The sequence below is a fragment of the Hemicordylus capensis genome, chromosome 13 (genome assembly GCF_027244095.1).
Source record: "Hemicordylus capensis ecotype Gifberg chromosome 13, rHemCap1.1.pri, whole genome shotgun sequence".
Lineage (NCBI taxonomy): Eukaryota > Metazoa > Chordata > Lepidosauria > Squamata > Cordylidae > Hemicordylus > Hemicordylus capensis.
In genome coordinates this window covers 10,562,292-10,691,623 of record NC_069669.1, presented here as the reverse complement: position 1 = coordinate 10,691,623, position 129,332 = coordinate 10,562,292, and the positions used below count along the sequence as shown (strand labels likewise).

General features: G+C 48.5%; 2 protein-coding genes across 11 annotated transcripts; one reads left to right on the top strand and one right to left on the bottom strand.

Moving 5' to 3' along the window:
- Positions 1-29,841: 29,841 nt before the first annotated feature.
- On the top strand, positions 29,842-95,832 carry PPL (periplakin). 6 transcript variants are annotated; one of them, XM_053276602.1, is made up of 23 exons: positions 29,842-29,894; positions 38,234-38,311; positions 67,423-67,522; positions 68,889-69,043; positions 70,109-70,229; positions 70,836-70,961; positions 72,095-72,136; positions 73,087-73,248; positions 73,898-74,005; positions 75,532-75,627; positions 77,478-77,600; positions 79,619-79,765; positions 80,044-80,195; positions 80,842-80,939; positions 82,945-83,102; positions 83,611-83,789; positions 85,085-85,223; positions 85,987-86,180; positions 87,809-87,959; positions 88,932-89,015; positions 89,879-89,995; positions 90,691-90,783; positions 92,049-95,832. In XM_053276602.1, exons 1-23 carry the CDS (start codon positions 29,857-29,859, stop codon positions 94,710-94,712), a joined length of 5,325 nt encoding a protein of 1,774 aa, XP_053132577.1. In that variant the 5' UTR covers positions 29,842-29,856; the 3' UTR covers positions 94,713-95,832. The 6 variants fall into 6 exon arrangements, with proteins under 6 accessions (XP_053132577.1, XP_053132578.1, XP_053132576.1 ...); XM_053276603.1 differs by lacking the exon at positions 29,842-29,894 and adding an exon at positions 34,387-34,412; XM_053276601.1 differs by lacking the exon at positions 29,842-29,894 and adding an exon at positions 37,157-37,328.
- A 615-nt stretch (positions 95,833-96,447) lies between these two features.
- Positions 96,448-128,209, bottom strand: UBN1 (ubinuclein 1). 5 transcript variants are annotated; one of them, XM_053276558.1, is made up of 19 exons: positions 128,077-128,209; positions 126,786-126,841; positions 122,738-123,546; positions 121,931-122,017; positions 121,296-121,391; positions 120,145-120,279; positions 117,553-117,656; positions 115,697-116,138; positions 114,993-115,063; positions 112,920-113,049; positions 111,685-111,803; positions 111,330-111,458; positions 110,590-110,733; positions 108,887-108,937; positions 106,604-106,646; positions 104,798-106,054; positions 103,767-104,019; positions 101,284-101,373; positions 96,448-99,319 (listed from the first exon to the last, which is right to left on the bottom strand). In XM_053276558.1, the coding sequence occupies exons 3-19, from the start codon at positions 122,984-122,986 to the stop codon at positions 99,267-99,269; spliced, it is 3,453 nt and encodes a 1,150-aa protein (XP_053132533.1). In that variant the 5' UTR covers positions 122,987-123,546; positions 126,786-126,841; positions 128,077-128,209; the 3' UTR covers positions 96,448-99,266. The 5 variants fall into 5 exon arrangements, with proteins under 5 accessions (XP_053132533.1, XP_053132535.1, XP_053132537.1 ...); XM_053276560.1 differs by having other exon boundaries at positions 108,917-108,937; XM_053276562.1 differs by having other exon boundaries at positions 123,098-123,546.
- Positions 128,210-129,332: the final 1,123 nt, after the last annotated feature.

The following is a 129,332-nucleotide window of genomic DNA, read 5'->3' as shown; positions in this document are numbered from 1 at the left end:
CGACATGGGTATTCTTGAGAGACTGCTCTCCAGATGGCAAGATTCTGTGCAAGTGTTCATAGGACACGCATACACCACAAATATAATCACCACGCTGCAATGCTTCATGCATTTGTAATTTAACAGCACATACATCTTTGCAAATTACAAGGCGATTCAGTTGGATCTGCCCCACCCCACAAGATTACCTCTATGCAACCTGGCAACAGGTCAAGAAAGTAAAATTAAAATGTTGATTAAGTGGCCATTCAGTCCCGACCAAAGAAATTATCCCCTTGGCAGCAAATGATCAGAATTTCTAGAACGGAAAAAGAGTATTTATTTTGAAAGGTCAAGCGCAGGCTACAGTTGCTCTGCAATAAGATTGTTTTTATATAGTGTCCATGTATCTAAATGGGATAAACAAGCCTATAAGAACTGTTCACACAAACATCTGTTTGCAACGTAAATCACCAGATGCACTGCGCAGAGATCTTGCTGACCAGAATGTAAACATATCACATTCAAAAGCTATAAGAAGGCTTTTCCCCTAGTGCTCCGCTGAACTATATGACCATCATAACGTCCTCTGTTGGGCCCCGTGGGCCCATCATCGGCCCTGCTTGGGAAACAAGACCCAATAGCCCAGATCTCCAAAATGCACAGAGAAACTGGGGACGCCATTTTCAAGTCTCTGAAGTCTGTGTTCTTGGTTGTCCCTGAGGGTAGGACTAGAACCAAGGGGTTGAAATTACAAGGAAATAGATTTTGGCTAGAAATTAGGGGGATTTCCTAAGTGTCGTAGAGATGTTTGACAGGGGAGCAGCCTGCCTCATGCATTTGTGGGCTCTCCTTTGTGAGAGGTTTTCCAGGAGAAAACTCTGAGAGGAATGTGAGGAGAAGTGGTCCCCACAAAGCCTGCAAGGGTTAACTGGTCCCCCAAAGCTGCTCCAATGGCAGCAGGAGGCATCTTGTTACCCAACTAGTGCCTCAATAATCTGCCGCCTAGGCAACTGCCTCACTTTGCCTCATGAAAGGGCCGCCCTGACCAGTTGACTCCTTGATGAACCCTTGAATAGAATACTGCCTGCACATTTCCCCTTATATCACCATAAAGTGGAGAGTCTTAAAAAAAAAAATGCTGAGAATTTAGGGATGGTGCAGAATAACACTGTGGTGACCAGATCTCTCCCCCACCCCCACCCCATTGGCCTCCCTGTCCCATAGCTATGGCTCTAAGCTATGCATTTGGTGTGATAACTGCACGGAGCCACTGTGTGCTATGCAGGCATACCCTGAATCAATGCTGTTCATTCAGGAAATGCATACGGAAGAGCTCTGTCTCCAACTCAGTAATATCACAGGGGATGAGGAAAGCCTAGCTGAAATCATTCGCGCCATACTCCATCAGCAAGCAAGCCAGAGGTATTAAGGGTTAACAGGATTATCTGTCTCCCTCCCTTTTCCAATCCCTCCATCACTCGCCAGCCCCCATCCAGGCTTTAGGATTTTCCCAGTTATAAACTTATTAACAGAAGCAGGTTACCAGACGAAATGAATGCTAAGAAGCCATCCTTGCCTATCTAGGCTGGCCCACAGTCAGTCTCACTGTGTCATGTGATGGACACAAAACTGAATGCAGGAAATGTAAAGGTTGGGATAGGAAAGGAGAAAATATAAATAGAACTATAAACATAAATATAAATGTGTGTGTGTGTGTGTGTGTGTGTGTGTGTGTGTGTGTGTGTGTGTGAGAGAGAGAGAGAGAGAGAGACTCTGTGTGTGTGTGTGTGTGTGAGACTCTGTGTGTGTGTGTGTGTGACTCTGTGTGTGTGTGTGAGAGAGAGAGAGAGAGAGAGAGAGAGAGAGAGAGAGAGAGAGAGAGAGTTCTGTTTGCAGCTTTAAAATCTCTCTCTCTCTCTCTGGCCAGGGAGATGAACCGAAGCCCACTTATTTTATTATTTAAATTAGAGGCGCACTTTATTCTTATATCTGGAAAGGTTTGAAAGCTGTGTGGGAGGAAGAATTGCGGAAGAGCAATGGCTCAGTAGCAGCTACTGCATGCCAGTGATTGCAGGTTCAGTCCCTGGTATCTGCAGTTTAAGGGATCAGAGAGTAGGTGCGTTCTGTTCTAGGCAGGAGTTTGTTGAGTTTCAGGTCTCCCAAGTCAGCAGTGGAAGGAGATCAGTTCAGGGCAGGAAACTGACAGAGGAACAGGACCAAGGCTAGCTCCCAGGGAGGGTTCAGGACTTGGAGAGCTCCCAGAGCTCTGTGCAGGCAGGGCATCCACCAAAGGACAGGGAGATGTGGCTTCAGCAGCACGAGGGGGTTTCATTCTCCCCGGAGCATGGAATGCATTCAGCATGGTTCTGAATGTGGTCCTTGCTCCCTTTCAAACTTGACAAGATCCTGGCAGGCCTCTTGTCTTCTGTTGAAAGAGGCAATTGGTGTATCTGGCTGGGGAACCTCGCTGAAGCCCCGGGGCCATCTGCTTGTCTGGTTTAGGAGCTGGACTGTGTCAATAAATGAGATCAGTGAGTGCAGTTCTGCCCACCACTACTCTCATAGCCTGCCCACCACCAGCCCTCAAGAGAGAGACGCTTCCAATTTTGACAGGCGCTTAAAATCTCATTTGCTTGATCCTCATCCCCATAGAAGCTGGCAGAATGAGCCGTGCAGTTGCCTGATAACTTTGCAAAGCTGATGTCATGGGAGCCCTGAAGCAAAAGGGAGGCTGGCAGGGATCCCTAAGGGAGGGGGAACAGAGGAAGCTGACATACAGATTCAAGCCATTGGAGGATGCCCACCCCACCACACACCGTTCACCAAGCACTGCTCCCTATTTCCAGTCTGCCTGAATCTTCCCTGGCAGAACTCTGACACTCCAGCGGCCATCCATGCCTGCAAACAGTTCTCTGCCAAATTTTCACAGTGCTTTGCCCCTCGTGGAGAACTGTTAAAAGGACCTACAGTCAGCAGCAGAAGTGGCTGATAAAGTTGCCGTTAAGGCATCTGTCAAGAGCTGCAGAAAGCAACACTTGCCCATGATTTGACTGATTAAGTGCTGTCAAGTTGGTGTTGACTCTTGGTGACCACATAGATAGATTCTCTCCAGGATGAACTGCCTTCAGCTCGGCCTTGAAGGTCTCCCAGTGGTGCATTCATTGCTGTCAAAATCGAGTCCATCCACCTTGCTGCTGGTCATCCTCTTCTTCTCTGGACGGCTTTAGAAGGGGCTTAGTCAAAGTCACGGAGGACAGGTCTATCAATGGCTACCAATCTGGTGGCTATAGGCCACCTCCAGCCTCAGAACCAGGATGCAGGGGAGCAACAGCAGGAGAGAGGGCATGCCCTCCCCTCTTGCCTGTGGGCTTCCCAGAGGCATCTAGTGGGCCATTGTGGGATCTCCAAGATGCTGGACTAGATGGGCCTCCTTGGGTCTGATCCAGCAGGGCTCTTCTTATTCAGCATTTCCCAGATCCTCACAGCCATTTTTCTTTCTTGCTTCAGTTGCTTTACTTCCAGCATTGACCAGATGTAAAATCCACAGGGTCCAGTCACTAGTCACATCTCTCACCTGAACTATTTTAGGGTTCAGTCTGGGAAGAGCCAATCCTAACAGCCCCTCCACTAGCACAAGGTGGGGTGCTATTTCTGCTGATTCTTCATTCATAGACAATCCCACTCCAGGGATCACACCTGGGCAGAGGGTCATCTGACCCTTTGACTGGCCTTTTAGGAGACCCTGGGGGGCTTCATCACAGAGAAGGGGACAGGAAAGCTCATTCTGTGAACGGAGGACCACTTGTAGCTCTTTAAATCCAACTCATGCATTTCCCTACAAATCCACAAGTGTGTAATCTCACAGTGTCATTTTGCGTGTTGTGCATCTTGCTGTGTGTCTGTTTGGCATAGTTAATATGACACACTGGATGCCCTTCTGGGCAATGGGGTCTACTGTTTTGTCAGGATGGACCAAATTGTGACATTCAGCAAATGCTAGCATACACTATGACTTGCACAGCATCATATAGAATACGCTAACTGATGACTCTCCAATGCCTAAATACATAGGTCAGGCAGGCTTCAGTTATGCTTCCCCTAAACTTTAAACAGATTTTATGTTTATTTTAAACAGTGCTTGGATCCTTTTTTCAGACACTGGGCGGGGGGAGGAAGTTATAGGACATGGATGGGTGTCTTTTAGCATATACAGAGAGGCTTTCTCTTACTATGGAGTAACCAAATAAGCCCTTGTACACCTATTATCTTCGGTAGTTTTGGAACTGTCTTCGAGTCAAACGAGGCACTCGGAAATTTCATGACTGAAACTTCAAAAATGTAGATTGGGGCCACAGCCAAGGGGAGGACAGTCTAACCCTCACTCCTCCGTCTTGACCCTAATCCGAACCACCCCCCTCCCAAACTGCTATTAGTCAAGGACGGGAAAAGTTGTGCCCACACATGTTCTCCTCTGCAACTAGCTGCAGCTTTGGGAGGTAATTTAAGTTGGAGGACTGGGGCAGGAATAAAGGGTGAAGCCTTCCCTCCCTCCCTCCCTCCCCACATGTCATGGCTCTGATCCAAATCACCTACTTGTCCCACGGACTGCTTTGTGAAAAAAGAAAAAGACATCAGGAACTCCAGGCACAGAACATGCCCATTGTGTGCTGTTTGTGTCTCACATCTTGTCTTTAAAATTAAGCACTGGTTTTAGAATTTCCTAAATCACTCCCCACCACAGAGAGACAATCCGTAATTATAACAGGGCTGGTGTTGGGCGGGGGGGATACTTCAAGTTCATTCCTGGCCATTTCTACCAGGTGTGGCGACTGGAAAAGTACCAGGCCAAGATCCTGTTTATTCTTTTCTTTTCTTTTCCCCCCTTCCCCATCCCCAAACTCTTTAACAAATTAATCTTTTAATCAGTCACTGAGTTGGGCCATATTTATCAAAGTGATGGGGACGCATTATCTCCCTGGCCATCTGTTTGCTGCCCTCCAAAGCTGCCTTCCTGGACAAAATCCTAATAAAAGTGTAAGGACAGCTGAACGTCAGGCTGCACAGCTGGCCCTTTTCACACGCAGGGGCCGCTCCGGAGAGCCTGCATTGCGCGCCGGCCAGGCAACTTCCCCCGGATGCGTCACCAGAACTAATCATCCGCATACTGGAGCACAAACGGAGCAACCGCTGTGCCGGGCGGGAGGGCCGCCGTGCCAAGTCCTCCCTTCCCTGGCCAGGATCAGTAGTTTTCCATATGCTGGATGGAAAGCTGGCGTTGCCAAGTGGAGTGGCGAAATGTTGAATGAGGAGGGCCAGGTTCAAATCCTGACTTGGCCATGAAGCACAATGGGTGGCTTTGGCTCTCGTCGCTTTCTCTCAGCCTATCCAGCCCCACGGGGTGGTCGTCAGGGTAAAAGCAGGGAGGAGAGAACCGTGTGTGTTGCCCTCAGCTTCTTGGATGAAGGATGGAGGGCCGGGATATAAATATTTTATCTTAATACATGTTCCCGGGTGGTGGGCATTGACGGGCATCTGCCACAAATTACATGAGGCAGCTGGGGTGCTCAGTGCCATCTGGGGGGGACACATGATCACATTGATTCTTGACAAGGTCTACACCCCTAGAGAGGGGAAATAGGTGGCAGCATTGCATGATGTCCAGCTTTGAGTGTGTTTGCATGCTTTGATAGTCCTGACCATCAGGCGTGCAGAGGCCCCATTGGCAAGGGTCTCTGAAAAGCTTTAAAAATGCACACACTACTAGTAGAACATTTGGTCAATGTTGTCCGAGGAATGGAAACGGAAACTGGCAGGGAAAGCGGCCGATCAGTACGACTTGCTTCGTTGTCACCCTAACCCTCTGTGCAAAAATGACGGCAATCTTACCCTATTCATAGGGGGATAGGGACAAAGAAAGGGTGAGAAGGACACACAGAAAGCTGGCTACAAGTGCCACACCTACCCCCTGATTTTCATCTCTAGAGAGGGAGACATCGACAGAAATCACTAGGAGTCTTTGCCCCCACCCCAGACGGGACTGATCGGCAAAATTTAGGGGCTTGGCTTATGGAGCAACATCCCGGCAGGAAGCGCGTCACCCACTGCTGACACTGGCACTGCCGCCTCCCTACTCACCCCTGGAACTGAGTGCACAAGCCCACCGTCCTCTCCTCTGGCATCTCCTTCACCCTTCCCAGCACTAACCAGTGGCAATTGCCTCCACATGGTGCCCCCACCCGCTTTGATTGGCCAGGGCCAGAAGTCACATGCAATGGGACACAGACATCGGAAGGAAGGAGAGGCAGTCGTGGAAGCCGCCCCAGCTCAGAGCAGGGAGGCACTACAGACCGCTTGCCCGGTTCCATGGAAGTATGGAGCCAACGCTGACAGCAAGACCCCCTTAGGCCTTTTCAGGGTCACTCTTCTGGGCGCTTTCCAGACTAGACCCTGCAATGGGGTCACGTCCTATCTCGGAAGTGTGCTTCCACACTTCCTGCATTGTGACACCGCAGTCCCTCCGCGGACAGCAGGGTGGCGTTCACATTTCCAATGCCTTGTTTTGAATTTAATCGCTCTGACATAGAGCTAGGACATTGTATATTATCCGGCGTAAGGAAGTTGCTGTTTTTTCAGGTTGTTAGTTTCCACGAGACTGCTCCCCCTGCTGGTTCATGTTTCGAATGCGACTTGACTGAATAGAGGCATTTTGCTGCTGTTGAGCAGTGAGTCCGGAAAGCACCCCGGTGGTTTTTCCACTGAAAGGCAATGTTTTTGTAGAAAGACCACCAGAGAGGAAGGAGCCCTAAGGAGGAGAGCTGCTCTTGTGGTAGCAAGCATGAATTGTCCCTTTTGCTAAGCATGGTCCACCCTGGTTTGCCTTTGAATGGGAGACTACATGTGTGACGACTCTAGGATTTTCCCCTTAGGGGATGGGAAGAGCATCAAAATGTACCAAGTTCCCTCCCTGGCTGAGAGAGACTCCTGCCTGCAACCTTGGAGAAGCCACTACCAGTCGGTGCAGATAATACTGAGCTAGATGGACTCAGGGTCTGACTCAGTATATGGCAGTTTCCTATGTTCCTAAGATCAGACAAGACATGACAAGACAGTGGGCACTCATGCTGGTCACTGACCGAAATAAAGAGATTGCTTGACAGTGGGCCTGATCTCACTTTGCCCTCTGCATGTTGAGCCTACACACATTCCAAGTGTGTGTCCAGTGAGATCAGGCTCAGTAAATGATGTTTTCAGAACGCTTCATTTTATGCTTGTGCTAGCAAGCATGAATTGTTCCCTTGCTAAGCAGGGTTGGTTGCCCTGGTTGGCATTTGAATGGGAGACTACCTGTGTGAACACTGTCAGATGTTCCCCTTAGAGGATGGGCTGCTCTGGGAAGAGCATCAACATGCTTGCAGGCAGAAGGTTCCAAGTCCCCTCCCTGGCAGCATCTCCAGATAGGGCTGAGAGAGACTCCTGCCTGCAACCTTGGAGAAGCTGCTGCCAATACATGTGTGAGCACTGAGCCATTTTTGGAAGGGTGGTATATAAAATGAATGAATGAATGAAAGAAAGAAATAATATTGGCCTTGGGGATGGGGCCTCTCTGGGAAGAGCATCTGCATGCTTGCATGCATGCTTGGAGGCAGAAGGTTCCAAGTTCCCTCCCTGGCAGCATCTCCAAATAGGGCTGGGAGAGACTCCTGCCTGCAACCTTGGAGAAGCCGCTGCCAGTTTGTGTAGACAATAGTGAACTAGATGGACCAAGGGTCTGACTCACTATATGGCAACTTCCTTAATATAAAACAAATTAATTGCAGATCTTACCCATTTAGTGTGATCCAGTGTAATTCATTGGCTTGTTTCAGTTGTCTCTCTGTCTTGGGTCTAGTGGGGCTTTACAGTTTTAGAATGAAGTAAAATGCCCAGTCGAAGCTTTATTCCTGGACAAGCAGAATTTCTGAGAAACACCCTCTAAGAATGTGCATCCCTGGATATAGACATGGAGAAATCACAGCGTCCCTTGCTGGATACAGGGGGAAAGATGATCTTGCACAGAAGAACTGGCTCCTCTCAGGAGTTGGCGTGAATGCCAGCCACTTGTGGCACCAGGGGCGTAGCAAGGTTGGAGTGGGCCCAGAGACAAGATTTTAAAATGGGGCACCCCTCACTGAAGCTCAGCTCATGAAGTAAAGAAATCTTAAATGAGGCTGAATAGTGGTAACAAAAAGCATAGTAAAAGTGTGTGTGTGTGTGTATACACATTCCCCCCCTCTCTCTCTCTCTTACACACACACACACACACACACACACACACACACACTCCTATGTGCCACAATAGAACATCATCCTAAATTATTTTTTAAAAGGTTTTGTCAATTGTGGATGATGCAAGTCATTTAACGGTACTAGTGAAAGACCTGCTGTTCTGGTAACTCCAGGTCGTAACACTCACATGAGTTTCGGAGGACGAATACAACTGAAGGAAGCACGGGTGGGCGCGCAGCTGGGGGAGTCAGTCATGTGACTTGCCTCTGGGGGCCCCCCAAGGCAGTGGGCCCCCAGACAACTGTCTCCCCTTGCCCTATTATAGTTACGCCCCTGTGTGGCACCCATGCCGTTGGTTGCTCACCCTGGTTCCAAATTGTAAGCTCCTTGCAGAAGAGACTTGGACTCCCAGTCTTTGTAATGTGTAACAACAGTAACACATACCAATTAACTGGAACCACGGGGCCTGAAGCTGGCTGTTTCCCCCACCCCCAATTGTGGTGGAGTCCACTCGCAGAGATGCAGTGGCCATACAAAAGTGTGCACACAGCATGTGCACAGGCATGCAAGCAAAGGGAGCGCATACACAATATGTGCACACCCCAGCAGTGCATACAAAGGCCTCCACACAGGGGGCAGACACGCGCCATGCCTACTTTTTGAGATGCTGCTACCAGTCAGGTGCTTCCCTGAGATGCCGTTCCATTGAGGAAGGGTTTAACCAATTCCTGATTGCATGCCTCCTCTCCTGCTGCAATGTAACATTCGGGGAATCTTGCTCACGAATGGGGCAAACAGCAGCACTGGGGGGCAATTTTAGGAACATAGGAAGCAGCCATATACTGAGTCTGACCATTGGTCTGTCTAGCTGAGTATTGTCTTCACAGACTGGCAGCGGCTTCTCCAAGGTTGCAGGCAGGAGTCTCTCTCAGCCCTATCTTGGAGAAGCCAGGGAGGGAACTTGAAACCTTCTGCTCTTCCCAGAGCGGCTCCATCCCCTGAGGGGAATCTCTTCCAGGGCTCACACATCAAATCTCCCATTCATATGCAACCAGGATGGACCCTGCTTAGCTAAGGGGACAAGTCATGCTTGCTACCACCAGACCAGCTCTCCTTTCATTTTCATTGAGGATCCAGTATGGGGGGGGAGGGTTAAACCCCACCCTCCCAGCACTGCGGTCCCAATCCAGATTGGCCCCCCTGCAGCTTATTTACTTCCTTACTTACAAAAGTGGAAAGAAATGAAGGATCTGAGTGTGCATCTCAGCTGGCTGTGCCCTCAAACTCCCTACAAAGCCCCTGATGTATTGTCCCAGAAGAGTCTTCTCCTGTCTGATCCTTGCCCTTGTCCTTGCCCCAGCTGGCAGAGCTGCGTTTAGTGTGCCCATGATGGGAGGGCATCTCTGTTTTGCCACCCATGCTCCATGGAATTCCCTGCCCCAAGAGATCCAGCTGCCCGCCCACCCCCTGCCCTGCCATGGCATTTAGGTGCCGAGTACGGATTATATTCCAGCATGACTTTGGCATGACTGGCTCTCTGGGTGTTTTATCTCCTGGCTTTTAAAATGTGCATTGTCTGTTGTATTATCTGCTTATTTGCTCTTTTAAAACTGAATTATAGGTTGTTGGGTTTTTTAAAAAAATCCTTGCCGTTTAGTCACAAGTGGTGAAGCAGAGATGGGATGGAAAAGTGAGATGTAAAGATTTCAAACACTGGGATGTTTAGTGGGATGTAAGGATTCTAAATGAAGAAATAAACAAAGATTGATCTGTGCTGTCCAGGCTGTGGAACTCCCTGCCACAGGGATCCAGCTGCCCCCTCCCTGATGGCAAAGAAGGCATTCCAAACTGTTGCTTAGTCCTGTCAAGGTGAGGCTTGAAAGCCTAGGCACACTTTCCTGGGAGAAGTCCCATTGAACACAGTGGATTTACTTCCAATAAAGCAAGCATGAGATTCCTCTGTAAATCATTTGCAACCACATCAAAAATACTTTCGCACAATGTACCCCTTACAGTGTTATGTAGGGCTTTAAATAATCGCTAACTGCCACATTACTGGATTTGAAAAGAAAAGAAAAGAAAAGAAAAGAAAAGAAAAGAAAAGAAAAGAAAATCCAACCAGATCTCCCATTTCAACCTGAACTGAGAGCAGGTCCTCTTACCAATAAATGAGAGAAAGCCCGTCGAAGCGTTCAAGTTCCCTGCCAGTCGGCTTAAGATAGGACATTCTCTCCTGGGCCCGGAAATTCTTGGCTCTCTTATCGTCCCCGGCAATCGAAGACTGCCCACCAAGCCTGGGTGTTCATTTCCAAAGCCATGTGGCACTGGAAAGGGCTGCTGCCAGCAACTGTGCCTCTTCTCCCCAGCAATTCAGACACCTACATAACCATGGGAACTCTTCAGTGGACGCCGCACGCGACACCTCTAATCCCGAGAATCCGAGTCGTAGGACAGGCTCCCTGATAGGCCTGCCTCTTGGTTTAAAAAAGGACCAAAAAGTGTGCTGTAATTCTCAAAAAGACAATGCCTTTCGCTCTCTCTGCAACCACAAACAACCGTCGCCCAGTCCAGCTCCCTTGGCCTGAGTCTTTCACTCTCACAGCCTTGCGAACACGGCGTGCTAGGAACAGATGTTGCAACTCTTCTCTTGGTTAATCCTAAGTGGCAGCTCCGTCAAGGGCAGAGTCCTTCCTAAGGGCTTCCAGGGTTTTAGCTCCAGCTCCAGACATAACAACAAGAGGAGAGATATAAAAGCTACCCGCAGGGGACCTCCAGATTCTCAGGGACATCCACCCCCTTCGTCTTTTCATTCAAGCAGGACTGTCTGGCCAATGCATTGCACGCACACACACACACACACACACACACACACACACACACACACACAAATGTGATTGCAGGGTTTAACAGCACATGCAGCCAAGGCGCAGAAGCAGCCCTCTGAGGCGTGCCCTTGAGGCGCAAACTTGCCATGCAATCAGTGGCGGATTGGCGCAAAGTCTTTTAGTTGCTGGTCCCCACGGTTCCGGGTTACAGATGCTACCAGCAGAGCCTGCCCTTCCTCCCACTCAGTTAATAAAATATCCCTTGCCCAAGAGCAGATCAAGGAAAAGAAGATTTTAGGGGTTTATTTAGCTTGTAAACAGTAGAAAGATCCTGCCTGCCAGTTAAAAAAAAAGGAGAGAGAGAGAGAGAGAGATAGAGATGCTCATTCTCCTCTAGGGCATTTAAAATATATCAAACATATCAATCAAAATAGATATTTAGTTGAGCATATAAAAAAGCACACGCCATCTCGAAGGGAATTCAGGATGAGAAACAGCAAGAGATTTAAAATGCAATAAAATAGCTCACTTGAACACCCTTTAAGCCACACAACAATTAAGAGGAAAGTATTGCACCGTTGAACAAAAACGTTTTGTCCAGATGTGCACTCTTTGGTTGATATGGTTTGGCTGGTTTTATGAGGTTTGGGGTTGGTTTTATTTTTGACTGTATTTTCTTTCTGTCGTATGGTTGTTTAACTGCAATTGTTTTGTTTCAGTTTTAATTGCCCACACAAGGTGCCCATAGTGGTGTACAAACCCTATACTGGAGTGCACACGATTTTGTGTTCCTTGTGTGGAAAAGCAGGATGGAAATGTAAAAAATAAACACAAACATAGGCATGTAATGAACAAATAAGCAATGAACAAATAAAGCCCATCCAGGCAGAGAGAGCAGAGAGGCACTTTATTTTTTGGTTGGCAATTGTGTTTGCTGTGGTCTTTTGTTTTATTTTATTAATTTATTTATCTTATTTCTATACATGACATGACATGTCACAGCCCTAGGCAGTATACTTACGTTAAAATACAATATAAAAACAAGATAAAATGATTAAAACCGTTATGATACAAAATCAATTAAATTTAATTAAAAGCCTGAGAAAACTGGTGAGTCTAAAATCAAATTACTTTTAAGCCACATTAAAGGGGGAGCACAGGAGCTTTCCCAGAGAGTAGGCTTTATTGCAGGTTTACTGTGAGGCTTTACTGCGAATTTGAAGTTGCCCTCCCACACACACACCAAATCGAAGCAAAACGTGGACTTTTTTACTCAGGATATAAATCAGGTTACATATTGACAACGCACAGTAACAAACCCGAATTCTGTGTGAAGTGCTTCCCAATATCTCACGGGGGCTTTGGGGTAAATATTCCTGATATGTGAACACACATCTCCAATCTGCAGGAGATGCGAGCTAAAAGTCAGGTGCGCAAAACTTCCAGGAGAACCTAACCCCGTCTCCACCACGAGAGCATTCATGGAGCAGTATTCCGTCGCGCGAGCCTACGCTCTACAGGAGAACCGCCCAAACACAAATTGGCCACCTCGATGAGAACTAGAACCCTGGCAAGTCCTTTGTTTCAACTTCTTCCCCAGGATCCGAAATTTCTTACAGCAATTGTACGGACACATGGTTGCCTGTGCAGCAGCCTCACCTTGTGAAGGCAATCTCGCTAAGGAAACAATGTCTGGAGTGTGTGTTTCTTTTTTAAAAAAAGTGTGTTCCTTTGCACACTGACTGGCCTAGTGTCCTAGCGCTGAAACAGCTAAGCGCTTGGCATCCATGTCTCGGCTATGTTTAGGGAGCTGTCCAGAAGCTGAAGGTGGGCGGCCATGAAACTGCAAAGGGCCGGGGCGGCTGCCAGTGCGTATCAGTCTATTGGATCATGGGTGTCAGTGCAGTTAAGAGGTTAAGCACCGTGAGGAGGCGTCACCCTCTGGCCAGTGGCTTTGACGAAGTGGATGATGGCAAGCAAAGGTATTAGTCGTACAAAGCCACAGGGAAGCTGCACTCCCGTAATTAGGCGCTGGTGTGATTAAACAGTGTATTGATCCCATGACAAGGCCTGTTTGCGGCACCAGGTCCCACAGAGATATGCTGTGTTTATATGTGTTTAAAAGATTCTCTGGTATTTATCAGAGGGAAAACAACAGGCCCAAGTAACATAGGAAGCTGCCATATACTGAGTCAGACGATGGTCCATCTAGCTCAGTATTGTCAACACAGACTGGCAGCGGCTTCTCCAAGGCTGCAGGCAGGAGTCTCTCTCAGCCCTATCTTGGAGATGCTGCCAGGCAGGCAACTGGGAACCTTCTGCATGCATTGCAAACCTGCAGGTGCTCTTCCCAGAGCAGCCCCATCCCCTAAGGGGAAGATCTTCCAGTGCTCACACATGTAGTCTCCCATTCAAATGCAAATCAGGGAGGACCCTGCTCAGCAAAGGGGACCTACCACAAGACCAGTATTTGGGAAAGAAAATCCGACAGTTAAGAACAAATTGTGCTACACTGGCAACTGATTTAAATGGTTTAAACTGTGGTTTAAATTGTTCTAAGGTTTCAATTCTCGTTTTCATTTTTTTTGTGTTGTTGTGAACCACCCAGAGACAAAAGTTGGGGTGGTGTGCAAATATAGTAATAAGACAAAACAAAACAAAACAAAACTAGCCCAGGGGCTCTTCCAGATGATAATTTATTCCAACTTCAGTACAAATTGATGTTGCATAAATTCTACACGCCACCTGCTGAGCATTTGTGAAAATGCCATGTCTTTTCATTACGTCTTCCTTTCTAATGTGAAGAGACAGCTTTTTCACAGTTTCAAAGCCTAGGTGGACAAATGTGTTTTCAGGGTCTTTTTAAAAGCTGTCACAGATGGGAAGGCACTTACAGGGCTCGTGTGTGTGTGTGTACATAGGAAACTGCCATATACTGAGTCAGACCCTTGGTCTATCTAGCTCAGTATTGTCTTCACAGACTGGCAGCGGCTTCTCCAAGGTTACAGGCAGGAATCTCTCTCAGCCCTATCTTGGAGAAGCCAGGGAGGGTTTCTTGAAACTTGAAACCTTCTGCTCTTCCCAGAGCGGCTTCATCCCCTGAGGGGAATATCTTGCAGTGCCCACACATCAAGTCTCCCATTCAGATGCAACCAGGGCAGACCCTGCTTAGCTATGGGGACAAGTCATGCTTGCTATCACAGGACCAGCTCTCCTCTGTGATCATGTGTGTGATAATCATTCTCCAGTGCTCAGCACCTTCTTAGCACTCCTGAGTTTCCCCACAAGGATAAGAAGAAAAGAACAGCCCTGCTGGATCAGGCCCAAGGACTATCTAGACCAGCATCCTGTTTGCCACAGTGGCCCACCAGACGCCTCTGGGAAGCCCACAGGCAAGAGGTGAGGGCATGCCCTCTCTCCTGCTGTTGCTCCCCTGCAACCGGTATTGAGAGGCATCTTGTCTTTGAGGCTGGAGTTAGCGCATAGCCATCAGACTTGTTGCCATTGGTAGACCTGCCCTCCGTGAATTTGGCTACTCTTTCTCAAAAACAGGCAATATCAACAGCAATGTGGAAGTAGCTAGGCAATTCTGTTTGTGGCTCAGAGCAGAAAAGCCAACAATAGGTGGGCACTCCAGGGAGCACACCTAGAAAGTGCCCCAAGAGGGCTGCGCATGAACTGCAGTCCAAGCACCGGTTTGGCGCCCCAGGGCTGGGAAGCGAGAGCTTTAAGAAAGAGGAGAGCCGGTCCTTACTTGTTCTCCATCGCCCCGTGAAACTGCCTGCTGGGGCAGCACTTGGCCCAAGTACCCATGCATGGTGCCAGCATGCTCATGCACGGGTGCCGTTTGTGTGACCAGAAGCATCTGGTGGGCCACTGTGCAAAACAGGGTGCTGGACTAGATGGGCTTCCTTGGGCCTGATCCAGCACGGCTGTTCTTGTGTTCTTATGGTGGGCCAGGTGCTAACATTTGTGGGGTCAGCTTGGGGTACTTGGGATGAGTGCTGCTCCATCAGGAGGAGAGGAGAGCTGGTCTTGTGGCCGCAAGCATGACTTGTACCCTTAGCTAAGCAGGGTCCACCTTGGCTGCATATGAATGGGAGACTAGAAGTGTGAGCACTGGAAGAGATTCCCCTCAGGAGATGGAGCCGCTCTGGGGAGAGCAGAAGGTTCCAAGTTCCCTCCCTGGCAGCATCTCCACGATAGGGCTGAGAGAGAGACTCCTGCCTGCAACCTTGGAGAAGCCGCTGCCAGTCTGTGCAGACAATACTGAGCTAGATAGACCAATGGTCTGACTCAGTATATGGCAGCTTCCTATGTTCCTAGGAGGCCGCATGGGGCGGCAGAAAGCAGGTAAGGACCTGCTGCTCTCCTCTTTCTTAAAGCTCCCGCTCTCCCCTCCCCTCCCTGCAGAGCTGAACAGGTGCTTGAACTGTGGTTGGGGGAAACCCCAAGTTTTCCCCCTCCCGCACATGAATTTACTGCCTCTAGGGGGAGCTCTCTGATAACCATGAGGCTGGGAGTTGCAGGATTGGTACTGAGTAAGAACTATCTTCAGCACACACAGAAAAGGAGGATACGAATAGGCAATAGCCCGGCTGGCCAGATTAATCTCCCTGCGAGATACTTCAGCGGCCCAGCCTGCTCTATTTTTAAACATTCCTGTACTATTCTCTGCGCCTAACAGTCCTGTCTATTGTTGACTCCAGGGATGGGCCTTCAGTGTCACAATCAAACAATACCACAAAGCCGTAGTAAAAGCATTCTTTCCTTGATCTGCAAAAATGTCACCGTCCAGGCGGGGCTACGGGAAGCTATTGGTGGAACCTGGACTTCACCTTTGGAGACAGGAGGTTAAACATGGGGATGCTTTGCTGAAACGGCCCACTGCACAACCTCAGCCTCTCTCCAAGCTGACTCTGAGGACTTCCCTCCCAGAGAGCCTTTGGAGATTTGGGGTGCTGCTGTTCCTCCCTCCAGGGTCTAAACTTCCATCATTTCCCAAAAGGTTCATAATCTAAAAAGAAACATACGATAGACACCAGGAACAGTCACTGGAGGGATGCTGTGCTGGGGGTGGACAAGACCAGTTGCTCTCCCCCTGCTAAATGAAGAGTCTCGCCACTTTAAAAAGGTGCCTCGTTGCCCAGTTGGCAGGGGTATGTCCTTATGTGCTACTTCTTGTGAAGCAGACAGCTCCCAACCACTCCGCTCGGATTCTCCCAGCTTTGCACACTTTGCTTTCCTCCTGCTTCTAAGCTGCCGTTTTGGGGGTGCCACTCCAGACTCCTGGGGGACGCCACAGAACAACTTTCAGTCCTTCCCACTGGCCCACACCCACCCCTGCCCCAGCTCAGGGATGGGCTGCGGATTCCAGCTGGTTGACGTGGTAAGCGAGACAGGTAAGGGAGGGTGGAACCCTCACCCTTCTCTCACGGTGGGAGGCTCGACAGCACAGCCAGGCAGGCCAAACCTGTTCCTGAAACCCAGGAGCCGGTTCATCAAGGGAGCGGCACGCCCAGGAGCGAGGGATGGGAGCGCTGGCGCTCTCAGCGAGAACTCACGCTCTGTGGTCGGGGGCAGTTTCAGGTGTGCAAACAGACCCAGCCGGTCCACGCTCTTCCCTTTTCGGCAAGGCTGCACCTGCAGTCTCGACAAGGAAAGCCTTGGCCACTCCCTCGGCACTGGCACAATCATGCCATTCGAGATTTCGCCTCTCTCTTCCCAGTGTCCCCCACAGCTCTGAGAGGTGTAGATATTTACACAGGGGCACCTTCTTCCCAGCATGGAGCTAAAGTCACAAGGACTTAAGAACATAAGAACAGCCCTGTTGGATCAGGCCCAAGGAGGCCCATCTAGTCCAGCATCCTGTTTCACACAGTGGCCCACCAGATGCCTCTGGAGAGCCCACAGGCAAGAGGTGAGGGCATCCACTCTCTCTTGCTGATGCTCCCCTGCAACTAGTATAGAGAGGCATCGTGCCTCTAAGGCTGGAGATGGCCCACAGCCACCAGACCAGTAGCCATTGAGAGACCTGTCCCCCATGAATTTGTCCAAGCCCCTTTTCAAGCCATCCAAGCTAGTGGCCATCACCACATCCTGTGGCAGAGAATTCCATACATTAATTACATGCTGTGTGAAATAGTACTTCCTTTTGGTGGTCCTAGATTTCCTGGCAATCAATTTCATGGGATGACCCCTGGTTCTAGTGTTATGTGAGAGGGAGAAGAATTTATCTCTCTCCACTTTCTCCACACCATGCATGATTTTATAGACCTCTACCATGTCTCCCCACAGTCGTCTTTTTGCTAAACTAAAAAGCCCCAGGTTTTGTAGCCTTGCCCCATAAGGAAGGTGCTCCAGGCCCCTGATCATCTGGGTTGCCCTCTTCTGTACCTTCTCCAGTTCTGCAATATCCTTCTTAATATATGGTGACCAAAGCTTGCTTCACCACATCCTACAGGGGATCCCAACACTGGGTGTTGTTGGGCTACAACTCCCACCATAAGAATGTAAGAACTGTCCTGCGAGATCAGGCCCGAGGAGACCCATCTTGTCCAGGATCCCGTTTCCCACAGTGGCCCACTAGATGCCTCTGAGAAGCCCACAAGTAAGAAGAAATGGCATGCCCTCTCTCCTGCTGTTGCTCCCCTGCAAGTGGTATTCAGAAGAGGCCTATATGCTGATATTCAGAGTCTGGAGGGAGCCTATAGGCATCAGGTTTAGGAGCCATTGGTACACTTGTTTTCCATGGACAAGCCATTGATAGATTTGTCCTCCAGTCGTGTGTCCTAGATGTTGTTGGACTACAGCTCCCATCATCCCCAGCCACAATGGCCATTGTGGATGGGGATGATGGGAGTTGTAGTTCAACGGCCTCTGGAGACCCATTGCTGGGACCCCTGCCCTATAACATTTCACAGACAGAAAGAGGGACACACCCTCGGAACACCCGTATTCTCATGTCAAGATAGCTACCTGAACCCCACCCTCTGCATGAGATGATACAGAGTCAGACCCTTAGTCCATCTAGCTCAGTCTTGTCTACCCAGACTGGCAGCAGCTTCTCCAAGGTTTCAGGCAGGGGTCTTTCCCAGCCCTACCTGGAGATGCTGCCAGGGATTGAACCTGGGACCTTCTGCATCCAAAGCAGGTGCTCTGCCCATTGAGCAACGCCCCCTCCCCTATCCTCCATCCTGCTGTTTCCATTCATTCTGCAATAGCCTCTCCTGAACTGTTTTGTAAACCAAGAACATATTTTGGTTTTGGTGTTTTGTTATGAAAAGATATGCTCGAAATACGTCACTATCCTGCAATCTGTTATCTAGATAAGCTTCACCAGCAAGTGGCAGGCAACACTGCCTGGCTTCTTCACATACATGCATGTACATTTATACGTAGCCGCCTAATGGTGCAGCAGAGAAATAACTTGCCTAGCGAGCAAGAGGTTGCTGGTTTGAATCCCCGCTGGTATGTTTCCCAGACTATGGGAAACTCCTATATCAGGCAGCAGTGATATAGGAAGATGCTGAAAAGCATCATCTGATACTGCACAGGAGGAGGCAACGGTAAATCCCTCCTGGATTCTACCAAAGACAACCCCAGGGCGCTGTGGGCACCAGGAGTCGACACTGACTCAACTTTACTTTACTTTACATTTACACATGTGTGCGTTAAGATAAAGAGGCATTTGCCTTTTCCTCCTGCCCAGCTCAAAGATGCAATTTCTTTGACCTGAGTAGGGGGCTGAATCATGAAGAGGGACCATCTCACCAACAAGCTGCACTAAAATCATGTGAACAATGGAAAGGAAAGACTGTGCTGTTGAGTTGGCATTGACTCCTGGTGACCAGAGAGCCATGTAGTTTCCGTGGTAGAATACAGGAGTGGTTTACCATTGCCTTCCTCCCACGCAGTATGAGAAGATGCCTTTGCCATTGTCACTGAAGTGAGCATCCGCCTCCAGCACCTTCCTATATCGCTGCTGCCCGATGTAGGTGACTATAAATATATATTTCCCAGATTTACAATCTGGGAAGCACACCGGTGGGGATTCGAACTAACATCCTCTTGCTCCCTAGGCAAGCTGCTTTCCACCACAGCTGAGTCTTGTGAACAAGACCACCTCAAAAGATTAAAAAGGGAGACAAAATGGAGAAGCTAGGAGGGTACTTGGAGTGTATGCTTCACCTGTTGAAATGCGGAGTGCTCGGCTGCTGTGAGAGCAGGCCTGCACAAGCTGCAACTTGCCAAGTAGTTTGCCTAGGGATTGAACATCCACCCAGTTTTGCTGTTGATACTGTAAGAATGTGTGTGTGTGTGTGTGTGTGTGTGTGTGTGTGTGTGAGAGAGAGACCAGGCAAGCCACAGTACATGGTTGGTTGGATGTGTTTAGCTCTGTACATAACACGTTGTGCAAAACCTAGGATGCTAAAGGAACCAGAGCCGAACCTAGAGAAAAACCAGGCGGCAGCCCACATTAGGAATTATTTTGAGAACATAAGAACAGCAGCCCTGCTGGATCAGGCCCAAGGAAGCCCATCTAGTCCAGCATCCTGTTTCCCACGGTGGCCCACCAGATGCCTCTGAGAAGCTCACAGCCAAGAGGTTAGGGCATGCCCTCTCTCCTGCTGTTGCTCCCCTGCAACTGGGATTGAGAGGCATCTTGCCGCCAAAGCTAGAGGTGGCCTATAGCCACCAGTCTAGGAGCCATTGATAGACCTGTTCACCATGAATCTGTCTAAGCCCCTTTTAAAGCCATCCAAGCTGGTGGCCATCACCACATCCCATGGCAAAGTCAGTCAGTCAGTCAGTCAATCGATCAATCAATCAATCCAATTCAATTCCATTCCATGACCAAGAAATCCATCAGTTAATTATACATTGTGTGGAAAAACCACTTCCTCTTGTTGGTCCTAAATTTCCCGACCTTCAGTTTCAATTTGTCAAGAAGAAGAAGAAGAAGAAGAAGAAGATGATGATGATGATGATGATGGAGGAGGGAGGCAGGGTAGGAGGGAGAAGCTGTTGCCTGAGTAACAAGGCACTGTTTAAAGTGACGTCTCTCTTATATTTAGCAGGTGGAGAGCAACTTTCTTATCCACCCCCAGCACAGCAGCCTCCAGTAGCTATTGCTGGTGCCAACTTTGTATTTCTCTTTAGACTGTGAGCTCTTTTGCGGGCAGGAAACCACCTTGTTTCTTTTCTGTCTAAAGCACTTTGAGAACTTTATGTTGAAAGGCAATATATAAATATTCAATGATGATGAGGAGGAGGAAAGAGAACAACAACAACCACCCCAATTGAATCTGTTTCTGGATATTTTTTCCAACATAAAAACAAACAGTTTTGCACAATATCAAGCCACTAAACTTCTGCAGGCTTGCTTTCAAAGGTCCTGGAGACCCCAGGATAGTCCTGGAGGGTTGGCCACCATCCACTTCAGCTAGGTGGCCAGATTTGGCTTTTTAAAAAGCCAAATTCGGGCTTATGGCCCATTTGACCCACGAGTATACCCCTTAGGTTCTGGCAACTCTGCACTTCAGTTGTGTAAAAAGCAGCAAAATTGCAAGGTTAATCAGAGATTGCCCAGAAACCTGTAGTTTGGTCCTAGGTTTCTGTGTCAAACCACATTAATTCAATGCTTCATTTCATCCCAAAATAGAAGCCACCGTAGTGGTGATCAAATGGCTCGCCTTTCTCGTCCCGCCCAGGCTGTCGGGCCTCCCCACCACTTCTGGCTCGCACAGGGTGTTCCTACCTCAGGTGCTTCAGCTGGAGGCACAGGTATGCACAGCATTCTTGTTTCACCCATCCCTTGACAACCATGTGAGTCACCATTGTGGCACTTGTGGTAGGTGGGCAGAACTGGTGCCGCTGTGTCCAGAAAACAGAGACTCTTCATGAAATTGTGCCAGGCTGGTGCCAATGTTGAACGTTTGAAGGAACGTGTTCTCGTTAAAATGAATGCCCCTGACTGCTGTGGGTTTGTTGCATTTCCCTTTCAACACACCAGCAATGAATATGGACCACACCAGACATGATGCAAATTATATATTCTTAAAAAATAAAAAATAAATATACCACCTGGTGGGGGAGATTAGGGTTGGAACCTCAGAGCTGGAGAAGGGGAGAAAAGTTGGCCTTCACCCCCCCCCCACACACTTCACACTTCACACTTCACACTTCACACTTCACACTTCACACTTCACACTTCACACTTCACACTTCACACTTCACACTTCACACTTCACACTTCACACTTCACACTTCACACTTCACACTTCACACTTCACACTTCACACTTCACACTTCACACTTCACACTTCACACTTCACACTTCACACAGAGTTATTTGTTCCTCAGTGCGAAACAGTGGCTTGCTTTATGGCAGTTGGTTCCAATAAAGATTACGGCAGACGGTTCGAAGAATACGGCAGACGGTTCGAAGAATACGGCAGACGGTTCGAAGAATACGGCAGACGGTTCGAAGATAAAGGATATGGTAGAATATAAAAGATATGGCAGTTGGTTACCTCTTGGTTTCCTCACCTAAGCATGACCTTCCACTTGGAAGGAGGCCAGCTGTCACTTTTGATGCTTGCCAGCCTGCTGAAGTTCATTTTCCTCTTCCTGGTGGAAAAATATCCAGGTGTGAACAGGCTGGAGCCGGTTGTTCAGGAGGCTGCTCCATGCAGACAGAAAGGTGCAGGGAAAACACACCCAATTGTCAACAGTCCTTTGAAGGAGCAGTTTGGCTGGATGGACACAATACCTGTATGTGACATGGGGTATATTTATAGCTTCCTGTCACTGACAGAACTGTCTCAGCAAACAGGCAATATCCATCCATGGATATTGCTTGTGAGCTGAAGACAGATGTTGTGGATGGATATCACTTGTGATGCCATGTGTCTTCACCGGTAGTACTGAACATATCCCGGGCAGACTAGGACAACTATTGGCTTCAGGGTGAACAGGGTTTGGGTACAACAACCAAAGGTCAACTTGGAACATAGAAACATAGGAAGCTGCCTTCTACCGAGTCAGACCCTTGGTCCACCTAGCTCAGTGTTGTCTACCCAGACTGGCAGTGGCTTCTCCAAGGTTGCAGGCAGGGGGTCTCTCTCTCAGCCCTATCTTGGAGATGCTGCCAGGGAGGGAACTTGAAACCTTCTGCATGCAAGCATGAAGGTGCTCCTCCACTGAGCTATGGCTCCACCCCCTAAGGGGAAGATCTTCCAGTGCTCACACAGAGTCACCCATTCGAATGCCAACCAGGGCAGACCCTGCTTAGCAAAGGGGACTATTCATGCTTGCTACCCCAAGACCAGCTCTCCTAGCAAGGGACTCTAGCACAGAGGCAGAACATGAGTTTCGGATGCAGAAGGTCCCAACTTCGGTACCTGCTACTTCCAGCTAAAAAGGGTTATTGGGATGCTGGATCAAGCAACAGACAAATTTGCTAAGCCCATCCTCAAGACCAAAATCACAGTCAGAGTTGTGCCCCGTTCAGGCTCCAAGCCTTAGAAACACTCCTGAGAAACAAGCCTGTGTCTAAGTCAGTTTGATCAGGCTGTAAGTCTATAACCTTTGTGCATGTGATTTCTCTTCCAGCCTCCAGGAAAATGCTTAGTGCAATACCCATCATTAAAATATAGGACTTTATTAGAATAATAGCTACCACTTCTTGCTGGTACACCTAAATTGAAGGGTGCTTGGTTTTTTAAATTGCTGCACCTCCATGTCCTAACCCAATAAATCCAGTTCCTGGGTGTCTGTCTGTTTCAGGAAGGGAGGAGAGGTTGTTTCCGCCACACTGCCTCTGGGCTTATCGTGAAGTTTGATCCCATCTAACATAAATGCATGTATCCAAATAGCCTGGGGAAACATTCGCAGCTTGTTAATGTCAGATGCCTAGAATAAACAGGGGATAACAACTCCTGATGGTAATGAATGTGTGGGTTGTTTTTTGTTGTTTTTTTTAATGTACTATGTAGCAAAAAAGGCACAAATAATTTGGATATGAATTAATTTTGTCTGTAGGAAGAAAAAAAACAACCTAAAGGTATGGAGTTTTAAATAGCCTGACTCTAATGGCATATAATTGCCATTTTACACAAACTCTGTTTTCCAGCTTACTTTCAAAAGGAAAACAGACTTCTGGGGTCACTGTGTCTGTAGTGCGCCTTTGTGTGTGTGTGTCCCTCTCTAATAACTGCTGCGTTTGCAGTCCTATACAAATCACATTCACAGCACATTGGGGTGATGGCCTAGGAGACCGCAATGGGGGTGTTTTTAGGCCAATCCGCCATCTTGTTTCAAGGCGGTGGCCATGGTATAGGCAACACCCCTTTGTAACTCTTATGTTGACAGCCAAATACCAGCCAAATCCACAGAATATGGGAGGGCGCCAAGGGGACCCCAACAAGGGAAACAAGCACCATTTATCTGAGGGCCATCTCTAGTCTTTGGTCCACCTAAACATGACTCTTCAAGTCCCTGGAGAGATCATACTCACACAGGCTCCTGCTACAAAACCAAAACTGTTTCCTGGTTCTTCTTTCACATGGCCTTCTCACCCCGAGGCCTTGTGGGCTTGCCTTTTAAAGAGACCGTACACCACACCTTCTCCAGTTCTCTTCTCCTCTGTATTCTTTCCTTCTTTTTCTTTTGGCAGAGCTGCTGACTCAAAATTGTCTCTTTGATCATTCTCTCTAAGTTTAAACGTTAAACTCCTCAAGGCAGAGTACCTGTCTTTTGCTCATGTAACAAAAATGTAGCCAAGTATGAAGGTGAGATGATAGAAGCATCCTTGAATGTGACATGCACACTCTGTGTGCCATAGCGTCTGTGACCATGTTGTTTCCCTATGGAAAGCACTTGGTCAACAAACAACAACAACAACAACTTCTTCTTCTTCTATTAATTATTATTATTATTAATATGAACCCTCAGTCATGAACCAGGTCGCCCTTAATCGCCGGCTCGCTTGGTGGCAACTCAGGACCGGGCCCTCTCTGTACCTGCCCCAGAACTCTGGAATACACTCCCTGTTAAAATAAGAGCATCTCCTTCTCTTCTTGCTTTTAGGCTCTCAAGACATTCCCGTTTTCCCAGGCTTTTAACTGAAGTTTACATTTTAATGGGGTTTTTTTAAAACCAGGATTGTTTTTATCTGTTTTATGAATTTTAATTGTTTTATATTGTTTTTACATTTGTTAACTTTATTCACCACCTAGAGATGGCTATATCAGGTGGTATATTATTATTATTATTATTATTATTATTATTATCAACCACCCCCGCCATTTGTTTTGCACTGCAAAACCTGTCTGTCTAGAGATGAAAATGTATTTATTTATTTATTTATTTAGCACATTTTTATACCGCCCTAACCCAAGGAAAATGGGTCCAGCATGCATGCCATGGGGAAATGATGTCGTTGATTGTACAGTACTGCCTTCCACATTCTTGCCTAGACCTTCAGTCTCAAGCATAAAACCGTGACCACCTGAGCTGGAGGAGGAGAAACCGAAACTGTTCCTGCTGCGCCAATGGTGTGCCTCTAAAGGATTTGTTTTTCTCACTTCTGAAGGGTGGAGGAGAGAGCAGGGAGCGGGAGAGAAAAGGAAAGAGAGAGCAAGCCTTCGCTGTACCTGACCGCACTGCTTGCAGTGTTTCGGCTGCAAGTGAGCAGCCTCGTGCGAAACTGCCACTGTGCTTTTGCCGGAGGGCGTGTTTCTGTGCTTCAGGATTTGGGCAAAGGAGAAGCAGCCCTGGTATGTGCATGCAGCAGGGAATCCCACAGGCAGCCAACCTTTCTGGAGGGTCCCTCTCTCCAAAATGCATGCCGAACCCATGCACGGAGGAGTGATCTCCTGCCTCACCTCTCGTTCTGGAAAATTGCTGGTTCAGACAATATTTAGAGAGAGTACACAGCATTCAGGGCAGGGCCACGGCAGGAGGGTGTGGGATGCTTTTGGAGAGAGAGGGTGCCAAGGAAACGAAGACACATTGCATACGGTGCCCTCTCTTGGCTCCTCCTAGCCCCTCCCCTGGGGCGGAGCTAGAATTGGGCGGACAGGTTCAGAGAACCCTGGGAATCATTGCCAGCTGGGTGTTTTCTTCATTCTCTCCCCGAGCAAAGAAAACACCCAGCCAACCAGAAATCTAGCTAGGAAATGAGCTCCAGAGGGCCACGCAGTACCTTCTGGGTGCTGGCTACACCTGCTGTGTGTAACATCACATGCAGGCTGGCGTGTGTGAGGGGCCACAGGGTAAAGGGACGCACACTAGCCCTCTCTCCACCAGCCATGTGCCTGTCCCTCCCTACTCCTGGTTTTCCACTGCAGGGTCACCAAAACCACGTCACCTAGATCGGAGCAACACGGTTGTCGTCACTCGTCACCCACAAAGAATCCGCTCATAGAGGTGCCACAAGAAGCTTGCCAGCGGACCTGTCAACCAACGGATACTTTACTGGTCCAACCAGTAAAACTCTCTCCTGTCAAGCCACCAGTGGCGGTACTGAGGTAGGAAAGGCCCGTACACTCACTGATGAGGTATGCAAACGTGACCACAAGAAGTGCTTACCAAATGCTGGTTTGGGCTAGGTTCCTCAAGCCCTTCGCCCCATGATGTTATACTTATGCTGGCCTTGGGCCGAAATAAACAAACACACACACAATATACAATACTCAGAAGAAGGCTTCTGCGTGGATCTTGCCCCCTCCAAGGTTTTTGGCCCCGCCACAAAAAATAAAATAAAAATGGTGCCCCATCAGCTGGGCTTCACCCATAGCTATCAACATTTTACATATGGAAATAGGATCAGGCTTTTGCAAGGCCCTTGTTATCACACCTGTTCTCAGCCCTCACTCTCGGTGCACGGTGAGCTCTACCAGGGCCGGGCAAGAGGTTTTTGGTTCCCCGCCCCCTGCCCACGTTCTGTTAAATTATATGATGCAACATACAGAATGTAATTTTACCTGGGGCACCAAAGACATATTTTGTGGCTGGCACGGCATGAATTGTCCCCTTTGCTAAGCAGGGTCTACCCTGGTTTGCATTTGAATGGGAGACTACATGTGTGAGCACTGCAAGATCTTCTTCTTAGGGGATGAAGCCGCTCGGGGAAGAGCAGAAGGTTCCAAGTTCCCTCCCTGGCATCATCAAGATGGGGCTGAGAGTGACACACTGCAAATTTGGCTGCTGCAGGCCCGATGGTCAGGACAAGAAAAGCATGATAAGACAATGAAAGCTGAAAGTCTTGCAATGGAACATAGGAAGCTGCCATATACCGAGTCTATTGGTATTGTCTACCCAGACTGGCAGCGGCTTCTCCAAGGCTGCAGGCAGGAGTCCCTCCCAGACCTATATGGAGATGCCAGGGAGGGAAGCTTGGACCTTCTGCATGCAAGCAGGCAGGTTCTCTTCCCAGAGTGGCCTCATCCCCTAAGGGCTCACATGTAGGGCTCACATGTAGTCTCCCATCCAAAGCAGGGCAGACCCTGCTTAGCAAAAGGGACAATTCATAGGAGCATGTTTCTATGGCTTCTCCAAGGTTGCAGGCAGGAGTCTCTCTCAGCCCTATCTTGGAGATGCTGCCAGGGAGGGAACTTGGAACCTTCTACTCTTCCCAGAGCAGCTCCATCCCCTGAGGGGAATCTCTTACAGAGCTCACACATCATGCTTGCTCTCCTCCTCCAACGCTATCACCTCTTTCCCATCTCTAGGGATGCAAGTCTTGTCAAAAATTACACTGAGCACCCGTCTCCCCAGAGGGTATCAGCCACCCCTGCAGTGTTCCCTCTAACAGGAATTCCCAGATGATGTTGACTACAACTCCCAGCATCCCCAGCCAAAGGCCATTGCAGCTGGGGATGCTGGGAGTTGGAGTGAACATCTGGGAATCCCTGCTAGAGGGAACAATGCATTCCAGCTGGCTCATGTACCAACAACCTAGGGGTGGGGGAAATCCTTCCCTTTGTTTGTCCTCCATCTCTTAATATTCATTTTGATTGGACGACCTCCAGTTTCTCTCTGTTTGCTCTCCTCACACCATTCATAATCTTTTAAGCCTCAATCACGTACTCCCTGAGTCGTGTTTTCCCCATCATTAACAGGGACATCCCGAGGTACTGCCGTGACTGAGGCAAGGTGCCAAAGACTGCCTTGCTCTTCGGCCCTAGTGGGGGCCAGTCCTCTCAAAACCAGCCCTTGCAAGCTTTGGAAGTGGGCAGGAAGGAGCACGGAAGGTTGCCAGCAGTCTCCTCTTCTCTCCTTGCGCTTCTCGCAAGCTTTGCAAGGATTGTGAGGAGGGCACTCCTTCAAAGCTTGCAAGGATCAACTCAGTCCCAAAGAGCTGCTCCAATGGCAATGGCAGAGGGAATATTGCCACCCCAAGAATCCGCCACCTGAGGCCGCTGCCTCCCTCGCCTCATAGAAGGATCGCCCCTGGATCTCAGGTAGTAAGGCTGGGACAGATCCTGCTATGCTGCTGCTATGAATATTTATATGCCTCTTTTCAACCAATGTTCCCATAGCGGTTTACATAGAGAAATAAAAATAAATAAAGATGGTTCCCTGTCTCCAAAGGGCTCGCAATCTAAAAAAGAAAAGTAAGATAGACACCAGCAACAGCCACTGGAGAGATGCTGTACTGGGGATGGATAGGACCAGTTGCTCTCCCCCTGCTCAATAAAGGGAATCACCACTTTTTAAAAGTGCCTCTTTGCTCAGTTAGTATCCTTTTCCTATCAGAGCAGACAATATCAGGTGAAATGGACCAGTGGCAATTTTATATGTTAAGCTTGGGAGAGGGCCCGTAGCTCTCAGTGGCAAAGCACCTGCCTTGCATGCAGAAGGTTCTATCCCCAGGATTTCCATGGGCAGAAGCATGAAAACATCTTGACCTGGGAGCCATCTCCGGTCCAATGACCTGGCCCTTCATAAGGCAGCTTCATACATCCATAGCTTCTGCATTTTGGAGCATCACAGGCAAAAAAAAAAAAAAAATCAGCAGAGCGCAGGTGTGGAAGCTAGCATGTCAAAACAACTCAGGTGATTAACTGGAAGGCCTAGGGAATCTTCGCTCTTTGTTCTGCCTTCCCGCTTTTCCTATCCTCTCTCTTCCTCTAGGCTTGTTGCATCTTGATCTGGTCTCCTCCCCCACACACTGCCGTTCTGTTTGAAGTTGGTTGTTTTTCTGGGCAAGTGTCACAACTCACCAGAGAAGCCAGGTCTCAAACAAGCCTCTTCCAAGAAATGCGGAGTGTCACACTAGGAAGTGTTCGGACTCTGTCCAGGCAGTGTGCTGGTTAAAAGGCACATGCACATAAGATGCTAGGGTTGCCACCTTTTTTTTCTGGCAGGCTTTGATGCCTTTTACAGCTGCCTACAAACAGATAACAGGGTGTGTGCCTGAACTATACCCAGATTGTGTGCTCAAAAGAGGACCAAAGGTACAATATACAGAATATATAGAGGCTGTTCACACGAGCAGATCAACCTAGGGCCTTCCCCCCTCCCTCCCTCCCTCCCTGCCCGCCAAAAGTGGTCATGTGCACGACCTCATAATGTATTTATTACTTAATATTGATCAACTGATCTAGAAGTCTCAATCTGAAACATATATGCTCAGTAATGATCCAAAATATAAAATCCAATCCTGTTACTCATAACATAGACTCACTGGCTTTGATGAATTCTCTTCCTAATTACAACAAGTGGCCACCCAATCAGGTTAACTGATGGATCCTTGTTTTTGTAGGATATGCCACAGGACTGATTTCCGCCAAACTGGTAGTCCATTCACCTTTCCGCAGTCTGCATAATTAAAGTTTGGAATTTTAATTATGGTGCAGCCAGAGGGAAAGTCTGAGGAGCAACTCCTCAAAATTTTTTTGAAAGGAGAAATTACATGTTTTGTGCGGGCAGTCAGTAAAATAAAGCGGTGGGTGAGGGGGACTTCTCAAATGCTTAGGAAGAATCTCTGCCCCTGATGTAAAAAATTATGCCTAGACCAGAATTTGAATCTTTGACCATGGTAACATTTAGGAATCCACTCCATGTTTTTCTAGTAGCTCTAAGAGTCCAGAGTTTGGACCTGTTCCAGCCTGGAGTTGCTAGTGTGAGCTAGGGACTGTGGCAATCTGGGCCACCACCAGTTTCCATGACAAGATTTTCTAGACTGCAACCCGCTTGGGGCACAGTCGCAGACCTCATTCTGTGTAAAGCACCAGGAACACAAATGGCATAGTTGTAAGTAAGCAAGCAAGCAAGCAAATAAATAATAAACAACCTACCCACACGTGGATGCAAATGCCTGTTAACACCTCACCTCTGTGTTCTGGCATGACCCTTCCTTTCCTCCATAGTGACTTATTTATTTATATCTATCTATCTGGCACATTTCTGTACTGCCCCATATATAACTCTCCAGGCAGTGTATCATTTAAAACACAACAATCATTAAAACATTAAACACAACTGGGAGATAAAAACTCCCAAACTTCAAAACTATAAATTAAAAGCCTGATTGAACACTAGATTGTAAGCCCCACAGGACACTAACCTCATTCTGTGAAAAGCATCAGGAACACAGATGGTGTGGTAGTAAGGAAATCAACAATAATAATAACAAACCTATCCACACCTGGATGTGAATGCCTGTTAACACTTCACCTGTGTTTTCTGGCTCTCTCACATTGATCTTGCTCTTCTCTCTGCCATCTTTTGGGCTCCACTCCTCTTCTTTTGCAAAATGTGTCTTTGACTTTGCATGCCTGAAAGCCAAGCAGCTCTTACCACCAGCACCAGGTATTGAATTTTGCACTGAAGTCATCAGTGCTTTGGGAGCTTTCTGAAAAGCAGGTTAAGAATAAAAAATCATGAAACAAAGGATGTATGCTTAAATGGCTAGAGATGAAACCTCCATGCTCAGAAGAAGTGTATCCTCTCAGCTATCACTTGCTGGGCACAAACCATGCAGGACAGCTAGCTGTGTCTGGGAGCTTCTGTTAGGCTGCTGTTAGAAGGAGAATGCTCAGCTAGATTGACCCCACTTTTTCGCTGATCCAGCAAGGCAAAAGCTACATTTGTAGAGACTTGAGGTTTGCAAGTCTTGATTAGGGACATTTTGAGGACAGAGGAAGGGAGGGGAATCCGTATCTTCTGATGGCAACTAGATTCCACAGTCTGTTTTGCAAGCTCTTGCCACATCATTTATTACTGTTTTTGGAGCGTCGGTGCTGCTGCTGATTACACAAGTGAGTCTGGAACTTCTTGCCTTTTTCTATTTTTGTTTTTAAATTATATTAAAAGACAGGCCACATTTCCCCCTTGCCATTCTGCATTCCCAGCCCTGCAACTGATTTCCGGCATGGCCCGAGGAGAGCCACTTAACGCCCAAGCACTGCCTTTTTTGGTGTCTGCTTCATTCCCCCTGGCATTAGCAGCAACAGCTACAACAACCGGCTGATTGGATCATATTGCCCTGATCTTATCCCCTTCCCTGGCTACCAGTTTGTTCCTGGATTCATTCCAAGTGCTAATTTTGAACGTTAAAGTCTTGACTATTATTTAGATAGATAGATAAAGTTTATTACGGTCATAGACCAGTTAATCTTTACATTTTACAAAATATTCGATTAAGTAATGCCGGCTTTACGAATCTTACATACAGTAGAATAAAATTTGGCCACATTAACAGTCATCCCAGGTTTAAAATTGGACAGCAGATTGGTGTGGCCTGGGCAGTTCTTTAGCAAAGGTAAAATAAACTTAGAATGACTATCCCTATAAAACTCGCAATAAAGAATTACATGAACAGTGGTCTCTATTTCACCTGCACCACAGGGGCAAAGGCGTGCCGCATTAGGGACCCACTTGTATTTTCCCTCCAAGACCACGGTGGGAAGTACATTGAGGCGGGCCAGGGTCAATGATTATCTATTATTTACTTAGTACACTTCTACCCTGCCCCTCCAGTGTGGCTTACAACATTAATAAAATGGAAGCCATTAGAACAGTTGAGGGGGGAAACCACAAATTAATAAGTAAATAAAGGACGAGGCTAAAATCACCAAGTCCTAAATGGCCTAAGACCAGAGTCCCTTAAGTTTCGCATCCAAGCATTGACACCCCGCTCTGAGGTCCTGTTCAGGACCAGTTGTATGGTGGCTGAGCATATGAGCTCAGCTTTCGTGTTGTGATTTCGGAATGCCTGCCCATCGCGGCTGACTTGTTACGGCATGGTGTCCGGATTTTGGAGCATTCCGGATTTCAGATGTCTGGATAAGGGATACTCAACCTTTACCACATCAGCTCTTTGTCAATATTAAGGATATTTTCCATTCATTTAATATTGATACCCAGCTTTCTTTTCCAAGGAGCAAGCAAAGCAGTGAACAAAAGAAGTTTTAAAACACACACGTTATTGTTGTTTTATCAAACGATAGTTGTTGGAAGTGCGGTAATTTTATGTAATTTTTTAAACATTTATATCCCACTCTTCCTCCAAGGAGCCCGGAGTGCTGTACATGGTTATGTTTATCCTCACAACCACCCTGTGAATGGGTTAGGCTGAGAGATACATGACTGGCACCGAGTCACCTTGTGAGTTTCATGGCTGAAGGGGAATTAGAACTCAGGCCTTCTCAGTCTTAGTCCAGCGCTCTAACCACTGCACTACATTGGCTCCCTAGTGATGCAGGACCATGTATTTTGGTAATCCCACCCCTTGTGAATTACTGAGAAGATACATTGTTGGCAAAATTGTTTGGATAAACAAGTGGAGGTCTTTTCAATTAATTTTGTTTGTTTGTTTGCCGCCCAAAACGTGCGTCTCTGGGCGGTTTACAATTAAAATAATTTAAAACATTAAACCGATTAAACAATTAAAATCATTAACATTGAAATCATCTAAAACCCAACATTAAAAATATTAGAAATATAAATCTAACTAAAAGCCTGGGTGAATCAGTGTGTCTTTGGTGCCTTTTTAAAAGTTGCCAGAGATGGGGAGGCTCTTATTTCAACAGGGAGCGCATTCCAAAGTCCAGGGTCAGCAACGGAGAAGGCCCATCCCCGAATAGCCACCAAATGAGTTGGCAGCAACCGCAGATGAACCACTCCTGGTGATCTTTCTTATTAATTTAATTATTATTTACATTATTATTTTTACATTTATATCCCGCTCTTCCTCCAAGGAGCCCAGAGCGCTGTACTACATACTTGAGTTTCTCCTCACAACAACCTTGTGAAGTAGGTTAGGCTGAGAGAGAAGTGACTGGCCCAGAGTCACCCAGCTAGTATCATGGCTGAATGGGGATTTGAACTCAGGTCTCCTCGGTCCTGGTCCATCTATAATAATTTAATATAAAATAAATTAACAGGTGGTGGGGCTCATGGTGAAGAAGGAGTTCTCTTAAATACCCAAGGCCTACACTCAGTATTTTGAAAGATGGATTTGAATTAGTTGTCTTTCACACAGTGGCTAAGTGGCCAGAATTCACCATGCCTGCCCACATTCACCGGGATGGGGATATAAGGACATGTGGGCAGGTATGATTCCCAAGCCATGCTGCCCAGGTAGAGGTGTTTCTGTTGGGAGGGAGGTGAAGAGGGGAAAGGAGATGCATGCCCCAATGTGGCAAAGAGGGGGAAATGAACTGCATGCCCCAGTGGGGTGGTGGCAGTGGGCATCAGGAAGACCCATGGCGTGGCACCCATGGTGGCAGTGGGGCAGAGCTTGTCCTTCTCTGCGCTCCTCCTTGTACCTGGCAAACACCTCAGAGGAACCTAGGAAGCTGCTTTATACAGAGTCAGATCCTTGCTGCATTCAGCTCAGGATTATCAGCTCTGACTGGCAGCGGCTTCTCCAAGGTTGCAGGCAGGAGTCTCGCCCAGCCCTACCTGGAGATGCTGCCAAGTACTGAACCTGGGACCTTCTGCAGGGAAAACAGATGCTCTTTCACTGAGCTAGGGATCCCTTAAGCAGAATATCTTGCAGCACTCACATGTAGCTTCATATCCAAATGTAAACCGAGGTGCAGCCTGCTTAGCAAAGGGGACAACTCATGCCTGCTACCACAAGACCATCCACAATTCAACCTGCCTCCTAGAACGGCTGTCCCGACAATGGAAGGCTTTGCTGCAGGCTTATGGTTTTTCTAGCATCTCACCTCCTAAAGCAACGGAATATACAGTCTGCAACAAACAGAGCAGAGTCTTCAACCATGTGTAATAATGCCAGGGGTGTGGTTCACCAAGTGATCCTCCATTTAAGAACAGGAGAGGTCTGTCCCTATTTTCATCTGTGAAATGTCAGAGAGTGTGAGACGTGCTTGCGCATCAGATCTTGTCGGGATCAAGCCGACTGTCATGCGATTGCATGCTGAATCTCAGCACGAAGCCGGATGAGAGGAAAGCTTTGGGTCGACGGCCAAAACTGGTTTTCAAATGATTAATTGATAGGAGCACTAAGTGAGATGACATAATGAGAGGGCAGGCTCAGCAGACGAGGCTTGTGCAGGCCGAAGAGAATTCACAGGTTGCTGTTAAAAGCTCCAGAGCGAAGTTCGGATTTTGGCGAGGATCCTTTTCTCCAAACAGACAGGCATGTACCCAAACAACATTGTACTCTTGGCACATGGCACACTGGGCGAGATTGCTCCATCAGCAAACGGGCTCAGGAGAGCAATCTGGGGTCAGGAAAGGAGGTGGTGGCGTGTTTCTAAAGCCAAAATCATGTGAGATCTTATAAGGAAAGGGATACTTTTAGCAAAGGGGGAAGTAGACGGATAGCATAGGAACACAATGAGCTGGTCTTGTGGTAGCAAGCATGTCTTGTCCCCTTAGCTAAGCAGGGTCCACCCTGGTTGCATATGAAAGGGAGACTAGAAGTGTGAGCACTGGAAGAGATTCCCCTTAGGGGATGGAGCCGCTCTGGGAAGAGCATTTAGGTTCCAAGTTCTCTCTCTGGCAGCATCTCCAAGATAGGGCTGAGAGAGATTCCTGCTGCCTGCAACCTTGGAGAAGCCGCTGCCAGTCTGTGAAGACAATACTGAGCTAGATAGACCAAGGGTCTGACTCAGTATATGGCAGTTTCCTATGTTCTTAAGTAGACTTAGCCACAGTTCCTCTACTGCCCTTATATGAGCGTGTTAGGTACCTAGTTACCCCTGCAGCATAACTCTATGTTCTTCTATCTGCATCTCCCTCAACATTGCAGAGTGTTTTCTTTGGCAAGATTTATCGCCCTGCCTTCTGCTCTGGTGGAGGGTAGATATACAAAACTTGCATCCCATCTACGACTCTGTCCGTGATGCTAACCAGGTAGAAACGCTAGAGCATGTGATTCTTTGCTGTGAATTATATCACAATGTTTGGTTGCCTTTTTATTATTATTATTATTATTACATGTTATATCCCGCTCTTCCTCCAAGGAGCCCAGAGCAGTGTACTGCATACTTCAGTTTCTCCTCACAACAACCCTGTGAAGTAGGTTAGGCTGAGAGAGAAGTGACTGGCCCGGAGTCACCCAGCGAGTATCATGGCTGGATGGGGAATTTCTTACACCTTTGCTGAGTGGGTTTGGGGATTCTGCTCCCTTCCAAATGGTTGGGTTTTTGTTCCCTGATTCAAGTCCTCATTTTACTCATCAGGTTGCTAAACTTTGTGCAGCTGTCGTAAGAATAAGGCGGGCCAAAGTCAAAACATTGCCTAATTGCTAATCTCAAATAAGTAATATTGCTTGTAAATTTGTTCTTGGGTTTCTTGTTCAAATTCTCTTTCCCAGTATATATTGCACTATAATGTCTAAGTTCCTGCTTTCGGCTGGTTTACGACCACAATAAAATATTATTATTTTTTAACAATAATAATACGAACCACCTTTTTGAGCACAGAACTGAGGGACGGGGCTTCCTTCTACGGCATGGCTTCCCTGTATGACCTCAGAGGCCCGAGTCTTCTGCTCCAGCACCTGAAAAACTGGGATTTATTGGTCATATCCCTTCTCCCTAAGACAACTTCCTCTCAAGGGAGAGCAAAGACTGCAGAGGAAAGGGGTTGCTAATCATGATTCTGTCAAGGTGGTTGGCGTTACACCCAGCGGACTAGCAACACCCTCCCCTAACCTGTTCCTTCAGTCACGGCATTCAAAGTCACAGATGAGTGGAGGCAGGAGGGAGCAAGAACCTGGCCTGGGCCAGGTAGGGGTGTTGCCTAGCAACCAAATAGGCCTCCTCGGGCACCCCCGGAGTAGGGTCGCCAACTGTCCCTCATGATGCAGGATGCCCCCCATTTCAGGGATGACATGTTGGTCCCTATAGGGACAGCATTTGTCATAGGAAGCTGCCATATACTGAGTCAGAGCCTTGGTCCATCTAGCTCAGTATTGTCTACCCAGACTGGCAGCAGCTTCTCCTAAGGTTGCAGGCAGGAATCTCTCTCAGCTCTATCTTGGAGATGCTGCCAGGGAGGGAACTTGGAACCTTCTGCTCTTCCCAGAGTGGCTTCATCCCTTGAGGGGAATATCTTGCAGTATATCTTGTCCCTCATTGATTCAATAGCATATAATTCAATTACATATACGTCAATGTTACTCAGGTTCTTGGTTACCACTGCATATACCTCCCGGGCACCCCAGACGTGTGTCCCTCATTCTGGCAATGAAAAGTTGGCACCCCTACCCTGAGGCCTGCAGTGGCCAGGCCTGGGTCTGGGGGTACTTCCATATCTCCAGCCTGGCTGCGGCTACAAGGAAGAGCCCCCCCCCCAACGCAGCGGCTTTTCTCACCCCTAACATGCTAGTGTGCTCCGGACAGGGGGGGTCCTCATTGCCAAAATGAGGAGGGCTGCTGCAAAAGCATGTCTGGAGAGGGAGGCTCCGGACCCAGCAACTGAACTAACGGTGCCAAGGTGGCTCGTGTGGTGGGTGAGTAGCGTGGACTCTCCCCGGCTAATTTGGCAAAGAGGCACCTTTTTAACGTGGTGGTTCTGTTTATTGAGCAGGGGGAGAGCAACCGGCCCTATCCGTCCCCAGCACAGCATCCCTCCAGTGGCTGTTGCTGGTGGCTGTCTTATGTTTCTTTTTAGATTGTGAGTCCTTGGGGAAAGGGAGCCATCTTATTTATTTATTATTTCTCTGTGCAAACTGCTTTGGAAACCTTTGTTGAAAAATGGTATATAAATATTTATTGTTGTTGTTTCACATGCTCGAAGGCATTCACTGCTTGGCTCTGAAAAGCCCATGGGGGTTAAAACAAACAAACAAAACCTTGCCACTTATATCTGGCGCGGGTTTTTAACTTTTGAAGGTGTCGTTTTCCATTTGGTTTTACCCGAGGCTTGTTTTTAGTTACTCTTGTGTATTCTGTTTTTAGAGGGCATTCCTCTGCTTTACTGATTTTGTGAGCTGCCCTGAGCTGTAGTGTAGTGCAGAGGCAGGGCATAAATATTGTTAATTAGATAGATAGATAGACAGACAGATTATATGGGGGTGTAGTGGAGAGAGTGTTGAACTCAGAGCAAGTAGACTTGGATTCACATCTCCCACCTTGGCACCTATGTGGTTTTAATTTTAATTGCTAACTGGTTTTAATTGTTTTTATCCTGTTGTAAACTGCCCTGATCCATTTTGCAAGGGCAGTATATAAATCGAATAAATAAAATAAAATAAAATAAAATATCACAGGGTGGGATTTAATTTAATTTAATTATTTCTTTGATTTATATACTGCCCTTCCAAAAATGACTCCTATTATATGCTACTTCCTGTCAATCCAGCCTGCCTCTCAGTGTTGTTGTGAAGGTAAACATAATAAAACCTAGGTGTCGCCAACCTGTGGCTCGCAAGCTGGGGTCAGAACTACAACTCCCCATCCCCATGAAGTTGGGGTGATGGGAGTTGTAGTTCTCAGGTTGCCCACCGCTGATATAACCCCATGTGGGCCATCCTTAGCTCTGTGGAAGAAGAGTGGAATAATTTGCCAGTTTGAGTTAGTTCGACGGACACAGAGATTCATGTATTCATTTTTTCCACAGCTGCTGGGCAATGCAGTGAGATCCGTTGAATGCACAGGCACCCAGGGGACATGACCAGTTAGTGCAGGGGAGCAGGGCTATCTGGCATGCCCCCCTTTCCCTTCACATGTTTGCTGAACATGATGCTTGAATGGGGACTCCTGTACTTTTCAGCAGTGCACGGCAGAGGAAAAATTTCCAGCCGGCAAATAATGTCCCACAATGGTAAGAAAAGCTGCAACAGCCAAAATTCTCCCCATTAAACAGATCTGAAATATCCACCAGCCCTGCCCTCCTTTGCACCTGCTCACCTTAGCTCAGGGTACATAGGATTGCCGACTGACCAGGAAAACTGATCTAGCTTGCCTTTGTGCCTTACCTGCAGCTTGGTTTGCAGAAGCCAACAACTAACCCTTTACACCGCATGGAGAGTAACTTTGTCAGCTGATATTTCCTGCAGATCACCCCGTGGCTAAAGGCACAGCTGATTCTCCTAGGATTCTGTCTAGGATTCTGCCCCAAGTTGCCACTTCTCTTGTGGCTTGTTCCACATCGACACCATGCCCTAATAAAAACTTCCCCTGTTTAATTTCTGCCTGTCAGGCTGCTGTTACAGTATCAGGAGCAAGGGCCGGGGGGTGGGCAGGGGGGAGAAGCTGGTAGCAACCTGAAGAATACCTCCAGTGGCAGAATGATGAACTAGTCAGAGACATATGCACCCTCCCTTTGCAACCTCTATGCTCCCAGCAAAGGCAGAGGAGGAGGAAATCACCGCCTCTGGTGAAGCTCCGCCTGGACTCATGACATGGTGCAGTAGGTAAGCACCACCTCCTGGAGGAAGCAGCTTCAAGCCAGCCTGGACTGGGAAGATCACACCTCCACTGGCAGCAGCAGGGACAGAGAAGCAGGACTTGAGGTATCTGCAGAGTGGTTCTCTCCTCTTGATTCCACCAGGCTCCCTTCTAACCTGTAGGATCTAGCAGCACATTTGCCAGCCTTTTATTGTGGCTGGGGAAAAGGGATCTGACAGGGCTCGCTCCTTTTTCCTCCCTCGATTCTTTTTCCCCTTCCTTGATTCTTTTTTCTCCTTCCTCTCCCCTCCCACTGAAACCAGATTTCATCCCCAACAGGATCCAGGGCGACACTATGCACTCGCTGTTCAAGAGAAGAAACAAAGGGAAATACAGCCCCACCGTCCAGAAGAAGAGGTGAGTGCTGATTCTTTGCATATGGGGTTGTGTGTTCATTGTCAGCCCAGTTTGGCTATGGATTGTCAAGCAGCCATAGGCTTGCCAGGATGGTTGGTGAAGTTTTGGGTCTCTAGGCTACCCGGCAGCTGTTGGCTAGAGGTGTCTAGCAGGATCTCTCTGAACTTTCTTCATGTTTGTGTCTACCCTGATCCGTCCCTGAAATGATGTCTTGCTGGCGGCTCCTTTGGTTTTAAAAAAACACCCCACAGTTTCACTACATTTGATTTTTGTAAAATCATCTCTCTCTTGTCAGTATACAGCGAGAGGTTCAGGGGCTCAGGGCTGCTAGGAATTTACACCCTTTGCCCTGGAATACCTTCACCAATCTCCAGTCCTATATCTGGGCAGGTGAATTGCGATGCACCTGCTGTCTCTGGCAGGACTGTTATTAGTTTTCATTTTCCAGGAGTAAACCTTTAATAATAGAACTGGTGCTGCTATCTGGTTATGGTGGTGCCGGTTATGCTTCCTGACTATGCTGTGGTGTCTTAGGAGAAGCCTGAAATGCGGAACGCTAGATTTACCTGGCATGGAGAAAAGGTGTTGTAGCGAGCAACACCTGTTTGATTTCTGGGTGTCAGGCTGCTGTTGAAGGTACAGGAGCAGGGTCAGTTCTTTAAAAAGGCAGTCTTACTGCTCATAGATGTGGTGGGCTTTTTACCGACTGGTGTGTGAAAAGCACTCTGTGCATGCTCTATAGTACTGTCTCATTTTTTGTTTCGTGATCCGGGGCTGACACCCTGACACTGAAACTGGAGTCAAGCCTAAGGCACCGTGAATCCTGGCTCGTGTGAAAGCCCTGGATTCCTCTGTTGTGTAGTTCGTTCCTCGGTCTGTTTACTCAGAAGTCCCACAGTCTTCAGTGGGGCTACTTTCCCAGGGAGGTGCTGCAAGAGACGCCTAGCCTGAACGTTCCTCTTCAGCATCGTTTGTTTGAGATTGTTGGCACATTCCAGAATTTAATCTCTTAGGGTGTGGTTCCATCACCCTCTCTCTTTCTCTCCTCCACCTCTGCCTAATATTGGCAGACACCTGAGACTCCTTTCAAGGGCCCCTTCCAGAGCCAGCTAACATGTCTCAATGTGTCTCGATAAAAACAGCAGCCCAAGTCGGTTCAATAAATGGCAGCTTAACCCATGAAGCTGCCTTCTACAGAGTCAGGCCTTTGGGCTATTTAACCCGTGGCTGCCTACTCCAACTGGCAGCAGATGCTCTCCAAGATACTTAAAGACACGAATGAACCAATTGATTCCATGCACACAGAGTCTGTGCCAAAAAAGCAGCACACCCACAGGAAGGAATAGGAGCAAATGCTGATAGTGCAGTGGCGTTAGGAACATAGGAAGCTACCATACTGTGTCAGACCATTGCTCCGTCTAGCTCAGTATTGTCTACACTGACTGGCAGCGGCTCTCCATGGTTTCAGGCAGGAGTCTCTCCCAGTCCTACCCGGAGATGCCAGGAATCGAACGCGGGACCTTCTGCATGCTCGGCAGATGCTTTGCCTCTGAGCTTTGGCCCCATCCCCAGAGTGAATGGGCACATATTAAGCTGCTTTATACTGAGTCAGACGGTTAATCTGTTTAGCTCACTACGGTCTACTCTGGCTAGCAGCAGCTCTAAGGCCTCGAGGAGAGGTCTTTCGTAGCCCTGTTGTTATCAGAGATGCCACCAATTGTACCTGCCATGCCATGCCACTGAATTATGGGCCGCTCCCCATCTCAAGTATTCATTCATTCATTCATTCATTCATTCAATCAATTTCTATACCGCCCTTCCCAAAATGGCTCAGGGTGGTTTACACAGAGAAATAATAAATAAAATAAGATGGATCCCTGTCCCCAAAAGGCTCACCATCTAAGTAAAGCTACTTCTGATTTTGTGTGCACTCAGTAACCTCAGCTAAGAATAATTTCTAACACGAGATAGAGCTCGGTGCCTTGAAAGACAGGGTTGCAGTTTTTAAATATATAACGAGGTCATTCATAAATCAAAAACTGGGGCCATTCACACAGTCAAAAACCGTGTTCAGCCTGGGTTTGGGAGCTGTGTGTGCTCCTCATTTTTGGTTGGGTGGAAGCAAGGTTAGAGGAAAACCTGGGTAGAAGTGACTGTGTGGAAGCAAGGGAGGCAGGAAACCTGGGTAGCTTTTCCTCCTCCCTTGCTTCCACACAATCGCTTCTACCCAGGGTTCACTCTTAACTTGCTTCTACACAATCAAAAATTGGGAGTGCACACAGCTCCCAAACCCAGGCTGAACACAGTTTTTGACTGTGTGAATGACCTCCATACATTTCTCCTGTCACAAAACTCCCAGGCAGTCTCCCATCCAAGAAATGACCCAACCCAGGCCTGCTTAGCTCCAGCAAGGTGGTGATATCATGTGCCCTCAGACCATGACCTCAAAAAACCCCTTAAAGCTACAGAGGCTGGGTATAGAGGACCACTGAGCTCCCATGCTTTTCAGACTTCAGATGAAGAGGAAGTGTTGGTAGATACATCTTTCCTCACCTGTGTCACTGAAAGGATCTCTAGTACACAGCCCTTAAAGGCAAAGGAGCCCAGAAGCCAAGATGCAAAAGTTTCCTCGCTAAGGTGACTGCTTGGCTTCCAGATGGCAACTTAACGTCCTGCTAGAGCTCTGGAAGGCAGCATTGAGGAAGCAAGTGGTGAAATAGGAACATAGGAAGCTGCCATATACTGATTCAGACCCTTGGTCCATCTAGCTCAGTATTGACTACCCAGACTGGCAGTGGCTTCTCCAAGGTTGCAGGCAGGAATCTCTCAGCCCTAGCTTGGAGATGCCAGGGAAGGAACTTGGAACCTTCTGCTCTTCCCAGAGCAGCTCCATCCCCTGAAGGGAATATCCTACAGTGCTCACACTTCTAGTCTCCCATTCATATGCAACCAGGGCAGACCCTGCTTAGCTAAGGAGACAAGTCATGCTTGCTACAGAATTGCATCTGATGTCCTTCATAAGTGCCCCCTGTCCTCTTTGCCTGGAGAGAGTCTTGGCTTTCACTCCTCAGTATTCCCGGGTTGAAAATTCCCTCACTTGGTGGTCCGCAGGGGTGTCTTTGTCTTACACTTGAGGCCCTTGCAGACAATTGCTTCCCAGTGCAATAAATGTGCAGTTGTTACGTAAGTAGTGGGGTGGGTGTGTGTAAAATGGAATCGCATTTTTGAGCACTCCCAAGTCTGACTTCCCTCCCCACAGTTGCAATAGTGAACATAACATGGAATGCAGTTGCATAAGAGAAAGGAATGTGAGAATGGGTATTTCTTACACAGTGCTGATGGCATCCCTCCAGGCAAAAGACATAGCATCTTTGGCCTGGGAACACTGGAACACAACAGTGTCTCTAAGCATGGGCAGAGTGCCTTTTCTCATCACTGAATGAGTGTTTTCCTGTCTATCCTGCTCTTTCTCCAGCAAGCTCAAAGTGACCGATTTAAGGCTCGTGTGCCTTTCAACAGCACAGGAACATAGGAAGCTGCCCTATACTGAGTCAGAGGCCATGAGTCCATCTAGCTCAGTATTGTCTGTACTGACTGGCAGTGGCTTCCCCAGGCTGCAGGCAGGAGTCTCTCCCAGTCTCTCCCTGGAGAACCCAAGAAGTGCGTAGTGGTTAGTGTGTCGGACTAGGACTGGGAAGACCTGAGTTCGAATCCCCGTTCAACCATGAAACTCACTGGGTGACTCTGGGCCAGTCATTTCTCTCTCAGCCTAACCTACCTCACAAGGTTGTTGCGAGGATAAAGATAACACCGCTCTGGGCTCCTCGGAGGAAGAGCAGGATAGAAATGTAAACAACAACAATAATAATACATTATAATAAATGTAAATATATATTTACATGTACAGGTGAAACTCGGAAAATTAGAATATCGTGCAAAAGTCCATTAATTTCAGTAATGCAAATTAAAAGGTGAAACTGATATATGAGACAGACGCATTACATGCAAAGTGAGATAAGTCAAGCCTTAATTTGTTATAATTGTGATGATCATGGCGTGCAGCTCATGAAAACCCCAAATCCATAATCTCAGAAAATTAGAATATTACATGGAACCAAGAAGACAAGGATTGAAGAATAGAACAATATCAGACCTCTGAAAAGTATACAGTGTACTGTGCTTGATTGTCCAGCAAACTCGCCTGACCTGACCCCATAGAGAATCTATGGGGCATTGCCAAGAGAAGGATGAGAGACATGAGACCAAACAATGCAGAATTGCTGAAGGCCGCTAATGAAGCATCCTGGTCTTCCATAACACCTCATCAGTGCCACAGGCTGATAGCATCCATGCCACGCCGCATTGAGGCAGTAATTGCTGCAAAAGGGGCCCAAACCAAGTACTGAATACATATGCATGCTTATACTTTTCAGAGGTCCGATATTGTTCTGTTCTTCAATCCTTGTCTTCTTGGTTCCATGTAATATTCTAATTTTCTGAGATTGTGGATTTGGGGTTTTCATGAGCTGCACGCCATGATCATCACAATTATAACAAATTAAGGCTTGACTAATCTCACTTTGCATGTAATGCGTCTGTCTCATATATCAGTTTCACCTTTTAATTTGCATTACTGAAATTAATGGACTTTTGCACGATATTCTAATTTTCCGAGTTTCACCTGTATATAATGTATAAATGTAAATAATAACAATAATAATAACTAAAATGATGATGATGAATAATACCACTGAATTACAGTTCCATCCCCTAGGAGGAATATCTTACAGCTCACGTGTAGTGACCCACCCAGATGCAACTCAGGGCGGACCCTGCCTAGCAAAGGGGACAATTCATGCTCCTAGCAACCAGAATGTCCCGGCAGCCAGAAGTCCAACAGGCAAAGTTTCCCCATCATTGCATCTCCCATGCTGGAATAACCTGCACCTGTTGAACTGATTGCCTGATGTTAAACTGTCAAAGGTGGCCACTTTAACCCCAGCTAGCCACAGCAGGAAAATATCTTTCTGGGCAGTGGGTAAAGCATCCCAGAAGCTTTGCGGCCCCACAACTAAGAACTTAAGCCCTGTTTACACACTTCTCCTCCTCTACAATCTTCCACTCTGGAGGCAAGTTCCAAGTTTCCATTTAAGCAGGGAGAATGTTCTCCATCGTTCTTAAAAAGCCCCCAGAGAAGCTGTAAGTCAGTTTGGCCTGATGCCTCCAAACAATCATGTGGAAACTTTGTGTGTCGGCCTTTGGCTAGATGCTCACGTTCGTTCTTGGAACTTTAAGGACCTCCCTGCTGATATAATCTGGGAGAATCCTATTATCACGAGCCAAGGAGTGAATGCCATCCAGGGGGAGCTCTGTGGACTTGTTCCCAAGGAGTTCTTTTGGAGATGCCGCTGCTGGTGCCTCCTGGTATATTTGTTTCATTTAATTCAGGGTTTCTAAACCTTGGGCCCCCAGATGTTGTTGGACTACAACTCCCATCATCCTCAGCCACAAAGGCCATGTCTGGAGATGATGGGAGTTGTAGTCCAATAACATCTGGGGGCCCAAGGTTAAAGAAACCCTGATTTAATTGCATCAGGCCAGGTGCACCACTTTGAACAAAACAATCTGGGATCAGCTGGGAAGTTTAGGAACAGAGGAAGCTGCCATATACTGAGTCATACCCTTGGTTCATCTAGCTCAGTATTGTCTACACAGACTGGCAGCGGCTCTCCAAGGTGAGAAGCAGGAGTCTCTCTCAGCCCTATCTTGGAGATGCCAGGGAGGGATCTTTTGACTGAATCTGGGACATTCTGCATGCAAAATGTAGCTCAGTGTTATCTGCACAGACTGGCAGCAGCTTCTCCAAGGTTGCAGGCAGGAGTCTCTCTCAGCCCTATCTGGAGGTGCCAGGGAGAGAACTTGGAACCTTCTGCATGCAAAGCAGATGCTCTATGACTGAGCTATGGCTGCATCCCCTAAGGAGACAGTGATCACATGTAGTTGCCCATCCAAATGCAAACCGGGGTGGACTCCGCTTAGCAAAGGGGACAATTCATGCTTGCTCCTCCTCTTTACCGGGGTGGGTTAAGGGTTGCATTCCTCTCCAGAATGCCAGGCCCTTTGGAGAGTGACCACCTGATCCCCCATTCTTAAATGCTAAAAGACAGGTGCCTCAAGCAAAAAGAAGGGGACAAGCAGAAGACATATAGGTAGGTGTGTGTTCAAGTCCATTGCCAGAGATTTTGTGGTGAGGGGACCTACGAGGACAGATAATCATTCCAGAACAGCCAGAACATGAATATAGGTAGCCTAATACATTTAAAAGGCTCCAGCAGTCAAGAAATATGCCGCAGACTAGCACTTGGTAGGGTTGCAATGAAGGCCTTGGAAAGGATATTTAGATGCCATGACGTGTCTACACCTACAAAGATTAGAATTGTTCAGACAATGGTTTTCCCCGTGACCCTATATGGATGCCAAAGCTGGACTTTGAAGAAGCAAGATAGAAAAAGCATTGATGCTTTTGAACTTTGGTGCTGGAGACTTTTGAGGAGACCATGGACAGCCAGGACAACAAACAAATGGATCATAGAACAAATCAATCCAGAATTTTCACTCGAGGCAGAAATGACCAGGCTCAAACTATCATACTTTGGACACATGATGCAAAAACCCAGCTCCCTTGAGAAGTCCATAATGCTGGGAGAAGTTGAAGGAAAGGGAAGACGAGGACGACCAGCAGCAAGTTGATGGACTCGTTGACGACAGCAATGAAGGCACCACTGAGAGACCTTCAAGGCCAAGTGGAAGACAGATCATCCTGGAGAGAATCCATCTATGTGGTCACTAAGAGTCAACACCGATTTGACGGCACTTAATCAATCAATCAATCAATACATTTAACATTACTTGATTGCATTACGACATCCTGGCTAGCTGGGTGAAATATTGCCTGCCCATTTGTCTCTCTGCAAGTAAAAAGACTACTATTATGCTTTTTAATGTCTTTAAATGAAGCTGAGCATCCAGGGAGGGGTTCTAGAGCATAGGGAGCTGTTTTATTTGGAGTCAGAAGATTGGTCCACGTAGCTCAGTACTGTCGACACTGATTGGCACTGGCTCTCTAAGATTTCAGACAATATTTATTTATTAAATTGTTCTTATATTCCGCCTCCTCTGGGCGGTGAACAACAACAATACCAATAACAATTAAAATAATAATAATAATTGTTGTTTAAAGGGCAAATGCCTGGCAAAACAGGTGGGTTTTAAGAATTGGCTTAAAAGCAGCCAGGGAAGGGGTGGAATGAATTGGGGGGGGGAAATAGGAGATGCCAGGGTTTTAACCTGGGACCTTGTGCATGGAAGCAGATGCTATGCTGCTGGGTATCGCCTCATATCTTGCAGCAGACAGCACTCACGTGTAGTCACCCATCCAAATGCAAACCAGGGTAGACTCTGCTTAGCAAAGGGGCAGTTCGTGCTTGCTGCCACAAAACCAGCACTCCTCACCTTTCAACCCTAGCATCCCATGGCGAGGATTGCCAACTTTCTTTGCCAAATTTATGATGTTGAACTCAAGAACTCTTTTTGGCTGAAGGCACGTTTCCAGTAATGACACATCGCTGACCTTACTGTACCGCCAAATGTAAGGGGCATTCACACCCACTTAAGGTTGCCATCCCCCACCCCCACCCCTCTGACATTACAGCTGTGTGGCTGGGGGAAATTCAGCAGATGCCGATTCTCTCATTGCTGCATCCACATGCTGGGGAAATCGGCATACGTTGAATGGGTCCCAGCCTCCTTGGAGCAACCAAGGACCCCCAAGGGCACATGATACAGGCATCTCTTGCTGAAGCCATGCAGGTCTTGATGTGGTCCCTGCCTGGATGGGAGGCCCATGTATGTCACCTTGTGAGATGGGGCTGTAGTTCAGTGGTAGGATACGGATATGGCGAATATTTATATACCGCTTTTCAACAAAAGCATCTGCTTCATATGCAGAGAGTCTGGGTTCAACCCTTTGCTTCTTTTGCCTGGAAAAAGGTTCAGTTCCCGGGAAAGACTCCTGCCTGAAACCTTGGGAAGCTGCTGCCAGTCAGTGTAGACAATTCTGAACTAGATGGAAAAATGGACTGACTCAGTATGTGGCAGCTTCCTATATTCCTAATGCCTTTCCTTTCCCTGCAGCTGTTAAAGTGAGAAGCAGACCGGCTTCATCCTGTCTGAGTGCCTTGGAGCATTTTGTTTGATAATGACTGACCAAGCACCTCCTATTGCATTAGGTGCTGTGCAAATTAAAACCAAAAAAGCAATTTCACAAAACAAAACTCAAAGCAGCCAGACAGTGAATAGAAAGGGAAAGGAATGCTTAAAATAAATAAATATAAGGCTGTGATGATGGAAATGCTCTCCATAGGTGGGGAACTGGCAGCTTATGGCTTCAGTAGAAGAATTGCTAAACACACACACACACACACACACACACACACAACCCACAACCCCAAACCCTTAAGGTTTATCTATTATGTTTTGGTCCTGCCCTTTTTCCAGGAAGCCCATGGCAGTGTACATGGCTTTTCCTCATCCCTCTCCCAGTTTTATCCTCACAACAACCCTGCAAGGTGAGGACACATAAACCTGCGTCTTCCAAATCCTACTCCAGTGCTGTAACCACTAGACCACACTGATTGTTATTGTGGCCAACTCCTCACTGCCACCCCACTCCTGTCCTGCTCCTGTGCTGCAGTTTGATTCTCCAAAATGTAGCAGGTGCAACTTTTCCTGGCGGGTTGCTAGAAACTTTACCGGCTTAATTTCTATCTGTAATTTCTATCTGGCAAAAGGGAAACGACGAGTTTGAAAAAAAGACAAGGGAAGGAAGGAAAGAGAGTGAGTGAGAGAAAGAGGAAAAGAGAAAGAAATAACAATCCTATTGTTGACCAGTCCAGGAACGATTTGCTCCACTGTTTTTGCATGAATAAATACGCCAGAATTGGAAAAAGTACATAGCTGGGAGTGGGGTCTGTACAAAACGCCGCCAGGAGTGGAAAAGATGCCTAAACCCTGTGCAGAGCCAGAGATGGGCAGCCAGCCATGCATTTGGCTGAATGACTCATTGTAGCGAGAAAGCTGGCACCGATCCCGCTTCTGACAGGCAATCGGCATTTGCAAATTAGGGCCAGGGCAGGGCTGATCTTCCTAAAAGTCCGAAAGCAGAGGGGTACCCGGAAATGGTGGCAGCTGTTGTGGATTGCTGGGAGCGAGTTGGTGATCTCCTGGATGAATGGAGCAGGGATCAGCCCAGGTGGGCTAGGGTCGAGCTATGGGGAGTGTTTAGTGCAGTGGTGAATCTGTCCCTCACTGCTTCACAAACCAGGATGCAGCCCTTGTGTTCTAGGCAAAAGGTAGGCAGGTGTCAGGCTTTCTGGATCTTATTATTATTATTATTATTATTATTATTATTATTATTATTATTAAACTAGAATCCCAAGGTCTACCAACTGGACCCATGTGCACAATACTGGCTGGGGGTGGAGTCAAACATAAAATGGCAGCTCAGGGGGCGGACCCAAGACCTACTGTATTCCATGGGTTATATACCTTCATCAGGGCCAGTCTTGGGATTTTTGGTGCCCTACGCAAAGTCTGGTTTTGGCACGCGCACACACATACACCCGCCACAGCCAAGAAGTGTAGAACCTCAGTTTTAACTTGAGCCGTGTAGACTGTGTTAATTGTCTTAATAGTTTTAAGACACTGAAAATTGTTTTTAAAGGTAGAAAACTGCGGTGTGGATTAGGGGTGTGGGGAAAGGTTTCTTCATGACAACACAGATGTTGGCCAATCTGCCCTGTGCACATCTGACTTCCGCTGCAAACCTAGCAGAACCAGGGGTGGTGTGTGTGTGTGTGTGTGTGTGTGTGTGTGTGTGTGTGTGTGTGTGTGTGTGTGTGTGTGATATTTCAGAGCTTGCCTTGGAGAGGAAAGGCATGTTTGGACTGAATACAGGGAAGGTGTTTCCAAGCCAGCCCACTGCTCTTAAAAAGTTACATCAGCCTGCTCTCTCGGACAGGTTGCTATAATTCTCATTGTGCTGATAAAGACCTGAGGCTGGAACTAGCAACTTGAACTAGATTAACCAGTAAATCCAGACATGAGCGAGAATTTAAGCTTGTTTCCCAAGCAAATGTCCTGTGATGTATTCAGTGGACTACACAGAATCCTCAGCCAACCTTGGTCTGTGCATTGCTGCTAGACTCTAGACCAGCGGTGACCAACCTGTGGCAACCCAGCTGTTGTTGGACTACAACTCCCATCATCCCCAGCTGCCACCCTTGCCCTAGGCTGTCTACCTACCAACTCGAACCTGTCTCCTGCTCTATTCTTATTTTTCTCTCCGTAAGCCTCCAATTTATCACCATCTTTTGCTCCTCACAAAAAAGCATTCAATGCACATGGAAATCTAGCATTTCAGGGAAAAGGCTAGCTTACAATCCTTTCCCCTGAAATGCTAATTTTCTGTGCAGTGGATTTTTTTTTTAATGGAGGAGCATTGCATCATGAGAGCAGCCCCCTTCACCCTGAGGTGGTACAGCCCACACGCAGGTTTGCCACTTCTGCTCTGTGAGAACTTGGGGCCAAAGTAAACATTCCATGGGAGCTGGTCTTGTGGTAGTGAACATGAATTGCCTCTGTTGCTAAGCAGGGTCATTCTTGGTTTGCATTTGGATGGGTGACCCACATGAGCGCTGTGAGATATCTTGAGGAGAGCTGGTCTTGTGGTAGCAAGCATGACTTGTCCCCTTAGCTAAGCAGGGTCCACCTTGGTTGTATATGAATGGGAGACTTGATGTGTGAGCAGTGGAAGCTATTCCCCTTAGGGGATGGAGCTACTCTAGGAATATGCATCTAGGTTCCAAGTTTCCTCCCTGGCAGCATCTCCAAGACAGGGCTGAGAGAGACTCCTGCCTGCAACCTTGGAGAAGCCGCTGCCAGTCTGTGTAGACAATACTGAGATAGACAGACCAATGGTCTGACTCAATATATGGCAGCTTCCTGTGTTCCTATATTCCCCTTAGGGGACAGGGCTGTAGCTCAATGGGAGAGCATCTGCTTGCAAGGAAAAGATCTCCAATTCAGTCCCTAGCGGCATCTTCAGGTAGGGCTCTTGCTTAAAACCTTGGAGAGCTGCTGCCACTCCGTGTAGAGTAGACCATACTGAATTAGATGGACCAAGGGTCTGACTCAGTACAAGGCAACTTGCTATGTTCCTATGCTGTAAGATATCCCCTTGAGGGGGCAGGTCCGTAACTCAGTGGCAGAGCATCTGCTTGCATGCAAAAGGTGCCAGGTTCACTTCCTGGCATCTCAAGGTAGGGCTCAGAGAGATTCCTGCCCGAAGCCGTAGAGAAACCACTGCTGGGCAGCATAGACCAGGTTTGCTCAACACTGGACCTCCAGCTGTTTTTTGGGGACTGCAGCTCCCAGCATCCCCAGCCAGAGTGGCCAATAGTCAGGGATGATGGGAGTTGTAGGCCAAAGGTGGGCCTAAGCTGAGTATCCCGGGTGTAAACTATACTAGATGCATCTTATGCTGATTTGGTATAAGGCAGCTTGCTTTGTTTCTCTGTTGCTAGGTGTAATGCTTAGTTTGTGCTAACCACCCAGAGATGCGAGTCTGGGGCGGTATGCAAACATCCTACATAAATAAACAATACAGTTTTGAAATTAAAAGCAGGCTCAGAGGAATGCTAGAGGAAGTGTTGCTTCAGCCGTTCCCTTCCAGCCATTTGTCTGCTCAAAATTTTGCTCCTCCCTTTTTTCTTTCACGTGGGAAGAGATACAGGAAGCTTGTGCCTTTTCCCACATGGGTGGGGAAACCGCAAGCTTGGGAGGGGCGTGATTCTTGCGTGGATAAATGGGCGGAAGGGAAAGGGTTTCCGCTGCCTTTGGTTGAAAGGAGGATGTCAGAGCAAAGATACACATGATTGAACATCATGTGTAGTAGTTCAACCACGGGCCAGTTCAACTGTATTGTGCCGTCAAGTCGGTGTTGACTCTTGGCGACCACATGGATGGATTCTCTCCAGGATGATCTGTCTTCATCTTGGCCTCTCAGTGGTGCATTCATTGCTGTTGTCATCGAGTCCATCCACCTTGCTGCTGGTCGTCCTCTTCTTCTCTTTCCTTTAATTTCCCCCAGCATTATGGACTTCTCAAGGGAGCTGGGTCTTTGTATAATGTGTCCAAGGTTTGATAGTTTGAGCCTGGTCATTTGTGCCTCGAGTGGAAAGTCTGGATTGATTTGTTCGAGGATCCATTTGTTTGTTTTCCTGACTGTCCATGGTCTCCTCAAAAGTCTTCTCCAGTACCAAAGTTCAAAAGCGTCAATGCGTTTTCTATCTTGCTTCTTCAAAGTCCAGCTTTGGCATCCACAGAGTGTCGTGGGAAAAACCATTGTCCGAACAATTCTAATCTTTGTAGGAATAGACACGTCACAGCATCTAAATATCCTTTCCAAGGCCGTCATTGCAACCCTACCAAGTGCTAGTCTGCGGCGTATTTCTTGACTGCTGGATCCTTTACTGTTGATGGTCAATCCTAAAAGACCTCCACCTCTCCCACCTCTTCAGTGTCTTTGTTATCAATTCTTAGGCTGGTTGCTGTACGTGTTGTCCTTATCCCAGAGTATAAATACAGCCTAGGTTTTAAATTGTTCTATGGTTTCAATGTTTAATTTGTTTTATGTTGTTGTAAACTGCCCAGGGATGGAATTTTGGAACTGTCTACAAATCTGAAGAAAGAAAGAGAAATATGCCTATAAAGACTTGTGATTTGAGAGAGCCTGCAGTTGCCAGGATGTACCTCGCTCGTGGGTGATGCAGCCCTGTCAGAACCCTTTAGTTTCCACGCCACAGGAGGGCTGGTAGGTAGGCGTTTGCCATTCTGCCTGGAGCATCTTGCAGTTTTTAAGCTGCTGAAAGATCTCCACTGAAGGATGTGTGGGGTAATTGCCCATTGTTTATACTCCTCTGCTGACAGGAACTGCATCGACGCACCTGATATTTCGAATGCATGTTGCATCCAATTGCAAAGAAAGCTGTTATTTAATTGGCGGCATACTCTGCAGTTTTGCATGCAAGAACAGTTGATGATGATTCCAAAGACCAGTTGGTGATTCCGTTCTGCATGTAAACCAGCTGATGATTCCAAAAGGAGTTTCTCACCCTGAAAAAATGAAGGGGAAACCTGAACGGGGCTGTTGAGTGGGATGCAAAGTCTATTTCTTGGACTCAGGCTGGGGTTATTGAGCTTGGGGGCACAACCCACAGCCAAGTTTCCCTTCTTGTGCTCCCTTAGTGGTGAGCTCTTCGTTTTAGCTCCCAGTTTGAGATATTGGTCTCAATAAAAGAAGATAAATAAAGAATTAGGTAACAGTTTGGAGAATGACACTGGATGGCTGAATGGAACTTCCATGTTCAGAGGCTGTCGACCTGTAAGTGCCAGGTGCTGGGAAGAAACAGAGATGTGCTTTTGGCTTCATGCTTAGCATCAGACAGGAGGCAAGTCCAGCCTGTCCATCAGGCACACCTAGGCCGTTGCCTAAGGTTCCAAGCTGTGGGAGGTGCCACTGCACCCACTAGTACACGCCACATGGCTGCCTTGACCCTAGGCATCTAGGTTAATGGCAGCAGAGGCAGTGGAGAGGGGAGCTGGTCTTTTGGGAGCAAGCATGAATTGCTCCCTTTGCTAAGCAGGGTCCACCCTGGTTTGCTTTTGGATGGAAGACTACATGGGTGAGCACTGTAAGATATTCCCCTTAGGGGATGGGGCCACTCTGGGAAGAGCAACTGCACACTTGCATGCAAAAGGTCCCAGATTCCCTCCCTGGTGGCATCTCCCAGATAGGGCTGAGAGAGACTCCTGCCTGCAACCTTGGAGAAGCTGCTGCCAGTCTGGGTAGACAGTACTGAGCTAGACGAACCAATGGTCTGACTCGGTAGAAGGCAGCTTTGTATGTTTCAGTGGGCAGGCGAGTGAGTGGATGAGTGAGTGAGGCAAGTGGGATGACGGGTATCTGCATCTTGCCGGGTATCTTGCTTTGTCTGGGGCACTCAAAAGCCTTGGGCTGGCCTTGCAGGAGACAACTGAGTTACAAACAGGATGCTAGGCTAGATGAAACATCAGTCTAGCAGGGCTCTACTTGTGTCTTTATACACCATAGTTTTAGCCTACCTCCCAGGGCTGTTGTTAGGGTTATTCAGATCATGCACACACAACACTTTGGACACTAAGGAAAAAAACACTGTCCTACTCATGCTAAGGTGATAGTTCCTAATAACTTCCAGGAACAGGTATTTTCCGACACTGGGTTTTGCTGGTGTTGTGACACAGCTGGTGGCTGATTCAGCTCATCTGTTTGGCCTCAGAGCAGTCAGCATGGAAATCAACAGGCACGTAATCGTGCAACTCGGGCGTTAGGCAAAAAAGTCCTGAATTTGCAGTACATTCAGGGTAGACAATAGAAAGTTCTTTTTCACGCCACCCATAACGTACGGCATTCAGTGCCACAGGATGTTGTGATGACCGGTGGCTTAAATGGCTTTCCAAGGGGATTAGACAAATTCATGAAAGGTCTATCGGTGCCATGAATCAGGAAAGCTATATAGAACTTAGTTTAGAAAAAAGGCGACTAAGGGGAGACACGATAGAGGTTTATAAAATTTTGTCTTATGTGGGGAGAGAGAAATCTTTCTCCCTCTCTCTCACAACACGAGAACCAGGGTTCATCCCATGAACCATAGCCAGGAAATGTAGGACCAATGAAAGGAAGTACTTTTTCATCACTAATTTGTGGCATTCTCTGCCATGGGGTGTGGAAATGGCCGCCATCTTGGATGGCTTGAAAAGGGGCTTAGACAGATTCATGGAGGAGAGGTCTATCAATGGCTACCAGTCTGGCAGCTATGGACCACCTCCAGCCTCAGAGGCAAGATGCCTCTCAATACCAGTTGCAGGGGAGCAACAGCAGGAGAGAGGGCTTGTCCTCACCTCTTGCCCGTGGGCTCCCCAGAGGCATCTGGTGGGCCACTGTGTTAAACAGGATGCTGGTCTAGAGAGGCCAGATCTAGCAGGGCTGTTCTTATGGAATGCCACAATTCAGCATCAATGCCATTTGGATTGCCCATAATGAAGGATTTCATCCACACAAAATGGCTAGCCTGGAGACAACTTTAGTCAAACCAGTGGATTTCTTGAGAGAGTTTAGCCGCGGAGACTTCAGAGGAAGCATACCACAGCATGGGGCACCCTGATAACCTTGCTGTCGCCCTGTTCCTTGCTCCGTGTAAGAAAAGCCTGCCTGTCACTATCGGGAACCCAGCCGGCTTTTGATAGCTCACCTGGGTGTAGACCAGAGGTGACTGGAGGCTCAGCAAGGTCGTTGAGATTTGCCTGGCATAGTTTTGAAGCATCGATAGGGCAGTTCTGACTTGTTTGCCAACAGATTGTGCTGAACCTAACACCCAAACCTATATATATAGACCGCCAGCCAACTGGAAGGCTTTGTTTGAAACCAACAAGGACTGGAGAAATGTCTAAAGGAACAGAGCATGGTCAGTGAAAGCTCTAAGGCAGGCAGGCTCCACTTAGCTGTTTTTTGAATACAGCTCCCATCATCCCCAGCCACAGTGGCCAATAGCCAGGGATTATGGGACTTGTAGGCCAACATCTGCAGACAGGCCGAAGTTGAGCAGCCCTGCTCTAGGGTTAAGGAGTCCTATTATACTCAGTTGATGGTAGTCTCTGCTTGCAGATTCAAAAAAAGGCTTTTAATTCCATGGGGGACCAGGTGGAGAGGAGAGCTGGTCTTAGGGAGGAGAGCTAGTCTTGTGGTGGCAAGCATGACTTGTCCCCTTAGCTAAGCAGAGTCTGCCCTGGTTTCATTTGAATGGGAGACTTGATGTGTGAGCACTGGAAGATATTCCCCTCAGGGGATGGAGCCACTCTGGGAAGAGCAGAAGGTTTCAAGTTCCCTCCCTGGCTTCTCCAAGATACCTTGGAGAAGCTGCTGCCAGTATTGTAGACAATACTGAGCTAGATGGACCAAGGGTCTGACTCAGTATATGGCAGTTTCCTATGTTCCTATGTACTCGGTGAGGTCAGTACCACTTGGGGAGACGGATGCTGATGGTGATCTTTGACAAGGTCTACTCCCCTAGAGTTGGGAAAGAGGGGATAGCATGAAAGGACTTTCAGCTCTCGGTGTGTTATCATGCTTTGATTGTCCTGACCATCAGGCCTGCAGTAGCCAAATTTGCAGTGGTGCTTTAAAAGCTTTAAAAAGTTTTAAAAACACAAAAATGACAACAACTTGTTACTGATGTTGCCAGAAGAATGGAAATGAAAATGGGCAAGAATGTCCTCCAAAGATATCTCCATGGAGAGAGGACAGCAATTTGTTCATTGTTGCCCTAATCCTGATCCTAACTTTTTGCTCTGTGCAAAAACCCTAATGATTTGTGGGTGATAACACAGAGAAAGCTGTAAGTGCAGCAATGCTACCACCTGTTCACCATCTCTGGGTGGGGTAGACGGTGCCTAAAATCACGATGGGCATTTGTCCCCTGGGATGATACCAATAGCCAAAGTTTGTGGGCCTGGATAATAGACTCAGGGATTTGACTGTCCACTGTCTGTATTAGGCATGTTCTTGGCCAACTGTATGTTCCAGGAGAGGACGTGACTCTGTGTTGGATTACAGCCTTTACGTGCAGAAGCCCTGGGTTCAATTTTTGATATCTCCAGAATGAAAATGGACTAGAAGGGGATGGAAGATCTCTGCCTAAGAAGTCAGAGAGAGCTGTTGCCGGTTCAGCTGAAAGTTTCAGCCTGAAAGTTTCAGCCTGAAACAGACAATAACGTGCAAGATAGGCCAATAGTCTGTTTCATATTCCGTAGGTTAGCTATGAATTGTTTGACAGGATAAACTTGTTTCTGTGTTTATTTTAAAGCTCCTGTGTGTTGATTCAAAAGCCTGCTGGAATTATGGGCAAGGATCTGAATAGCCGTTGAGGGTTTCCTTTTGCAAAACCTTCCGTCATGTTTAAATGCAACAGCTGCATTGATTTCAGGGAGGAGCCATTGCTCAGCAGTAGAGAGCATCTGTTTTGCATGCAGAAGGCCCTAGCTTTAATCCCTGGCAGCAGAAAGAGTCCTGTCTGAAACCCTGGAGAGCTGCAGCCAATCAGAATAGACAATACTGAGTGAGATGGACCAGTGGCCTGACTCTTTTGAAGGCAGTTTCAGCAGCAGCATCCATAGCTCGATGGCAGAGCATTTGCTCTGCATGCAGAAGGTTCTAGCTCCATCCTTGGCCGCATCTCCAGGGTGCTTTCCAGATTAGACCCTACAATGGGGTCAGGACGCATCTTGGAAGTGTGCTCCCACACTTCCTGTGTCATGACACTGCAGTCCCTACACAGACAGCGAGGTGCCATTCACATTTCCAATACTCTGTTTCGATTTTAATCGCTGCAATATAGAGCTAGGACGTTCTATATCCGGCCTGAAAAAGTTGTCGGTTTTGGGGGGGTTGTTAGTTGTTGTGAGACGGCTCCCCCTGCTGTTTATGTTCTGAGTGCGATTTTCCCAAATGGTGGCATTTTGCTGCTGATGAGAAGCTAGTCTGGAAAGTCCCCAGGTAGGGCTGGAAAGGGCCCCTGCCTCAAAGAAGAGCTGCTGCCAGTCAGAGTGGACAAAACAGAGCCAAATGCACTGAAGCACCAAGAGACGGCCGAACGGCATGCAGTATTAAAAACATAGTCTAGCCTTCTCTGTGTGTGTGTGTTTAACTTTAAAGCATCCATGGAGTAGGACTGATCAGGACTTACCCCATGGATGTAACATATGATGAGGAGGTATTTATCCCTTTCCCGCAGCAGTCCCATTGAAAACTCTCTTCCCGAAGCTGCCATTAAGCTCAGAAGAGAAGCAACCATTGTTACCTATGGAGGCTTCTGTCTTGGGGTTTATAGAAGTTTCAGGGATACATTTTTTTTGTTGGGACTGCACGTTAAATCCTCCTTTCCCTGTCCTGATTGTGCCCTCTTCCCTGGCTGACATTTAACTTTCTATATCTACACACACACACACACACACACACACACACACACATTCCAGGGCAAAGTATGCCTTTAATGTAACATGCAGTTAAGCCATCCTCATAAGCCACCCTCCTATGATTCCTGCGTTCATTTGCATGGGAATCAATGCTCCGTCAGCTTGTAGGTGGCGGTGTGACTTGTTGGGTGGCATGCTGTGCTTGGATGTGGCAAGGAAACCCATTTTCAGCATTTCACTTAATGTGAGACGGGCTGACCTCGAGGAAAGCCACGCCGTCTCTGTCTAACCTACTTCACGGGGTTGTCTTAAGGCTAACATGCCGCTCCGCGATCCTTGAAGAGGGCAGCATGAAAATGTGTCGTCATCACCCCTCTGCCCTTCTGGAACTGGGTTGACAGGGAATCACTTTGAAGGTTTTCACCTCAGCCGCAAGAGGGAAGACGCTTCGTTTATTTTAATCAAGTCTAAGACTATGGAGAAAAACTGGCAAGGTCATTACTGCGGCTGTTTAGCTGACCACACAAATCCTGTTAAGCATGGAGTCCGGGTTAGGCATGAGGTCATGGCGCAGACAATCTTGGCAGACACAGCCGAGATTGTGGTCGCATCTCCTTGCCTGGAGGAGCATGCTGAATGTTCACCAGTTCATGTCATATTGTGTAAACAACTGCAATAATGAATCTTCCTCTGTCCGGTTAAACAGGGAGTCACTTGGGTGGTTCTCATTAAAGAGAGGAACCACAAATTCCAACCAAGCGCTATTGTGGGGTTAGAAATGAAAAGGGACCACAGAGAAAGTTTTGGTGGGCCTGGATATGAAAAGTCCAAGATGAATGTGTGATTCTACAGCTGTACAGCTTGCAGGATCAGGAGAGAGATTCAGAAGGCGGCTGATGTGATGGCTTTCTCAGCTCCACTGCTCTCCTCAAGCCCCAGTAATCCCCACTCCCTTGAGCGTAAGGGAAGGGCCACGTGCTTTTGTTTTGGGGCCTCACCGGCACCGTTCAGTCTGAGGAGAGTCAGCACAGGCACACCTCTACTTATCGCCCACGTCTAGCTTTTGTTTGTATCGGGGGTTGTGGCGCTATCTCTTTATTTACTCACAAAGTTTGTAAACTGCATCGCGTTCCAAGGTTTCTCAAAACAGCTCATAGTAATAACAGTACCATTAAACATCATATGCATGGAAACCACAATGAATGTCCAGCTGCAGTCAGGGCTGGTGCCAGACTATTTTGCGCCCTGTGCGAGGCTAAGTACTTGCACCCCCCCCCACTTGCACTCCCCCACCCCTACACTCTGCACCCCTCTGAGGTGTGCGCCCTAGGCGGCTGCCTAGTTGGCCTAATGGTAGCACCGGCCCTGGCTGCAGTGGCAACAACGAAAAAGAGGAAAACTTCAGGGGTTATTGCTCTATGTTAGCGTGTTGGCTTTCCAAAGAGGTTTGACTGGCCACTGAAGAGGACAGAATAATAAGCTAGATGGATTTTGGGGAGAAGGACTTGTGGCAGTGAGCATCAATTGTCCCCTTGGCAAAGCAGGATCCACGTTGGTTTGCATTTGTATGGGAGACTATATGTGAGTGCTGGAAGATATTTCCCTTAGGGGAGGAGGGTCTGCTCCACGTGCAGAAAGTCTCAAGTTCAATCCCTGGCAGCATCTCCAGGTAGGTCTGGGAGAGACTCCTGCCTGAAACCTTGGAGAGCTGCTGCCAGTCTGTGTAGACAATGCTGAGCTAGATGGACCAAAGGTCTGACTCGGTATAAGGTAGCTTCCTATATAATTATAAGAGGATGGGGCCCATAGCTCAGTGGCAGAGCATCTGCTTTGCATGCAGAATGTCCCAAGTTAACTTCCTGGCAGCATCTCCAGGGAGAGATTGGGAGAGACTCCAGCCTGCAACCTTGGAGAAGCCGCTGCCAGTCAGTGTAGATAACACTGAGCTACATTTTGCATGCAGAATGTCCCAGGTTCAGTCAATACAAGATCCCTCCCTGGCATAGTGTGTGGTTAGAGAGTTGGCCGAGGACCAGGGAGACCCGAGTTCGAATCCCCATTCAACCATGAAACTCACTGGGTGACTCTGGGCCAGTCATGTATCTCTCAGCCTAACCTACCTCACAGGGTTGTGGTGAAGGATAAAAAATAAGCCTGCACACCGCTCTGAGCTCCTTGGAGGAAGAGTGGGATAGAAATGTTAAATAAATAAATAGATAAATAAGTAAATACATGAAATCACCAATACAGGGCTGAGAGAGACTCCTGCTTGTCACCTTGGAGAGTGGCTGCCAGTCCGTGTAGAGTAGACAATACTGAGCTAGATGAACCAAGGGTCTGACTCAGTATAAGGCAGCTTCCTGTGTTGCAGTGACTTAGTATGATTAAGCAAGACAGTTCTTTTGTGGCTTGACTCAAGGACTCTGGGATCAAGCATTGCTTTGGGTCTTCTAGCCGCGGAGACTCCTTTTGTTGGTGGCTGCCGCTGCAACGTTGGGCCACCTTTTCTTGAACCCAAGTGTTGGCCTGTGTCTGTCTGTACAAATGCCTGCAGCTCGAAGAAGGTCTTGCTATGTTTGGAATGCACCTGGGGTGACTCCCCTGGATTCCATCTTGTCCTTCAAGCGCCATTCGTACCTGGTGGCTAAGAGACCTGCCTGCAAGGAGGCGTGTGCATTTCTTTTGCCTGCTTTCCTCTTGCCAGCCGTAAGGAATGAGTGGGGGTGGGAGGGAAATAGCCAAGCAGCAAAGGGCTGAAATAGGGAGTTCGGCTGAGAGTTCTGCCTGCAAGTTATGCCCTCCTCCTGTTCCACATAGCTGCTGCTCCTTTCCTCTCTTCTGTCCACTTCTGGCCAAACAGGCACCCACGGGGAAGCCGTCCTGCCTCTTCAGAGCCCATGTCGACCTGTACCAGCTGACATCTGAAATCACCCGGGCCACTGCGCCTTCTGTCCCTGTCATATTTGGTTCTCAACAGGGCTTGAGATATTGGGGAAAGTGTCAATTATTAACCAGCCTAACGAACACACTTTGCAAATATTTATCTAGGCGGGCAAGAATGTTGACTAAGTAGTAGTACAAAATAATAGAGACAAAAATTCTTTTATGTGAAGCCTGGAAATATCTGATCAGCACAACTACAGTTTGTTCCTTGTTCTGGGGTGTGTGTGTGTGTGAGAGAGAGAGAGAGAGAGAGAGAGAGAGAGAGAGCATTGGTCTATCTATTTCAGTATTGTCTTCACAGACTGGCAGCGGCTTCTCCAAGGCTGCAGGCAGGAATCTCTCTCAGCCCTGTCTTGGAGATGCTGCCAGGGAGGGAACTTGGAACCTTCTGAACTTCCCAGAGCGGCTCCATCCCCTGAGGGGAATATCTTACAGTGCTCACACTTCTAGTCTCCCATTCATGTGCAACCAGGGTGGACCCTGCTTAGCAGAGGGGACAAGTCATGCTTGCTAGCACAAGACCAGCTCTCCTCTTAAGTTCAGTGGTAAGAGCATCTGCTTTGCACACAGAAGGTCCCAGATTCCCTCCCTGGCAGCATCTCCAGATAGGGCTGGGAGAGACTCCTGCCCGCAACCTTGGAGAGCCGCTGCCAGTCAGGGTAGACAATACTGAGCTAGAGAGACCAAGGTCGTCTGACTCCAAATAAGGCAGCTTCTTAGGTTCCTAACCCGCAATTGGGTTCTGAGCACTTGAAGCTGTTTTGCACGGAGTCAGATCATGTAGCGCAGTCCTGCCTCTGGTCTGGCTCTTGCTTGGCCCTCCCGGCTCTTTTTGCTTCAGATGCCAGGGGCTGAACCGGCACCTCTGGCACGCACAGAATGTGCTCTACCACTGAGCCATGGCCCTTCCCTATGTTCTGATTTTTTAGAAATATCTGGAAACCAGCCCAGTGATAATCAGACTTCTTTGCAAAGCAAAATTTGGTGCTTATGAAAACAGCCCTTTGGTTCACAGCCACCTTTCCATCCCAACGCTGCTCCCCAGAGTTGAAAAGTGGCTCATTCTTTCCATGAAACCTGAGAATCTTGCCCATCCACCTGCGGAGGCCTTAAGCAAAGCACTAGATAGAACTTTTTTCTTTTTTAAAAAAAGAAACATTGTGATGAAGCTGCAGCTGTCTGCTGGCCCTGTGTGTTGACTTCCTCGGTGCTGTTCTTTCGGCAAAAGGCTGAGAGGAGCTGTCCTTTAATACAGCCACATCCTTTGCTCAGTTTTGAATTTCTCTGAATATATCTCTGTAATCCAGAGAGCACAAACCTGGGCAAAGGAGAAGAGTCCTTCCAAATCTCTCTTCACGAGAGCAGAATGGCACTCCTCTCTTGTATTTTGTTTCTCCTTCGGGGCAGGGGATTATTGACAGAACGGCTACCTTCTTAATGGATGGATTTCTGCCGTGTGGCAGGCAGAAAGCAAGAGGTGAAGCTTCCTCCCAGCATGCATGGGGTGGGAGAGCTTCACCTGTTGACTTCTACCTGTCACACAGCTCTTAAAGCCACACAGCCTCTGTCCATGAAAAGGTGGCCGCCATGATTCTCAATCGCTAGGCAGTTTTGCTAGGCAGTTTATTTATAAAAACATACTGCAGGAAGAAATTCTGTGGGCATTTCCCGTCATCATCTCGCAGAAATGTTTGTCACTCACACTGTTCTTTTTTTTAAAAAGTTATTGATGTTGTATGTAAGCGTGTTACACTGTCACCCTTGCTAACTAAGCAAAGAGGCATCTTTCAAAGTGGCGATTCTCTTATATTTATCAGGAGGAGAGCAACTGGCCCTATCCAACCCCAGCACAGCATCCCTCCAGTGGCTGTTGCTGGTTTGTGTCTTATGTTTCTTTTTAGCTTGTGACCCCTGTGGGGATAGGGAGCCATCTTCTTTATGTATTATTTATTTTTCTATATAAACCACTTTGAGAAATCTGGTTGACGAGTGGTATATAAATATTGTAGTAGTAGTAATAGTCACCTTTCGTACTTGTTCAGGTAGAAATGTGGGATATAAAACTACTCTATATACTCTGGAAATGTCATGATCCTTATGAACATAGGATCAGAGTGCCTGCAGGCAAGTGAGAGCTATCAGCAGACTTGAGGTGACCTGCAGATATCTCAGTGTTAAAAGAATCTGAAGCGGGGAGGGGGAAACGCTAAGGGGGCCAAAAAATCCCCAAACTGCCCCGATATGAGGCAATGGGGTGGAATGTTTGTGGGCTCAGAAAGCAGTTAACAGACATTCCCATAGTCTGGGAAACATAGTCTGGGAAACATACCAGTGAAGATTCTAACTGGCACCTCTGGCTTGGTAGTCAAGCCATTTCCCTGCTGCACCACTAGGTGGCTCTGGGTCTTTTGGTAGCAAGCAAGAATTGTTCACTTTGCTAAGCAGCATCTGCTCTGGTTTGCATTTGAATGGGAGACCACATGTGAGAACTGGAAGATCTTCCCCTTAAGGGATGAGGCCGCTCTGGGAAATCCTCTCCCTGGCACCATCTCCAGTCAGGGCTGAGAGAGACTCCTGCCTGCAGCCTTGGAGAAGCTGCTGCCAGTCTGGGTAGACAATACTGAGCTAGATGGACCAAGGGTCTGACCCTATATAAGGCAGCTTCCTATGTTCCTATATATAATCCTACAGAGCGAATAGATCTTCAAAACATCGCTGTCATCTAGGAGCTGGGCACGGATCATCTGGGTTTGACTCTGACCTCTGCCCTGGACTCACTGTGTGGCCTTGGTCAAGTCACTCGTTCTCCACTTGTAAAACTGAATAGGGCTGTCACCCACCTCTTACACAGTTTGTGTGAGGAGAAGGAAAAGAAAACACAGCTGAGCTAGTCAAGTCTTTTGCAGGAGTATTTTATGTGCAATTAGTTGTGGCAAGCAGTTTCTGGAGGACTAGGATGAGTAATTCTCTTGAGCAGGCTCCAGTGTTCTTTGGCAGAAGATCCAGATGCTGCCCCACCCCTGCCTTGGCATAGAGCAGGAAGGCCCATGGTGTCCTTCCCGTAAATAAGCTGGGCCCTTGACCCTCTCCTCCACCCCCCACACCCTCCAAGGAGGGCTTGGCCTCTGTTTTTAATGAAAAGAAAATTGATACCAGCCAAAGGGATCCTGCCACCATCTGTTCTCTAGAGTAATCTCATGCTACGTCTGACTTTCATTAACGTTTCGTGCATGTCTTTAGCCAGAGGTTTAGCCAGGGCTCACCAGTGCCTCTGAGCAGCTGCAGAGAGTTTTCCATACCACTGGGATACCTCAGTCGGTCATCTTGTTGCAAGCCGGTGTAGTGTGGAGGCTCTGTGAGCTGGAGAATGTTTTGGCTATCATTGCCTGAGTAGCCACAGCCGGTTTTCAGGCATACCAAATGGGGCCGGAGCTCAGGGTGGAGCATTTGCTTTGCATGCAGAGTGGGCTGGATTGATTCACAGGCTTGGGAATCATGCCAGTATTGTTGAGTCCAGCAGTTCTCCGGGGTTTCAGACGGGTCTTTCCCAGCCCTACCTGGAGATGCTGCCAGGGATTGAACCTGGGACCTTCTGCATCCAAAGCAGGCGCTCTACCCACTAAGCAATGCCCCCCTCCCCAAACCGGGAAAGCCCAGCATAATCACTTGCTGCTGGTTGCTAGCATGACTCCAGAGACCTCTTTGTTTTGGAAACTATTCCAGTAATACTGGCTGCATATTTGAATGGGTGTAAACAAAGAAACATTTGGGATGATGAGTTAGGCTGAAGAAATGTTACAATGTCCTGTTTAAATGATTCTTTACTCATCCGTCACAGGCCAGTGCCATGGTCCAGATCCGAGGCTTTCCCCTGCCGCCGCTGTAAAGCAACTGATTACCAACAGTAATCAAACTGGTTTAACTTGCATAGCTCACAAGCGAGTAATTCTGTGGAGAGAATAATTCTGTGAGGAGGTGGTGAGGGATCTCACGCCCTCAGCAAAAACAGACACCCATCTTCTGGCTCTTGCAGAATGGGTGGGAAGGAACCCTGATGGTGCAAATCAGAGTTTGCATTGATACTTATTAGTGCGATGATGGAACTTGCAGTGGTGTGGAATTTGATTTTGAATGTACAGAATGTGCATAGTGGATTTTGGCAATGTCTGCTAGACATGCCAGAGACGGAAAAGAGGTGAAAGCACTTGCAGCTTTTTCTGCGTTATCACCCTTTTTTTATTCCAACCCCCGCAATGTCTAGGGTAAAATTGCAGTCATTTTGGCACAGAGCAAAGGGTTAAAGTCAGGGTGACGGTAACAATGAACAAATCGTTGTACACTCTCCATAGAGTAATCTTTGGGGGACATGCCTGCCAGTTTTCATGTCCCTTCCTCTGAGATCGATGCAATTTGATGTTGTTTTTGTGTTTTTGAAAACGTTGATAAACACTTTTAGAACACCATTGCAAATGTGGTTGCTGCAGGCCTGACGGTCAGGACAATAAAAGCATGAGAATGTACTGAAATCTGAATCTTGTCATGACCTCTTTGCCATCTCTAGGAGCGTAGACCTTGTTCAAAATCACAATGAGCATTCATCCCCCCACCCCAGTGGCTCCAACCACCCTTACTAGGGTTGCCACATTCAAGCTTCTGAAAGCCAGGTGGCCTAATTTACAGATTATGCAAATCATGTGGCAACTAATTTGCAGTTTATTTGTTTGTTTTATATACTTTCCCCTCCTTCTCTGCCCTCCCATGTGATCGGATACAGAGTGAAATCTGGGCAATCCAGGCAGGCAGCGCATTTGAAATTTGTGTAAATCCAGGTGGGATTTAGCAGCCAGGCAGAGGAGCCAAAATCCGGAATTTACCCTAAATTCCTTGGGACATGGCAATCTTCACCCTAACTGGCTCATATACTATTTGATTGGCTTAAAAGCAACTGCAAGGTCTTATGAGAGGAGAGCTGGTCTTGTGGTAGCAAGCTCAGATGGTCTCCTTTACTAAACAGAGTCTGCCCTGGTTTGCATTGGATGGGTGAGCACTGTACGATATTCCCATTAGGGGGTGGGGTTGCTCTGAGAAGAGCACCTGCAGGCTTGCATGCAGAGGGTCCCAAGTTCCCTCCCTGGAATCTCCAAGATATGGCTGAGAGAGACTCCTGTCCTATCTATCTATCTATCTATCTATCTATCTATCTATCTATCTATCATATTTTTATAGTACTTGATATGTACATCTCTAGGTGGTCTGCCTGCAGCCTTGAAGAAGCCACTGCCGGTCTGGGTAGACAATACTGATCTAGATGGACCAAGGGTCTGACTCGGTATATGGCAGTTTCCTATGCCTATGCCGCCCCCCCCCCACCGCTTTAGGTCCATTTCCTGCTTTAAGCCTGTCTGATGCATGAGGGGTTGTTTTCTAGCATTCTGCCTATTAGGCTCCAGTGGTATAATTTAGCCCTCCAGCAGGGCCTGAAAAGCAAACTGGATTCCCATTGTCCACGCCTCACAGTACGATTCATTTGCTGCTGATTGATGAGGCATCGGCAGAACGAGTGGTAACGCTTCATTAAGAAAGAGGTGCCAAAGCAACGGATGCCAGCCATCCGAAGGCAAGCGGCAGGGATGTCAAGCCGTTGGGTGATGTACTGGCGAGCCCGTCATCCCTGCTGAAATATTCTCTGGCTTCTTGCTTTCATGTGCTCTCGCCACAGAGAGGCTGCCACCCATTTGAAACCTGTCCAAGTGGGCCTAGTTAATCACGGATATCAGAAATCAATACAGACATGATATATGACTGAGATATGCTCATGTGGGGGCTGCATTTCAGAAGGAGTTTGAATGTACAACATATAGGGGTAGGAAAACAGACATGCAGTCGCTTCCCTTAGCAACACCCACGAGCCACCAGTTTTGCACCGTAAGGCAGGGTTTCTTAACCTATGTTGTTGGACTACAACTCCCATCATCCCCAGACATGGCCTTTGTGGCTGAGGATGATGGGAATTGTGGTCCCAACAACATCTGCGGGCCCAAGGTTAAGAAACCCTGCCACAAGGCATTCTTGGGCATGATTCAGAACAACCTTGTCTGGCCACAAAGCTTTGGGGACGTTAAAGATGCGTTTTTCACAGGCCTCGGAGTCTCTCTGGTGGTGTTCTGGGCCCCTGCCAGGAAAGGGGCTTCTCCTTCCAGGCTGCCTCGTTCAGTCACTCTGGTTATTCCAGTCCGGATGTCGCGCAGGTCTTTTGTTTCCTGCCTGAGACGGTCAGGCAGAGCAGCTGTGAGTCACCCTCCAAAAGAATGCCTGGCAAAAAGCAGAAAGCGTATGGAAAGCAAGAGGCAGCTGCATAAGCAGGAGGGAGGTTTAACTAAGGGCCTATGGGGAGAGCCAGTTCGTTCCCAGGGTTTCATCATCATCACTCTAGAGCTGTCATTCCCAAACAGTGTGCCATGAGAGGGCTGCTAGTGAGAAATCACCAACGGAAGGCTCTGTGGAGCCCAAAGCACCTGTTCAGGGAGGAGGAGTCTCCCCACTGCAACTCTGCATGATGAAGTCCTGAGTCCTCCACCAGCCCCACTTCCTTCCAGTCCTCGTCCATCAGAGGTAATTCTACCTCTGTCTCTGTGATGGATTGGATCGTTCACTTCCTCCAGATGCAGAGGTGCAGCAAACTGATTGATCCTCTGTGTGCTCATATCAGGCACTCGTGCAGAGGGCAATTGCTTCTTCTTTTTCAGCCTTTGGGGGTATGAGAGTGAACTGTGCCTCTAACGATAAAGCCTGCCTCACCTATCAAACGTTTGGGTAGCAGTGCATGAACTTTGCCACATCTCAAACAAAACTGTGCAGATGAAGGGGTGGGGCTATGCAGATGAGTGGGTTGGGCTATGGTGATAATTCCTGCCTACCTCAAAGGGTTGTTGTTTGGGTGATTGTTGTAAAAGCACTTTTCAAATAGAAAAGAGAATGGTAAAAGCAAAGTGCTTTTGCGAACAGTATGACTAAGTTAGAAAATATACAGTGAACAAGTATCTTCGGAACATAATATCGCAGATGAGAACCCAAGATGTGCTGCTCTACCAGCCATCAGAAATGGAAAAGTACGTGCAGTCATAATTAGATTTCCACAGTATCTGAGTGCTATATAAACAACATCATTCAACATGTCAATCGAGAAACAGGATCTTGACTAAGCTAGATATGGCAAGGCACCATTGAAATCAAGAAGACAAGTTTGACATGGTCAACATTATGATGACGATGTACAATATTTATTATAATAATAACCTGAGTCATGTTAATTTGAGTGGAACTTAGTCTTAACTTATTCTGCATCCTGCCCTACATTTATTTATGTTATTTATTTATTTATCAAATTTTTCTAATATACTGCCTCCTCTAAAGACTCTAGGCAGTGGATGACAACAATACCAATAAGAACTTTAAAAATAATTAAAGGGCAAATGCCTGGTGAAACAGGTTGGTCTTAAGAAGGGCCTTAAAAGCAGCTAGGGAGGGAGCTGAATGAATCTGGGGGTGGGGGAGTGTTCCAAAGAAGGGGTGGCCACAGAGAAGGCCCTCCTATGGGTCCAGGCACCACACACTATGGGTCCAGGCCCAGGACACTAAGGAGGGCCATCTTGGCAGACCTCACAGGACGGGATGCAACAGGCCGAGAGAGGCGATCCCAGAGATATACAGGTGCTAAGCCCATAAGAGTTTTGTAGGTGGGAACTAGCACTTTGAATTGGACCCGGAAGCAAACAGGCAGCCAGTACAGTGACCGTAAAAAGAGGTGTGACACTATCAAATCTACGGCCTCCCATGAGGAGGTGGGCTGCTGCATTCCGGACTAGTTGAAGTTCCCGAATCGTTTCAAAAGCAACCCTAGGTAGAGCGTGTTACAGTAATGCAAACAAGAGGTAACAAAGGCATGAGTTACCGTTGCCAGGGCCTGCTTTGGCTGAGGCTATGGAGTAACTACATTAAGCCCTTGTGTTTATTCAGAATCTTTTCTCCCTCACTTTTCACAGCATATCCAACAAGGAACTATCGGAACTAATTGTGAAGCTGCAGAAAAATGCTGACCAGGTGGAGAAAAACATTGTGGAAGCAGATACTAAGATGCAAAATGTGAGTATCTGCATGGGACTCTAAAGTAAAGCTGTGCTTTCGAGTCGGTGTTGACTCCTGGCACCCACAGAGCCCTGTGGTTTTCTTTGGTAGAATACAGGAGGGGTTTGTCATTGCCTTCTCTCGCACAGTATGAGATAGTGCCTTTCAGTATATGGTGCCCTATACTGCTGCTGCCCGATATAGGAGTCTCCCATATTCTGGGAAACACACCAGCAGGGAATCGAACCAACAGCCTCCTGCTCTCTAGGCAGGTTACTTCCCCTCTGCGCCATTAGCGGGGACTCTATGCGCAGTGGGGAAATGCTTGACTAACAAGCAAAAGGTTGCCAGTTTGAATCCCTGCTGGTATTATATTGGGCAGCAGCAATATAGGAAGATGCTGAAAGGCATCATCTCCTACTGTGTGGGAGGAGGCAATGGTCAGCCCCCTCCTGTATTCTACCAAAGACAACCACAGGGCTCTGTGGGCTCCAGGAGTCAAAATCAACTTGATGGCACACTTTACTTTACCTACACAGTAGTTAATTTTGACAAAGAAAAGCTAGAGATTACTGTAATGAAGTTTTCTCAAAACCCATGGAAAATGAGAAAGTTGCTTCTTTTTAGGGAGGCCACGAGAGTTCCCATACCATGCATCCAGGCTCCCACATGGGCCACTTGCATCCGGCAATAAAGTGTGGAAAATTCAAAGCTTTTGTCCTGGTTCCAAATATGATCTTACTCCCTGTGCATATGCTAACTGCAGACTTCTGTGCTATGTGATCTTACCCTCTGTACACATGCTGAACAGGGACCACGCGTGCTCTTTGTAGTTCCACCTGCTGGCCAGCATGACATTCCATGAAGAATTTGTCCTTTTCCATTACCACTTCTGTGGCAACTGAGGGAAGGGGTGGGCTCTTCTTTGAATGCAAGAGCTGGCCTGCAGGTGGAGCTGTGAAAATCACACAAGATCCTTGCTCAATGTGGGTACAGAGGATAAAATAATTCTAGGACGTTAGCAAGGGAGCCTGCAGCACCATGTGTATGGGGAGTAAGAACATGCTTGAAACTTGTGCAAAAGCTCTGACTATCCCATTCTTCAGTGCTGTATGGAATGGCCATAGGTTTGCTACCTTGTAAGCGGAAAACTGCTGTTTTGTTAGAGATGGTGCATCTGGGTGTTTATCTCCACAATTCTTCTGGTTCCAATTCTGCATGGTAAAAATAGGCCCAAAGCTAGGTTTGAGGACTGGAAACTTGTCTCCACTGGATCTGTGGGAGTTATGAAAACAGTGCGGGGGACAGGGGGAGAGAAGATCTTCTGATCAATTCTGCCATCTTGTAAATCTGCTCTTCCTCCACTTTCCTGTCACACCCACAGGACCTACACAAGATTAAGGCCGGCCAGCCTGAACAATATAAGGACCACACGGCAGATAAGCTGATAGAATCCGACAAAATCCTCTACGTCCTGGATGGAGATGCGGCTATCGCCCGTCATATGAAACACCCACAGGGGGATATGATCACGGAGGAGTGAGTTGCGGGGACCGGGGCTGAATCGCACATCCATAATGAGATGTTTTGTTGTGTTGTGTTGTGTTGTGTTTGTGTTTGTTTTGTTTTATTCACATACTTAGATCTTCACATGCTGGGCCCTTTATTTAGGCTTTGTCACTTCTCTCCTCCCCTCAGAGCCCGATGGTCCCTAGGTAGTTTTAAGGAATCCTCTTTCTGTGGAAAGGGCCAGTCTTCTGGTATCCATGAATAGTATTCATTCATCATGTAGCAAAGAGGGACAATTGATGCTCACTACCAGATGACCAATCACTTCTCCCCAACCACTTTGAGAATATTCTTCTTCAAAAGCAGTATATAAATGTAATATATAATATAACTTAATCATTTAAAACCCTTCACCCAGCATCTTCTGCTTTGAAAAGTTGCACGTTGGCCTAATTTATGTGGCAGGATTGTTTATGCGAATGTTGGTATCTGTAGGTAATCGCCAAGTGTGACTTTATTTTGCACAAACAAATCCACAAACAAACTCTTCAAAATACACAGTAGACTTCTGGTCAATGACTGTAATAAAGATTGGATACACAGTAGACTAGTTTTGTGAATCTGCACAATCTATACTGGTTACTATTTCTACTACGAGTATTTATATACTGCTCTTCAACCAAACTTCTCAAAGTGATTTACATAGAAAAATAAATAATACACAAACAAAATGGTTCCCTGTCCCCAGAGGGCTTACAATCTAAAAAAGAAACACAAGGGAGACCCCAGCAACAGCCGCTGGAGGGATGCTATGCTGGAGGAGTTGGATAGGGCCAGTTGCTCTCCCCCTGTTGAATAGATGAGCACCACCATCTGAAAAAGTGCCTCTTTGCTCAGTGAGCAAAGAGTGTGTGAATTGCAATGTGTAACTCACATTGGGGGTGGGATAATTTTGGATTCTGAATCAAGCAATGTTGCAGGGGGGTGAGAACGGGGGTGCAGTAGTGGTAAGGGAGCAGGTTTCTCTTGTCTGTACCCTACCCACCGACCCACCCCTCGATAATCCACAATTATTGGTTTTTCTCCTACCCACAGCATTCGGCAGCTAAAGGAGAGAGTCGCCAACCTGCGTGTGAAACACGACCAGATCTACAACTTCACTCCGCAGGATGTTGAACCGCAGGTGGACTGGGTGGAAGTCATCGAGGAGAAACTGGTAGGTTGGCACCTGGCATCCATTCCCGGAAAATTTGAACTATCAACTTTTCTCTGTGTGTGTGTGTGTGTGTGTGTGTCAGAGGGAGGGGTGACGGTGCCGTTTGTTTCCACACATGGCTTTGGGGGCCAGCGGGCGCAGCACTGCAGAAGGTCCTGCCGTCAGAAAACCTCTTGTCCTGATTTTCTAGACCATTCTCTCTCTTGTCTTAGTTTTCTAGAGCTGAGGAAACTGCCATTTAAAAAAAATCTTCACATTGGGGATAGAATAAGTTCGTACTGAATTCACATCTGCTTAGAGTGACCTTTCTCTGGGTGCTTGGAACTCTTCCAAATGGGAGGGCTTGTGGAGCTTCTGTACATCTCTTTCAAGGGGGTTAAAAACCTTTGCTTAAAGCAGGCCTGCTCAACTCTCCCCCCCACCTGTTTTTGGACTACAGCTCCCATAATCCCCAGCCACCATGGCCAGTGGCCAGGGATTATGGGAGTTGTAGGCCAACATCTGCAGGAGGGCTACAGTTGAGCACCACTGGATTAAAGTGTATTTTTAAATGTAGCCCCAGTAGCGTTGGAAACACGGCACTAACCTGCTTGGCTTTGTCCCTAGGAAACCTTGAACGGCAAGGGCTTTGGAACCGACTTGCCATCGGTCAATGGCCAGGTGGAGGAGCACAACATCTTCCATAACGAGGTGATGGCGATTGGCCCCCACATCAGCAAGCATGGAGACAAGGTACCACACTTCCGTAAAGCTCCTTTGATTGTTCTCCAAATGCAGATGAAAGAGTCATTGGTTAATGTTTATTTTATAGGTACTTCAGCCTTGAATGGGGGAAGTTCAGCTGGTGTCATTTTGGGGGGCTGCACTCAAGGGAATGGCAAGCTGCACCAGTTGGATTTCTCCCTGTTGCGCACCATTTGATGGCACAGGAGTCTGTGTGATCAACAGTTCCCTAAAGCAGGGGTTCTCAACCGTGGATTATGATAGGAACAGAGGAAGCTGCCTTCTACCGAGTCAGACCGTTGGTCCGTCAAACTCAGTATTATCTGCCCAGACTGGCAGCGGCTTCTCCAAGGCTGCAGGCAGGAGTCTCTCTCAGCCCTATCTTGGGGATGCTGCCAGGGAAGTAACTTGGAACCTTCTGCATGCAAGCAGGCAGATGCTCTTCCCAGAGGGGTCCCTGTCCATAAGGGGAGTAGCTCACAGAGCTCACATGTGGTCTTCCATTCAAATGCAAACCAGATGTTGTTGGACTACAACTCCCATCATCCTCAGCCGCAATGGCTGAAATACATGATGGATGTTGTAATCCAACAACAACTGGGGACCCAAGTCTGAGAACCCCTGTTTTAGGGAACTGTGGATCACATGGGCTCCCGTGCCTTTAATTGGTGCCCAGAAACCCAACTGTTGCAGGATGCCATTCTGTTGAGCACAGCCTCCCAAATTATACTCCAAAAGCCAGTTTAATGGGTTTGAAAAAGTGCACCAGAGCTTATATAGTCTTTCTCTCCATTCTCCCCTGCAGTCAGTGCAGTCCTTGCATGCAGGAGGCTCCACCAGTTATTCAACAAACGTGTTGGTTGCTTGTTGCTCTGGTTTCTCCTGCAGCACATACAAAACATGCCAGTGGGGTGCAGCGGTTAGCTCTCCACTCAGCCATGATTTTCACTAGGTGACCAGTCACACTCTTTCTCGGCCTAACCCACCTCGCAGGCTTGTTGTTATGAGGCTGGGGGGATTGCGTGCCTGGCCAGTGAAGTGAAGGATGAGCGAAAATGCAATCCACTGCAGTGACTTCCCTGCTTTCTGTTTTGGACCTTTTCTGTACCTCTACAGTGAATCATCTTTTCATTTGTTTCCAGGAATACATGAGTGGGATCCAGGTGAAATATCAGAAACTGCTGGTAAGGCTTCTTTCTGTCTGCCCCCGAAGATAGGGGTCAAACTCTGCATGGCACACCCAAGAGACGAAGGGGATGCGAGAGAATTCCTAGTTTGCAAATGGTTTGCCCTGTTCAGGCTGTTTAAAGCATCCCCACCTGAACAGGAAGAAGGGGTTCGGGTTAGAGTTTGGGTGACATCTAAGTCTGCTATCCATGCCCATCATGACTTAAAAGGGATGCAGATTCATCCAGGGAGGGCAAAGAGCATGCATTCCTGCAGCTGGCCCCGATTTTGGTTTGCAAAGGATTATTAAGGCAACTTACATAGATGCTGGCAGCTGATATCAAAATACGTTTGCTTGATGTTGCATCTCACATGTTATGTAGAAAGTGGAATATAGGAACATAGGAAGCTGCCTTCTGCGGAGTCAGACTTTTGGAGTCTCTCTCCCAGTGCTACCTGGAGATGCTGCCAGGGATTGAACCTGGGACCTTCTGCAGGCAAAGCAGACGCTCTCCCACTGAGCGAGGGCCCCTAAGGGGAATCTCTGAAAGGAGACAGTTCTCACTCGTGGTCACCCATCCAAATGCAAACCCGGGACAACCAGTCATGCTCGCTACTGCAAGGCCGGCTCTCCACTCGCAAAGTGAGATCAAGGAAATCCATCACTAACAAGACGGATAGTCTAGTGAGCTGGCTAGATCAGGGGCCACAACCATCACCCATCAGAGCAAGGAGCTGGCTGGTCTGAAGGGTGCTCCCTGTAGTTCCCGGCAGTGGCGAGAGCTAGCTGGGGGCACCCAGGATGTCTTTCTTCCGGCCATCCTCCCCGTCACCAGCTCAAGACCCACGGTGGGCTCGAGTCATGACGGGCATGGATAGGGGGCTTCTAGGTCACTGTTGGGCCTTCCAGAGTCCCCTCTTCCAGTTTCCAAGCCCGGATGCCTGGGAAACGTGCTTTCTCTTGCAGGCAGCATCTCAGCAGAGGCAGCAGGATCTGAACTCGCTGCAGGACTACATGCAGCGCTGCACCAATAAGCTCTACTGGCTAGACCAGCAGGCGAAGGACCGGATGCAGTACGACTGGAGTGACCGGAACCTGGACTACCCCAGCCGCCGGCGCCAGTACGAGGTATTTCCACACACACACACCAAGTTTCTCTCTCTCTCCCTCCCTCCTTCTTTCCCCCTTCCACTCCCTCCCTCCCTCCTCCCTCCCTCCCTCTCCCTCCTTCTTTCTCCCACTCCCTCCCTCCATATCCCCCTCCCTCTGTCTCCCTCTCCCTCCCTCCTTCTTTCCACTCCCTCCCTCCCTCCCTCCCTCCTTCTTTCTCCCTTCCACTCCCTCCCTTCCTCCCTCTCTCCCTCCTTTCTCCCTTCCACTCCCTCCCTCCCTCTTCCCTTCCCTCCCTCCTTCTCTCTCTTTCCCTCTCCCTCCCTCCCTCCCTCCCTCCTTCTTTCCGGACAAAGTACAAAGTGCTGGTTATCACCTTTAAAGCCCTGAATGGCTTAGGACAAGGCTACTTGGGAGATCCCCACCACTCATTAAGATCACCAGGAGGGGTCTATCTTCAGGTGCCACCGGTTTACCTGAGGCCTGCCCGGATGAAGACCTTTTCACAGTGGTAGAGTAAGGTGATCTACAGGGAAGCCCTCTGAGGTCTAGCACCTTGAGCTGACCAAAGGCATGCCATGGAATTGTCTGAAGTCAGCCTGCTGTGCTGCTGAGGACTGAATGGATGTACGATGGTGATTGCTCCATGTGCTTCCTCATTTTTTAGAATTTCATAAACCGAAAATTGGAAGAGAGAGAAGAAGCCGTCAACAAGCTGCACATAGACGGTGATTTGCTGCTGGCTGAAAACCACCCTGGGAAGATCCCCATTGAGGTGAGTGTGAGGTAGTGGTTAGAGCGTTGGACTAGGACTGGGAGACCTGAGTTCAAATCCCCATTCAGCCATGAAACTCACTGGGTGACTCTGGGCCAGTCATCCTAAGCTACCTCACAGGGTTGTTGTGAGGATAAACATAACCATGGGCTCCTTGGTGGAAGAGTGGGATATACTTTTTTTAAAAAATTATATGAAATCAAATCTTTACGGTCAACGACCAGCTTTATATAGTGAATAATCACTATAAAATAACAGCAACAATAGGAACCATAATAAAAGCAAAACAAGAAATTTTGCAAAACATATAACAAAACTAATTTATATGCTAGCAATCGCGTTAGCCGAAGTGTAATTGACTGCAGTTGTTATTGACACATACGTTGTGAATTTCACAAGCTGCTGCATGAAATTTAGCAACATTCCTTGAAATTTCAGAATGCTGCTGATCAGAAAGGAGGAGCATAATATAAAAATCATCAGTTCTTCCGGGATACTTATTTAAAGAAGGTCATATTTGTTTATATCAGGGCTGCTCAACTTCGGCCTTCCAGCTGTTTCTGGACTACAACTCCCATAATCCCCAGCCACAGCAGTCCATAGCCAGGGATTATGGAAATTGTAGGCCAACATCTGATTATGGAGGGCCGAAGTTAAGCTATATCGTAAATCCTGAGAGAATGGGCAGTGTAAGAGAACATGACCCACTGTTTCAACCTCCGAGCTTTTGCATGGGCATGTTTGATTCACATATGGGATGTTCTGATACCTGTCATCCGTAACGGCAGAGGGAAATACATCAACATGTGCCTCTGTGAAGGCTCTCCTCAAATTGAAGTGAGCTTGTCTTGGGCACTCTAGGAAAGCTTTGCCATGCGATCGTTCCCCAAGCCTGTATCCCATCACATTGGGCCCCTTGGGAGGAAGAGTGGAATTTAAATATAGTTGGTTAGTTAACTAAGTAAGTACGTAAGTTACAGGCTTTTTACTTCCTTGGAAAATGCAGGATGTCATAGGAACTTAGGAAGCTGCCACTTACCGAGTCAGACCCTTGGTCCATCTAGCTCAGTATTGTCTGCACTAGGGATTCTCAACATTGGCTCCCCAGATGTTATTGGACTTCAACTCCGATAATCCCCAAGCCCAGTGGTCTTTGGCTGGGGATTATGCGAGTTGAAGTCCAATAACATCTGGGGACCCAAAGTTGAGAATCCCTGGTCTATACTGATTGGCAGCAGCTTCTCCAAGGTTGCAGGCTGGAGTCTCTCTCAGCCCTATCTTGGAGATGCCGCCAGGGAAGGAACTTGGAACCTTCTGCATGCACGCCCACAGATGCACTTCCCAGAGTGGCCCCATCTCCTGAGAGGAATATCTTACAGTGCTTACGCATGTAGTCTCCCATTCCAATGCAAACCAGGGTGGACCCTGCTTAGCAAAGGGGACATTCCATGCTTGCTACCGCAAGACCCGTAAGGCCTTGCGTCCCCTGAGGCCTACCTTAGTCTGCTCTTTTGTCTTGTTTGCAGGCTCACATCGAGGCCGTGCATGCTGACTGGAAGGAGTATCTCAACTTGCTCATCTGTGAGGAGAGCCACCTCAAATTCATGGAGGACTACCACCAGGTACCTGGAAATCAGGCCTTGTGCCATGGGTGGTCCAAGATGGCTGTGCTGGGAAGCAAAGGGGAGGTCACAGAGATCTGGTTGTGCCCCCATGTGCAGGAACAGGAGGCAACACAAAACATCACCACCTTAGGAAACCACCCAACTTGCAAAAGTGCCTGTTCCTTGCAAGTTCTTTTGTGAGAACTTTCGGCTCAAATTTGGAGGAGCAACCTGGCAAAAGTGGGGGCAAAATCAGCTTGTCTTTTGCTCTCGGTTTTTGCCACTGCCTGTTTCATGGCCGTAACAGTGGCCACCATTTTTATTTCCCGGAATGCCTTGGAGGCCGCCATTTCCTTCCCCGAACCTCCCAAATGATGCTACATCATAACATAACAACAAATAAAATAAACTCTGTTAGCTGTCCCATAACAAATTGTTCTTTGGGTGGGTCACAAGACAGCATTAACAAACATCCACTAAATGTTGGATTGAACCTATGTGCAAATGGTTCTGCACATAGAGCGCAACAAACAAATTACTATACAAAATGCAATACAAAATTTTTTTTTAATTTTTTTTTAAAACCAGCATTTTAAAGAATCAATTTTTAAAAGCCCAAGTGAGCAGAAAAATCTTCACCTGGTACTAAAAGAACAAAGTGTTGGCGGCAGGGAAGCCTCGCTGAGGAGGCTAATCCATAAACAGAGTGTTACTAGGTCGCTTTCCAGATTAAACCCGACAACAGTGTCACTGCAGATCTGCTAAATGTGCTTCCGTACTTCCTGTGTTGTGACACCACAGTCCCTGCGCTGACAGCCAAGAGCCGTTCACGGTTTCCGATGCCTTATTTTGGATTTTATCTTTGTCTTATAGTGCTACAATGTTGCATGTGCGTCGCAAAAAAAGTCACTGTATTTTTCAGTTGTAGGAGTTTGAGATTCTGGGGCTGGTTTTCAATACGATCCTGTCCAAGCTGAAGCATTTTACGTCAGTTGCGTAGGGTTTAATCTGGAAAGCACCTTGGAGGGGTTTCTGGGAAATGGTGGCCTTTTGGGAGGAACAGTATTACGCTGCCAGTAGTAGGTTTCATGCTCCTCACCCTTGAAAGAATCGCCAAAATGTCCTCCCCCTATTTATACTGTCTGCAAATGGGGCAGCAGAAAAGCAGAGGGTGAGCGGTGAGGGTTTAAGCTCAGCTTTCCGTATCACCAAAGCAATAAGATGCCTTCCAGCTCTCATATCTGCTCACACCATAGCTTTGGGGACCATTTCCTTCTGCAACAAGACGGACTGTGTGCACATACTGTGTCCTTTGCAGGAAGGTTTCTGTCTCCAAATAACAGCCCATCCTGCCAGAAAATTTATCTTGTGCTGCTTAACAGTGATCAAGCAGGGACACAGATCAGGTGCCACTGGCTGCACGGGAAACCACCCAAGGAACTGGCAGGCAAACAGTCTCAGCAGATATGTTTTCTTCTTCGCCCTTTCCTGAACCTCCTTATGGTCAGGGGATACTGAGCAAGCCTGCATCTGCTTCCCAGAGATGGTTCAGGAAGGTAGCATCCCCTGGGCAGATAACTCCCCAGGATCACGCTCATCGTCTTCTCTCCAGAGCAAAGCACGCACGGTGTCTGTTTTGCTTGGAGTATTCCCCACTAGTTAGTAGCTAATGCCCCCTTTCCTCTCATTGCTTTCTACCTTCTCAGATGCAGGGCTCGCCTGCTGCGACTGTGGAATTCACTGTAATTTCCCCCCTTGCAACCACTGTCATGGCAGAGTGCAGACAGTCCATGGTCGTTCTATCAAAGGGAATCACATCATCATCATCATCATCAATTTATTTATTTGTTTATTTATTTATTACACAGTTCCAAAAGGATGCAAAAGATGCACAAGACCTGCTCAGGAAAGTAGACACAGACCTGGACCAGAAATATAGCCCAGACTTCAAGGACCGATACCAGATCGAGTCATTGCTGCGGGAACTGGAGGCAAGTATTGAGTTCGACAGCTGCAAGTCCTCGTGGGAATGCCAGGCAGTGAAAGAAAGAGTGAGAACATCCAGAAAGCTACCTGTTACAGATGGGCAAACCTCACCAGAGTTACTGAATCTCAGCTCATGTAACGTGAACTCCCTTTAGAGCATAGGAGAGCTGGCAGGCTGGCTTTAGCTTTGTTGATGTCACCCAGTCCAATTACTGTATTTACCTGAATCCAAGACTAGGTTTTTCCCAGGTTCTTTGATGGTAGAAATTGAGGGATCATCTTAAATTCAGAGTCCTGTTCCTTTGGAATGAATGCAGGCATCACTGACTACTTTTTAAGAGGATCGTCTTAAATTCCGAGTCGTCTGCGATTTGGGTAAATACGGTATATCTGTTCCTGAAGAGCAAGCACTATATTGAGACCAGATGAAGCAGCTACTCCTCTAGCTGATCTGGGGAGCTGTTAAGATGGCGTCATGGGACACACAAATTGGGCTCATGGGGTACAATCCCCCAAGATGTTCTCCTTTGCAAGCTGCATTTTTTAAAAAACAAAACCTATTTACTTCTCAATTTTCAATTTAAAACAACAACAAATATTTATATATCGCTTTCCAACAAAAGTTTTCAAAGCAGTTTACATAGTTTACATAAATAAAAAAATAAGATGGATCCCTGTCCCCAAAGGGCTCACAATCTAAAAAGAAACATAAGACAGACACCAGCAACAGTCACTGGAGGTCCTGTGCTGGGGGTAGATAGGGCTAGTAACTCTCCCCCTGCTAAATAAAGAGAATCACCATGTTAAAAAGGTGCCTCTTTGCCAAAGTTAGCAGGGATTAACAAAACAATAATAATAATAATATAAACAAAACAATAATATAAACAATGTATTGCATAAACCCAGCAATTACGAACTCAAGTCTGCATTATCCCTATCAAAAAGGGCACATGGAATATCCACATTGCTTTAAGCCTAAATATTTCACACAATCAATATCACTAATAATAAGTTGTCACTAAATGGGGCGGGGGAAAGAAGCCCACCAGGAACAAGAGAATGGTCTCCAAAAATATGGAAAATCTTAAAGCAGGACAAATCATCACTGGAAATTAAAGCCTAACTGAATGTGTGTTATAAAAAATATATTTTTTTAGAAAGGTGGACTCCTGTTCTCAGTTGGATTGTCCAGTCTGAGTTGACTTGTACCAGACCAGAGAGGTTAAGAATTCTATTTCTTATGCAAGTTCCATTGAAACCATCTCATCCTCAACCGGGAGGGCCAGGCTCTCTCAGGTTAAGGGCTCTGCGATTCCTCCAGCAGCTTGAACGGGAAAGGGGTCCAGCCCGTCCAGGTTGAAAAACTGTGGCAGATGCCCCTCCCATCAGAAAACGAGCCCACGCCGTGCCTGGCCTAACCACCCTCCAAGAACTGCCTGCCGGTCTCTCTCTCTGTCCTAGCGGTGGGCAGCCCCGCAGGGCACACGTGGCCTCTAGCGTTGGTACAAACAGAGGGGCAGAGGCTTCCAAGATTCAGAAGACCGGAAGCCTCCAAGTCCAGACGAATCCGAGGATTCAGTCCAAGCTGGCCTTCCTGCCCCCAACAACCTCCATTCACCCCCACAAATAAGAGGGATGATGGAAGGGGCATGTCTGGGTCTCCGCACAGAGGTATCCCGGCCGGTGAGCAGGGGAGCCACACAATACAGCCACCTTGCAGAAGCTAAGCAGGTCTTGGGGTGGTCAGTGCCTGGATGGGAGACCCACGGATGCTATCTTTGCGGATGGGGCTGCCGCTCCATGTTTGAGCATCTGCCTTGCATGCAGAAGGTTCCAGGTTCAACCCCTGGCTTGCATCTGCAGGTGGGGCTGGGAGAGGCTCCTGCCTGAAACCTTGGAGAGCCACTGCCAGTCACTGTCGGCAGCCCTGAGCTAGACGGCCTGACGGCCAAGGGCCTGACTCAGTATACGGCATCTTCCTCTGTCCCCATGCCCACCAGGCCTTTTCTTTCTCTCCCTCCAGGATCAGGAGAAGGCCTGGGACAAGTATGATGACGTGGTGAAGTCCTTGCAGAAACGCAGCCAGCAGGTGTTGCCTCTGAAGTTTCGCCGGGAGACCCCCCTCAAGCCTATCCCCGTGGAGGCTCTCTGCGACTACGAAAACGAGCAGGTCAGCAGCTCCGTTCCCCCTCTGCTGAGTGCAGGATGGAGCACTGGAGGAGAAACCTGGCCCTTGGTGTGTCCTGATGGCCGACATGTAGTCGGGACTAATGGGCAGACGGCCCCTGTTGTTACCTGTGGTTCTGGCACCTGCGGTTTCGCGGCCTGTATAGACCCGACCTCTTTATCTGTGGCTCAAAAAGAGTATTTCAGTTATGTTTAGTCCTGACTCACTTAGCGTGGATCCTGCCCAGCGTGCCCACTAAGACTGAACTCTTTCCGCCCCAGAGCCAGGTAAACCGCGGAGCCACATACACACTGCACAAGAACAGCGGTGACATCTGGGAGCTGACCGACAGCGCTGGGAACATGATCAACGCCCCCGGGGTCTGCTTCATGATCCCTCCTACGGATCCTGAATCGCTAAACCATGCTGACAAGTAAGGGCTTGCTCACAGAGGCTGTGTTCTCACAAGCCAAAAGTTGGTCCTCTGTGGTAGCAAGCATGACTGGTCCCCTTTGCTAAGTAGAGTCTGCCCATTTGATTGGGAGACTACAGGTGAGCACTGCAAGAGATTCCCCTTAGGGTATGGAGCCGTTTTGGGAAGAGCAGAAGGATCCAAGTTCCCTCCCTGGCACATCTCCAAGATAGGGCTGAGAGAGATTCCTGCCTGCAATCTTGGAGAAGCTGCTGCCAGTCTGGGAAGACGATACTGAGCTAGATGGACCGATGGTCTGACTCAGTATATGGCAGCTTCCTATGTTTGTTAGGAGTATTCTCCACTCTTTCGGGTTGACAATCCAGACTACTCTTCTGGGTGAATGAGTTTCAAGCTCTGTAGGATTAGGAAACTGTCCTTGACTTCTTTTATGAAAACCCTCCAAATTACTGCATCTGCTTAAGTGAGGGTGTGGCCGTTGGGGTGAACGTGGCTATGGGGTGTGGCTGTCAGGGTGGACTTGGCTATGGGGGTGGGTGGGTGTCATGGAAATTCACCTTCTGAGTTTGCAACGACACCACTGAGCAGAGGAGTACCTTATGCCTGACTATTTGCCCAGCTGACTCCATCTCTCCTTGTTCCGTAGCATCGCCGATCAGTATCAGAGTGTGAAGCAGAAGACGGCTGGCACCAAAAACCTCCTGCAGCAGCGATATGATGGGCTGAAGGCAGACAGCATTGGAGGTGGGCATCCCACCTGAGATTATGCACTTGGCTGATCTTCATGTTCTACATGTGACAAGTGTCCTGGCTCTAGTTACAGGCTGGGTTCAGATAGAATGTGCAACCATGGTTCAGCTAAACCAGGGCTAGGCAACCTGGCTCTCCAGCTGTTCTTGAACTACAACTCCCATCACCCCCAGACACAATTTAATAGTGGAGAGCCAAGGTTGCCTATCCTTGAGCTAGACCCTGGTTTGTGTTACGTCTGAATCCAAGTTCATAAACCAGTGCTTTGGAGCTTACTAACCAGGGTATGAAACCATGGTTTGAAGTTGGTTTGCAAACTCCAACTATTCTCCTTTTATGGACTTTCTTTAATTTAATTAAAATGCAATTAAAAGGGTGGGGGGTTTCATCTAACAGGATTATGTGAAAAGAAAACGTTTTGACATTAAGATGTCATATTCAGTGCTTGGTGTTCAACGAATTCTGAGATATATTGGCCTCTAAAGGATGTACTGTTTAACTTGTTCCTTCCTCCTCCTTCCTCCTTGTTAGTGCTGAGCTCGGGGAAAGTGTTCTTCTCTCTCCCCCTGCTCCACGCTTTTCATCAGCTTCAGGTGATTGGCTGGGAGAAGTTTCAGTTTTGCGATGTAGGAATGCTGGTTCAAACTCTGTTAAACACCAAGCATTGAAAAGGACATCCTTATGTTGAAACGTTTGCTTTTCACAGAATCCTGTTGGATTAACCCCTCTTTGATACGCAGTAAAGGTGGTCTATGCAGGAGAACTGTTTTGAGCTGTCATCGTGCATATTCCATCGCCACTATACCAGCTAACCCCAGTTACTGTTAGATTCATTATCCGGATGTCACACGGAACCAGTGTTGGAGCCTCTTCCACTGCAGCTAGGGGGTGCCAAGCCTGCCTCAAATGGGCAAAGGGACCTGCCTTAAACTGAGTCAGACCCTTGGCCTATTGAGCTCAGGATTGCCTACACTGACCGGCAGAAGCTTGCTAAGATTTCAGACATGGGGGGCTTTTCCCAGTGCTACCTGGAGATGCTGCCAGGGATTGAACCTCAGACCTTCTTCATACGAAGCAGATGCTTTCCACCTGAGCTACAGCCCCGTCCTCAACTAACGTAGGAACATAGGAAGCTGCCATATACCGAGTCAGATCCTTGTTCTGCCTAGCTGAGGACTGTCCACATGGACTGACAGCAGCTCTCCAAGTTTTTAGGGAGGATGCCCTGACCTGGGGGTGTTGCCAGGGACTGAACCTGGAGAAGAGGAGAGCTGGTCTTGTGGTAGCCAGCATGACTTGTCCCCTTAGCTAAGCAGGGTCTGCCCTGGTTGCATTTGGATGGGAGACTAGAAGTGTGAGCACTGGAAGAGATTCCCCTTATTAGGGGATAGAGCCGCTCTGGGAAGAGCAGAAGGTTCCAAGTTCCCTCCCTGGCAGCATCTCCAAGCTAGGCCTGGGAGAGACTCCTGCCTGCAACCTTGGAGAAGCCGCTGCCAGTCTGTGTAGACAATCCTGAGTTTGACGGACCAACGGTCTGACTCGGTAGAAGGCAGCTTCCTCTGTTCCTATCATAATCCACGGTTGAGAACCCCTGCTTTAGGGAACTGTTGATCACACAGACTCCTGTGCCGTCGAATGGCGTGCTGCCAGGGAGGGAACTGGGAACCTTCTGCTCTTCCCAGAGAGGCTCCATCCCCTAAGAGGAATACCTGACAGTGCTCACACACGTCTACCTCACATCCAAATTCAAAGCAGGGCGGACCCTGTTTAGCAAAGGGGATAATTCATGCTTGCTGCCACAAGACCAGCTCGCGGCATGCAAGGCAGATGCACTCCCTCTGAGCTGGGCCAGAAGCAAAAGACAAATGGGGCAGGCTCTTTCTGAGGGGAGGGGCTCAGCCTGCCACCCCACCCCCCTGCCGCTTGCTCCTACACAACGGCTTGCCAACCAGGGATCCAAAGCAACCTTCTCTCCCCGCCGCCGGCTCTCTCATCCCAGACGCAGCATCCATCCAAGGCCGGCAGCTCCTGGCCGGGCTGGAGAAAGTCAACACGGAGCTGGAGAAGCAGGAGAAGGCCATCACGGCCAACTTGCGCCCCCCGCTGGAGCAAAACCGGGCTGTCCAAGATAGCGCCGAGCGTTCCAAGGATCTTAAGGTAAAGGCAACCTGCGGGAGAGAGGGAGAAGGATCACCCAAGCCCCAGCCTGGCTGCTGGAATCCCTGCATGGGTTGGGTCTTCCGGGGGGTGAGATGCCACTTTTGAAGCTCCCCGCTGTTAAAAACCAAACACAAAACTGCTCCCTGCCTATAGAAAGCGAGCAGCTTCGGCAGGAAGGTACTCGCCTGGCCCTTGGCCTTCAGAGCCGGTTTTCCGTCTGCGTGGAGTTCTTGCTTTTTGCTTGCAGGGGGTTATGAGAGGCAGTGGGTTGGGATTACAAGGAAGCAGGTTTATGGCTAGGAGAAGCCGATGGGCACTTTGCGGGGTGGAGCTGGGATTGGCCTGGCAGTGCAGGCTCCTCCTTCCTTTGCTCTGCACCCTCCAGTAGCCCACCGCAAGGGGGCGCCCCCCAAGGACTGTGGCTGAAATCCTGGCCCAGTGCTGAGGGATGCTGCTGCACTTGCTGCTCACCTGCTCCTTCTTTCTCTCTCGCCCTCCTTTGCAGAACATCACCAACGAGATCCGGCGCATCGAGCCCGAGAAAGCCCGCAAGATCCAGGAGTGCGAAGCCTTCATCGAGTCGGTGCCCGACACGGGCAGTGCCACCTTGGTGAAGAACAAGGCGGAAGAGACCAACAACAAGTACAACCACGTTGTCCAGCTGCTGAGCGCCGCTCAGGAAAAGTAGGTGTCCCGGGGGCTTCTCTGAGCTGATTTGCAAAGGGACCGTACAATCGGGCATCTCCCTTGAATGTTCACAGTCCTTCAGGTCAGAGTTTTGGAGGGGGCTTGGCTTACCGGCTTGACCTCTTTGTGCTGCCAGCACCTCCTTACATGTCGGTCCTTTGCTTATGGAGCACGCTGGCCGGGATTGCACTGGGGAGGGCCCAATGGCTCAGTGGCAGAACCCCTCATGCAGAAGGTCCCAGGTTCAATCCCTGGCACCTCCGGTTCAGGATTCAGGTAGCATGCCATGGGAAAGCCCCCTGCCTGCCCCCTGACATGGCGGAGGATTGACTCACGTCTCAGAGTAGGCAATACTGTGCTAGATGGATCAGTGGCTGGACTCAGTGGGCCGGTTCAGATGTGCTGTGGCACCCCTGACTTTCAGAAGCACGTCTTCCCTCCCTCCGTGCCTGCATGAGGATTGGAAGAATTCTGCATCCGATTCGGATTAAAACAAATCAGGTTTATTCATTACATCTGAAACAAGGTTCAGTCTTAGAGAGGAGAGCTGGTCTTGTGGTAGCAAGCATGGCTTGTTCCCTTAGCTAAGCAGGGTCTGCCCTGTCTGCATATGGATGGGAGACTAGAAGTGTGAGCACTGGAAGATATGCCCCTCAGGGGATGGAGCTGTTCTGGGAAGAGCAGAAAGTTCCAAGTTCCCTCCCTGGTGGCATCTCCAAGATAGGGCTGAGAGAGACTCCTGCCTGAAACCTTGGAGAAGCCACTGCCAGTTTGTGTAGACAGTACTGAGCAAGATGAACCAATGGTCTGACTCAGTATATGGCAGCTCCCTATGTCTTGGTTCAGAGCCTGGTTTATTTTGGTATTGTGCAGGCCAAGAATGAGAAGTATAATTTTTCTGACTCTCCCATAGGAAGGGGAGGCAAGGCAGAACACACTCTTATGCCTTGGGGACATTGCACGAAAGCAGGATTTAATCCTGACTCTGCGTTACACCCAAATCTGCCAGTATAAGATACTTCCATACAGCCATATTATTTTGGGGAGCTTAGCCTGGTCTCTTCACAACCAGGAGGACTAGCAACATCTCTTTTTATAAACAAGAAAAGAAAGGTGAGATTTCCCAGAAGCTGAATTCTGCATTGAATACCACATGCTGCAACTATTCCATGCTCTGTGGAATAGTAGCACACTCTCAGTCCTGGTGTAACTCCGGTGTCACTGGCAGACTTGGGCACACATGTGCACTTTGGCAGAGGCTTGGAATGGGGCGTTTCCGTCTTCCTTTCTAGAGTCGATGTAGCCAACCGCCTTGAGAACAGCTTACAGCAGGGAAGAGAGCTGCTTTCTGGCTACGAAAACAAGTTAGCCATCGAGGACACCATTCCAGAGGATGTCCGTGCCCTGGACCGCAAGAGAGAAGAGCTACAGGTGAGCACGGGCTTCCTTTCATCCTTCCAATACGCCGCAGGTTGCTAAGTGCCCCTGTGTATCAGGAAAGGCCAAAAAATTATTATCAGGGCCTGGTTTATAAAAGCCAGCAGAGACAGGGAGAGGTTTCAGGTGTACAGAGACAAGAAAGAGTTACAGGCTAACAGCTGTCAGAGAGAGAGAGAGAGAGAGAGAGAGAGAGAGAAAGAGAGAGAGAGAGAGAGAGATCCCTGTTCCTGAAGGGCTCACAATCAAAAAAAGAAACATAAGATAGACACCAGCAACAGTCACTGGAGGGATGCTGAGCTGTGGAGTGGATAGGGCCAGTTACTCTCCCAACAACAAATATTTATATACTGCTTTTCAACAAAAGTTGCCAAAGCAGTTTGCAGAGAGAGAGAGAGAGAGTTCCCTGTCCCTGAAGGGCTCACAATCTAAAAACAAACATAAGGTAGACCCCAGCAGGAGACACTGTCGGGATGCTGTGCTGGGGGTGGACAGGGCCAGTTGCTCTCCCCCTGCTAAATGAAGAGTCTCACCACTTTAAAAAGGTGCCTCTTTGCCCAGTTAGCAGGCAGGAGAGAGGAAGGGAAGGGCTTCAGCAAACGTGAATGAAAGAAGCTTCTCGGGCTCTGGGACGAAGGCACTTAATGCACACAGAGCCCACTGCAACGCTCGCCACCTCCAGCCACACCAAGGATTCATGCTACCCTGCAAGCTCTTTCTCCTCACACAGCCATTTGGCCTCTTCTTTCCTCCCCAGGCGCTGGGATCTGAGCTGAAGGCCCAGCGGCCCTTGCTGACTGAGGCGGAGCAGGGCCTGCAGAAGGCCAAGAAGTGTTCCAGCGCCCTGGCCAGCCAGTTCCAGGAGCACTGCCCGGACATCGAGCGCCAGGAAGCCGAGCTCCACAAACTCAACCAGCGATTCGGCAACCTCAACAAGCAAATCGACCACAGGTCAGGCCCGGGGTGGGGCAGCAGCATTGGCTGGGGTGGGTGGAGAGAGGAAGGGAAGGGTTTGAATGGATCCGTCTTGACCGAATCGCCTTGAACGAAGCAAATCAACGAAGCGAATCAACGAAGCACCCTGGGGTCTGAGATAAAGGCACATGATGCAGGCAGCTGGCTGAAGCCAAGCAGGTCTGGGCATGGGCTCTGCCTGGAAGGGGAGTCTGTTTGGGACTCTCACGCAGGGCCGGATTATGGCATGCTGGGGCCCTAAGCCATGTCAAGCTTAAAGGGCCCCACAGCACCACAAAAAATATTATTCTTGCAAAAAGGGCAATGAGAAATACACACAGACAACTCCCCAAACACCACTGCAGATGTTTAGCAGCCGACGACGGACATTAGCAACTCAGAGCATTCAAAAAAGATATCCAAACTGTTTATAAATCCATTCAATTAAATAAAACATCACCTGTCTCCAGATGTCATGTCTTCAGGCCGATAGAAAGGAAAGATATAAACTAATATATCGGAGCTCACAAAAGTTGCAATTTCGGCACCGTCTTATCTCCTCCCCAAAGGACAATGAAAATAGAAATAATAAAGCTTTATTTTACATAGATACAGTTCTTGGCAGAGGTATAAAAAACCCCTAATTTTCTAACAAAAACCTCTATCTTGCAGTAAGCCTATTTTTGCATTAGAAATGCCTTTCAATGAACATACATTATGATGGCTTGCTTTGCATTTATGCAGACGTTTAATGCACGGGTTCTGAACATTAAGTCTAATGTGCTTATTTATAAACTCAATATGATAAATAATTGTGTAGCCGTAGAAGTATATTTTTGTCTGTCAGAATGATTAACGTCTGCTTTAGAAACTTTTCTCCTTTCCTTTTCAACCAATTGTGTAAAACTAGAAATGTAGTCATTTTTGTATGCAGAGGCCCCTCATAACATGAAGCCTTAAGTGGCGCAGCAGGGAAATGCTCGACTAACAAGCAGAAGGTTGCTGGTTCGAATCCCCGCTGGCACTGTATTGGGCAGCAGTGCTATAGGAAGATGCTGAAAGGCATCATCTCATACTGCATGGGAGGAGGCAATGGTCAACCCCTCCAGTATTCTACCAAAGAAAACCACAGGACTCTGTGGGCGCCAAGAGTTGAAATCGACTTGACGGCACACTTTACCTTTAAGGGGCAGCTTGCTTATCTTGTCCCTAAACCCAGCACCGATCCCAGTAGAATGGCAGCAGCATAAACCCCCTAAATACAAATAAATAGCTCGAACTGCTTTATCAGCCAGTAAAATAATGCCTAGTTCTTCATCTGCCATCAGTTTTCTCACACAACTCTATCATTGTAATTGTTTCTATTTAACGGCTGGGTTAAATAGAAATGCCAAGAAATCCTTCCCAAATGCCAAGAACACTACACACCAGGAAATGCATGCTGGGAAGCAATTTAATGCACCCTTCCTTGCTATAAGAATGCAGGTCTGTGAATATTTTCATGGATTTCTCAATATGAGGACATACGGCAGAAGTAATACAGCCAGCAGTATCTGAGTTAATGGCATTGGGTGAGATCACTGCCAGTAACAATAAGGGAGTCTTGTTCCATCTTCCCTTCCTAGGTCTCAGGTGCTACAGAAAGCCAAATCGGCCTATTCCAACTACCGCAGTGGCTACGACAGCTTGAGTCAGTTTCTACGTAATGTACCCAACTATGAGCCGCTGGAAACTGACAACGTTGGTCAAGTAGAAAAGAAGCTGCAGAACCAGAGGGTAATGTCCGTGGCTTATACCACACAGCGGGGCCCTGCAAAAGCAAATCAAATCTTTATTGTTACGGTCATTTGACCAGCAAAACCCTGCAAAAGTCGCAGTGAGACTGAAGGTCGGGGAATTCAGGACGGACAGAAGGAAGTACCTTTTCACACCGTGCACCATTAATCGATGGAATTCTCTGCCACGGGATGTGGTGATGGCCACTAGCTTGGATGGCTTGAAAAGGGGCTGAGACAAAGTCATGGAGGACAGGTCTATCAATGGCTACTAGTCTGGTGGCTACAGGCCACTTCCAGCCTCAGAGGCAAGATGCCTCCGAATACCAGTTTTACGGGAGCAATGGCAGGAGAAGGGGCATGCACATACCTCTTGCCTGTGGGCTTCTCGGAGGCATCTGGTGGGCCACTGTGGGATACAGGATGCTGGACTTGATAAGCCTTGGGCCTGATCCAGCAGGGCTGTTCTTATGGGACATGTGGGCTGGGAAGGCCTATGCTTCACATGTGTAATGTCCCAGGTTCACCCAGGTTAGAAGGATCGCCAGAAGGAAATGTCTCACTCTCTCCTCGTCCCCCACCCATCCCCTCTTTTGTGACTCTGGAGAGACACGGCCAGTCAGAGGAGGCCTTACTGGGTTAAAAGTAGACCTCTCTAGAGTGGCAGAGTAGACCTTACTGGGTAAGAGTAGACCAGCGTAGACCGTGCTGGGCTCAGCCTCACGATTTAGGAGGCACGTTGGGTAGGAGTGCCCACGCTTCACACATATAAGGTCCCAGGTTCCATCCCCAGCTAGAAGGATCTCTGGTAGTGGGGCTGGAAGGAAAGGCTTCTCTCTCTGCCCCAGACCCTGGAGAGCCACTGCCAGCCAGAGGAAGTCCTATGGGGCTGAAACAGGGGTCCCCAGTTGTTGTTGTTGGACTGCAGCTTCCCTCTTTGATGTCTCTGTGACTCACCTTTCCCCCCCGCCAGGCCCTGCTGGGAGAAATTGCCAGCATGGATCAAGATGTCCAGGAGGTCGCTGCCGAGGCTCAGCTGTACCAGCAAGCAGTGAAGGTATGGCTGGTGGGAAGGGAAGGGGAGAGCAGAACAGCCCGTGGACCTCGAAGGGATGCTTACGGGCTGGGGGGGACCCCCTGGAGAGATGTAGTCGTGTCTAATTCTTTGTAAAAAGGACTGTGTCCTACGTGATGTAGTGGTTACGATACTGGGGAGGCCCGAGTTCAAATCCCTGTTCAGCAATAAAACTCACTGGTTGTCTCTGGGGCAATCACTCATCTCTCAGCCTAACTGATATAAATGTAGTTAATAAATAATATACAAGCCTTTCCTGCCACCCATGTTGTCGAATATCACTTCACCCTGAGAAAGTGTAGCTCAAGACACACATCTGTCAAGCTTTGGAACTCACAGCCAGGGCGAATACAAAATGGGAAAGGGGTAGATTTCTTCTGCCTTTTGCTGGGCATTGTTTGGGAGAGGGCAGAACTGGGATTCTAATCCTAGTAACTGAGAGTACAGACTCTAGGGCTGTTGTATAAAAGGATAACATTTTGTCCCTATTCCCATAATATGCAACGCATGTACCGTCTGTGTGGTATATGTATGCGATTGTGGAGTTGTACACATGTATGCTTACTTAGGTTGCACTCAGGATGTTTACAGCAAAAACACAGGCGATATTCTACATTTTCAAGGGATTTTTCAAGAGACTAATCCTTCTAGTGGATTTTAAAATAAAGACAGGCCCAGTCACTTGCACAAAAAGAGGTGCCCAGATAGACACCTACAATAGATGTGACTAGCCCTGACAGGCAAGGCAGCGGCACTGGAGGAAAAGACAGGAGACCGACATGAAGATTCTCTCCCGGGCTCTTCTAGGCATGCATTTCCCACAACTTCTCTCTTTCCCCCTGCAGGACTACGAACTAGAAGCAGAGAAACTGAGGTCCATCCTGGACCTGGAAAATGGCCGCAATGGTTTCATGAACAAGAGACCCAGACTACAGTCTCCAGCTGCTAAAGTGAAGGAAGAGGTACAAACTACCCAAAGGTCATGTCTTGTATAGATTTCTGAAAGAGCTGGAAATGTTAGGATCCTTATGGACACACAACCTGCGGGTGTGAGGGAGGTACTGGCAGACTTGGGGTAACCCACAGATGTGTTGGTTTCACCAAAATCTGAATGGGGAAAAATTGAACTGCCCCAGTGGAACTCAGTGGAGCAGAATGCTTGCAGACTCAGGGCAGGTAACAGACAAGATGGGCGGAGCTAATGAAACTTGGTGGTAAGGAGGGCTTGAAGAGTAGTCTCTCAGGATTCTCACAATCACTCTGCTCAGACACAGAGTCGAGTAACTCATGCACACCAGAGATATATTGCAACCTTGTTGCAGGTCCATACTTGTATGAAATAATAATACAACTTCAGTGCTGAGGTTTGGAGGAGAGTCCAGTGCAGATTTCTGCCAGAAGCTATTCTGTGGAGGATTTCAGCATCTCTCGCTCTCGGAGTGATTACCATGTACCCCTAATAACTGTTTCCTCCTCAATCCTTTTTGTTGCTATGTCTCTTTATGAAGATCAAAACATTAATATATATTTGAAAAAGAGAGATGGATTCTGTGATTGGTAGTAGGCTTTGACCTTTTAAAAAGCTCCTGACTCGACTGCAAATTGCTTTGGTGTTTCTTTCCTCCTTCTGAACGTGCCTTTTATTCTGCATCTGTAGGAAGCAATCCTGGCTGCCAAGTTCACAGAGGTGAATGCTGTCAACAGACAGAGGCTGCAGAACCTGGAGTTTGCTCAGAGTCTCCTGAGACAAGTGAGTGGGAGAAAGGATGCTAGGCAGCGAGGTCTCCAAGCACCTCCTCTGGAAAGGGAGAGGAAAAGGTCACCCCCTTATTCACATCCCACAGGGAACAGGGAGGGCTCTTCCAGGTGACAAACTGTCTCTAAAACATGTAAAATACACAGGCAACAGGATCATAATTTGGGGATATCATTTCTGGTTCTGTTACTGGTATTTTGCACATTTCAGACACGATAATATTGAAGGGTTTTGTTAAAAGGTGGCTTTATAAGCAGGAGGTGTTCTCTTGCCAGTAGGTATATAGAATTTGAAAATTTGCTTATGGATATGGTCCTCTACACAGCGGGGAAATGACTGGATTAGCAAGCCAGAGATTGATGGTTCAAATCCCCACTGGGGGTTATTTTATATTCATAATTCATATTCTATATGAATGTGTTTCTCAGACTATGGGAAACACCTATACCGGGCAGCAGCGATACAGGAAGATGCTGAAAGGCATCATCTCACACTGTGTGGGAGATGGTAATGGTAAACTCCTCCTGTATTCCACCAAAGACAAGCACAGGGCTCTGTTGGTACTAAGAGTCGACACCGACTCGATGGCACACTTTACCTTTACTTTATGGTCATCAAAAGAGAGGTAACATGTCTGACTCAGTTACCTTTGGAAATGCTCCAAAGCTGCTTCAATGAGATTTCTTTCCACAAAGAAAATACAGGACTAATTAACTTGCCCATAAATTAGGGACTATAGATCTAATATCATGAAAATTACTGGGAAACCTAGACTCCCTTTCTCATAACACTGTTTGCAGAAAATAAGTAGGGGTTGGTACAAAGCAGCCTTGGATTTAAATCCACCCCTTTGGTCCAGAGGCAGAGGGTGATGGCAGTAGATCACAGGATGCAACAAATAATCCTTGGTTTTCATTTTTAAGGAGCATTTTTTTAAAAAAATCATGTTTTTAGGAAATAATCGTCTCCAATTAGGCAACAGGTTTCCAAACAGTTAATACAAAATAGAAAGAAAGAAAGAAAGAAAGAAAGAAAGAAAGAAAGAAAGAAAGAAAGAAAGAAAGAAAGAAAGAAAGAAAAGCAGAATTCAGCCCATTACTGTCTCAGGCAGTTTCATATACTTTCAAAAGTGGTCACTGGGCAAAATTAGTCTCCAATGGGGCAGGGTGGGGTGGTCCAGAGAAAGAGGGACACTCCCTTCTACACTAAAGCTAGCTTAGGTAGACTCTTGAGTTGACTTTCCCTTCTTTCCTCAACAGCAACCAGAGGTCCACGTGACGCAGGAGTCTGTCCAGACCAGCAGGTCAGAGAGGCCACTGGAAGAGCTCTGGAAGCTAAAGAAGGAGCTGGATGACGAGAGCCAGTCTCGCCAGCAGCTGGAGGCCGAGATCAAGGTCATCCAGGATAACATCCTCCTCTTGCAGAAACAGAGGCCACAGGAGACGGTCGTCAGGAAGGAGGTGGTGAAGAATGTGCCTGACCCGCAGCTGGATGAGAACTTCCACAAGATGCAGCAGAACCTGGCGGAAGAACAGCGCAAGAACCAGGCCCTCCAGGATGAACTGGCAGCCCTGAAGTTCAAGCTGCGGGTTTTGGAGCACGAGAAGAGGGAAGGCGGGCAGGAGTACGTGGTCAAGGAGGTCCTGCGCATCGAACCAGACAAGGCGCAGGCAGAGGAGATCCTGAAGCTGAAAGAGGAGCTAGAGGAACTCAAGAGGCAGGAAGGAACCCGGGAAAACGAGATGGGCCTTCTGCGGCGCCAGGTGACTGCTCTCTCCAACGAGAAGAACAAGGAGCAGGAGAAGGTGACGGAGAAGGAAGTGCTGAAGCTGCAGAACGACCCCCAGCTGGAGGCGGAGTATCAGCTGCTGCAGGAGAACAAGCAGAAGGAGAGCAGCCTGAGGCATCAGCAAGAGGAGGAGCTCCGTTTCCTGCAGGAGAAACTGAAACGGCTGGAGAAGGAGCGGGCGATGGCGGAGGGCAAGATCACCGTCAAGGAGGTGCTGAAAGTGGAGAAGGATCTGGCGACGGAACGGGAAGTGATCGAGCTACGGCGGCAGTACGAAGAAGAGAAGGCCAAAGGGCGCTCCAGTGAGAGGGAGAAGGCCGAGCTCCTCAGGAAGATCCAGGCCCTGGAAGAGGAGAATGCCAAAGTGATCATCCAGGAGAAAGTTCGGGAAATTGTTCGCCCAGACCCCACGGCAGAGAACGAAGTGGCCAACCTCCGCCTGGAGCTGGTGGAGCAGCAGAGGAGATACCGAGGTGGGGAGGAGGAGCTGAGGAGCTGCCAGAACGAGCTGGCTTCTCTGAGGAACCGAGGGCCCCAGGTGGAGGTGCAGGAAATCATCAAGGAGGTTATCAAGTACAAGACCGACCCAGAGACCGAGATGGAGCTGCAGCATCTCAGGAATGATATTGTGGATAGGACCAGAGCCATCGAGAGAGCAGACCTGGAGATCTACCAGCTAAAGCAAGAAATCCAGACACTGAAAGATGCCAAGCCGCAGGTGCAGGTGAAGGAAGTGGTGCAGGAGGTGCTGCAGTACCGGGAAGACCCCCAGACGAGAAAAGAAGTGGAGTCCCTGAAAACTCAGTTGGCCGAAGAGCAGAAGAAGCATTTGGACCTGGAGAGGGAGAGGGAGCTGCAAGAGGAGAAGATCAGGCAGAAAGAGGAGGAGCTCTCCCAGGTGAAGGAGAAGGTGGTGCAGCAGGAGGTGGTGAAGCTGGAACAAGACCCTGCCTTGAAAGCCGAGGTCAGCTCCTTCTCACAGAGCATAGAGAACGAGCTGCAGCAGATCGACTCTCTTCGGGATGAGATGCGGAAGCTGCAGCGGAGGCGGTCGGAGCTGGAGCGCCAGCTGGATGAGCTGGAGAAAGAGAGGCAAGCCCGCAGGGAGGCGGAGCTTGAGGTGCAGAGGCTGAAGATCCGGCTAAGCGAGCTGGAGCAGCAGGAGAAGGATACGACGGAGAGAGTCACTGTGAAGCAGAAGGTGATCCTTCAGCAAGACCCACAGCAGGAGAAAGAGCACGCCCTCCTCAAGCTAGAGCTGGAGGAGGAAAAGCACCGGAGACAAGTCCTGCAGGCCGAGCTGGAGGCCTTGTGCAAGAAACTGCAAGTGCTGGAGAAGATGGAGGTGAAGGAGAAAGTGGTCTTTTCAGAGAGTGTCCAAGTGGAGAAAGGAGACACTGAATACGAGATTCAGAAACTCAAGAACAACCTGGAGGAGGAAAGCCGGCGGAAGATGGAACTGGATGCAGACATCAACAGGCTGGAGGCCAAATTATCGGAAGTGGAGTTCAACAACTCCAAGTCTTCCAAAGAGCTGGACTTCTTGCGGGAAGAGAACCACAAACTACACCTAGAAAAGCAGAACCTGCTGCTGGAGACGAGGCGCTTGCAATCAGAGATCGAGCTCACCGTGACGGAAGCCCGGGATCTGAGGAACATGTCGCAAGTCGATAGTGGCGTGAATCTCGACTCCCGGTTCCAGTCTTTGGAGCGAGAGCTGGAAGATCTGAAGCGGTTATCTCATGAGAAGGATGGTGAGATCGAACAGCTCCAAACCCGTCTCCAGACAGTGGCCATCAAGAGAGAGCAGCGAGAGAATCACTTGCGGCGATCCATTGTCGTCATTGACCCAGACACCGGGAAAGAGATGTCTCCAGAAGAAGCCCACACACTTGGGCTTATTGAGTGGAATTTGTACGTCAAGCTGAAGAGCCAGGAATGCGACTGGGAGGAGATCTCAATGAAAGGGCCCACTGGCGAATCTTCAGTCATCCTCGACAGAAAGTCCGGGAGAAAATTCTCCATCGAAGACGCCTTGAAGAGCGGAAGGTTAACCACAGCTCAGTACAATAGTTACCTCAACAAAGAGATATCTATCCAGGAGCTGGCTGTTCTAGTGTCTGGACAGAAATAGCTGCTCCCTCCTCCAAGGTGAAATACAAGAACTGTTCATAAGCAGCTGGCCCAGAGCTGAACTACTTGTCACAAACTCAAGACTTCTACCTATTGTCTCCCCAAGGGTCTATTCCCAACAAAATGTAGTGCCTGTGTTCAACCTTAGGGTGCTTTTAAGCCGCCCTTGCTTGCTTGAATCCAACATGTAAGAAGCTTGCCAAACCCGGTCAATGCCACACAGTGTCAAGGCAGCAAGTTATGCTTTCCCTCACCCACCTATTATTCCATGCACTCAGGAAGCCAAAAAGCAAAGAAACAATCCCATGGTGGTGGGAGTTCTGTCTTCGCCAGCACTTCCCTCTTGGTGGCTGAGAGTGTGAGTTGTAAGCTGGGCAAAATATTTCAATCGCAGCTCAGTCATGAACTCACAAGGTCACTTGAGGCAAGCCATTGTTTTTCAGCCTTAGCCGGTCATGCTGGCAACATGGGCCTAATACCAGACTACCTTATAGGGCTCTTGTGAGGATAGTACATGAAACCAACTGAACATTCTAAAGACTTACAGAAGATTGTTGTCATGGCACAAACTGGCCTGTTCTCCTGCACAATATTCTAAAGACAAGGAAAAGCCAACGCAAGGAAAATCAAGCAAATTCGATCAGAAATGAAGGCCCACTGCTGGTCTGAATGGTAGCCTAAAAGCCAGTGTACTGGATATGAGCGATAGTAGAAGCTTCAGCAGAAGCTGGTATGTAAGCAAGTACAATTCTCTTCTATATAATCCACTGTTAAGACACTGGCATGTAGTCAAGGATGATGTTGGATCTTGGATGATCAGAGTGCCTTTATACTGCCTGGAGGTGGTCAAATTGAGGCGCGCTGTGTGTGTGTGTGTGTGTGTGAGGACTTTCATGTCTTTCAAGTCATACCCTTATAAGGATCACCCTCACTCCTTAAAAAGGAAGGGAGATCAGGAGAAAAATGTTACAGTGACCAAGCCCAAGAAGTGTTGCAGTTATATTTGTGCTGGTGTTTTGCTGACTTAGTTGTACTCAACTCTATGTATTCTCTGTGTATTTGTTGTAGAAGGGAATGGGACATTTTATTTATACCCCAAAATAAAATGGGAAAAAACGTGATCTGTCCTCTCCTCACCGCTTTAAAAAAAAATTGCCTGTTCACTTAAGCTGAAATACATAAAAATGGTCTCACTTGCATCTAGTACTGACTGCCTGGTAAGAAAAACAGACAGGATGGGAAATTCATGGAGTCTGCCATAAAGCCGTATTTCACAATCCTAAGCAGGTGCTAGGGAGAAAACCCTGTGGAACTGAGCATTCCAAGAATGTTGGCTTTTATTCAAAGGAAAAAAACACCATGTTTCTAGTCCTTTTGGACTAGAGGCCACTGTCTGGTGAGATTTCCATGGATTGGGGAAGATTTCAGGGGTCTACCAAGCTCACTATTGCTCCAGCTGCTTAGAATAAATGATACAAGCTAAACAAATATGTACAGGTGCACAGTTGTACACAGGAATTAATCTTTTCTTATGACAAAACTTCAGAATCCTATGTCAAGGTAATGTTTTAAATGCAGAAATATCAGCAACTCTGACCATGGCCTCTAATATAGCTGGCAACAGCTGAGATGGGTTCATCTCTACCGTTTTGATGTCAGAAACATCAGCTGATCCAGCAGTGCCATCCATGGTCCTCCTGGTTTTTATTGCTTTCGGGGAGAGAATGACAACAGCATTTTGGAAACTGAAAAAACAATTTTATTCCATTGCTGTATACAAGATTAAACCATTTTTAAATGCCACTTCCACCCTCCGCAGTACCTAGAAAGACCCCTTCCCCTTGCCCTCCCACTCCCACACACACAAAAATAAATCGCAGCTCTTCCCACAGAAAAAAAGAAACTGCTCTTCTAAGTTTAAGTGCCATCAGGTGGCGCGCACGCCCACCGTAAACAACGTCTCCCCCCCCAAGGGTCTAAACCAAGGCAGAGACCCCATGTACTCTGCTCTAGTACGTACACACACACACTCTCTCTCTCTCTCTCACACACACACACACACTCAAACACACACACAACGCCAGGGCAACATTTGATTAAGTTCTCTCACTTCTTGAGAACACAAAACAGAATAAGGGGAAAGAAAGAAAGAAAAAAACCAGGGGCAGGGGGAAGAAATCTCACAGGATTTCCACCACATAACATTTCCCTGAGGCAAGAGGCTTTATGACGTTTTCTTTTGAAAATAAGGGGGTTCTGCTGCAACTATGGCCTGTACAGATACACGGCAGCAGAAGCTTTTGAGTGAGAATGTGTTGTGGGGGGGAGTTATGGGTAGCTCAGGAAAGGCCTGAATCCTGTCGAGTGCTGAGCACTAGTGCCAACCAAGGTCAAGCTGCTCTCAAGACATAACCAGCACACAGCAGGACTGAGCCTTGATTTTTAAAAAATAAAATAAAAGGGGCGGGGGTACCCAAACGCTTAAAAGGAAAGTCCCATCTATTAACATGGCTGTGCTTCAAAACTAGCAACTTTGAAATTTGGTCTTTGGCTCTTTTGCTACAAACTAGAATTTAAAAAAGGAAACAACTTGATTGTGGTCGACAAGTTCTGAAATTCTCCAATGCGTCTTGCTAGAAATACAAAACTGTCGAGCGTTTTTGCCAAGATTGACTCAGAATCCAAAGTGGGCCTTGTCGGAGGAAAGGGCTGATCTCCGGAAGTGGTTTGGAGGCCCCCAATCTAAAAACAGAGCTCTTGAGGATTTTATTTTTATTTTTTAAACAAAGCCTGGAGTTAAACATTATTTTTGGATCAAGTGCTTTCGGTTCCTGAAGAAGAAACCGGCCAGCTTGCAAGGGGAAAGGGCACATCCTCAGAACGGAGAGGAGCCATGTCGCTTATGATGAGAAAGAGCCCTTCATTCAGGGCCGTTGCTTCCCGTTTCTCGCTTGCTTGGTTTTCCACAAGAGGAATGAGAGTGGCAAGGTCCTGGCAGCCCAGGGGTCACACCCAGCCCACAAGCAAGCAGGGGAGCAACTCCTGAGGTTTTTAGCCCAGCAATCCTGTGTCACGGGGTGTGTGGGGAGAGTGTTCAGGTGGAAGGGAAAATTGAAGCACACCGGTTGCTGGGTCTTCCACCCACCCCATGGCCTCTGCCCTGCTTCTAGTGATGTAGCTCTGCCCTAGAGGTGGCCCCTGCATGGTGTGGTGGGGGTCAGCTGCTTGCCTTCAAACAAGCCAGGCTGCTCAACCAGCTCTGGAGCATCATTTCTGCCAGCCAGCAGAGAGGAGCATCAGTGATCCTGGTCACGCGGCTCCCTTCAGCCCCGCATCTTAAGAAAGAGGGAGCAGAACCCGGCAAGGAAGTCTCTTGTGCAAGCACCACTGGAAGGAAGAAGACCTCACCCCGTTTCCAGCCACTGAAAAGCAAAGGGCCCTGGAGGGCTGGCCCCTGCTGCCCTGACCCATGGGCCCCCCAGATGCAAGCACGGCATGCCCATGTGGGCAAGGGTCACCGTTTCCCCTTTCGCTCTGCAGAGAAGTTAGCCCGGCCACATCTGCCTGGGCATGAAGCCCATGAAGCTCCTTTCGCCTGCTGAGCAAAGCAGGGAGTGCCCTTGACCTGGGCTGCCTGCCGAGCTCTGGGTCAGGAGCAACAGCTTTAGGGTCAGTAGGGACCGGGGACGGAACTCGGCAGGAGCCGGATCTCGAGGTTAAATCTGGAGAGTTCGGTGCCCCCCCCCCCGCCCCCCGGAAAAAAGCTCTATTAAATAAAACCGGATGCATCTTAAATAAAGATCCATTTTAAAAAACAAAAACAACGATCACCACCATAAAATTAAAGGGGCTCGAAATGTTCTGCACTCTTGCTCCACCATAAAAGGCACTGGAATCACGGCTTCGCTCGACACCACGACATGCGGGAAAGGGCCTCCTGTCCAATCCAATGCATCCAATGGTCACGGTGGGGTGGGGGGATGGGGCAGGGAAGCAAAAAAAAAAAAAAAGGTTACAAAATCCAGTCCAATGTCCATGAGTGCATCCCGGGGCCTCTCGAGTCCCCACTGTCCTTCGGGGAGGACCCCAGGGCTGACTGACTTTACAGAAGCTGCCAAAAGAGGTTGCTCTTCCGGGCAACATGAGCACAACTTCATTACAGGGGCTGAGGAACTCGGCTGAGTTTCTCCCTTTTGCCGGGCTGAAGCCAGGCAAGTACGCCGCCACCGAAGAGCACCTTCACAGGATCCACTGCAGAAACGGAAGAGGAGGGGGTCGCTGGGCTGGGGAGGTGCTTGGCTTCAAGTGACCTACCCAGAGCTGGTGGGGAAGATGATGGGAAAGCAGCGGCCAGAGCTGTGCCGGTAAGTGCTTCCTTTCTCCAGGCGGGGCACGGATGATGCCCACTGAAAGCTGCTGGTCCAAAGCGGGGGAGAGCCTCCAAGTAGGCTCCGTTCAGAAGGGAAAGATGGAAGGTGGGGGGAGAGACCCCGTTGCTGTCGCTGCATCCGGCAGGTCCCCATCAGGGCTGGCAGGGCTCTCTCCTTCAGAGCAGTCATAACTTGCGCGGCGGCACACTGGACCCTTTCCCGTGAAGCTGGGAAGTGTCTGAAAAAGAGGCAAAGGGAGGGCATTTAGTCACCCCGACTGGAAGGGGCCGAGAGCAGCACAAGGGCGCGAGCTCTTAGAACGCATCGCCAGCAAGCCAAAGGGACAAGCGATTCCTGGGTGGTTGGAAGGAAGACATACACACTGCAAGCCAAAATCCTGCAAGTGACATAAGCACATGAGAACAGCCCTGCTGGATCAGGCCCAAGGAGGCCCATCTAGTTCAGCACCCCGTTTCACACAGTGGCCCACCAGATGCCGCCGGAAGCCTACAGCAGGAGTCAAGGGCACGCCCTGTGACATGTCCTGCGGAGAGAATCCTATCCTCCAAACACCCAGGGTGTGGCTTGGGTGGGCCTTTCCTAATGTCAGCCAGCCAGGCATTGGGCAAAGAGTCCAGGTGAGAGTAGGGAACAATGTTCCCTGCGACAGGGACTCCCCAGAGTTTGGCAAGGGCAATGCTGAGTTTCCCCGCCAAAAAGCCACTGTAGCCAGGGATGAGGGGAACTGTAGTCAACAAATTCTGGGAATCCCTGGCATAGAAGACCCTGGTAGGGAAGCCTGCATGCTGGATGACAAGACCCAAGTCAACACGGGCTGAGAAAACCAAGTCTTTCTCTGGCGGGGCAGGCAAAAGAGCCTCGGCGCCTGCCTGAGGACTCTACCACTTCCGTAGAGGCTGTACCACTTCGAACTGCAGGTGGAGAGGTCACATGCTCACCTGAGTAGAATAAGGCATAATTCCTTGCAAGCAGAAAGCTAGCACAATAGGGCTGAACCAGGGAACCTTTCAGAGAACCCCTGCTAACTGGGCAAAGAGGCACCTTTTAATGTGGTGATTCTCTGGCCCTCTCCACCCCCAGCACAGGACCTCCAGTGACTGTCGCTGGTGTCTGTCTTGTGTTTCTTTTTAGACTGTGCGCCCTTTGCCATCTTATTTATTTATTATGTCTCTGTGTAAACTGCCCTGAGCCATTTTTGGAAAGGCAGTATAAAAGTCGAATTAATCATCATCATCATCATCATCTCCTCCTCATTTTGGAGGTGGGTTTTTTTTTTTTTTTGCAACCAATATTTTATGTCTGGCCTTGACAAACATTCTTTGGATTTAGGAGACAGCTCAAAAATTTAGGTGCCAGAGAGTGGACACTTGGCAGGATGTCTAGAGTTGGTGATGGACACTGTCGAGGGATTGGGTTAATGGGCTTCTCTGTAACAAGTAACAGACTTCACGGCAGGCGTCGCTCCCAGCCCAACCTGGAGATGCTGCCAGGGATGGAACCTGGGACCACCTGCATGCCAAGCAGATGCTCTGCTATGCAGCCACAACCCCACCCCCTCAGGGGAATATCTGACAGTGCTCCCACATGTCATCTCCCACCCAAATGCAAACCAAGGTGGGCCCTACTTAGCATAGGGGCCAATTCATTCTTGCTACCACCAGCTCTTCACACACTCTCTATAAAATACCTAAGGCGAATAACAAAACCGAGAGCAACGAGACATTTAAGAACTACAGCCGAATGCAACACGGTAGCATCAAAACTAACACCAAAGGGATGCGGCAGCAGCAAACAATAGACAAGTCGGTTGCTATGGCAGTCGGTGTGCTCTTTAGGGAGGAGGCAAGAAGAGGAAAGAAAACCCCAAGGAGCTGCCCCCAGGACGAAGGGCGGCTTCCCAGGAAACAAAGCGGCCGGCGTGGGGCTGATGGCGCTATCCGAGCAGCCCCTCCCCAGGCCCCCCCCCCCCCCGGCATGCTCAGAGAAAACCGCCTCTGCAGCCAAGCAGCTCAGGAGTTGGCGGCTGCCCAGCTGCGTGGCAGGGCCAAGCTCCCCACCCCACAGCCGGTGCCATGCAGGCCACAAACGCCAAGCTTTCTCTTGCCACAAGGAAGAGGCCCCTGCAGGATGACGCATGGACACACACGAGACCAACGGGGAAGGCGGCGGCGGCGGCGTTACCTGGCAAGGTGTGTGATAAATGGGCAGGCGGAGCAGAGTGTGGGAGGGGAGCTGCCTGGAGCAGGCTGGAGGGCAAGCCTGCCAAAAGACCTGCAAAGAACGGGGCGGGGGGGGGGAGGAGGAGGAGGAGAGTGAGAGAAAAGGACAAAGAAACAAGATGCACAATGAAGACAGGAATGAACGGAGGGGATGCCTCCAGGGGGATTCCGGCGAGCAGCTCTCCTGCCCCCAGGTGCGCCCACTTCCAGAGTCGGCAATCAAGTGCAACCAGCTTTTCTGGCAGGCTCCGGGGCTCACCTGGGTGAGACACCGGGCCTGGCTTGTCCCACAGCCCCGGCTGAGCAACCTGTCACACGCCCGCTCAGGGGCGGGCGCTGATCAGTTCTGGGCAGCAGGACGCGCAGACCCAGGCGGAGGTTAAGACGAAGGGATCTGAAGGCTGGGGCTGGGGCGTGGGATCTGGGGAAGCCCATTCTCACGAGCAAGTTACCGTTGTGTGATGGGACAGGTTGGAGGGCTCTCAGAGGGGCTTTGGAGACAAAAATGAGGGCCCCTGCCCCATCTCTTTACGTATCTGTCTTATACTCTGCTTCACAAGCAAGGCAACTCATCACTGTTAAACCACGGTTCTCAAAAGGTGGGTTCCCAGAGGTTGTGGGACCAGAACTCCCATCATAGGCTTTCGCCAGTGGCTGGGCTGATGGGAGCTGCAGTCCAACACCATCCCAGGCTTGATCACCCCTGTGTCAAGCCATACAGCATAGAGACAATCAAATCCGCATCTCCCCACGCAGCCGACACACACAGCCGAAGCACAGCCAGCCACAGAATCAGAAGCAGCAGATCGACTGACCCGGATCACACTGACGGGCTGTGGAGTGCCCGGGCAAACAGAACTGGCACTCAAACGTCATTCAAATAAATGTCAGTCAAATAGGTAGGGGAGGCCGTTCCACCAAAAAAAAGGGGGCCACCACTGAGAAGGCCCCATTCCTGGAAGCCATCCACCTCCCTTCAGAAGCAGTGGGCACCCAAAGGCAAGGCTTCCGGCCAAGCTCTTCGCCTTCTGGTAGCTGCCTATGTGGGCAGGCCACCTTTCAGGTATTTTGGTCCCAAGTCCACCTAGGTTTTAGAGCAGGTGTTGTGCCCAACTCAAACGCCACAGTGAGCCAGAACCAACCAAGACTCGGCGTGCAGGGGACAAGGCAAATGTTCAGCGCATTATTTACATTAAAGTGATTAACAATATTAATGAAAGCAATTGCAAAGTGTGGATCTTTCCCCCCTTGTCAAGGGACCCGACGTTTTATTTATTTATTTTTTTGATTTCTATACCGGCCTTCCAAAAATGGCTCAGGGCGGTTTACACAGAGAAATAACAAATAAATAAGATGGCTCCCTATCCCCAAAGGGCTCACAATCTGAAAAGAAACACAAGATAGACACCAGCAACAGTCACTGGAGGGATGCTGTGGTGGGGGTGGATAGGGCCAGTTACTCTTTCCCTGCTTGCTAAATAAAGAGAACCATCACGTTTTAACCAAGAGCAGTTATAACCATAAAGTAGGCCCTGGCCTGGCTAAGTCAGTGGGGCCGCTGGAGTAAATGGCAGCCCCACACAAATGCCAAGTCCTCTCCTCCCCCATAAATAACAGTTGCTTCCCGGCTGCAGTTCTAGGCATGCTTACTTGGGAGTAAGTCTCACTCAGTATGTATTTCTCAGAGTCAACATGCATAGGATGGTGCTGTAAGGCAGTTTCTGGAGAGGATGGCCCTCCTTGGAGAAGGGGGGACTTGATGGGAAAAGTGACCTCCTGCCTTTCTGGGGTGCTGCAGCTGAAAGATATTCCATCCTGTGGGCCAGCAAAAGGGTGTGCCTGGGCCAGATCCGATCTGACCTCTGCCATGGGATGTGGGGATGGCCAGTAGCCTGGATGTCTTTAAAAGGGGCTCAGACAAAATCACAGAGGACAGGTCTATCAATGGCTACTAGTCTGGTGGCTATAGGCCACCTCCAGCATCAGAGGCAGGATGCCTCCAAATACCAGTTGCAGGAGAGGAACAGCAGGAGAGAGGGCATGTCCTCAGCTCTTGACTGGAGGCATCTGGTGGGCCACTGGGGGAAACAGGACGCTGGACTAGATAGGCTTTGGGCCTGACCAAGCAAGGCTGTTCTTATTGTCTTACCACCTATTCCTGCCCTGTGAATGTTGTGTGAAACTACCCTAAATCCTTTGGCTTTCCAAAAGTACAGCGACTGCAAGCACACACACATGCCCCCAGAGGTGGGCATGGAAAGGTGAACTGAATCCACCCTAGATCTAGCCCTGTCAAGAAGAGACCTGAAGCTTCTGAACACACACATGCTCACGCAGGCAGAAGCCTCAAGCAAACTGCATCAGCGATGGCAAATCTGCAGAAGCACTTCCAGCTTTGGGCAAACAGGCACACACATCCCCCCAATCCCCCCTCCCCCCACTTACTGTGGCTGAGGCCGTGGTGGAAAGTCCCTGGGGCTGGTCCCGTGACAATGGCGTCCTTGGACACCCCAGCCTTGGGGGAGGATTCGGAGCTGAAGGAGATCACGTGGAGAGGGAAGGAATGGATCGGCGAGATAATCCCCAGCGGGGTGGAGCTCAGGGCTGCAGGCAGCTTTGGGTTGCCGGGCTTGTAGGGTGGAGACAGGACGTTCAAGGAAGACGAGCTGGTTAGCAGCACCGCTCCGCCGGCTCCTTTCTGGGGAGGGGAGGGAAGGAAACGCCAGTCAGTACAGCAGAGCAACGGGATGGAGGCCCGCTGACAAGGCGTCAGCAAGAGGCCCTATACTGGGTGTGCATCACACAGCCCTGGGAAAATGGCGGGTGGCCTTAGGAACATAGGAAGCTGCCTTATACAGAGTCAGACCCTTAGTCCTGCTAGCTGGGTATTGTCTACACCAGGGATTCTCAACACTGGGTCCCCAGATGTTATTGGACTTCAACTCCCATAATCCCCAGCCCCAGTGGCCTTTGGTTGGGGATTGTGGGAGTTGAAGTCCATCAACATCTGGGGACCCAAGGTGGAGAACCCCTGGTCTACATGGACTGGCAGCGGCTCTTTAAGGCTCCATGCAGGAGTCTTTCCCAGCCCTGCCTGGAGATGCTGCCAGGGCTGCCTCTGGGACCTCCTGCATGCAAAGCAGATGCTCTGCCTCTGTGGCTGGGGATGACGGGAGTTCTAGTCCAACCGCCTAAGAGGACCCAAGGCTGCGATCCCCTGACCTAGAGATCTCACTGAACAAGCCACATTATAACAGTGTCCGCACTGTGGTGGAAAGGGAGGGGGACCCTTCTCGAAATCTACAACCTCCCTCCAATATTAACCAAGTCAGGCCCCCTGCCCCCCCAGGCTTCTAAAGGGTCCTCAATAAGACCCTTTTGCCCCCTCTGATCCCCCCCAATTAGAGCACTGCTTTGCAGATCGAGAGCCTGCAATCTAGGAAGTCACCCATCCGGCCAGTTGAGGGGCCACTTACTGGCACCGAGGTAGAGGCGGCAGTGTTGCTGACCACAGCTGGCTTGAGGGAGGACGTCAGCAGCTTGGCTACCCCTTGGGTCCCACCACTCGAGCTGACGTTCGGACCCCCCGGCGGAGCCACCAAGGTCAGCTTCTGGGAGACCAGCGTCTTCTTCGCCAGGGAACTGGGAGACGAGCGGCTGGGAGCCTGCCCAGGGGAGGAGAGGGACGCGCCTGGCAGCAGGGCGCCCGAGGAGGAAGAGGAGGAGGAGGAGGAAGAGCAGCTCTGGTTGGCCGACACGCTGGGCGTGGAGCCGCTGGAGGAAGCCATGTGCCTGGAAAGGGCCACGAAGGGCGACTTGAAGGACAGCCCCAGTGAGCTGCCCGGATGCTTCGTTGTGTAGCTCAGGGAGGCCGAAGAGGAATTGGGAGTCTTGTGGGAGCTGCTGGATGCTGGGGAGGCAGCCAAAGAAGAGGACGACGATGACGAAGAGTGGAAGCTGGGGGCCTTGGCGGGCGGCTTGGCCGGCTGCTGGAGGACAGGGCGCGGGGGCAGTGGGGAAATGGCTTTGGGGCTCTGCAGCTTGACAAAGGGAGGGGAAGGGGGGAATTTTGACGGCTGACCGGCCAGAGGAAACCCCTTCGGCTGGGGGACTGGCACCGGGGTCGACGTCTGGGGCCCGTGAACGGTGCGTGCAAGGCTGTGATGCTTCTGTTTGGACGGGTGGGTCTCCACGGGTTTGCTGGGGAGGGTCTGGCAGGAGAGCTCTTTGTAAGCAGAGCTCTCGGACTTTTTGTCTGGAGGGGGCTGGCCAAGCGCCAAGGCCTGCTCGGCCAGGAAGTTGAGAGGGGACTGCAGAGCACTGCCAGCGGGTGACGGGGCGGGCGAAGGGCTCAGCTTGGAGAAGCTTCTCTTCTCTTCCAGGCTCGCTTGGACCGGGGGCTTCTCCGGAGGCGTCTTCAGGATGGCGGGCAGGGTGAAGTCCGGACTGCCCCCGGTCCGGCTGTTCAGCGCAGCCAGCTCCTTGGAGACGGCTTCCAAGGAAGAGGTGGCGTTGTGGATCAGGTCTTCATCCAGAGAGTCGTCCAGACTGAAGGAGGCTGGGGGAGCCACACCGCTCGACACTGGGGTTGAGCTCATGGCCAAGAGCTCCCGGGTTTGCGGGCTGAGGCCAACCGTCACTCCCTGCGGCTCAGGAGAAAGGGAGGCTGCGCTACTCGAGTGGAGGAACGACACAGCAAGGGGCATCTTCTTCTCTGGCTTCCCAGAGTGCTCCTGAAACGAAGCACAACCGGGATTAGTAAACCTTTAAATGCTCTCCCCAGTTATTTCTTGGGTTTATTTAAAATCCTGTTCCTAATGCGAGAAAAACACACCCACAAATATTTTACAAAGGAATATAACAAACCATCAAGAGTCACGACCTTAAAAATGAATAAAAACACAAATCACAGCCAATAATGCATATGGGTAAATATTATCCTGTTAGTATTCCAGTACAGAATATATGAAATTCATCTCTTCATCTTCTGAATTTTTGGAAGAGGTTAATTGGAGCGTGGCCACTATCTTCAACACACGTCTAAACCCAACTTAATCTGATCAATTTCTTCCAAGCGTTGGCTATAAAAAGCTTAGCTGGAGTCAACAGGTACATAATTAAAGATAATCTTTTAATACTTGTATGGATCCAAAACAAAACTGATCTGGGATCATGTGGTCAGTAGCATCCTGACATTTCTTTTACGGCCAGTCAATGACCATTCGGACCACCAGACAGGCAACGTCTTGGCTTGCAGCACTCACAACGGTCCAATTGCTCACCTTGCCCTTCACCTTGGGAGGAGCCATGACTCTCTTCTTTGCTCTGTAGGGGGACACAAGCAAGCCAGGGGCTCATTTTACAACCAGGAGAGACTGAAATGCTCCGGGGACCTCCAGAGATGGCTTCCTCAGAAGGTCTTAGGCTGGCTTACAGTCCCAGGAGGACCCAAGTCAATTTCAACTGATCAGTGAAGGAGGATTGCTGGTCCTGAGGTAGCAAGCATGAATGGTATCCTTTGCTAAGCAGGGTCTGACCTGATTTGCACTGGAATGGGAGTCCACATGTGAGCACTCTTAAGATCTTCCCCTTCTGAAATCGCTTTGGGAAGAGCGCCTGCCTGCCTGCACATAGAAGGTTCCAAGTTCCCTCCCTGGCAGCATCTCTGAGACTAGGGCTGAGAGAGACTCCTGCCTGCAACCTTGGAGAAGCCACTGCTAGGCTGGGCAGACCAGTGGTTCCCAACCAGGGTTCCTCCAGATGTTGCTGAGCTACAACTCCCATCACCCCCAGACACTTGTAGCTGGGGATGATGGGAGCTGTAGTTCAGCAACATCTGGAGGAGCCCTGGTTGGGAAACACGGCTGTAGAGAAGCCTGAGCTAGACAGGCCAATGGTCTGTCTTGGCAGAAGTTCTCCCAAAGGTCAGTATCTTTAGGGCAGAGTTTCTTCACTTTTTTTTGCTCCTAGGAGCCCCACAGATCCTCAGTTACTACCCATGAGCTCCCGCCCCATTTATATATGATACTTTTATCAAGGCTCCTGTAAATGTTAGAGGAAAATAAGGACTTGAGACAGTTATTTTCACCAATGCGAAAACCCAGAAGCAAATTAAATTCAGTGCAGCAGACATATTCCGTGGAGTACCTTGGCCTACCTCAAACCGCAGGAAATGAACTTTGGGGGGGGGCTGATTTAGGGGACAGTATGCTTGAGAGTGGCAGTGCATATGCCTGGCATGCAGAAGGACCCCTGCTTCATTGCTGCCGTCTTCAAGACCTGAGGTCTCTTTGCTGCCCATCTGAGCAGACAGCACTGGGCTGGGTGGGCCAACAATTACGGCAGCATCCTGTGTTCAGACAAGCAGTTTTTGACACCAAGGTGTGTGCACATATACTACTGGGGAGACCCAGGAGCCAACAGCTGCTTGGCTTTGAAATGAATGGAGAGATCTTGGGCCAGTCGTGCTCTCTCTCAGCCTACCCTGACTTAACAGATCGAATGTGACATCATTACGTGGGAGGAGAACCAAATACGCCACCCAGAGGGAGGGCAGAATAAATATGGCATATGGGAGACCCCTGAATATCATGGGGATATTGCTCCAGGAAAACTCCATGTAAGTTAAATACGCAACATTCAAATACTAAACCTAATCCAAGAAGTGGAACATAGGAAGCTGCCATATATCCAATCAGACCATTGGTTTATCTAGCTCAGTATTGTCTATACAGACTGGCAGCAGCTTCTCTAAGGTTGCAGGCAGGAGTCTCTCTCAGTCCGGAGATGCTGCCAGGGAGGAAACCTGGAACCTTCTGCTCTTCCCAGAGCGGCTCCATCCCCTGAGGGGAATATCTTTTCAGTGCTCACACTGCTAGTCTCCCATTCATATGCAACCAGGGCAGACCCTGCTTAGCTAAGGGGACAAGTCATGCTTGCTACCACAAGACCAGCTCTCTTCCCATAGATCAGATCTCTCAAGTGGGGTTAGGTTCTGGGTGGGCTGCTTCTGCGGGTTTTAAGTTTAAATACCTAGTTGCTTGCTGCTTTTCAGGTGGAACGTGGGGGATGGATATTTAAACTCCAAACCCCCAGGAGCAGCCTCCACGCTGCTCCAGGAAGTTTAAAGTTTAAATACCCATCCCTGCATGATAGCTGAGAAGTGGTGAGAGACTGGCTATTTAAACTTTAAACACCCAGGAGCAGTCTTTGCACCATATTTCAGCTGGTGCATGGACAGCTCTAAGTGGACCAATTTAGTTAGAGGTATTTAAAGCAATTTCCCAAGCAGAAAACGGCCATGGATCATAGAAACTACCCCCACAGAAACCCAACTGGTCTACAAGGAAGTTGCCCCCAGATGGGTGAAACCGTGAGAAATGAACCTGTGAAAGTAAAGGGCCGCCTGTAATCATCAGCACTGAGAACGGGGCTTGCAGTGGTTTGGCTGGAAAATCCCTGTGTTTGAGAATGTCCAGACTCCCATGGAGCAATGCCAGACACGAGTGAAAGGCCACCTAAAGAACAGGTGTGCCAGGAAGCGTTAACTGCGGGCAGATACTCACAGGAGCGATGTGAGGTGCCCGTGCACTCGCCTGCTTTCCTTGAAAAGCGTCCTGAAAGAGAAGATGGGAAGCAAGCGGCTGAGTCAGCCCGGTCACTCAGTCAGAGCAAGAACCCAGTGCTGTCTGAGCAGCAGAAATGGGTCTTTCAAGGACTATTTCCTGCGCCAGCGTTGCTAGCTGAATCCTGAAAACCACAACTTCCATGCTTTAAATAACACAAATTTAAGTTTCTAGACCTCATGAGGGTAAAGGAAAGCCATGGGAACAGGCAAGCAGCATTCGGTACAGGTTTAAAAAGCCACCCTGCAGAGGGACTTGTCCCTCCTGCTACATTATAGGCTCGCAAATCAAACACCTCCAGCTTGAGGAAACACATGGCTGCTTTGTATATTGTGTTTCTAAACACAACGAGCCTGCAAGGGTCCCTTTTGACTGTTACGACCGCTTTACAAAGCCAGAAGTTTTATTATTTATTCAGTGCAGCATTTGCCTGTGGTCTTTGTTTGCACGGGCAACGAATGAAGCAACCTCTTTTACAACTGCGGCTTCTGTCACTCCTCGCAGAGTTAACCACACTGAGCTGTATTTGCCTTTGATTCATTTTGGTTGCCAGGAGCTCTTCAAATGGCTACTCTCTTCTTGGGCTTTTCAGGTCCTGCCGACTGCCAGCCACATGGTCTCTGCAGTCGGAGCACAGCACGAGAAGTTCTGTAACAAGCTCCGAAGGAGCCTGCATGCGAGAACTGAATGTGGGCCCCATTGGATAGTTTCCCCAAAGGGATCAATTGGAAACTCAAAGAGTTTGAGGATTCCCAAATGGCTGAGCAGAAAGCTCTGAGATTTGACATGGTGTTCCTACATGATGACACCATAAAGCATGGTTATGCTGGTGAGAGATTGCAATAAAAGTATCTATTGAGCATAAATTGTGTGGACTTGCAAAGCTATTGGGTTCACACACTGATTTTTAATGAATTTTTAAAAAGTTTTAAGAACTTATTAAGAAGTTCATAATTGTTTCGTTTCATGGCAGAAAATTACAAAAGGTTCTGTAATTGAACCCCCCACTCTATAATTCAAGCTTCATTTAAAGGAAACAGCCCCTTTCCTTCACATAAAAGGAGTAGTGCCCCAATTTATTTTTGAAGCCCATGTTATAAATCAAGAATGCCTGGGCAGAAAGTTCTCAAAATTCATAAGGGAGTAGCACACAATGATAGCATTAAATGTGTGGCCATTCTAGGAGATTAGTCCACCCACTGATTTTTTTAACTTTTTAAAAAATTCATTAAAAATCAGTGGGCGGACTGATCTCTTGAACCACCACACATTTAATGCTATCATCATGCAGGAATGGCATGTGAAATTTCAGAGCTTTCTGCCCAGCCTTTTGGGAGTTACATATTAATATTTTTTAGGTTCCCACTGATCCCTATGAAAAAAAATTACGATTTACATTGGAAATTCGGGCTCGGCTCCCCCCCTAGCGGTGACCCGTGTTCCTTGCACACATTCGCTCAATTGTAGATCCACCACTGCCCCAGCCATATAACTGAGTCAGACACAGTTAAGGGCAAGTCACGTAACGATTCATCTGTTTCCTGCTGTCAAAATGTCGTTCTGCTGGGCTCCCCAGTGCCATGACTGATGTGTCTTTGGGGTCCTTTAGTATACTGTCTCTTCTTAGCCATGCTTCTACTTACCTGGATTGCATCCATCCCTTTGGCCAAAGAGGTTTGACTTCAGTATCCAGGAAGGTCTTCACATAATCCTCCATTGACTGGGCCTTGTTCTTCTCCAGTTCGTACCCATCAAGTTTGATCTTCACCACCTGGCAGAGCAAATCCCTAAAGGAGAAAGAAAGTTTCCGACAAGGCTGCCTATTTCCCCTCACAGAGCGCACTCAATTAACCCAGTTCAGAAGGATATTTTAAACATGACCTGAATCTATCGATTCAGTTCTGAAATTTGGAACGTAGTTTATTCACCATTCTAAAAGCAAGACAACACTCAAAGTTCTACACCCAATTTAGCAATAAAACAGAGTCCAATTCCAGCTAAGCCAGATAACTGGTACACTGGAAACAGGTGACCCTGTGAACCACGAAGTCCTCGGGCCAAGTAATATAAGCACATGGGAAAGTCTCTCCTATGAGTCAGGTTATGGTCCATCCAGCTCAGTACTGTCTACAGCAGGCCTGCTCAATTTTGGTCAATGAGTTTTGTTCTGAGCAGCAGTATCAAGGCAGTGTGCACCTGCATTCAGAATGGGGCCTTCCTGATTCAGCCTGAGAGGGGTCTAAAATTAACTGAGCGGACATCAAAAAACATGTGAGTGTGCACAAAAACGCATGCCTTAGAGGGAGCACTGCCCTGAACTCCTCCTGTGCTGCCCTGCAGCCTGGAATCTAAAAAGGAACTCTAAGAACAAGCCACTGCCAACCTGATTTCGTCGTTCCACTGAAATTTCTTCCGGGGCCCCATGATCCGCTTCCCTCCTTTGTCGTCATCCTCTTCGTCCTCGGAACAAACCCGCTCCCTTTGCTCCTTGTCCTTCTCCTCCTCCAGCATCCTAAGAAGAAGAGAGGAACGCTGAAAGGCAGTGGAGCTGCTGGGCCCCATACGGAGCTCCCTTGAAAAGCGAGCATGCAGTTCCCCGAGCCAGGCCGCTCTAGAAAGGGGCATGGGAGACGACTCAAGGATCTGATCGGCAGTTCTACCCCAGGGCTAGAGCTTGGGGCGTGTAGAGAAACCCCGATGGAAGAGTGGGGAAGGGAGCGGGCAAGCTGAAAGCATACTTGGCAAACTTGGCTTGGGTGTGTGCCTGGCACTCCTCCTGGTATTTGGCCATCTGTTCCGGCATTGCTCTGCCAACGGCTTCCTTTAACTTCTGAAGGGGTTCCTTCAGCCGACCCCCCTGCAGAAAGCCCAAAGAGGGAGGGAAGGGTTTGCCATGTGCCTGTACAGGCAAGCCAGATGCCAAACTGTCTTACAGAAGAAACACACATCACCTTTTCCCACTACCTCCAGGAACGCCTCTTAATGCAGCAGGCGCTGCTGGCCACTCCATCTTTATGGCCAGTGAAGACAACAACGGCTAGAGGCAAGGTTTATGTTTCCCCTGGTTCCTCAGTTATGGAGCCACCTTCTTCTTCTTCGCAAGGAGTTAGAAAAGCTACTTCCTTGTTATATTTTCAGCATAGTAGGAAAGCTTTCCTTTCTACAACTATCTGGCTGATCTGGGCCAAGGAGGGGGAAAGGCTTGAAAATTGAAAGAAAGGGGTTTTGTTTGTTTGAAAGGTTTAAAGTAGAGGAGAGAACATTTAGGCTGCCTGGAGCTACGCAGGACAGAAAGAACTGGGGAGGGGCTATCCCCCACAGGCTTGAGTGGTCGTGTTTTTCTATATAGCTAATCTAAACTGTCCGTCCTTGGAGCTTGTGAGGGGTATAACCCATGGAGGTGTCCTTGACCCCAGCAACGGAGAAGCTTTCCTTCCTACAACTCTCTGGCTGATCCGAGCCTTCTCTGAAATTGTTTTTAAAAAGTTATAGTTGCTCCCTTTGGTGGTGTTCATATCTCGTCTCTATCTCTTTAGAGTCACTTTTTTTAACATGGTGTGAATCACTCTGAACTGTTTGCAAAAGTGGTATATTTATATACCACCCTTAATCCTAAGATTCCTAGGCAGTTAACAATTCAACAAAAACAAGATAAAACAATAAAATGCAATAACAACCAGCCCCCACTTCTCCTTTAAATAAAGCAGCTCCCGTTTCTTCTGCCAGTATGGCTCTCCCCTACCTCCAAGGGGACCTAGGTTACTCCAAACCTTTCAAAGGATGTTTTTTTCCGTACCATACTAGCAGCTGCAAAGGCACTGAAGTCCCAGAGGAACCCGTTTCCCTAACTCTACCACGTGGGCAGCCATTAAGATCACAAAGAGAGATCTGAAATGTTTTGGTTTGGGAGACTGATTTCCAAGGCTGGAACCACAGCTTCTCCAATGGCACAGGCCTTCCCCCGGGTACCCACCTGCTCACAGAGGTAGAGCCTGCGGGCACGCTTGACCAGGGTGTCTTTGTTGCAGGGCAGGAAGGAGGCCAGGTGGGCGTACACCCCAGAGCGGATCTGGCTGTTCAGTTCCCGGGTTTGCAGCTCAATGCTGGAGGCAAACGAGAGGCAGACTCTGTCAGGCTAGAGCCAGCAGGGCTTCTCCAAATGCCACTCAGGCCCTCCCGCACCAATTATTGTTGTTATTTATTTTATTTATTTAAAGTAGTTCTATCCTGCCCCTCCAGTACAATACTGCTTGGGGGCAGCTCACAAGAGTAAAAGCAACAGCAGTCATATAACATTTAACACAGTAAAAACAAACCACATACAATGTATAACACGAACAGTTTAAAAAAACAACCACCCCCAATTAAAATTAAAAGGCCATCAGGCTGTAGTAGAACACCTTAAAAGCCTATCTAAACAAGTACATTTTTAGATCTTTTTTAAATAGCTAGAATGAGGGGAATCCAAGGCAAAGTATTTTACAGTCCTTTGCTCATTAATTAAAAATGGTGTTGAGGGGGGAGAAGAAGGGCTTCTTGGGCTCCTGCCGCAATAAGGGGTACAGCTCACAATCTAACCAGTCCTGGTCTTCTGGGGGGTTGGAGAGGGGCTCGGGCAGGGGTGGCCCGGGGAGATCATGTCTGGGAGAAGCTTTGCCGGTTGTGCCCGACTCCCCGCCCAGGGACCTCATACCAAGCCATTCCAACTCTCCCCTGCCACCTGACTTGGGTAGACCAGTCAGACCAGTGAGGGAGGATTCCTCTGCCTTGGGGGATTCTAGTATGGAGGGGGAATGGCAGGATTTGTCAGAGGAAGAGACGGGTGGCAGTGTTACGCCCACCAGCAGGCTCTTTAAACCAGAGGATTTTGAGGGTCTTTTATGCAAGATGTGTGGAGTGTTAAAACTGGGACCCACTGACAGTGGTGGGGGGCAGGGAGGCTCAAGTGTTTCCAGACTTTGGGGTGGGGAGAGCGGATCTCCGTATGCCCTGCCCAAAATTATTTAAGAAAGCCTTTCAGGAGGAGTGGAAGGCTCCAGGGACTAATAAAAATCCCCCCACCTATGCAAAGGACTTGCATGCCTTTGACCAAGATGTCCTGGACCTCTTGGAAGTGGCTCTTATCGATGGTCCAGTGGCGGCACTGGTAAGTGGAGCAATGTCAGTGGAAGATGGGGAGGACTTCCTTAAGGCTTTTGAGGACAAGCGTCGCAATGCCCTGGGACACAGATCTCGCGAAGCCTCGGCTCCGTCTCTGCGGGCAGCAGTGGCTACTTCCCTGTTTGCAAGGGCTTCCGTTATGTGGGTCTAAGGGGTTAATTGACCTGGATCCTCATGGGAATCCGCAATTGAAGCAAGGGCTTCATAAGGCTGCGTCATGTGTGGTGAATACTAGTCTGGATTCTTGGCCGTTTGCTGCACGTGCTTTGGCAGCAGATGTGTCGGTTAGACAGCACCTCTGGTTGAAAAATTAGAAGGGGGATCACAAGTCCAGGTCTAACTCACCAGGGAGCCCCACTTCAGGTTGATGGGGGCCACCACTGCCCCCCAGGCCTTACAATGAAGAACACTGATCTAGAGGGATGGTGGTGCATGGTGCATGGTAGGGCCACCGGCAGCCCACAGAGCGACACACGGTGCACACCCAACCCAAGAAACAATGCCTAACCGGGGTAGGACATAGGGACATAGAAAGCTGCCATATACTGAGTCAGACCCCTGGTCCATCTAGCTCAGGATTGTCTTCACAGACTGGCAGCGGCTTCTCCCAGGTTGCAGGCAGGAGTCTCTCTCTCTGCCCTATCTTGGAGATGCTGCCCGGTAGGGAACTTGGAACCTAGATGCTCTTCCCAGAGCAGCTTCATCCCCTGAGGGGAATATCTTACAGTGCTCACACTTCTAGTCTCCCATTCATGTGCAACCAGGGCAGACCCTGCTTAGCTAAGGGGACAAGTCAGGCTTGCTACCACAAGAACACCTCTCCTCCCCTGCACCCCCCAGAGTTTTACATTCCTTGAGCAGGTGAACTGGCAGAAGGAAGACTTACTCTAGTAAGATGCTGTTGATGTCCTGGTTGAAGAACTTGTGCTTGCTTTCCCCCTCTGCAGCCCGGGCAGCCTGGTTCAGGACAGACAACAGAGAGGAGTTGGCAACCAACAAGGATACAGGGATGACCAATTTCAGAGATGTGAAGGCTGACTCTTGAGGGCCCAGCTTCAGGGAGAGCAGATCCTCAGCGGCAGGGATCCTGCAGAGGAGGGTGCGGTTCCTCTGAGCAGAGCACTGTGGGAAGAACTGGACCTCCCAGAGACGGGACCCTTGCACGTATACAAGCTGGACACAAACACACACTCGCACGCACATGGCCAATGTGCTCGTAACACAGAAGCAGTAAGCAGCAGGCATGCCCCGACCGATCTCACGGATCAAAGCGGTTCAAAGCATGGGCTCTCATCCTTGACAATAGCCCTAGCTATGTCTCCAAGGACAGGGAAACACCTGCTCTCCCTTTTCTTAAGGCTCTCTTTCTAATTTCCTTAAAAGTGCCCCAACACATGCGACTGCCTGTGTGGTGAACATGCGCCACACAAGGACCTTTCTCAGCCCGTGAAAGCAAGGCCGATCCCCAGGTGGGTGCACCGCTACTGGTCAACCCTGACACCAGCCAGAAAGACCTCTGGCCTCCTTGCCGCACCACTGGTCTGCTCTGTGCGAGGCCAGGCTCGCCAGACGCACTAGGGTTGGCAGTACCTGAGTCAGCTCCTCAATGCGCTTCTCCAGCGGCCCCGGAAGCCCTTCGGGGAGGGCAAGGGGCTGCTTGACGTCCTGCTCCAGGCCCATGCCGAGGGGGTCGCTCCCATCCTCCATGTCGGGGAAAGGGCTTTCTTCTGGAGATTCGTTGAAGAGCTGTTCCAAGTCGAGATCGGTCAGGGAGTCCATGGCGGTGGCTGCCTGAAGCAATTCATTGTCACTGGCATGGCCAAAGAGGGAGGAGAGGAGAGGGTCGGAGAGGGTCTCCACTTCCCGTGGAGCTGGGGTTTCCACCAGGGAGGGGGCGGAGAGCTTGGGTTCATCGTCCCGCTTCTTCTGAGCTTCTTTTTCCTTCTGGAATTTCTTCAGCATCTCCTTGACGCTCAGGGCCCCCGAGTATTTCTTTTTCTTCTTCTCCTTGCTTGCGTTCAGGGCGGTGAAACTGCAAGGAGGGTGCGACATTATGCTCAGTACCAACGGGAAAGGCACAGAAGAGAAAAGCTGGACGCCTCACTGCTTGCCCACCAACGACCCAGCTGATCTCCTAGGCTGAACTTTGGTAGAGAGGGAGCTTCTTTTTTAAATGCTATAACTGATTAACAACACTAACAAACACTAATGAACAGACTGCTGGGTACTGAGTTGCGCAACCAACCTTCATCTCTTTGGCCCTACCTGCTAAGATGAGTACCCTGCAGTGTTCACATGTAGTCTCCCATCCAAATGCTCGCCAGTGGCAAGTGCCTCCAGCGTTCTGGCAAGCAGGACACCCAGGACCACACAGATCTCCTCTCGCAGAGGTCTCATAGAGCTACTGGCATTTTTGAGAAGCTAAGAAACAGCAGGAACCTTTTCTGAGCAAGAGGAGAGGGCACCCTGTTTCTTTCCCTCTCCATGATTCCCCACCATCGCCACCACCCTGTGCAAATGGCAGAAGACCCAGTTCTCTCCTGAGCCTTGCCCTCCTTGAGGGGCAAGGGCAAGTGATGGCTGGCTAGTAAGCCATTCGTGGAGCCCGGAGCCAGACCCTTGTGCATCTTCGCCTTCATTGCTCAGCAAAAGGGTGGTGCAGAAATTCTAAAGAATTTCCCTTTTCTTTTTCATATTGAAATCCACATTTGATGCTGGAAGTCACAGCAGATTGCCGTGACTACACTGAATGTTGAGGCCTTTCTATGTGCACAAGCAGCTGCTGTGATCTTCCACTAAGTCCCAACTTCAGATTTTTTTTTTAATGGACATGTAAGTAGACCACGTGGCTCAGACAGCTACTTGCCCAAGGAAATTACTTGCCCAAGGAAAGTACTACTTGCCCAAGGAAAGGGCTGCTGCATCATCTGGGACACTTGATCATCTGAGACACCTACCTGATCATCTGGCACACCAGAATATCACAGCAAAGCTCTATGACCCTTATTCTCGTTCCCACAACTTTCCTCTGAGCAGATTGGAAGCTCGAGAAGAGAACCACAAGGGTGTAGTGGTTAGAGTAGTGTGGTTACAACAAGGGATATGTGGGTTCAGGTTCTGGTGCCACAAACTTTACTGGGTGATGCATTGGGCTGGTCTCTGTGTCTCAGCCCAGCCTCTTTCTCAAGACCGACATGAGGAGTAGGGTGAGTGGAGCACATCCACTGCCCTGAGCTTCTCGGAATAAAAGGCAGAAAGGCAATAGATGCAATGAAACAATCAAATACAATTCTAGGCAGCTGACCACTTAAACACCGTCTGGGTCACCGATCTTCCACACCAGCCCTCCAATCTATTTCCCTGCCTTCTGTGCTTTAAAATCCTCCACTGAAGCACATTCCATCTGAGAAAGATGAGATGCTTTAATATACATGGCAGGCTCTTACCCAGTTTTGGGGAACTTGGACTTCTTAGATTTCTTCTCCTTGTCGTAAGAATCGTCTTTTTTCTTTTTCTTCATCTTTTCCCCTCCTTCTTTCAACTTCCGTTTCTGAAGACGTAAAGAGAAGAATAATTTTAGCAGTACTTCAAAACAAATCCCCTCCCCGCCCCAAGGACTAAGCAATTTCATATGCTTTTCAAAAGATCCAGTTGCTCAACTCAGGCTTGCATCCATATATCTTTCAGCAAACAAGCAATTCATCTCCACGGTGGGAAAAGGAACTGGGGGGGGGGGACCACATGAAGTTGCCTTATACCAAGTAGGACACCTGCCCACTGAGCTCAGTAATGTCTTCTCTGGCTGGCAGCAGCTCTACACAGTGTGGCAAGCAAAAGTTTTTCTTAGACCTGATACTAGAGACCCTTTTAACTGGACATACGGGGACCTTGCACATGCAAGGCACGTGAGCACTACCAGTGAGCTACAACACCTCCAAGAGCACTGAGGACTTGAGGTTCACAATCACGGAAACGACAGCCACCACGGTTACTGAGTGCTCCTCTGCAGACCAATGCCGCTGGAACCCTGAACGGTGCACTGCCTGGATCGATCGGCAGGCAGGCGAGACTTCCAGACACGCTTTGTACTGGAGTAATGTCTGAAGAGGGTTCTAGCCCCAGGGTTAACTGAGCCAAGGACGAGAATCTCCACACCTCTGAGCCCCCAGATCTAATCAAGTCACCCATCAAGTCACAAAATACAGATTGCCACTATGGAGTTATGAGCCCCTTTCTGTTTTTCCATTTTAAGGGGTAAGAAAAATCTGTAAGGTGGCTAAGAATCTAATTTACTATAACCTTGATTATCTCAGTGAAAGAGAGCTGTAAGTACAGGCAGTGTTTCCTCAAAGGTGTGCACTCGCAAGTTTTTTTTTTAATGTCCGCTCAGTTAATTTTAGATCCCGCTCAGGTTCTGAGGCCCACTCTGAATGTATGTGCGCACACACACTATCTTGATACTGCCGCCCAGAACCAAAGTCGTTCCACACAGAGGTGGAAAAAATGAGAGAGAACACCAAGTACAGGAAGTTATAAACCATCTCCTCTCCAATTTGTGCAGAGTGCCTTTCTGGTCTTTATTGTTCTTTATATTTCAGCGCAAACTTCGCCTCTATTTACTTTTCCTTTCCCACTCCGTTTATAAGGGGCTGCCTCTCAATCTAACAGCCTCATGCACATTGTAGGAAATGGGTCCTGCTGAGTTCAATAGGACCATCCCCAGTAAGCAAGCCTCAGGTGGGCCTCCTATGCACACTTACTTGGAAGGAAGCTCACTGGGAAATAAGTGGTACTGAACATAGTGGGATTTACTTCCAAGAAAACGTGCTGGGCTGCTGCTTTGTTTTTAGGTTAGACATTCTCAGGTGGGACTTAGGAAAAGCCGGCTGGTTTGCAAAGATGTCAGCTTAGGACAGACATCTGGGGCCTGAATCAGTAAGAAAGCGGCTTCCTTAAGAACAGCCCTAAAGCCTATCTAGTCTGGGATCCTGTTTCACACAGTGGTCCACCAGATACCTCTGGGAAGCCCACACTTAAGAGGTGAGGGCATGCCCTCTCTCCTGCTGTTGCTTCTCTGCAACCGGTATTCAGAAGCAACTTGCCCCTGGAGATGGCCTATAGCCCTCAGACTAGTAGCCATTGATAGACCTGTCCTACATGAATTTGTCTAAGCCTCTCTTATAGCCATCCAGGCTGGTGGCTGTCACATCTCGTGGCAGAGAATTCCACAGATCAATTATGGGCTGTGCAAAGAAGTGCTTCCTTTTGTTGGCCCTAAATTTCCCAGCCATCGGTTTCTTTGTGGCTGTTGCCCACACTGCACCAACAATATGGTTCCAACATACAGATGTTAGCATGAAGGGGAGTGTAAAGGAGCTGAGGGAAGCACTGTTATTCCCAGGCCAACTGGGTGTGGAAGAGATACATGAACAAAAGGCACAACCAAATAAAAAGGTCTGAAAACATCTGCAATTCCTCTGGGTAGAAACCAAAGAAGCTGCCCTAGAGTTAAGCCACCACTTCATCTAACTCAACATTGTCTATACTGACCAGAAGTGGCTTCTCCAAGGTTTCTGACGTGAGTCTTTCCCAGCCCTACCTGTAGGTACTGCCAGGGTCTGAACCTGAATGCAAAGCAGATGCTCTACCATTACGCTCGGCCCCATCCCCTGGATAGAACATGCTACTTGGAGGTCTCTTTCAAACACTGATTCCTTTGACAGGTCCTTGAGGTCAAGTTGTCCATTAGGAAACAGACCCTAATTTAATGGGTCACCATCAACTGAGCCCTTTTTCAGCCTGATCCTATGCATGCTTACTTGGAAGTAAGCCCCCCACCCCCCACCGCTAAATGCAATGGGACTTATTCCCATATAGGTTCACACAGGACTACAGCCTTCAAGCAAGAAAGCAGGCCCCCACCCTACTGGTCTTCTGCTGCCCCATTTCTTAATCAGAAATACAGTCATACTTGAAGCAAGTTCAGCTGTCTGCCCTGAAAAGAGAGAGCAAGCCCTTGCAACAGTTTAATCCCCTACCTTAGGAGATTTCTTCTTTTTCTCTTTAATAAAATCATCCTCCGACTCGGATGCCTGTCGGAACTGTAGAGTTCCTGAGTTGATGTAAAAGCCTCCATACTTGGTTGTTAGAGAAGCTGGAACGAGTTCATCATACTGGGGATGAAACGGAGAGAACAGTCAGCATGGTGATAAAGCTCGGTGTAGCAGCCCAACAAAGACGTGTGCTCAGGTGCACAGCGAATAAGCTTGAACTCCTTCTGGCCAAGATCCGCTAAGCGCCTGCTTTCATAGAGCAATACACGCTAGGAACACCTATTGTCTTTACCTGAATCCAAGACTAGTTTTTCCCCCAAATTCTCTCTGGATGGAAATTGGGGGGTTGTCTTAAATTTAGAATCCTGAATCAAGATGCTGGACTAGATGGGCCTTGGGCCAGATCCAGCAGGTCTTCTCTTATGCTCTTTTGTCCTCTTTCTTTCAGGTAAACACAAGTACAGCCTATATTTAACCTGTTTTGTTTTGTTTTGTTTAAAGGAGTCAAACTCAGAGTCATCTTCTATCCGGGTAAATAATTTGTTATACAGGAAGTCAGACTATTAGCCCATCTAATTCAGTATCTTCTACTCTGACTAACAGCAGATTTCAGGCAGGAGTCTCTCCCAGCCCTGCCTGAAGATGCTGCCAGGGATTGAACCTGGGACCTTCTGCAGGCAAAGCAGATGCTCTTCCACTGAGATATGCCCCCACCCTCTAAAGGGAATATCTTACAGTGCTCACAGTCTCTCATCCAAATGCAAACTAAGGCAGATTATGATGCCTCGGTCCACACATAGAATCAGTTCCTCCCCCTGCCACCTGTGTTTCTGTATTCAGACATGCATGTTAAAAGCTTAGGTTGAAGCTCAATGCTGGCAGCTGCTGGGGAAGAAAACCAAGCAAAAAGCTCTAAGCCTGTGTGCAGTACCTGACTATTCCAGTTAAGGCAACCGCTCAAGCATCCATTGCTGGTGTCTGTGCAACTTAGCACAACAACAATGCCGTTGTGTGGGGTGGGGGGGAGTGGGGGCTGAATGTGGACCCCCATCTGAAGCACCCACTGCTGCTGGGGCAGACAGATCAACTACCTGTGCATTGCTACTGGGAGGCAGAACCCTCCATTCACTACTCACCGCTTCGGAATTGTCAATGAAGGAATCCGATTCATCATATCCGTATCCCATATCGATTAAATCCTGAACACGGTCTTTTCTGCGCTTCTTTCCTCCCTGGAATGAGAAGAATGCTGCTTGACTAGCAATAAAAAACACCCGAAAATAAGTGATCAAAAACCAAGAACAATAATGGTGGAATTAATTGTCTATTGAGGACAACATACTAATGTCACAGATGACCATGCAAACTGTTAGTGATGAATATCATCACTGTTCATTCGAAATTGTTCTCCGATAATACATATGTATAAAAATATAATGACACGGCCGTCCAGTACTGACTCCCAAGAGACAGATATCCACTTAGACTCTAGTTTTCAGACCAATTCCCTACAGCAGGGGTTTGAAAACTTGGGTCCCCATCCCCAGCCACAATGGCTCTTGAATGACGGGAGCTGTATCCCAGCAACGTCTGGGGACCCAAGTGTGAGAATCCCTGCCCTTCCGCCAATTCAAGCTTTCACTAAGAGGAGGAGACTAAAAGCCAGCCAGCCAACCAATGTGCTGCTGCCTATATAGGAAGATTGGAGAGACATCATTTCAAGAGTTACTATTGGGCAACTCTGGGATGTTGCCTTAATAGAGCAACTTACATATTTCTCTTCAAATTTCCTGGCAAGCGCTTCTGCTTTGTGCCTCTCCTTTTCCTCATCATTGAAGGGATCAGCAAGGTCTTTTTTCTGAAGGAAAAGGCAGGGAATGTCAGAATAGAGCCCACTGGGAAGATTCACTTGTGCACGAATGCCAACAGGGGATTTGAGAGTTACTCAGTGGATAGGTTTCGTTTCAAACTCAGGATATAACCAACTGTCCCTTCTAAGGGTCAGAAAGGAATTTTCCCCCTTCATGTCAAACTAACCATGAAAGGTGAAGTTTGCTTCCCCTTGTAGTGCAAAGCTCAGCTCCTTTGTATTAGTTATCTGGATGTGACCACTGTTATTAATTTAGCACTATGGACGGGGCTTTACAAAATAGAGGAAGAGTCTCTAACTCAAAGGGCTTATCATTCAAAACAGAGGGACAACAGAGCAAAGAATATGTAATTTACACAAATTTAGACAAAGTAATACAAACTGTAGGGACTCAGGGGCTGTTCCAAAGGCAACAAGGAAAGGATGGGTTTTGAGAAAGACTGAGGGAAGTAACTGAAGTAGCATCATGTAGGGAGCCAGTTTCAGTCATAACTGGAACAAGAGGTGAAGAATGATATCATCTAAGGGAGAAGGAGACCTTTAGATAACAGAGGCTGGTAAATATGAAGATGACAAATATTTATATACCGCTTTTCAACAAAGGTTCCCAAAGTGATACAAATAAGACAGATCAGGGAAGCTTGCCGTGGGGCATTTTGAAATATATCACACACAGTTAGAGAACAGTAGGATGACACACCCACACACCTTTTCTCCTGTGGAACTGCTTTTCCCTTTTCCACGCGTATTCTTCAGCAGTTCGGGATAAAAGAATTCAGGGCAGCGCTTGTGATCCGGCTCAAAGAGGGTGAGGGTGATGCGAACGGCCGCAGCCGCCGGCTCAGATTCCTGGGGGTGCTCTGCTCCTGCGATGTCCTCCCGGCGAGGTTTCTTCAGCAAAGTGGTGCTCAGCGGCCCTGGCAGAGACGTGAGCTGGACCCTGTGGGGTTCCGTCATGGCTGTCCTTGCGTTGTGGCTGCTCTCACGGCATGGCTTCCATCAGTCTAAACCGAAAGCGGCGCATAGGCATACATGGGGGGGAGGGGGAGACACACACACGTTTCTCACCATTAAGACCCACACGAAGATGGGTGTCAAGCGCAGAAACCAACCAACAGTGGAGTCCACCTTCTTTTCCTTTAAAAGAAACTCAGGGCCTCTAGTACCATCAGAGGTGAAGAATCATCCCATAGCAGCAACAGGTGCCACAAGCCTTTGCATAGGACAACACTGCTTGGAGCAGAAAATCAGGAACAGAAACAAACACCTTTCTGAACAAAGCAGCTTCTGCAGAACCTCTTCCAATGTGACCTTGGCCACAAAGGTCAGTCTGGGCAAGATCACCTTGCATGAGAGCATTTTCCACACCGAGGGCTAACATGACAGAACCAACACCACACATATGCGTTCCGGCTTTCAGCTGGACCTGGATACATCTCTGCTAATTCACACCCCAATTTATTCAGATCCATGGCATGAGGAAAAGGTTCCTGAAGTTTCCTTCTTCAGATTTCTACCTAGAAAGGAAAATCAGAAAGTTCCAGCCACAAAAACAGCATGGATACATTTATTTACACACACACACACACACACACACACACACACACACACACACACACAAACACACGGACACCACCAGTGCTCCCTCTAATTTTTTGCATCTGGACACAAAATGAGTTTTGTTTTGGGCAGCAGTATCAAGGCAGTGTGAACACACCTGCATTCAGAATGGGGATCTGATTGCACACCTGCATTCAGAATGGGGGTCTTCCTGATTCAAACTGAGCGGGATCTAAGATTAACTGAGCAGACATTTAAAAGTGTGCACGCACACTTAGAGGGAACACTGGCCCAGACCCATACATTTTGTTACAGGGACTGTGTTATATCTGCATTCATATACATACACTTGTTAAATGCAAATAGGTCTTGTTTGGCAGTGTGGCAGCTGCATAAATGCTGCTTCAGTACACTGCAAATGAAAGAAGACCCAGGATGGCCAAGAAAACACTTTGCCACACATTGCTTAATAGCAGATTTCATTGTTATAAGAAGTTGCGAAGGTCACCACCATAGACGGTTTTAGGAAATTTTTTAATTCAGAGAGAGAGAGAGAGAGAGAGAGAGAGAGAGAGAGCGCGCACACACGTTTTTTTCAAGCGAGTTATTAATGGCAGGAATGAAACCTCCACTGTACAATAATGGATTACAATCCCTATCACATCCTCCTTCAATGCTAGCTGCAGCACTGCTCAAAAACTGATGAATCATTGGCCTTGACCTAGCCAGGTAATTATTACACTCTTATTCAAGTAGCCAGTTGTGACCAATATTCATCTGGTGAACAACCCACGCTATGTGAGAATGCTGAATTGGTGCTAGGTTCCAACAGATGCCTCGGTTCAAAAAAGTGTTTTGTTTTTATCTGTTTTCACACTTGACTTGTGTCTTAGACTGATAGAAGATGATTAGCAAAATGACAATTAATGTTCCATCCTCTAGGGAGGCGACTGGCAAACAGAAAATCCTTTAATACTGTTGACAAGGGAGATTAAAGGCAACAGCTCAGTTGAGAGCCTTTGTGCCCAAACTGTTTGCAGATGGAGACTTTGCCCTCGAATAGCTGTTTTCATGACAGAGCAGCCCCACAGAACCTTGTTTTCCCAAGGCACAGAAAGGGAGATGGACACAAACAGCACACTTGGAGGAATACACTGTTTGCGAGAATCATTTCCTTGGGGTTACCTGCTTGAAAACAATTATCCTCTGAGGAACAAGGCTTAAGCCTTGTTAAGAGAATCTGTGTCATGCAGTGGAGAGACTTCTGGAGCAAGACCGGGAAGGCCAAACTCCTGATCAGCCATAACGTCCACTGGAATGACTTTGGGCCACTTAGTTTCCCTCAGCCTAATCAACTTCACTGAGTTATTGTGAAGATAAATTGGGAGGGGGGAACCATGTGTGCTGTCCTGAGCTCCTTGAAAGAATGGCAGAATAAAAGTGCAATTCACATTCTTACATTAAGCAGAGTGTGAAAAGAAATAATTCAAATTAGCAATTAACTTGCTAGTGGTGTCAACCTTCAGCAATAGAGTTTTTTTTTTTGCATGCAATCAGAACATTCCTCTGTAACAGCTCTGTCTGATGAAGACACACAGGATTTTACCCCAAGCACAGAGGCTTGGCTCCTTCCTCAAACAACACTAATATGAATTCGGCCCCCAAATATCTGTGTGCTGCACAGGCAATAAAGAACATACCAAATGGCACTGCCCACAAATTTGCAGACTTAGCGTACTATCTTGACAGATGGCCCAGGAACCCGTCCTACACTTCAGCAGCCATCATGAAGCCCTAAGCTAGCAACCGCAGAAAAAAGGAGGCATCTATCTTGCCTCGGAGCACAGCCGTGATGACAAAAATGACGTAAGGCACTTTGTGCAGTAGGATGCATCAGAAATAAGTACTAATACAGAAACAGAGGTATCCCACCAATTCTATTCTCTTTCCATTTCAGAATGATAAATTCAAACACAATTTATGGAAACGGAGTGGCAAAAATGTCATTTTCAATATTTTGGGGAGCCTAAAGGATTCTCACCGGACAAGGAACAGAGACTATCAACTGTATGTGCAAGCACTAGGCGAGATACCAGCCCCTCCATATTCCTTCTCTCTGTCTAACTCCCCTCTGCTGTTCTTGACTGGGCCAGGAAGCAGTATGCCAAAAACGTATCTCATCATCTGTTTTCCCAGTGCAATTACAGGAGGGTACAATTAACTATGCAAGATCTTGAAGCATTCAATTACAGTGTTCCCTTATTTTGCACAGCCCTGCTTCACTTTCCAGAGTTAATGCATCAAGTGCTTATGATCGCTGTTCCCTCCAAGGCGTGTGCACGCTCACAAGTTTTTGAATATCCACTCAGTTCCTTTTAGATCCCGCTCAGGTTGCATCAAGAAGGCCCCATTCCGGATGCACATGCGCGCACACTGCCTTGATACTACCGCCCAGAATATAACTCATTCCGCATAGAGATGATAAAAATTAGAGGGACCACTGCTTATGATAAAGACAAACATAGAAATATGTATGCCTTACTGGCATTTAACCATTTTTTCTGCTCTGTCCCAGACAAGTTCGCTATAACAGTTGAAATGTCATGCTCTAACAGAGTATAGAAAAGGCGGTGTGGTGTTGTGGCTAAGAGAGCAAGCTGAGAAGTCCCTAGTGCAATCTATGCCACTATTCAAGTTTCCACCCTCTATTAGCTGTACAGAGATAAGCATACCAGCTCATATTACAGGTAAAAATAAAGTGTGCTGTCAAGTCGATTTTGACTCCGGGCACCCACAGAGCCCTGTGGTTTTCTTTGGTAGAATACAGGAGGGATCTCCCATTGCCTCCTCTGCGCAGTATGAGAAGATGCCTTTCAGCATCTTCCTATATCGCTGCTGCCCGATATATTAGCAGCAGGGATTCGAATCGGCAGCCTTCAGCACGTTGCAGGACCCTTACAATATTGCCACCACAGCATAAAGGAGACATTTTGACCACTCAAAAAAACCCTGAGACATGCAAGTGTAATTATGAACACAGACACATAAATTCCTTTGCTGAATTAGATTAAGAGTCTATCCTGTCCAACATTCTGCCTCCCACAACAGCCAAACAGACATCTGCAAGAAGGTCAGAAGCAGAGTGTGAAGGTCACTCTGCCCTCCTGCTACTCAGTAATCAGAAGAGGCACCCTACCTCTGAAGACAGAGATTCCATCGCTGTTCTGTCCTCTCCAACAGATCTCCACAGACCTGCAAGAACATAAACACAATTGTCTTAGCGGATCAAGCGAAGGCCCATCTAATCCAACAGCCTGTTTCCATCAGCAGCCAAGCCAGGTAACCTCAGGAAGCCCACAGGTGGGTCATGCAGAACAAGATGCTTCCCTTGACATTTTGTGACTTCCTGACATCAACACCCAGTCTTCCTGCCCTTCCCAGAGAGAGCTCAAAGCAAACAACTCTGGGGCTCCCAAGCAGTCCTCTCTAACCCAGGCTCTGCCCAGACATAGACTGGCTTAGGTTCAGCAAGGCAACTGCCACCAGGTGCCCTCAGACCAGTGTCCCCTCTAACAGGGATTCCCAGATGTTGTTGACTACAATCCCCAGCAACCCCTGCTGCATTGGTTTTTGCTTGGGGGTGATGGGAGTTATAGTCAACAACATCTGGGAATCCCTGTTAGAGGGGACACGGCTTCAAAGCGTTCCTTGGGATCGCTGCTGTTTGTTTCCAGCATCTAGCATTTACAGGTACACTATGACTGTCGATGCCTTAGACGCCTCTCCCACAAACCTCCCGCTCTTTTCGGAGGCAGCAAGAGAAAGACATCTTTTGCCTTCCTTCTCCTCTCCTCCGCTTCAAGAGACTTCATATGGAAATAGAAACATAGGGAACTGCCATATACTGAGTCTGACCCTTGGTCCCTCTAGCTCAGTACTGTCAACCCAAACTGGCAGCAGCTTTCTCCAAGGCTGCAGGCAGGAGTCTCTCTCAGCCCCATCTTGGAGATGCTGCCAGGGAGGGAATCTGGGGGCCTTCTGCATGCAGGTGCTCTTCCCTGGGCGGCTGCATGCAAGCATCCCCGCAGGGGGATCTCTGACAAGGGCTCACGCATCATGGAGGCTCCCATTCAAATGCAAACCAGGGCGGACCCTGCTGAGCCAAGGGGGGCAAGTCGTGCTTCTTGCTGCCCGCCCCCGAGCTTCGCGGCTTCCCACCCGGGAGAGAAACCGCAAGAGCTGCAGCGGCGCCCACCTCGCGCGGGACTGAAGACGCTCGAGGCCCGCCGCCTCTCTCCACAGGCCCCGGGCGTAGAGGAAAGGCAGCGGCCGGCGAGGAGGGGTGGAGAAGGCCCCGTTGCCCTGGTTACGAGGGAGGCGCCCGGGGAGATTTGTCCCTCCTCGCGCCCCGTACCCGGGAGCGGGGTGCGTTCCCCGGGCGGAGCCTTCTCCTTTCCTCTCGGGGGGCGCCTCCCGCCCTCGCTCACCTGCCACACGGCGCTCGCTTCCCCTCGTCAGCCGCTACCACCACAGACGCCGCTGCCAGACCCCATTCTCTGCCCCCGTCACGTGCAGGGGGAGCGGGCCGCCGAGAAGACGCGCGTCACGTGACGCGTCGACGTGCGCTCTCGGCCCCGGAGAACCTAGAGATAAGCATGTACTAAAGCGACTCATGGGTAGCCGCTCATAGCCCATTTCCGGGTATCCGTTGCACTAAGTGTATGATCGACTCTGTAGGCATCACTTATGCACCCGGAAAACTTGGGACTTTGGGGCGGGGTGTGTGTAAGGCTCTCAGAATTTTGCCTGTGTTGTGTACGTACGTAAACGTCCTAAATGCACATCTTGTATTTCACTGTCCTCTTTTTTAAAAAATCTGTCTTTAGAAGAAAGAAAAATGGTTGAATGGAGTGCATGGTCCTCCTAAATAAAAAGGCATTGCCAAAGATGGCAGTGCGCACGCTTCTTCAAACTCAACTCTTCTGCTTCGTGTGCAGTGTATAAACCCTAACCGCCCAGAGCCTAGATGGATAGGGCGGTATAGAAATGTAATAAATTATCTATCTATATCTATTTAAAATTATGTCCCACCCCTCCCCTGCACTACTGCTCAGGGAGGCTCATAACAATAAGATAAGACACAAAATACAATAAAAGTAATACAATTAACTAAATTAAACAAAAGTTGTCAAATTAAAATCCACAATCATCATCAGGTTCAAATTAAAACTGAAAATTATAAGAAGCTAAAGAACCTACTAGATATAACAAAAATATTTTTTTAATGGAGCATTAAAAAGGTTCCGTAAAAAGGTGCATTTTAAGATGTTTTTTTTAATAACACTGAGGCAGGCAGCATGGCGAAGCTGTTCAGGGACAGTTCCAAAGCCGAGTGGCCACAACCGAAAAGGCCCCGTCTTTAGCCCCCGCCAGCCGGATCTCTGCATTGATTAAATGAATTGATTAAATAAATGACTTTTCAAAATCACCCTGACCGCGCCCATTAAAATTAATCTCCTCTCTAGCATGAGCTAGAGAGAGCAGGAACTCCGGTCTTTATTACTAGCCTTGCAGGGCGGAGGGGAAGGCGAGCAATCGATTGCTCAACCCACAGCGAGGCTGAAACCTTTCTTTTTCCTCATTTCATGGAACATACATAATGTCTGTATTATATAAATATACAAGGTATATTTAATGATGAATGAACATAGTCTGCGAGGATCCGGAGCCTCCTGAGAAGCCT

Coding starts and splice junctions, on each gene's coding strand:
- PPL (XM_053276601.1), top strand. CDS start 37,255: ATGGGGACTCCTGTACTTTTCAGCAGTGCACGGCAGAGGAAAAATTTC. Junction 37,329..38,233: donor GCAAATAATGTCCCACAATG/GTAAGAAAAGCT, acceptor CATCCCCAACAG/GATCCAGGGCGACACTATGC. Junction 87,960..88,931: donor AGAAGCTGCAGAACCAGAGG/GTAATGTCCGTG, acceptor CCCCCCCGCCAG/GCCCTGCTGGGAGAAATTGC.
- UBN1 (XM_053276558.1), bottom strand. CDS start 122,986: ATGACGGAACCCCACAGGGTCCAGCTCACGTCTCTGCCAGGGCCGCTG. Junction 116,139..117,552: donor TCCAAGTTCCCCAAAACTGG/GTAAGAGCCTGC, acceptor CCCTCCTTGCAG/TTTCACCGCCCTGAACGCAA. Junction 101,374..103,766: donor CCACCACGGCCTCAGCCACA/GTAAGTGGGGGG, acceptor CGTTCTTTGCAG/GTCTTTTGGCAGGCTTGCCC.